Raw genomic sequence first — 144,179 nt, 5'->3', positions numbered from 1 at the left:
CAAAAGAAAGTCAAGAGGAGAATGGGAAGCAACAGGAAATACATACCTGTCCTGAGAGGAAGCCCATCCGCTGTCGGGCGTAACCGCAGTGAAAACACCTGCACACGGGCACTAAAGGACAGAGAGTGCCTGTACAGCACGGTCCAAAACACAGAACACGGCCATGATCCAAAGAACCCTCAAAAGTAAACTCAATTATTTTTTAAACTGTACAGTCATTCAATGGAATCTAACATTCATTCAATGGATAAATGTCAAAAACATCATTTTGAGCAACAGTCAGGAGAATACAGACTGTAAAAAGAATACCTGCAGCCAGAGCGAACACCCAAAAGAGGCCTGCAGTCTCAGCAATTTGGGAGGCTGAGGCGGGAGGATCACTTGAGCCCAGGAATTTGAGACCAGCCTGGTCAACATACTAAGACCCCATCTCTACAGAAAAAAAAAAAAAAAAGAAGAAGACTTAGAGGGCATGGTGGTACATGGCCGTAGTCCCAGCTACTCGAGAGGCTGAGATGGGAGGATCACTTGAGCCCAGGAGTTCAAGGTTGCAGTGAGCCAAGACTGTGCCCCTGCACTCCAGCCTGGGTGACAGAGAAAGATCCCAAATCAAAAATTAGCGAAAGAAAAGAAAAATAAACAAAAATAATACCTTGAATCTGATCTTATTTATATAAAGTACAGAAATAAGAAAAACTATATAATGCATTAATTTGAGATGCATATGTTCACAGATGGTAAAGGCGTAAGTGTTCATTTCATGACTACTACACTACTACTATTTATTTATTTAATTTTTTTGAGATGGAGTCTCAGTCTGCTGCCCAGACTGGAGTGCAATGGCATGACCTCAGCTCACTGCAACCTCTGCTTCCTGGGTTCAAGCAATCCTCCTGCCTCAGCCTCCCGAGTAGCTGGGACTACAGGCACACACCACCACACCCAGCTAATTTTTGCATTTTTAGTAGATACAGGGTTTCACCATGTTGGCCAGGCTGGTCTCGAACTCCTGACCTCAGGTGATTCACCCACCTTGGCCTCCCAAAGTACTGGGATTACAGGCATGAGTCACCGCACCCGGCCTACACTACTACCTAAATGGACCTAAAATGATGTCTGTGCAGTATAAAACACCGCACCATTGTGATTGAAAAGACTGAAATGACTTGTGTCCATCTGTAGGAACTGGCTCAATAAACAAAGATGCATTAAGGTTCATTGCACAAAAGCTAAACAAAAACAACCACTCAATAGAGGCTCTCTGCATAAACAGATCCCTAGGCATATCGATAAGTGGGAGAAATAAAACCAAGCTTAGAATAGGCCAGGTGGCATGCTTTCCTCCTCTATAGGCAATGAGGAAAATAACACTTGTTTGTCTTTGCCTGTTTTTGCCCACAAACCTAGGGTGACCGTTTGTGCCGTCTCAGTTGGTGCCTACCTTTCTGGCACAACTTGATCACACCCTTCACTCTTAGCAAGGTCCTGGTTTGAAGGATAAGTTACACGGGCCACCCTAATCAAAACCCATTTCACCTCCATCCCTAGCACACAGCTAGCCTGCATTTCCCCATCTGTCCTACAGGGGGTCTGGCCATGAGCGCCAGCCCTAGGCAATGGCGCCGCAGTGGAAGTTACACCATGGCTCTCCGGCCTGGACCGTAGAGCAATGCCCTGTGAGATCCTTCCTCCTCCAGCTGGCTGGGCGCCAAGGCCCAGGGCAGCCTCAGAAGCCCTGAGCTGAAGCTGGCAGAGCCCCTGACAGCCGGGTCCCGGAATGACTGTAGGGAGCCCAGCCTCCAGTCCTCCTGGCCTGCCTCTGCTGGTCTGCACTGTCTAGGATTGTTCAGGTGGGTAGAAATCAATTGTTTTCGAGCCATCAGGCATTTGGGGGGTCTATTTGTTACAGCAGTAACAAAATAGCAGTTGTATTAGTTAGTTTGTTACCCTAACTAATACAACTAATTTTATTTTGTCTTTTATTTTGTATTTATTTTATTTATTTATTTTGTATTCTTACTAAAACACAAAATAAATGTACAAACTTTTCAATATACTAATTTGTAGGATTTATGTATTAATTTGTAGGGTATATTTTACAGGAGCTGGCCAGGACCAGGCTCAAGGCCACAGGGGAAGCACCATCCAGGCTCCTCAGGGACCAGGATAGCTGCCTTGATTCATTAGGCTTAGGGTCCCTGGGTTTTCCCTCTGCACCCAGGAGACGATGGGGCTGGAACGCTCTGCAGAGGGGGATTGAGAGACTAAGAGGGATGTGCCCACATCTTACGAGAAGAAACTGAGCCTTGCTAGCCAACAGACAGAGAAGTTGCAGGGAGCTGTGGTCTCATATATACACGTATGTGCACATACACACACATGCAACTGGTGCACATGTAGACCTGATGCATCCACATGTGAGCTTTCATCTACACATGCACCTGTGCACCCATACACAAACCCCTGCACCCACACACAGCTGTATACCCCCACATGCACCTGTATATCCCCCAACACACCTATACACCCCCACATACCATGCACACATACACCTGTGCACCCACACACACCCCTGAAGTCACACACTCTTTTGCATTCACACATGCCTCTGCACACACACATCTGTGCACCCCCACACACCCCTGCACCCACATGTACTCCTGTTCCCACATGCACATCTGTGCACCCACGCACCACACACACCCTGTGCACCTACACACACGCCTCTACATACACATACCGTGCAACCACACACATATGTGTCCATGCACCCACACACACACCTGTGCACCCAAACACAACTACGCACACACCCCCGCACGAACACATTCCCATGAACTCACACACACACAGCTATACACTCACACATACCTGTGCACCTACACACACACTTGCACACATACGTGTGACTCTGCACCCACACGTACCCCCTGCCCCATGACTACAGAGGTGACTTGGGCCATCCCTAGAGCCCCAGGTGGGAAGCACCGATTGGATCAGCCTGACAAGTCCAGGTTTGGCAGTTGGTCCCCCCTAATTTGAGCTGCTTGCAAGCAGGAGCTAGTTATCTCTTCTGGGGTTGGTGAGGAGTGCAGATGCGGGGTGTGCAGAAGGAGCCCAGCCCATCTTCACAGGCCTTTCTGGGAGCTGCAAGGCCCCAGGTGCTGGGTTTCCTTGGCAGCAGACCCATCAGGGTTGGGCTGGGTGGGAAAGAACCTGCCAGGTCTTCCTCCGGCAGGAAGTGCCCCTCCGCTTGGACCCCCAGTGTCTCGGCCCACCTAGAGGAGACCTAGGCCTTGGGAGGAAAAAGGATGAACTCTGACAACTAACCGCCCGACTCCTACCCTTCTCATTTTCTTTAAAACTCTCAACAGGCCTCCTCCCCGACTCCCCCACTATGAAAGTAATAGGTGTTTTTTGAAGGGCATTGGGAAACATTAAGGTTCAAGGAAGAGCATGAAGATATCCAGCATCTCATCCCCAGAAGCAACTAGGGCACTTCCCAGGGAGGCCAAGCACTGAGGGGCAGGCCATCGCAATGCTGGGGTTGTCTCTTTTTTTTTTTTTTTTTAAGCAGAGTCTCGCTTTGTTGCCCAGGCTGGAGTGCAGTGGTGCAATTTTGGCTCACTGCAGCCTCCGCCTCCTGGGTTCAAAGGATTATCCTACCTCAGCTTCCTGAGTAGCTGGTATTGCAGGCTCGCACCACCACCCCTGGCTAATTTTTGTATTTTTAGTAGAAAGGGGGTTTCACCATGTTGGCCAGACTGGTCTCAAACTCCTGACCTCAAGTGATCCTCCGGCCTCAGCCTGCCAAAGTGCTGGGATTACAGGTGTGAGCCATTGCGCCAAGCCTATTGCTGAGGTTCTTTTTGGGGGTTTGTGTTTTGTTTTTGTTTCTGTGATGAGAGATATAGAGCACAAAATGTGTCACCATAACTTCTTTAGCTGTGCGGAGCCATGGCCTTGAAGTCCGTGCACGCTGTTGTGCTGCTGTCACCACCATCCATTCCAGACAGAGCCCTTTCATCTTACCCAGCTGAAACTCTGTGCCCGTCAAACACCAAAGCCCCATGCCTCTCCCCCAGCCCCTGGCAGCCTCCACTCTACTTCTGTCTCTGGGACTCTGACTACTCCGGTGGAATCACACGCTATTTGTCCTTCATGCCTGGCTTTTCTCACTCAGCACAATGTCCTCCAGGTCCATCCATGTGGTAGAGTGAGTCAGAATCTCCTTCCTGTGTAAGGCTGAATACTATTCCATTATATGTATCACTGCATTTTGCTTGTTCTTCCATCAAAGCTGGTTTTTTTGGCTGGGTGTGGTGGCTCACACCTATAATCCCAGCACCTTGGGAGGCCGAGGTGGGTGGATCGCCTGAGGTCAGGAGTTCAAGACCAGGCCTGGCCAACATGGCAAACCCTGTCTCTACTAAAAATACAAAAATTAGTCTGGCATGGTGGCACATGCCCATAATGCCAGCTACTTGGGAAGCTGAGGCAGGAGAATTTTTGAACCCAGGAGGCAGAGTTTGCAGTGAACCCAGATCATGCCACTGCATGCTAGCCTAGGCAACAGAACGAGACCCTGTCTAAAAAAAACCACACACACACAACAACAACAAAAAGGCTGGATTTTTAAATGTGTTTCTGTGGACTTTCCTCCCCTCTGACACTTACCAGTGCCCTGACCACTGTGTTCCTCTCTTACCTCACAATAAAGTCTTGAAGAAGGTGCAAGACCAAGAAATAGAACATGAATATGTGTTTGCAGGGCCAGGTGAGGCAAAGAGGAGAAGGCAGAGGTGAAGATCTGCAGAGGGGAAGAGGTGGGAGCTGGAGTCAGTCATCAGGGGAGCAGCATGGAGGTGGTTGGGGGACCTGGCAGGGTCATGGGTGGATTCTCTAGTGACCTGGGCTTGCAGACTACCCACTGCCCGACAGTCTTGGACACCTGGAGGGGGCTGGGGTGAAGGCAAGACCTTGCACCTAATCAAGGGTACCAGAACAAACAAACCAGGGAATTTCTTGGGAGTCTCCCTAAGAAACACGTGGACACTATTAAACACTCACATATCTATGGTCAAAACCTCTGGCCAACAGCAGGTGGGTTCACTGGAAAAGACAGTTAAAGTGGGAATCATAAAATGAAACTTCTCTGATAATTTAAAGCTTTTAACTGGAAACACACTTCGTGCCTACACTTGGATGTAGGTTTGAGGCCCAGGAATATTGGGAAGGAGCCACTCAGTGGCATTCCACATTAACTTTTTTGCATAAATCATATCTGTAATGTATATTCATGATTTCCAGCTTGGTTCTCTTTAAGGTGGAGCCAGAACTTAAAGACTCATGTGACGTGAGCAATCTGAGGGTCCCCTGGGACTGGGCTTCCCCAGAATTTGCACAGCTGTCTTGCCCCCATCTAATTTGACAACAATTTTTGTAAAATGACTCACCTTGAGAAAGGTTTCCAAGGCATTCACTTATATGTCTTAGAAACAACAGTTCATTCTTATTATCCTCATATCTCATTGGTTTACACTAAATTTAATTAGTTGACATCACGATTATAGCAAGTACAACTGGCAAGAACAAGCTTAAGAGTAAACCCACAGACTGTCGGGGGTGCCTCAGTGTGCTCTGCAGGTGAGCTGGTGAAGAAGCGTTTGTCACGGCCTGTGCACAGCTGCATAGGTTACCAAACAAGGATTGCTCTCAATAACAACTTACAATAAATTTAAATCTTACCATTATTTCTTGTTTTTTTGGTTTTTTTTTTTTTTTTTTTTTTTTTATTTTTTTTTTTTTTAAACGGGAGTTCTTGACGGAGTCTTGCTCTGTCCCACAGGCTGGGGTGCAGTGGCACAATCTCAGCTCACTGCAACCTCCCCCTCTCAGGTTCAAGTGATTCTCCTGCCTCAACCTCCCAAGTAGCTGGGACTACAGGCGCGTGCCACCACGCTTGGCTAAGTTTTTGTATTTTTAGTAGAGACAGGGTTTCACCGTGTTAGCCAGGATGGTCTTGATCTCCTGACCTCGTAATCCATCTGCTTCAGCTTCCCAAAGTGCTGGGATTATAGGCATGAGCCACCGCACCCTGCCGGGTTTTGCTTTGTTTTGTTTGTGAGTTTGTTTTTTAAAGCAAACTACATAAAAGGATATACACCAAAAAGTCAGTCTCTCCCATCCATGGCCCCCAGTTCCTTTCCCAAAGGCACTCAACCGCAGCCACGGGTTCCATGCAGACTGTGTAGAGAATCATAGATGTCAACACCACCTTAGCATGGTGTTGTATTTTCCCTGAAGCCATTCCTTGCTTGGAGAAGGCAGCATTTTATTTTCTGCTTGTCCATGGGGTCCCCCCAGCATCCCGAGATCACCTCCAAAGCTGTGCTGTCATCTGATACAGTTCTGGGTTTCCCATTAGACCAGGAGTCCTGGGGGCAGCAGCTGGGTCTTATCCATCTTTGTTCCCTAGCTCCAAGCACAAGGAAGGTGCTCAGGAGGGGCGGCACTGGAGGGAGCCAGGCATGTGGGTAACAGGGGTGAAATGAGGGGTGCTAGCCCCCCAAGTCCCCAGAGGCATGGGGACTCCTCAGCATCAACACTGAGTATGGCCCAGTGCCTGGTGCAGCAAGGGCTCAGGCTGAGGCCCCCCGGCCTTATGACCCTACTCTTCACCACCCAAGGGAGAGAGGAAGGCCCTGATGTGACCCAAACTGGAAAATGCAGCATTGATCTAGCCCCAAGTGCGAGGCTCTCTCCCCAACGATTCCATTCATTTTTCCCAACTATAAAGTATAGCTCTTCCCATTTCACAGCTGGGGAAACTGAGGCTCACAGAAAAGAAGTGCTTGCTCAAGGCTCCCCACATCTGACCAGGTCTGCCTAGAGCGTATGCTCCTCCTCACCCCGCAAAATGCCACTGGACATGAAATGAACAAAGTCAAGGTCACGGTTGGCAGGCATCCGCACCCACCTGGGATCAGGCCTCTGGGACCAGGCCTCTGGTCACCATACTGTTCTGCTGCTCAGAACTATTCCTCCCATTGTTCAGCCTCGTCCCCACTGCTGGAACCCACTGAGTCTCACTCAGTCCTCTGACCCTTACCTAGAAAATGGGGACAATAATAGTTTCGAACTCACACAGTTGTTGAGATGAGATGAAGTAATATTGTGAAAGTGCTGAGAGTAGTGCCTGATTCTGACTAAGCCCTCTCTAAGGTTAGCTATTTGTTCAGCATCAATTTCACACCTTCTGAGCATCTCTCCCAGGCTGAGCTCCAGAGTCTGCAGGCAGTTTGAAGCTGCAGAAGTGGCCCTGTAAGAACACAGCTGGAGAACCGGGACATGCACTTACCCAAAACTAACACGGCAACAACGGCTGACAGAGTAATACGGAACACGCAACTTCCTGCGCAACCCCTGGGTGCGCGAAACTTTTGTTTTTCAAATAAATATTTCTAAACTTTAAAAAATATGTCTCGGACTGAGTAAGTAGTACCAGAACGCATTTCCTCAGTGCAAGGCCAGCTCTGCACAAGTATGGGGAGTGGGTCTCCCCGCACTGCCCCTTCCCCGCCATCCTAGAAGGCGTGCTGTTCACAGTTGTCTGCATCTCCATCCACACACCCCTCCCCAGCTGTGAGCCAGTTCAGCCTCAGTCATGTTCAGGGTCACACGGGAACTGGGGGCTGATTTTTTCTGTACAGTTTGGGAAGGGTCTGGGTCTTTGTCCACTGCAGCTGCCACTCCAGGGCTGTGCCACAGGCGAAGGGATCCAGCCTTTGGGTATATCATGCACGCCCCCTCTTGGCCCACAAACTGAGGCACCGCGCTTGCACACTGAGCTACACCCCTGAGCAATGCCCAGCCCCTTCCCCTATCTCAAGTGTCTCCATTCCAGGGCCAGCCATTCCCCAACAAAGCCTGCATCATCCTGGTCTCTGTTCCAGTGATCCACCCCCACGCCCACCACCCCACCAAGAGACTGAACCACCAGGGCCAGTGGCTCCCGATGGACACCCGGAGGCGGCTTCCCCTTCCTGGGCTGGGGGTGGGAAACCCTCTAGAGGGATCACAGCTGCAACAGAATAAAGCCACATACTCAAAACCAGCAACAAGGAAACACCAAGTCATTTTTTCCATCACCACTCACCTTTTCACACCCTCTCCCTGGAAGCCTCTGCAGATCCCTGTGCTCCTCAGTCAGGGCTGGGCCTGTGCCCAAGGCTGCCCTGGAGGTGTGGGTGGAGGATGTTGTCTTGGGCTGCCCCAGGGGCCTTGGTCAGGGGCTGGGCAGGGAAGGGGATACTGGATGTCTTCCTGGGCAGTTCATATCAGCTGCCACAGGATAAGCTTTCTCTTAAAGAACACTCTGTCACACAAAAGTGTACAGTACAGAGGTTCCCAAAGGGCACAGCGGACAGAAGGTTGGAGATCAGAGCACCTGGAAAGCCCCTTCTCACCCCTGACTACTAGGGCTCCCTAGAGGGAGCAGCTCTTCAGGCCAAATATAAAAGAGAAAAGGGCAGATCTGAGCTTGGCAGGACGCAAAGTGGAAGGACAGACAGATGGATGCATGGAGAGATGGAACTGGAAAGAGGGATTTGCACTAGTCAGAATGTTTTCTGTTACCAGTGACAGAAACCCAAATCAGACCAGCTTAGGTGGAAAAAAAGAGGGTTGGGGGATGTTGTGGAATCTATCAGCTTATGCACCTGGAACATCCTGGGGTCGTCTGGTTTCAGGTATGGCTGGATCCAGGACTCAAGCAATGATCTCAGTCTCTCTCTCTCTCTCACTCAAATTCTCTCTTCACTTTCCTTATCTTTACTTAGCTCTCATTTGTGTGTTGACCTTTCACGTCTTCCTGCACATGGGTTATGCTATCAAGGAAGAGACCACCAGTAGCCCAGGCTTACATCATCCCAGCTTGGTAATCCAAGCAGAAGGAGACATTTTTCGAATAGCCACATAAAGGCCTGATTGGCTTGGATCACAGGCCCACCCCTGTGGGTAACCCCTGATACCAGGGTGACGAGAGCACTAGCTCTGGGCAAGCCAGGGTCATGTGCCAGTGACGTGGGTAGGAGAGAATGGGACCACGACTCACAGTCCCACCAGAACTATTGCTGGAGATGGAGGAGGGTGGGTTTGTGCTGGAGGAGGGTGGGTTTGTGTGGACAAGAAAATGTCAGTCTGCTACAGCAATCCAAGCTGTTGGTATGGAATAAACAAAAGGCCAGAGATGGGAACAGCCAGCCAGGGCAGAGCTTTCTTGCTGGGAGAAGCAGGAAATGAGAGGGAAGTTGGGTCAGGCCACCCACAGAGGGTCCCAGACACCCCACAGACAGCTCATCCTCTCCATCCACCACTCTCTCACTTTCTATCAAAATCACTTCTGGATACAACTCAACAACAACAACAACAAAATAAACATCCCAACTCAAAAGTGAGCAAAGGACTTGAATAGACGTTTCTCCAAAAAAGATATACAAATGGCCAATAAGCACATGAAAAGATGCTTAAATCACTAATCGTTAGGGAAATGCAAATTAAAACCATCTGAGATACCACTTTTCACTCATTAGGATGGCTATTACAAGAGAACAAAAAAGAAAATAACAAGTGTTGGTGAGGATGTAGAGAAATTAGAGCCCCTGCACACTGCTGGTGGAAATGTGAAAAGGTGTAGCCACTGTGGAAAACAGTATGGCATTTCCTCGATAAAATCAAAATAAAATTACTATGTGATCTTGGCCAGGCGTGGCTCATGTCTGTAATCCCAGGACTTTGGGAGGCCGAGACAGGTGGATCGCTTGAGGTCAGGAGTTCAAGACCAGCCTGGCCAACATGGTGAAACCTTGTCTCTACCAAAATATACAAAAATTAGCCAGGCATGAGCGCCCCTGTAGTCCCAGCTACTTGGGAGGCTGAGGTGGGAGAACTACTTGAATCCAGAAGGCAGAGGTCGCAGTGAGATGAGATCTCGCCACTGCACTGCAGCCTGGGTGACAGACTAAGACCTTTTCTAAAAAGAAAAAAAAAAAGAAAAAAATTACCATGTGATCAAGCAATTTCAAAAGGTGGAAGCAATATGCACATAATATAATATTATTCAGACTTAAAAAGGAAAAAGATTCTGACATAAGCTATAACATGGATGAACCTTGAGGACATTATGCTAAGTGAAATAAGCCAGGCACAAAAGGACAAATCCTATATGATTCCACTTGTATGAGGTACCTGGAATAGTCAAATTTGTAGGGACAAAGTAGGATGGTGTTGTCAGGAGCTGGGAGCAGGGAGAATGGGGAGTTATTATTTAATGGGTATGGAGTTTCAGTTTTGCTAAATGAAATAGTTCTCTGAATGGATGGTGGTGACGGTAGCACAGCAACGTGAACACAGTTGTCTGAGTCAGCTTGGGCTGCTGTGACAAATACCATAGACCCAATGACTTAAACAAAAGACTCTGATCTTCTCACACTTCTGGAGGCTGGAAGTCTGAGATCAGAGTACCAGCATGGCTAGGGGCTGATGAGGGCTGTCTTCCTGACTTGTGAACAGCAGCCTTCCTGCCTTGTGCTCACATGGACTTTCCTCAGTGCAAGCACGTGGAGAAATCTGTCTTCCTCTTCTTATAAGGGATCTAATCCCATCATGAGGGCTCCACTCTCATGATGTGACCAAACCTAATCACCTCCCAAAGATCCCACCTCCAAAAACCATCATATTCAAAGTCAGGGCTTCAACATGAATTTGGCAGCGAGACAGTCTGCAACAGTACTTAATGTCACTGAACCATACACTTAAAAATGGTTATGATGGTGAATTTCATGCTATGTATATTCTACCGCAATTTAAAGAAAAACTATACAAGTGAAAAAAAATCACCCGCGGAGCGAGTTAAAGATTCAGGTCCTTGGGTTCCATCATAGTGATCTGATGATTGACTCTGAGCTGCAACTTGGGAGAGACTGATCTTTTATGAGCTACAGGCAAATCCAAGATGCAATACAGTTTGAGAAGCACACTTTAGGCACTAGGGAGCCACGGAAGGTTTTCAACAGGGTGGTAGCAGGATGCGAGTGGAGGGTAATATGATGGTGTGCAGAAAGAGGTTCTAAAGCTGTCCTGTCCACATAGATAAGAGGGGAAAGGTGGGGAAGAGAAGGGAGCAAGTTATGACGGGGATGGGGTGAACAATCTCCAGAGCGGAGTGAATGCTCTCCAGGGCGACACTGAACAGAAACCTGCTGACCTCAAGGCCGTTGGCAGCCCGGCCAGCAGCCCCCTCTTAATGAAAGGGAAGCGAGCTCCTTCCAGCTGGCTCTCCCAGAACCACCCTGACCGAGGTGTCTTGCAGCAGCACCATCTGCAGACACAAAAAGAGCAGCTTCTTCCGCTGGAGGAAAACAGCCGGCATCACTGGGGCCTGGCCAGGGACAGAATCCAAGTTTTGGAGCGACCAGCAGGGACAAAGGCATCTGCACTGTCTCAGCCAACACCTGCCAGGAGGGAAACAAGAAACCCTCGCTGGGAACTGTATGGCTCTGCTCCCAGTCCTCTGGCCACTGATGACCACTTATCATTCAAGGGGACAGACCCTGTGGGGAGGAGCAGAGCTGGGGCCCTCCAGAGGCCAGCTTCTCAAGAGCCATTTCCGCTGCTACTGGAGGAGCGACGCCCTGTTCTGATCCGGAGATACCGCAGCATCTGCAGAAGGAAGAGGCCTGTGGCCCCGCTCTGAAGCCCAGCCTTTGCCAGGTGAGATAAAGAGATCAGTTTCTCGGCCGGGCGCGGTGGCTCATGCCTGTAATCCCAGCACTTTGGGAGGCCGAGGCGGGCGGATCACAAGGTCAGGAGATCGAGACCATGGTGAAACCCCGTCTCTACTAAAATACAAAAAATTAGCCGGGCGCGGTGGCGGGCGCCTGTAGTCCCAGCTACTCAGGAGGCTGAGGCAGGAGAATGGCATGAACCCAGGAGGCGGAGCTTGCAGTGAGCCGAGATCGCGCCACTGCACTCCAGCCAGGGGACAGAGCGAGACTCCGTCTCAAAAAAAAAAAAAAAAAGAGATCAGTTTCTCATGGGACCTCTCTCTGCTCTCTAAACACTTTCCAAGACACCAAACCAGCTCTATCCAGAATGATAAGGAAGTGTGTGAACTCCAAGCCCCAAGGACAGGCACCCTCCTCCTCTCCCAGGTGAGTCCAGCCAGGTGGCAGCTGGATGCAACCAGAGAATGGTAGCAGAGGCAGGGGGCAGGGCAGGGCACCTTCTCTGCCACATAGAGAACATCAGATGGTGGCAGGAGCAGGTGGGAGTTTATGTTGGCGCTTGGGTCCCACTGCCAACAAAGTGATCATTTGGAAGAATGATTTCAGAAGGCCGACGTCTGTGCACTTAGTGGAAATCTTCAGCCTTAGATGTGCCCCCGAGGGCCCTGCTCCAGAAGGCCACTCCCAGAATGGCACCTGTCCAGGCCTCCACGATTTATCTCCAGATAATCTCAGGTTTTCTTTTCTCTCCCTTTTATACATGCTTTTCGTAAAAATCTTAAACAGTACTGTTATGCATTAAATTGTGTCCAACCCCCTCCCCAATTCATAAGTTGAAGTCCTAACCCGCAGTACCTCAGAATGTGACCTTCTTTAGAAATACAGTCATTGCAGATGTAGTTAGTTAGGCTAAGATGAGGTCATGCTGGAATAGAGTGGGCCCTAATACAACATGACAATTGTCCTTATGAAACCGCCTTTGCAGAATTATGAGTGAGACAGTGAGAGATCTAACTTAATCAGCTCCATCTTGCTTCTAACCTCCAAGCTGTCCTTGTTCATTTCTGGGCATAGGCTGAATTAACTTTGGGAGAAACTTGGTTTATAGTTTATAGTTTGAAACAAAGATGATGGTAGCCTTTTCCCAAGGCAGACCTCCTTCTTGCCTGGGGACTAGATTGCCTTTGTAGGACTAGCATTAGTCAAAAGATTAGAAATTATGGTTTAGAAGTCATGCAGCCAGAGGCTACAAGATTCCCACCCTCCCTAAACTGCTCCTAAGATCAGTGCTTCAGATATTTTGCAGACCCTGCACTCGATGGATCAGCTGGCACCACCCAGTTCGATAAACTGGCTCATCTGATCTTGTGCCCCACCCCCCACCCATGAACTGACTGCGTGCAAGAAGACAGCTTTGACTCCATTTGATTTCATCCCTGACCAGTCAGCACTCCCGGCTCACTGGCTTCCCTCCACCCACCAAGTTATTCTTAAAAGCTCTGCTTCCCGAATGCTCGGGGAGACCGATTTAATAATAAAACTCCAGTCTCTTGCACAGCTGGCTCTGCATGAATTAATCTTTCTCTATTGCAATTCCCCTGTCTTGATGAATCGGCTCCATCTAGGCAGTGGGCGAGGTGAACCCACTGGGAGATTACACTTATAAAAAGCAGAAATTTGGACACAGAGACATGAGTCAAAGGAAGACAATGTGAAGACACAGGAGAAGATGGCCCTTTGCAAGCTAAGGAGAAAGGCCTGCAACAGACCTTGCAAGACCTTGGCTTGCAGACCTTCCCTCACATCCTCAGAAGGAGCCCAGCCTGCTGACACCTTGATCTTGGACTTCCAGCCCCAGAACTATGAGACAGTGTATTTCTGTTGTTTAAGCCAGAGGTACCCAGCCTTGGTACTGTTTTCAGCAGCCCTAAATCCCCTTTATTAAATGCCTTAGTGCTGAAAATGTCTGAAGTGGTTTTCATTTCCTGCCCTGGATCCTGAGTGATAGAAATAATTTGGTAAGTCTTATTTCAAACCTTTCTGCAGAGAACTTAAACACTGTTTGTTAGTTCCCTATTTAAGACTATAAAATTGACACCTCTTCATTGTGAAAAATTTGGAGTTACTTAAGAGTATACAAAAGAAAATAATCACTTAGCATTTTTGAGGTTTTTCCATTCAGTCTTCTCTCTGTGGATCTCTGTAAATATATATGTTCTCTTCTAAGCTGGGATCATAATGTGAATACAGTTTTATAACTTGCTTTTATTCTTTTACTATGCAAACATTTTCCCATGTTGTAGAATTGTCTTCAGGAAGATAAGTTTGAATGAATACAGAATATTGTACTATAGTTCAGTTTATGTTTTAACTCATTTCTTTTGTGAGGTAGCTCATACATATAAAAGAGGCCATTAACATATGTACAGTTTAAAAAATAATTATAACATGAACACCAGGTAAAGAAACAAAACAGGCCAGGAACAGTGGATCATGCCTGTAATCCCAGCACTTTGGGAGGTTAAGACAGGAGGATTGCTTGAAGCCAAGAGTTTGATACCAGCCTGGGCAAGATAGTGAGACCCATCTCTACAAAACAGTTTAAAAGTCTGGACAGGTGCGGTGGCTCATGCCTGTAATCCCAGCATTTTGGGAGGCCAGGCGGGTGGATCACTTGAGGTCAGGAGACCTAGACCAGCCTGGCCAACATGGTGAAGCCCTGTCCCTACTAATAATACAAAAATTAGCCAGGTATGGTGGCAGGCGCCTGTAACCCCAACTACTTGGGAGGCTGAGGCAGGAGAATCTCTTGAACCTGGAAAGCAGAGGTTGTCCTTGACTACTTTCATAACAGCTGTTTTTAAGTTCTTATCTGCTGATTTGACCTCCTGGTTCATCTCAAGGTTTACTTCTATTGCCTGATTTTTCTCTTGACTATATGTTACAGTTCCCTGTTTCTTCACATGTCTGCTAATAAAAAGTTAATAGTCTTGCATGGCAGCCAGACAACCAGCAGATCTTGGCGAGAAGTGCTAGAATTTACAGGGCTTGGTGCAAAGAGAGTCCAGAGTGAAGATGGGAAGCTATGACTAAAACTCTGTCCAAGGCACTAAGAAAGGCTTGACTGAGAAGGAATTCTGAGCATCATAGATGATCTGTTGTATAAGCTCTGGATTATGTTATCTTCCTCTGAAGAGTATTGATTTTTGTTAAATTCCTAACTAATCATCTTGATTTTTGTGGAGGCTTGGTTTTCACACTTTATTAGGGAAGATCTGTTTTGTTTTTGCCACTGGTCTTAGATAAATATAAGACCTAGTCTTTGTTCCTAACATAAAACCCTCTTGGGGTTTCAGGGGAAATCCAAAGGTGTTTATGAAGCCCCATATAATTTAGTGGGACTCTAACTCCAAACTCTGACTTTCTTGTAATGGGAAATCTCTGATTAGCTTTTCCCAGTCCCCCAGCAATTACTTTCTTCTGGGTTCCTTGAAGTCTCCCCCATGCAAACATGGTTAGGAGTTAATTGAGGCTGAGAAGGGGTTAATATGCAGACTTGGGAGTCCCACCCTTTAGTCTCCCTTCTTTTTGGGATTTCCCTCCTCCACTTCCAGCTACTCTGGCAGCTCTAAACCCCATCCTACAAGATCTCAAGCCAATAATAATGGAACTTTCTGAGTTCTAGCTCCTAAGCACTGTGGCCTAGAAAGTACCCTCCAGGAAGGGGCTGTATAAGTAACATGCATCTCACCCAATGCAGTTCCTTTTTATCAAGCATCAAATTCTCTCCAGTTTCGGCCTGGTCTTTGTTATTCTCCAGGCCCTTCAAATAGTTGTTTCTTTTTGTCGTGGTAGTTGCTACTTTGTCCATAGTTTATAATTGCTATCTGTGGGAGGAGTAGTCTGATATGAGCTACTCCACAATTCCTGAAACTTGAATCTTCTGAATACTGTGTATTTTGAAGAAAAATGATTTTACTGCATCTATATTCAATAGTATGTTTATGGAATCTTAAAACAAACTTTTAAAAGGCAGAGAAAAATTAAACAGGTAAACTATTTATGAGCTTTACAGTAAAACATCCTATTCAAGGGGCTGCCATTTCTTGGTACCCTGCCAGCAGTCTAAATTGAGGATCTTAAATCTCTCTGGCACTGCATTTCCCCTCTCCCCCCAACATGGATTTTGGAATAAGGCTGATCTGGTTGAATTCTGGATCTGCCATTTATTGGCTCCATGACCTTGGGCACATCACCTGAGCTCCCTGGGCTTCCAATCCTCATTTGTAAACTGAGGTCAAGAATTCTGATCTCACAGAGATGGGGGGAGCAGTAAATGAAGTAACCTATATGAAGTGCCTGGCACTTAGTAATGGTTCCATAATTGTTAACTTTATGATTCAAGAGTGAAAGCATTCCATATCTCTGAAGTCAGGTTCTTGTTCTTACATTGAAAGCTATTTGATTGTTTTTGCCTAAAAACTGAATGTCCCAGGCTGTCTTTATAGAAGTATCTAATTTTAGCTGTTATTTTCCTTTGGCAAATAACCCAGCTGAGAGGCTAGAACAGAAGTGAAGGGTAACTAATCTTGGCTGTACACCATGCCCCACCAGACCCCTGGCCGGGGGGAGCAGGCCACAAAGCTGGGTGTGCAATGGGCTTGGCCAGCCTGGTGGGGCAGCAGGCACCCAGTAGATCAAGACACAGTCCCCAGCTGGGAGTGAGATCCAATCACGGAAGTGGAAAGGGGCCTGGGCTGAGGGTGGGGAGGCATGGCTAAAACCCTGCCTAACATGCCCAGAGAGAAGGTCACATTGCCACTGAATCATGAAGTGCGTCCAGGGCAGCGAGGGCTGGGCATTCCAGGCACAGGAAGCCCTGGGGGAAAAGCATCGCTTCCAAGAAGTGATTGTCTGACTTCCTCTTCAGGAGGAGGAGGGAGTGAGCAGGGGGCTGTGGTGATGGGGTGGGGGCTATGGAGAACAGATGAGGTCAGAAATACAGGCGATGCTGGTCAAGAAGAGCCTCAGCCCAGTTAAGCCAGGAAGTCTGGGCATGAACCGGTTCAGTCTAAGCAGGAGAGTCTAGATAAGATTTGCTTTTCATTTTTTTTAAGGAAGAGGCTGGACTGGAGGAGCAGGAAATGGGCAGGGCATGCCCTGTAAATGCAGCTTTGTCAAGAGATGAGGGGTGGGAGGAGCATCCTAGGACCTTATCTAGGAGGGTTTGTGGGACCTGATGACTCACAGGATGTGGGTCTGGAAGGAGTTCTGAGCAGCTGATGCTACCAGGTGGGGAGATAGTGGGGAGGTGACACCAAACTGAAATGAAGTGACAGGAGGAGAGCCAGGTTCTGTCAATTCTCCCATCAGTCTTGAGAGATACTAGTAACTATGCCCATTTTACAGAAGAGGAGGCTGAGCTCTGGCACATGTAACTTGTCCAAGGTCACACAGCTGCAGGCACACTGGCAAAGGGCCTGGCCAACTGTCTGTGGAGTTGATCCAAACCAATGCTATGCTGGTAAGTCCCACTTAAAAAAATAAAAATAAAAAACGGCCTGCTTTGAAGCATGTGCCATTTCCTGTGGTGTAAATATTCCCACCTCAGCCAATTTCAGCAACCAGTATGATGTCACTGAACGTGGAGCTGGGGATCGGTTTTCACGAACCAGTCCCTTGCTGTCTTCGGACCACCACTGGCTCAAACTTAGGTCAGCCTGGTTCTGAGGCCCCTTCTCCTTCCACAGTGCCAAGCACACAGTTCACAACTAATCCAGATCTTTGCATTCACTGCCCTTTACCCTAATCTCTCATGGGTTTTATATACAGGTTGGTGTATACAGTGGGATATAGGAAAATATCTGACAGTATGACAGAATCACTATCTCTCACTCTGTCCCCAAGCCCAGGCCCGCTCTGCTACTTCAGGATGTACAATTTAGTTAATTCTTCTGGAGCCATATTCAAGCATCAAGGCTCCTGCAGAGGGACATTCTGCTGAGGGCTCACAGGAATCACTGCAGCATGCTTGAATTTGGTTTTAGTGTCACCGAGGTGGCTGCAGCTTGGCAAAACTCTGACATTAGCCATAACAGCTACCTGCTCACCATTTAGAACCCAAACACAGTGAGGTCTTGTCCCAAATAGGAATTGTGTTTCTGATGTCAAAATCTGCAAATGGATTCAATTTGCACAGCAGCTGTCCTCAAAGTTGGCAACTCAACATCCTCTCAGACGATTCGTTTTAAGACAATGTGCAGCGTTTTAGTCCCAAACCTACAAAAGTCCATATGCATCACATTTTCTCCCAAATCCTGTGGCCTGCAGATATTTTACTTCTAACTTGAAACTGACTGCTGTGGAGGCAGAAGAAAGGCAGATCCACGAGGCCAGGAAAGGTGGGACAGTAGAGCCATGCGTGGACAGGACCCTTGTGTGGGTGAAAAGGGACAGGGGAAGGGGGCAAAACGGAGCCATTCTGTGACAAACTCACCTACCAAAGTCACTCAGGGTGGTTGGCTGCAACAGCAGCGACTCAGAGGGAAAGGCCACTGCACCAGCCCTCAGCTCAGGGAGAAGGCTGTGAGATGATACCATAGGGCATTAAGCTAGGGCCCCAGATCAGGTGTGACATGGAAACCAAGAATTCTTCAGGGAAGGCCTGGCAGCAGAGACCTGGCTTCTGGGCAGGCAGAGCAGTCAAGGCTGCTCAGCAGCTGCTGGTGGACCCTGGGAAACTAGCTGGGGCTGCACAGGGCCTTCCTCTCCTGCCGAGCTGATGGAACATGTATTTCACCTCCTCCTGAGGACGCAGCCCAGATGGTGAGTGCGCTGACACTTGCGTATGAGAAGTTGAACTGCTGAGTTCTTGCTGGAAGGCACATCCTCTTGGTAGAAAGGCCCATCCCCAAATCTAATTTTAAAAAAGGCCCATGAATCATTATCCTAACTGCTCATTACCCAGGGGCTGCGTGGGGAGCCGCCTCAGACCTTTGGGCTGCTCTAGCCCTGGGGAAGCCGCGAAGGCACGTGTTGTTAACAACTGCTCTCCTCCAGCCTATGACCCTCTCTGAGAAACCCCCAGCTCACTGGTGCTGCCCTTTCTGCCACGAGATGCACCGTGTCTTCCCTTCATCCTCATCCTCCTACATAACTGCTGATTCACAGCATCCCCAGGCCCCTGGACTCCAGTCCACCCCACAGCCAAACATTATCTTCAGATCTAATAATGTGCAGTGCCTTCCAAGTAGCACAGAAGCCACATAATGATAAATCATAACTAATATACATTTTTCTATATGACATTATATAAAATATAATATCAATCTTCAAAACTTGCCTAGAACATAGGTAAAGGTGGTCAGTAATTCCATCTTTGCATATCAAAATGTATTCCCATCTGTTTGCAGATGTACACTTTTCCCACTAGGAAATCACTCCTGGCTGCCCAGACGGAGGCCCAGTGCCTCTGGTCATGTCCACATCTCGTCCAGCATTTCCGACGCCTTGCCAAGTCTGAAAAGAGCTGCTCTTATCTCAGGCTAGCCACTTCCACTCCACGCCCGTGCCTGTCCCATCTCTTGGAATGAGCACCAGCTTCCTGGGAGTGGAGTGTACCTCATTCCTGAACAGGCCGTCTGTCTGGAACACGCCTCTTCTCCTTCCCTGAGTCATCAATAAATCTGTCTCACTTTGTCCTGACTCAAGCTTTGCAGTCATAGAGTTGGGTCTGTGGAGTTGCCATTTTGACAGGATGAGGGATCCAAGACACTGTGTGCAATACTCTCATAGTGTTTCTTAAAGGTCATTTCACTTTTCAGGCTTATTTTTAAAAAGGTTTTATTAGAACTAGCTAGTAGGTACAAAATGTCAACGTTGACCAAATAAAACAAAATGCCAGACGACTTAGTGTTACGTCAGAAATGGCCGAGCCCCAAAGTCCCTCAGCCCTGGAAGAGGATGACCCAAAGTACGAAAAGGGTGATGTGGAAAGATGCTCACTGCATCCTGTGACTCAGCATGGAACCACGGGACACTGGAGATGGCCAGCAGGAGGGAAACGCCCTATTCTAGGAGAGAAGGCAGCCTTCCCGGGCAGTCTCACAGTCCCAATGTGTTTTAAATGGATGGAAAAAAAGCAAGATGTCAAACTGTATGGTACTGGCCCCCTACATCAAACGGTACCTACCACAGAACTTGATGGGAACTCGCCAGAGTGGGAACTGGGTGGTACAGAGGAAGGGCCTGGTCTTTCCTTTCCCTTCTCTACTTCCCTATATGGATATCCTCTGCTGCAGTTACATTGTTATTTACCATGGAAGAAATAGAATCCATTCAAAAATCTAAACTGTAGGCCGGGCGCTTGCTCATGCCTGTAATCCCATCACTTTGGGAGGCTGAGGCAGATCCATCACTTGAGGCCAGGAGTTCAAGACCAGCCCGGCCAACATAGTGAAACCTCGTGTCTACCCCGTAGAGGGGTTCAACATAGTGAAGCCCCGTCTCATTTTCATAAAAGTATCAAAAATTAACCTGGGGTGGTGGCACATGCCTGTGGTCCCAGCTTGGGAGGTCCCAGCTTGGGAGGCTGAGGCACAAGAATCACCTGAACTCGGGAGGTGGAGGTTGCAGTGAGCCGAGATTGCGCCACTGCACTCCAGCCTGGGCCACAGAGGGAGACTCTCTCTAGAAAAAACAAAAAACAAAACAAAACAAAAAACAATATATATATATATATATCCCCAAAATGCTTCCTTCACAACACTAATGGGATCATTTGAAAGCGCACTTTTAGAAATTATTTGTTTCTAGCTTCAGACCTCGGGGTGTGCCCAGGGCTTTTGAGGCTATAAATGAAATTCCCCTTTCTGAGCTTTTGCCTAAAACTCAATCCAAACTTAATTCAAACACAGGTGGCTCTGAGGCTTGGCTAGAAGCATTTCTTTTCTCCAGTAGGGTCACATGTAAAGCAGTGAGTGAGGCATGTGGAGGGCTGTGGCATGAGCCAAGGGGATGAGTCGTGCCAAGTTGGCAAGGGGAAGGGGGCAGCGGCAGCCCCGGAGCATCGCCGACTTAATTGTGATGGAGAATTCATTACAGATAAGCCAGCTTCATTTAAGCATTTTCCAGAGCTTGCCCAACCACTTTGCTATTAAGTGATTTGATCAATTTCTTATTATATTTTCTCATTAAAAAGCAGTCAGGCATAACCGACTACTCTTACAGTTTTAAAGGAAATGTAGCCAGAATGTTCTTTAAAGGACAACATTTCATTTTTGTCTGTATTAGTAAGAAATGAAGACCCTCATAACTGAAATACCATGAATAGTAAATTAAACATATTAAGAAATATCTGACAAAAGGCATGTAAGTGTTTTAACTGCACTGATGACAAGCCATCCCCTAATCTGTTTGATGCGATGGTTTCCGGTGAAGGTCTACACCCCCTCTCTCACCCCTACACCCCTGCAGAAAACCAAACCGAACTCTGAAGCATCTGCTGTCTACTGGAAGCCATTCAAAATGAGTTACTGTAATTTGATCCATTGCATTGTAACCTTTACATTTTCATTGCATTTATAACAAGTTAGACTAAGCAGATTTGGTGCGAGCATTTTCATTTCAAGCAGAACAGAAGGGGATATCTTTCAAGGGTTTAGCAAGCACAGCGGGACCCACCGCGGCAGGTAGCAGCCCTGTGCAGCCGCTTGAGCTGACAGACCACCCCCGCTCCAGCTGAAGCACATAAGCTCCTTTGCAGCAGAGATTACAGCAAGTTATATAGCAGTAATGCAGCCTAATACCCCAGGGCAGGCGTCTGTGCAGGCACAGTGAGGGCTGGCCCTTGGCTTCCTCTGTGATGAGGGCACAAGAGGAAACCTTGCCACCCGGGGCCTGGGCAGGAGCCCCTCAGTGCAGTAGGCAGGTGTGTCACCTTTCTGGAGGATGGGTCTTGAGAAACGAGACCCTAAACAGCTGAGAGAATGCCCCTGAAAGCTACTGGTTCCCATAACCTAAGTGTTGTCCTTACGAGATGGACTGTGGTGCTGGTAACTCACTAGCGTGTACATTTGACTTGGTGAACACACTGAGTAGTGACTGGAGGTGGCTGCAGGAACGCCCAGACCTCTAGGTGATCCTTCAAGGGCATGGCAAGGAGGCAAATATGACCATCATTTTGCTTAGGCCAACTGCTATGTAGATGGCTGGTGAGCGCTCTGAGCCTGCTGGTCTCGGGGGAAAGAAACCCATGTCCACTTCTGGGATCAGTCAGGGCCTAGGCTTTGATGCCTTTGTGAAATAGCAGGAAGGGGCTCAGACAGACTTTGCCTATAGGCCTCAATAACTTATCAGCAAGGCCACAAAGGTGTGTTTGGGGCAGGGGCGGGAATAAGATGAGACATCCGAGGGTCAGAGTTCCTTCCATTATCTGAACTATTGAAGGGCCCAAGCTGCGAGTTCACAAACGCCCTCCCTGGCCCTCCCATCCCAGAGTGGAGGGAATGCGCCGCCTTCGCTCCCGAGGCCTCCCTGCTTTTGCAGCCAAGAGGGACTGTCTCAAGACCTTGTGACACATGGCCTCGCCTCCACAGAAGACCTTGGGATGCTAGGCCCACATCCATGCTCCGGTCTCATCCCAGCCTAAAACAGCAGTGCAGGGAAGATGACCTGCTTTCTGGAAGCAAGCGGCAGGTTCTCCTGGTCTGCCAGTGCTGTCTGCCCCATAAGGCTCTCCTGGTCCCACTCCAGGCAGGGCTCCTGGCATCCAACCACAAGGCCAGGATCCCACTGGCAACCCCTCCCCACACACCTCACTGGGTCATGAAGCCATGTCCATCTTCTGCCCTGAGGCTCCCCATACCCAAGACAGAAGGAATTCCCTTTGTGTGCAAAGTTCAAAAATGTTGTCTATGCATCTATACGTACACTTCTGCCTTCCTGGCCAGGACAAACTTGGTGGCTCTTTGTGGGAAGGCCTGAGCTGGCACTGGGAGAAAGGAGGGAGGTTCTTCATGCTTTGATTGTGCCCTTCTCCCCTTCTTCGGCCATACTTACACACTACAATTTTAAAATACTGTTCACAGGAGTCATTAAGACAGGAAGCAACAGTGAAAGGGTAAAGTTGGAAGCTTCCTGAGTTTCAGGGGGTACGGATTATTTCTAGGCCCAGTAGTGGCTGCAGGTCTCAGCCTGTGCAATGGCATGAGGGCTCACTGCGGAGGACAGGAGGGCACGCCTTTGGCAGGAGGCACACGTGGAGAGGGCACTGGAGGGAGTAGGGGAGTGTGGTTCCCAACATGCCAGGGGACTGGCAGGAACAAGAGCCCCCGGCCTCCTTGAGGGGCTCTAGTGAGGGAGATACTGCCACAGGAGGAGGTCCAGCTGTTGTCACATCCCACAGAAGGGTCCAGGGCGGCAGCAGAGTGGACAGTGGGGTGTTTCAGCTGCGTCCTGGGGAGTCAGGTTGTCCAGATGGAGGAAAAAGTGTGTGCCAGGGCCACAGACAAGGAGGCCCCCATGACTTGGGGCCCAGTGGCTGGAGGAGGTGCCCTGTGGAACGGGGGATGAGATGCAGGGACAGTAGCCAGGCTCGAGGACCCGGGTGCCAGTGGAACTGCTGAGTCTACCCTCTGGGCAAAAGAGCACCAGGTGACCGAGAGGCGAGTGGAACCTGGAGGCCAGCATGCGGAGTGCAGGCACACCACTGCCAGGGTGGGGAGCCAGAGGAGGGGTCCCACTGCGTTTCTGGAAACCAAGCCTGGAAGGGAGACAGTGCTTCCATGAACACCAACACCGCCATCGGGAAGAGGGATAGACCTGATCAAGAGTGGGAGCAGGGAAGGAAATGGCAGGTTTAGCCAAGGGTCACCGAAATGCTGGATGAACACTCAAACGTGTCACTCAACCACCTCCCAAATCCCCCCTCCCCCCATCTGTTACTATGGTAAATAGGAAAGAATTTATAATACTTTGTCATTAAGGTGCATTATTACACTCTTCCTTACCGAAGAATAAAAATGTCTCTGCTTTTTCTCCAAGAAAAAACTAAACACTCCCACAGAGTAAATGGCAATTAGGCTGAATTACGGCAATTCTTTCTGTGAGTGCAATGTCATTATGCTGGGACTTAACTGTCATTACACTGTAAATATACCTGTCCTGGGGGCAATGCTTGTCCACACCAGCTTGCTACCTTGGCATCAAAGATCTCACTTCTTTTGATTCTTGGGTTATACTGCAACTATGCTGATTTATCCTCTAGCTAGATTGATCCTGGAACCCCGAGTTGTGCCTCAGCACCACTGAGGCACTTGTTAAAATGCAGATTCTGTGGGGCCTAGGAGGGGACATTTCTATCAAGGAGCCAGACGGGGCCTGGGCCTGGTTTGAAGACCTTTGTTTTGGAGAACATGGAGTCAGCAAGTTGATGAGGAACAAAGGACAAGCTCATTCGAGGAAAAAACAGAAGGAAGCACTTGAATCTGGGTTTTGTTTCACTCCCAAACTGCAGTCCACAGACGTATTTCCCTCAAATAACTTGAAAAACTTTATGAATCGTGTTTAAGATTTTACTCTCCAAATGTAATACAATTCTTCAGCTAAAACAGGAATAATGAGACAAAATGGTTCTGAAAAGTACAATAGAAAAATATTGTTCACTGGTTTATTTTTCCAAAGGAGCATCAGGCTATTTACAAATACGCAGATCTCCAATGACGTGTATTAAAATGGCAAGTCTATCACTGTTTGAAATCTAAATGAAAAAAAAATTTATTAAGGCACATTTGATCTGAGAGTTTAAAAAACTAACTTTCTGGTATAATGACAGATTCATTTCACTTTTGTCCCCAAAACACATGAGCACCAAAATTGTCAAAGAACACTTAATATTTAGTAAAACAGTAAGGAATATAAAAATTAAGGAGAGGAAAAAGCGTTTCCAAAAGGAAATCTTTGGAGATCGGTTTACTGCAAATAAAAGACTAAACACATTCCTGATACACATAAATAATACTAACAGGTACTTAAGAAATGGCAGAGCTCTGAACAACAGATATTAAATAAATTAAAGGTATTTCAGATATAAAGGATCAAACAAAACAGTAATGAAAGAATGAAAACCATCTCCACCCACATAACACAGACAGGATGAAAGGAACAAAACCAAATACATTTTTCCCCAATGTTTTCATTAGGGGGTATGTGTGTGTGTTTCAGTTTGTGTACATCATCAGATTTATTGTAATAATTCATCTTTGTCATTCTAAACATTAATATTATACCCTTTAAAGAGAAGGGTTAAGAAGAGAAAATGCCACATCCTTCTTGAAATTTCATGCCAGGTCCATTTAGGCCAAATGAACTACCACGAGAACGGCCACATATCTCACTGTGCTTTCTTTATGCCCCTTTTGTTTTAAAACCTAAGTGGCCAGCTGGGCGTGGTGGCTCACCCCTAGCACTTTGGGAGGCCCAGGTGGGTGGAGTGCCAGAGGTCAGGAGTTCGTGACCAGTATGGCTAACACGGTGAAACCCCACTTCTACTGAAAATACAAAAAAGTTAGCCGGGCGTGGTGGTATGTGCCTGTAATCCCAGCTACTTGGGAGGCAGAGGCAGGGGAATTGCTTGAACCAGGGAGGTGGAGGTTAAAGTGAGCCGGGATTGTGCCACTGCACTCCAGCCTGGGAGACAGAGCGAGACCCTGTCTCAAAAAAAAAATAAAAAATAAAAAATAAAACAACCAACCAAACAAAAACCCAAAAACCTACGTGGCCATGCTGAGCAGAGTACCACTGAGGGGAAATGATCAACTCTGGAAAGCTCTCCTGAAGACAATGATGAAATAGTTATTATCACATTTCCTTATCTTACAACTGGAACATGAAATGGCTTTAAAACAATTGTAAAAAAAAAAAGTACAAAAGGTGGAATCTGTGGAATGTTAACAATCACAACAGAACATTTACCAGAGTTACAGTGTTTTGTTACAATAATACTTTGCAGGAATGTTCACGTTTTCTGCCACAGGACTGGCGCAAAGGGTCTCAAAAGAAAACATTTCTTTAAAAAAGTTTTGTTCACCAGGTACATTTCAAGTCAGAGTTAAGCAGGTCTGCTACATAATGTTCAGCAAGAAGATGTGTTCAAAGGCAAACATTGATCACATTCTTGTTCAGAAAGCTCAATCTTAAAGGAGTCCTATGTAAGAAAACCACTTGTAAAATATATCCTCGTATATGGACTTCAAAAACTGATCATACAAAAAATTTTGAAAATAAATTAGATAATTAAAAATGTCTTTTCCAGCAACGCTGGACATTAGGCTGTCCTCACTGAGCCATTATTATTGCTGCTTTTACTGTAACTTGGATCATTTTTTTCTAGCCACATCTCAGCCAGCTGCTGTGTGGACCCATAGGTCGATGCTTTGGACCCCAAGCACATTTTGTACTGTTTGGGGTCAAGATTAGGATCACAAAAGACAGGATGGTGGACGTGGACTACTCCTACTTCTTGGCTCCTAAACGTCTTCAAACCTGCCTGGACAACCTTGTTGAAAAGGTCTACATCCTCCAGCCCCCAGCCTTGGATGGAAACATCAAAGCCGCCCGCTCGGACAAGATCTCCCTTATAAATACACGTGATGCCAAACCCATAGTTTCTCCAGAAGCCAGTTTTCTGAGTAAAGGCAAAATGGTTGTCACTGGGAACTTTCCCACTATAAACAATCTTTGGGTCATACTGGCTGAAGATGATTGGAAAATATATTTGTTGGCCCAGAACTGTATTTGCTCGACATCGCTGAAGGAATTCTGTAGTAAATACGAGGTCGACGTCGCAGAAGAAGAGCAAAGATTCATTGTTAAACTGGGAAGATCCTACCTCCAGGGCCAGGGCTCTTGAAAACTCTCCAGACACAGGCAAAATCTGCATGTCGGCTTTAGGGTACTTAATGCGGTAATCTCTCATCAGTTCAACTTGTTTGGCCTTGTCCGGGTTGGAGTCAGAATTGAAAAGCAGAACCACGAGCTTGACGTTCTGATTGGGGATAAGACACGTCTTCTCAAAGTTCCCCATAAATCTCACAAACATGTCGAAACGCCCAGACAAAGGAATCAGTATGTTTATCTTTTTATCTTTGGGTTCTTTGTGCTCATTCTTCGACCCAGGGAGCTGAAAGGGGACAAGCTTCTTCAGGGAGTTTGAGAGAAAGGACAAGGATCCAGATTCCTGATTGATTCTCTTGGCCAACTCCTGTGCATCCAGCTCCTCATGCTCCACAAACTGGATCTTGCTGAAAGTCTGCTGTAAATACGCGTGCCTTCTCACAGGGACTGTCATTTTCTTCCCTTTGTGCTTTTTGTACAGAAGCAGCAGGTCCAGGATGTACTCAGCCCCGTACATGGGGTTCACCCGGCGGTAGCCGTACTGGATCTCCTTGAAGTCAATGATGCGCCCTCTGGTCTTGGCGTTGGCATTGATCATCTCCATGACCTGCATGACAATGTCGTCCAAGGCTTCCCTCTGAGCGGAATCCATTCCTCTTCGAGGGGGCTGGCCGTCAACTGCTGAATACAAGTATTTTCCAGTCAGAAACTCCCATTCCAGAATCTCCTCTCGTTGGCGGGGCTGAAACCTCATGAAGGAGGGCGGGATTCCCAGCTGGAGGTCCTCTTTATGAATTTCTGTGTTGCTGTATTTGCTCATCAGGACAATCTCACGGTGCAGCTGTATTGTGCGATGGCGGAGCTCGGCGATCTTGCGGCTGAGCATGTAGCTGTGGAGCCTGTACTGGTAGGGTGGGTTTTTGTTGGGGTGTAATGTGATAGCTTGGTGAATTTTACTGTTATGGAGATCTCTAATGTACCCCTTTTTGTTCTGTTCATAATTCTCATAAAAAAGCTGCTGCATCTGTTAAGGGAAAAAAAGAGATCACAAATTTAGTATTCTATGATTGAGTGCCAGCACATGCTAAAGAAAACACAAATATTAGAAATGTTTCTGAATGGACCACAGCACACAAAAGGCCCTAGATAAGGCCCCATCAACAGCAGCCCAATGTGGTTAGAAGAATTCATATATAGAAACTGCTTAAGAAAATAAGGGTTAATAACCAAAGTTGGCCAATATAATTTTACAGGCAAACAGAATTATGAAAAAGTTGTCCCATAATGAAAAGGTATAAAATTGAGATCACGGTGCCACCACATGAGCATGCCTGAAAGATAATGCCACCCCCGTCCCACTATGCCTGTGAAAGGGGCCCACAGAGTCATGTGTCCCTGCTGAAGACCTGAATAGCAGACCCTGCGGCTTCTATCTATGGGAATAAACTTCCTCCTGAGAGCCAGAAGAACTTCAGGCAAACAAGCTGAGTGAACGGTTACCCTTCTTCCAGGGAGCTAAGGGAAAGGAAAGCCAATCAGGGCAGGAGGAGGCCTGGCCCTGCAAGGACGCTGTCAGGATGAAACAAGGCTCTGTGAAGTCTCTGGAAGCAAGCACTGAAAACCCTCTTCAGGCTGCTGGCCTCCCTGTGTACGAGGAAGGTGCCCCTCTCCCAGGGCTTCTGTGGAGGCAGGAGCGGGCCTGCTTGCTCAGCATGGGGTCTCTGGCACAAGCACAGAGCTTGGTGCTTGGGGGCTCAGAAAATGCTGGCAAATGGGAAACAGGCAGGACGCACAGGGCTCACTATTCCCCCAACTCTGCCTCCAGCCCATGGTGCAGGTTTTGGGACACCATAAGCTTATGGGCCATCAGCCAAAATGGGTTCCCTCAAGTTAGGAAGGGAATGTGCCTAATGCCTCAGTACATCTGAGCAAGGAGATGAACATTTTTACAAAGCCTTTTGGAAGGTAGAATAATAGTTTGCAAAAAATGTTCAGTGAAAGCATTTGAGGTTGGTATCTGGTAAATTAGTCCTGTTTCAAGTTCATGGTGGTTTTTTGTTCATACTGTTAAACACTAACTCTTGATAAGGGATGATGCGGATTCTGGCGGACTGGTTTATTTGCCTTCCTGAGCCACTGCAACTACCATAATAGTAGAGAAATATAAATTGGCACTTTTATACCTTATTTCTTTTTCTCATAAAGTAAAAAGAAAACAGGGAGCCTGCATGCCTGCCAGGCCCTGCACAGAGCTGGGGTCTGAGGAGTGCTGACCTTTACCTCCTGGATACCTGTGAGTCTGGTCTTAGAGCAAGAATTACAGCGGAATTACAGGTCCTCCAAAGTGCCGCCGCTGTTTCCAACTTTCCTTCCCACACTGCTTATGCTTCCCACATGGGAGGTGCACACATGGACTTACCACTGAAATCCCTGCCACACTGTACAATTAATTAGAAAAGGTGGTCAGGTTTTCTACAGGGGTGGGAAGCAGAGCCTCCCTAGGCTAGGAGGAGAAACTCCAACTCTGACCCCCATGCAGCACACAGGGCACACTTTATATGGAATTTTATATGCCTCTTCTGCTACCTACTCTCAACTTTACTATCAACTACAGGAAAGCAAATATCAAACTCTTGTTTTAAGTAAACTGAAGCAAAAAAGTAACCTGGGGCTTGCTGAGAGAAGGCAGTAAGCAACTGGTGCCGGAATTCCTTCAAGCCCTGGATGGGCGGGCCAGATACAAACAACATGAAGATCTAGGCCCTGCCACCAGGCTTGGATCAACCACGTTAACTTATTTCTTTTTACTTTGCTCCTTCTGTGGGTCACAACAAAAGAAGCCTTATGAAGTTCCTGCCCAAAGCATCCTTACTGTCCACTTTCCAGCTGGGCTGATTCTTGGGTACAAACGGCAGGGCTACAAGGTGGCAAATGTAATGTGAGGACTCAAAGAGAAGAAAGGTTTAGAAAGATTTGTTGCAGGCTCTAAAACCTTGAAGCAAATATAGCCATTTTACAATCCTGTTGGGGCACTTATGGGCACAGCAGTTACAAGGACCTGCTATGGTGCCTCAGAAGATCCTCCCAGGGTCTGGGGAGCCATGCTTCCTGTTTCACTAAGGCCAGCCTTTGTAACGTGACTTAAGTAGCTGTGCATGCCACCAGACCCTACTGCTGACTCCACCTGAGGACCCATGGTAAGAAAGGCTCTACTACGGCAGAGAACCCACAAACCTACATGCTCCCTGAGAGCCAGCAGAATCATGACTTTCTGCTATATGATAAAAAGTTAGATAATAATTTTGGCAGAGATTTTATATATATTTGTTTCAAGTATATATTGTTTCCATTTCATCTGCTTATAATTTCCAAATTCTTAACAATGAACATGAAGAACCATAACATTTTTTGTGGAAGGTCTCTCCATTTCCAAGAGTGTAAACACACATCAGTTTGGCCTTACAAGCTGTCTTCTACAGTGAGGTGAGAACAATCTGAAGCATGTGCTGTTCCTCCTTTGCCCTGCAGGAAGCTCATGCTGCCAATCCCATCTCCCCATGTATCTCAGACCCTTCTCTCTCCAGCCCCACTGGGTCATGCCGCAGCTTCCCCGTGGGTCTGCTTGCAGAATTGTGTTCCTCCCTCAACAGTGCTTCAAGACAGTAGCACAGAGGTATTCTTAGAACACACACTGGAGACTTATGGCTAAATGGGAGTGGTAAAACTCACATGATTTTCTTCTCTCTTCCCAAATATAGCGGATCCTTGAACAATGTGGGGGTTAGGAGTGCCGACTCCTCATGCAGTCGAAAACCCATGTATGAGTTTTGACTCCCAAAAAACTTAACTACTAATAGCCTACTGTTGACTGGAAGTCTTACCAATAACAATCAATAACACATCTTTTGCATGATGTGTGAATTATATACTGCATTCTTACAATAAAGGAAGCTAGAGAAAAGAAAATGCTATTAAGAAAATGGCATGGAAGGAAGAGTTAAACACATTTACAGCACTGTATTTATTCATACTGTGAGTTTACATTGTCTGTTTACAAGATCAATCGTCTATATCTGAAATGGATGGGCAACTGCAGCTGCAGACCTCAATCTACAGTACCTAGGCAAGCAATTCGTCTTTTTCTTGTAATGTCATGACTTTTCTCTGTTTCTTGGGAGCCACTTCAGCATGGTTAGTGGTACTTCATATGGGTCCCATGGTGTTATTCAAGGTTTACGGTATTGCACTAAACCTGATGAAAAATACAAGAACTGCAAGAGATCACTTTTTACTGCAATATGCAATTTTCTGGAGAGATGAACTGTTCAGGTGGGGATTATTAGTGTCACCCAGCATTTCAAGCCTATATTTGCAACACCTGAGCTCACCACAATGGCAACAGGAGGTAGCTATGAAGTCACTACAGGAGTAGAGTATGTACTACAGTTATTTCATACAGTTATGACTGAATACTACATCTTAGTCCTCTGGGTTTACTTCCTTGATAAATACATAACTCGGAATATTAATTTTTCCAGAAATCACACCCAAGCACAAGGTGGTGAGGTGCAACTCTGATAATGGGGAAATGGAAATTCGGGGACTTGAGCAGGACCCTGCCCTCACATCCCACCTGCCTCCCAGAACACTTATCCCACTCCCCACCCCAAGCAGGAAACTGGAAGAGTCTTCTGGATCAACTGAACAGTACCATAGATACCCAGAGTCTGCAACAAAAACATCAACCAAAAAGCTGGATCATTACAGCAAAGATACTAGTTTTAAAAACCTCAGCTACACAGCTTCTGGTCAGCTTCTCAATGCTTCACTCTTAAATGAGAATCAACAGTCAAGGATCATCAGGCAGCTGAAAAAGGGTTCCAAATGGGAATGATGGAAACATAACAAAACAAAAGCAAAAAACCTTGGTGGTATAGAAACAACGCAGCGAACAGAAGAAAAACTCAACAACAAAAACAAAAAGCTACAATATAGTCAAAGGGAAGATAGTGCATCCATGCAACCAAAACAGAAAACTATAAACATGAAAAATCAGAGGAAAAAACCCTCGAAACCAAACACAAAACAGCGAAACAAACGAGTAGAGTTTGAAGATAAAATTGAAGAAATCCCTAGAAGATCATTAACGATAAAAAAAAGACAACAGGAGAGAAAAGTAATCATTCTAGGAACAAAAAGCACATAGAAGGGAAAACAACAATATAAAAAAAAGGATCCAGAATTAAGGGAGTCAGGTGCCTGGGTTAAACTCTAGGTATCCAGTATAAAAAGTACAGTATAAAAGTATCCAGTATAAAAACTACAGGATAAAGCAATCTAAAAAGTTCCAAAGAGGAGGAAAAAGGGCATATACAAATAATCAGAAATGGAAATGGCACCGGACACAGATAACACCACTGGAAGCTGAAGAACAACAATGCCTTCAAAAGTGGGAGGAGTGGAAAATTATTCTCAGTGTAGAATTCTCTTCCCAAACTATCCATCAAGTGAGTAGAGGGAAAGATGTTCAGATACTCAGGACTCAATTTTACCTTGCATTCATTCCTTCCCAGGAAGCTATTGAAGGATGTGTTCCTCTAAAGCGAAGAAAGAAACCTGTAAAGAAGATGACAGGATCCAGGAAACAAGATGCATGGGCCAGAATGACCGTGCAAGGAGGTACCACATGGACGGCCCTGCGGCAGCTGTGGGAACATATGCAACCAGGGGAGGGCAGGGGTGCTCACTGTCTCCATCTCCAGAGTCCAACTCAGCGCTTGATACATCGAGTTCGTAACAAGTGAGGTCTTTAAGCAGAGCAAGTATGGAGAAATTGTTGAATGACATCAATACAGAAGGAATCAGCCGATGAGGACAGACTCATTATCTTATACGTGGTAAAAAGCATACAAGGACAAGGCTGGGCTCCTCTGACCAGGATGTGTTTTAAAATGCAAAAATCAGTAGCATATTTAAAGAGAAAATACATACTACTCTGGAGAGAATGATGTAGTGGTCACCTGTTTTTACTCCCTAGACCAAATATGACTGCACACTTTATTCCTGTCTGTCCACACGCCACATAGGGAGGACGGGCCCCCATGGGAGGCCTCTACATGATTGATTACTTCTCACAGACCCACTAGGACACCACATCCCTACACATTTTCAGGAATCCATTTCTCAAAATGTTTTAGAAGCTGCCTATGGTTGTTACCTTCACAGAGTGTGTGCTAAGGGGGTAAACATGGAGAAAAGTATTGACTAACAGGCTGGTAGAAGCTGTAAAACAGGCTGAGGGTTTTAAACTACAGTGAAAGGTGCTGTAAGTACCTTCTGGCTAAACTCTAAAAGTTTGAAATAAATGTGTTATATATATATATATATTGTGTATATATATATATATATTTTTTTTTTTGAGACAGGGTCTCCTTCTGTCACCCAGGCTGGAGTGCAGTTCTGTGATCTCAGCTCACTGCAACCTCCACCTCCCAGGGAGCTGGAACTACAGGCATGCACCACCACATACAGCTAATTTTTGTATTTTTTTGTAGAGATGGGGTTTCACCAGGTTGCCCAGGCTGGTCTTGAACTCCTGGGTTCAAGCAATCTGCTTGCCTCGGCCTCCCAAAGTCCTGGGATTACAGACATGAGCCACCAAGCCCAACCATTTTCTTTTTTTAATGAAGAAGAAATCTGTTATAAGATTAAAAGGTGTGTGTGAGTGGTGTGCATGCACATATGCTTGGGGGAGGGAGCACCTGAGAGAAAGTGAACTTAAAATAAAGCCAAGTCTATGCCCAGACTGCCTGGTGGCCCCTGCTCTGTCCCAGAGGATTTACTTTCATTAATTTATTACATTTATTAATGTTGCTACGATACATAAACAATTCAGACAAAGAAGTTCCTACCTGACAGATTGGGTAGAACACATACCTGTAATCATCTTTAAAAAAAATCTAAACTGACGTCAAGGAAATAGCTCACATTCTAAAAGAGGTTGATGCAGGTTTAAGCAACACGTGAGCAGACACTCCGTCACAGGTAAGGACAAATACCTCCACCTTAACCAAGACCTGCCCAAATGGGCTTCAGATGGTGCCCTTCAGCCAATTTCTGTACAAAGCCTTGTCGTAAATGGCTTTGGTGCAGAGGTAGGGAAACATTTTCTTGTTACCCTCAGTGTGTGGAATAAGAGAGGGAGAGGCAGAAATCAAATATGCTGTCTTTAGAGCTCTTTAAGAACAGGAAATATGAAGTATAATTCAAAGCAAAAATGTCAATGAGATATTAAAGCCAGGTTAGGAAAGAAATCCATACATCATCTGTGATTTCTGAATGGAGCAGGAAGGAAAACCTAGAGAAGCTCTGACCCACCCCACCAGGCTCCAGAGCCATGGGGCCTCCAGGCCAGGCCTTGCTCTGAGTGTGAACACCCCCCATGAAGCACCCTCTATCACCCCCTTCCCATCCTTCCCAGGTGTCCCTCCCATGTGACCACATCAAGAGATCTCAGTGCTTCTGGATGGAATCTTTGCCTCTGTGGGACTGCAGCCATCTGTACTGAACTTTGGAATACCCTGCAAGGTTCTCCTCGAAATATCTTTTGCTTTTTGTTACCTCACCAAGTTTCCAGTTTCTCTGCTGTGATTTCGGTTTTCCCTACTTCCTACCTTTTATTTTTCCTTGAGGATGACTATTTAAGAGGCATGCTGTAGGTGAGATGAAACTGAATCATTTTGCTCTTAGGCACATCAGTGAGAAATGGTGGTCATTAAGCATTTAATGCCTACATCTCTAACCATCTTCCCGCTTTCCCTCATATTATGGGCTAGTCACTGCTCACCACTGGAATGCCATTAAGTAAGAAAGATGCAGGTAACATTTAATTACTGAGCTCCGGGCAATTTCCTGCATTCAACAGGAAATTGTTGAATTCCCTGACCCTTAAGTAGTATGGTCAGGTCAGGCATGGTGGCTCACGCCTGTAATCCCAGCAATTCGGGAGGCTGAGGCGGGTGTATTATTTGAGAGCTCAGGAGTTCCACACCAGTCTGGGCAACATGGTGAGACCTTGTCTCTACCAAAAAAAAAAAAAAAAAAAGAAATTAGCCAGGGGTGGTGGCACATGCCTGTGGTCTCTGCTACTTGGGAGTCTGAGGTGGGGGAATCACTTGAGTCTGGGAGGCGGAGGTTGCAATGAGCCGAGATCGTGCCACTGCACTGCAGCCTGGGTGACAAAGTGAGACCTTGTCTCAAAAACATAAATAAATAAAATGTATAGTCACAGGACTAAAGCGCAATTTTCTTGTAACAGAAATAAAGCTACTATTTCTCTGGAAGAAAGTTTGGAATATAACTATTTCAAGAATAAAGCTGTAAGACCTTGGACAAGCTACTTGAATCGGTCAAGTCTCAAGTTTTCTCATTTATAAAATGACTGGGCTGGGCAGGGTGGCTCACGCCTGTAACCTCAGCACTTTGTGGGGCTGAGGCGGGAGGACTGCTTGAGCCCAGGGATTCAAGATGAGTGTGGGCAAAATGGTGAAATCCTGTCACTACAAATAATTTAAAAATTAGCCAGACGTGGTGGCACATGCCTGTGGTCCCAGTTACTCAGGAGGCTAAGCGGGGAGGATCATGAGCCTGGGAGGCTGAGGCTGCAGTGACCCATGATTGCACTACTGCACTCCAGCCTAGGTGACAGAGCAAGACTCTGTCTCAAAAAACAACCACCACCACCAAAAAAAAACCCCAAAAAAACCCACAAAAAAGTGACTGCACTGTACTAGACAGAGGATCTGTCAAGGTAAAGAATTCAAAGATCTTATGTGACCATGTCAGAACGAGCCACAAATCCTCAAAGCCCAGCTCTGACGTTCTTCTGCCCACTCACTCCTGATATGGCTGAAGCTGCAGCAGTATCTTCATTGACTAAAACTATATTTGAAGCATTAAAGGATAATAACACATCCCTATTAACTGTTTCTATTCTGTGAAAATAAATCTCCAACTCTTCTATAAAATTAGTTAAGAATATGAGACTCTTAACAGTTCATTTTAGTAACTCCAGGAATAACAAATATGTAATGATATTTTTGTTACAAAGAATATTTTGGACCAGGCCAGTGGCTCATGCCTGTAATCCCAGCACTTTGGGAGGCTGAGGCAGGCAGATCACTTGAGGTCAGGAGTTTAAGACAAGCCTGGCCAATGTGATGAAACACTGTTTCTACTAAAATTACAAAAATTAGCCAGGCGTGGTTGCGTGTGCCTGTAGTTCCAGCTACTCGGGAGGCTGAGGTGGGAGAATTGCTTGAATCTGGGAAGTGGAGGCTGCAGTGAGCCGAGATGGCACTACTGCACTCCAGCCTGGGCAACAGAGCAGGACTTTATCTCAAAAAACAAAACAAAACAAAACACCCCAGAATATTTTGAGTAGAACCAAATTCAAAATTTAAGAGGATTTTATTATCGTAAGGTATTTCAATAATCTATAATTTGGCACATCACTTAGAAGAATATTATAAAACACAAAGTCAGAAGTACTGCAGAAGAAAACATAAGTCAATATAGATAGGTTAATTTAATAATCACAAGAGTATTCCTTGCTTAAAAAAAAACTCAGTAAAGAAACTTTCTTAAGATGCTTACAGTAGCACTGATGACTTCATTTAATTTCCATTGTCCATGAAACACCCTTAATCTTTGTTATAAAAAGTGCCTCCATATCCTTCAACTCCAGCAAAGCCATCTCCCTTCCTGTGAGATGTTTCAGGGCCCTGCGTCATTCTCCAGTAAATCTGAGAGGGGCTAATACCAAGGTCACGCTATTCCCAGGAACTTCTAGCCCAGCTGGGAATAACCATCAACTACCCATATCTAATCTTTGGTTAACAAATACCTTCCACAGTCTTCATTAGCAAATGTCCTTCTTGTTCTCTGCAAGGAGAGCCAACATTCTCATTAAGTCCTCGCTCTTCCTGTTAACTGTTTACATGACTGTCTTTAAGCACATACACAGTTCAGCCTCAGCTACAGACCATCACTGCTGCAGAGCAGCAACTTCCCATTTGGACCTAGGCAGTATTTCCATTCATTACAGAGAAGTGGTTTTCTTACCCTTTTGTCCTGAAAGTGGTTCAAAGAAAGTAACCGTTGTCTAAATGTCAAGAGACCGTAACTGCTGGTAGCCAGAGTCACAAGTTTTTAAACATTTAAATTACATTTGCATACGCTTCCAGGTAGGCTTTACAGGTAATTTACTGTCCCAAGCAGGATCTTTTGAAATGAAAGAGTGGGTCTGTTAATAATTAGGCCAAGACCACCAGCATAAATTGGGCCTGTCCCAGACTCTCAGGACATATGGTTACCCTACTGTCCCTACTAGGTCTTTCCTAATTAGTTTTGGGTAGGCTTTGCCAATTTTCATCTAATTAAGTTCAAGGATTAGGTTCTTAGTATTTTAAAGACTCCATTCAAAAAACTAAAACTGTCATGGAAATTAAGCTGAGACTTTAGTGGTTAAAAAAAAAGAGAATTATATGAATGAGTCCTGAATGGTTAGTGACTAATTCTGAAACCTAAACACCTTTTAGAGAAGCCTCATTTCAAAATAATTGAGAATTAAGCTTAGCAAAGTAAAAACAAAAGCTGTTGATAGTAATCTAAGGCTTCTGCATAAGACTATAAGTAAAGTGATAAAACTGAAACAATAGATTTTGCAAGTGAACATTCCGTGGTCTAAATAATCAGCAGAGACTGTGGTAGGAGACCCTTATCTGCAGTCAGAAAACTATCTAAACTCCCACGTCCTCCCTTCACAAACATCTGATCTGGCACAATCAGTTGAGTGCAACAGGCACTACCTTAACAAAAAAAGTGGCAAACGTGGCAGCATTATGCAGGATGAATACATGCAGAACTATCTTTAAACGGATAAAGCCCTGTGCACATGTGGCACTCAATATTTACCGAACACTCCTGTGAAAGGCGCTGTACCAGGCAGTGAAAGCCCACATGTCACGTACAAAGATGAAACAAGTGTGAACATAAGATAGAGCAGGCGAGCGTGGCGTTAACAGTCCCAGCCCGGGCCTGCCACGAAGCGGCTAACAGGCTTCTCTCCAAAGGTGTTTCTAAAACCTGGCTCACCCAAGTACCAGCGCTCCTCTCAGCGCCCTCTCCACTCCAGTCAACATGGACCACACACCAGCATCACACATGACCCAACGTATCTCTATGTGAGAATGTGATGTAAGCTCTAGTCTAGGGGACTGCCAAAGCACAAACTAAATCAAAAATAAAATTAAATACAAACTTACAGGGACGAGGTGGATGTAAGCCAGAAGGGATGGAGCTTCGGGGGACCAGGACATGCCACACAGGCCCAGTGCAGCCAGATTTAAAGGGAATCTAGAAAATACAGCTGTTCTGTGTCAAGTCTAACTGAAGTGCTGGCAAACAGTTCAAGTGAGAGAGAAAGGGAAAGGGACAGAGAAAAGGAAAAGAGAGAAAAAAGAAATATAAGCCAAAATATATCTGTGGGTCAAACATGACCTACAGATTCATTTCCTTCTAGGGTATTTTTTCATCTACACCTGACTTTTTGTAGAATCTTATTCGACATAAAGACATTCAACGCTGTGTTAACACACAGCATTTAATGAAGTAATATCTTACTTAAAAAAAAAAAAAAAAAAAAAAAAAAAAAACAACAACAGTCACCACCACCACCTAAAAACTGAAGCAGCGCTGGGACAGTGGAGGCCTGGTGAATGGGGACAGCACAGTGGCACTGTGGGCAGGGGGCAGGCCAGCACAGGGAGCGAGGGCTCCTGTAGCTCGGCTCCACCACTTGAGTCCTCTAAAGCAGAGCAACTGCTCTAGAACCCCGGGGCGTCTAACCCAGCTTTGGGTCATGCATTACACTCAGAACTGTCAGTGTTTCTGTCGTTTACACGGTGTTGAGTGGGGTGGGGGTTAAATGCCACAGGTTTGGACCCTAGGTTTTGAGCACGACCCCTGTGAGGCTGAAGACTCCACGTCTGCCATCTCCAGTTCATATGAAGTCTGAGGGGGACTCTCACTTCACACCCACCTCACAAAGGCACCATTCTGAAAGTTTTCTTTCACAAAAGAGGGTAAGAAAAACACTGGAGAGGGGACTGAGGGAAGAAAAGGGAGTGGGTTTGTTTTTTGGAGGAAGGGTGGGTGGGGAAGGGAAGCTAGTAAAGCTTTAAATTCCATAGTGTCAAATTCCCAGGGAAGGAATACGGACAGTTTTCAAAGCATAGGCAACCAACAAAAGCAATCCCTCGGAGAAGAGATAGGCTTTTCAACCCTTGGGGCTGGAACAACTGGACGTCCAAATGCAGGAAGATGAAACGAGACACAGACCTTACCCTTCACAGGATCATAGGCCTAAATGCAAAAGGCAAAACTACAAAACTCCTAAAGAAAACAGAGGAGAAAATCTAGACGACCTTGGGTTTGGTGATGACTTTCTAGACACAACACCAAAGACACACCCCATGTAAGAATTGATAAACTGGACTTAATTAAAGTTAAAAACTTCTGCTCTGCAAAAGACACTGCCAAGAGAATGAGAAGACAAGTCACAGACTGGGAGAAAATATTCACAGACTTATAAGACTTATCTAAAATATACAAAGAGCTTCTAAATTCAAAAATACGAAAACCCAATTAAAAAGTAGCCAAAGGCTTTAAGAAGCACCTCGCCAAAGTTATACAGATGGCAAAAAAAGTATGTGAAAAGTCATCATATGTTATCAGGGAGATGCAAATCGAAACAACAATGAGATGCCACTATACACCTGTTAGAATGGCTGAGAGGAGTGACACGAAATGCTGGTGAAGACATGGAACAAGAGGAATTCTGACTCACTGCCGGTGAGAATGCAAAATGGTACAGGCACTTGGGAAGACAATTCGGCAGTTTCCTACAAAACTAAACATACTCTTAACAGGATCCAACAAGAGAGCTCCTTGGTATTTACCCAAAAGAGCTGAAAAGTTACTGTCCACACAAAAATCTGCATATGGGTGTTTCCAGCACTTTTATTTATAATTGGCAAAACTCAGAATCAACCAAGATGTCCTTCAGTTGGTGAATGAATAAACTGTGGCACATTCAGATAATGGAATACTATTCAGCATTTTTAAAAAATAAGCTATCAAATCATGAAAAGACATGGAAGAAAGTTAAATGCACGTTACTAAGTAAAAGAAGCCAAACTGAAAAGGCTACATATTGTACAATTCCAACTATATAACACTGTAAAACAAAACAAGGCAAAACTATGAAGAAAGTAAAAAGATGAGTGGCTGCCAGAGGTTGGGGGGAAGGAGGGATGAACAGGCAGAACACAGAGGATTTTTAGGACAGTATCTGTATGATACATATATGAGGGTATTTGCTATAAACTTGTTTAAAATTTTTTTTTTAAAGCAATCTATTAGGGAAAAAATGTCCTCAGATTATCTATGTTAAGTAGATTCTAGGGGAAACTGGTAGCACTTTTCTGTGGCTTCTTATTTATAATAAATTCATTCATTTTCCTTCATTTATCCATCTACTCACTGCTCTAAGCAAAAAAAAAAAAAAAGAAAAAAAATTACAGAAATCCATAAAATACACTAAACTTCATATCCTTTGTGGAAAAAGGTAGGTGGAAATAAAATGCAAGTAAGTAATAATTCACAATGAGTAGGATCGTTTGTTCTTTAACACAGTATTCTAAACTAAAAGCCCTATATAAAAGAAGAGAGAAATATTTTAAGTATCTACTATGAGATACCATAGTATCTCTCAACTAACATCTCTCGGAAACTATACCAAGGACCTCCCTGTATGCACTGATGTAATCCAACGAGGTAGCTCTGTTACTATCCACATTTTACTTTCGGGGATACTCCAGTTTGCATGTTCAGCAACTTGCTCACACCCCACAGCCACTGCACACAGCAAAGCCCAGGCTGGCTCTCAGCTCTCTCTTGGGCTGGTTCTTGACAAGAACTGGTTCTTTCTCTCAACACACTCATTTAATCCTCACAATTTTAAACTCCTTGAGAGCAAAACTCACTTTGTTCTAGGTACCAAGCACCAGTAATTGCCCTATAAGTACTTGCTGAATAAATGAACGAGTAGGTATTATCTCTCATTTACAGGTAAGGACAAAAATATTAATCACAGATAACAATGTAAGTGGCTCCTGTCAATACTTAAAAACATTACAACAGAAGAGAATAAACAAGAGCTAAGAGAACAACACTCTGCATAGGGCCTTTGCCTGCTCAGAAAAGACATCCCCATCCCCACCCCCACCTCCTATCCCTCAGATTCCCAAGCAGCCAGGAAGGTCTGGGGCAGACCAGCGAAGGCAAGACAGCCAACCTCAACCACAACTCGCTCCACTCCCAAACAATATGGAAACAAAAGCTAAGACAAGGGGACTTTCAAATACAGAAGATCAATATCTTCAGAAATAAGAGAGGAAAAGCATCCTTCAAAGAGGATCAACTAGAATTCTTAGACTTCAGAGTTCAAAACGCCTCCCTAGTGGCTCCACAGAGGTTCCTTGAAGGCAGATCTCACAGATTCTTTCCACACCCATAGCACACAGCAGAGCCTGGCATTAATATATTTCCTTAATAAACATTTATCCAAAGGATAAGATGTAATAGCTGAGAGTAATCATTCTACATGTATTTCCAAAATAACCTACTTCCCTGCACAATCATTCAACTATCCTTTTAGCTAAACACTAGGCAACACGTTTAAGCTGACAGCCCTTTTAACCCTTCAGAGGCACCTGCTTTTAAAAAATGCTTACTACTGCTCCTCTCCCATTGAAGTGAAATAATTTATGTGCTTTCATATAATAACATTAACAACTAACATCTCTTGGAAACTATACCAAGGACCTCCCTGTATGCAGTGATGTAATCCAACGAGGTAGCTCTGTTACTATCCACATTTTACTTTCGGGGATACTCCAGTTTGCATGTTCAGCAACTTGCTCACACCCCACAGCCACTGCACACAGCAAAGCCCAGGCTGGCTCTCAGCTCTCTCTTGGGCTGGTTCTTGACAAGACAACTAGAAATGTCTGCCCGGCAAACAGGCAACAAACAAGGTGTCAGACAGGGATTAGAGCTTTGGAGAACCATGAAGCTGGGGAGACAGCAGCGAGGGCAGGGCTGCAGCATCACATCCTTGGGTCAGGGAAGGCCTCTCCAGCAGGGAAAACCTGAGGGAGACCAGACAGTAGTGAGGGGGCCAGGGAAGCTTTCCAGAGGGAACCAACCTTGGAGCATACTGAAGAATACGCTGTGCTCCTTCAGAACATTCATTTCTTCCTCTGGGCAAAGGGCCACACCCTGGAGCAAGGAGCAAGCATGACGGCTGAGCCACCAGCCTGACCAGCTGCCTGGGAGCAGGTGCACGCTCCTTCCTCTCCAGCTGCAGTCACACTGCATGCATGCACGTGTGCGTATTTTAACGGCATCATCAGCAAGGAAGGTTTAAAAGCTGGAAATGACTATTCACAGTTTCTGACCAAGTATGTTTACTCCATGGAACCAAATTTGGGTCAGACAATGCATAAGAGCAAAGAGAAGAGTGGGAAAGTCCTCTATCTAATGTGCACGCAATACCCACACTCCTGTCACCAAGGAAGACAAACTGGGGATAGCACCATGTTCCACACCAGGAGGGTGTGCCTCTTCACGATTCTTCCTTGCCTGACAAAACCTGCTCTCTTGGCCATGGAGACCACTCTGAGATCACTTCTGCTTGGTGAGCAGGTGGGACGCCGAGTCCCAGCAACAGAGGGCACCAGCAAGGGTAGGGCCATCAGCGTGGACTTCCACACCTCCCTCTACCACCTCCTTCCTCCATGGGCTTAGGGGTAGTCAGATGCCCTGGCCTTTGCCAAGCACCAGGGCAAAGTGGGATCCAAAGGCCACCAGCATCTTTTTTTTTTTTTGAGACGGAGTCTTGCTCTGTCGCCCAGGCTGGAGTGCAGTGGCCGGATCTCAGCTCACTGCAAGCTCTGCCTCCTGGGTTTACGCCATTCTCCTGCCTCAGCCTCCCAAGTAGCTGGGACTACAGGCGCCCGCCAACTCGCCCGGCTAGTTTTTTGTATTTTTTAGTAGAGACAGGGTTTCGCCGTGTTAGCTAGGTTGGTCTCGATCTCCTGACCTCGCGATCCACCCGTCTCGGCCTCCCAAAGTGCTGGGATTACAGGCTTGAGCCACTGCGCCCCGCCGACCAGCATCTTTTAAAAGTGAAAGTGACTCAAAAGCATCAAGTAACTTTCTCTGTGCCCTCTTCAGCACCTTCAGCAGGAAAGCCATCACTATAGTAATAGTAAAGTAATCTAAGAATGGGTAACTTTTGTTTTATTATTAACATTAACACGTAGACCACCAAGTGCTACAAACTGAAAGAAAAGAAAAATTTCATTGGAGGTAAACCTGTCTCAACTAATTAAATGTTTCTACTCCTCTGTTTCTTTCTTAGCCTGTTCATGTGTACATGTATACACACACATTTGACCTGGGTACCTCAACTGAGAAACATTTCAGTAGGCTAGGCAACATTTTAAAGTATTTCCAAATGATACTTCACGATTGCATTTTCAATTGTAATTTCTAAACTAATTTTAGATCAGAATTACATAGCCACAACAGCTATCCAGCCATTAATTTTCCCCTTATATTCCTTGTTCTCTTATTTGGTATTTTGCACCATTAAATACAGCTATATAATAATCAGGTGCTGAATGGAAAAGGATGGGACAGCTGCTTCTAAACAGCGCAGTGCTCTTCAATCACTCACAACCAGAGCTTCCTACTCCTCCTAGAACAGATCTGCTGTATGCTACATGACCTCCAAGTCTCCACACAATTCCATTTTCTAATCTTGCCTCCATTTCTAAATTAAATCACAAACCCTGACTTTTTGTATGCATGGATTGGGGTTGGGAGAAGGGAGACAGGGGAGCTGTGAAGGGTGGGAGGATCAACGGTGGGAGGATCAACACTGGCATCTCAAAAAGTCAAAATTCTATTTTCAAGAGTACACTTCTCATGCCAAGAAGGTAAGATCTCATGCACTTCTTCCCCAAGTTTTGAACAGATTCCACAAGGTATGTCTTATAACAGACTGGCTACAATGAAATAAGGGGGGATTCATGAATGAAAAGTCGTCTTACAAACAGCATTTCATAAGCTACACCCATAACCCACATGACTCTTAAAATGCCGTCTAGTAGAAACATTTACATCCTTATGATTAACTATTTTTAAATCTTCTTTATTATTATAAAACAATATATACTTATTATAAAATCCTGGAAAAGGGAGGAATCACTCATAATCCTACTCTGACATTTGAAAAATATTCCTTCTAATGCAACATATTCACATATAAGATCACAAAACTAATTATACTTTGCAAACTATATAGCACTTGCATACATGTATATCACACCTGAGTAATAATCTTACTCTGGATCATCTTATTTTCCTGAAATAGTTAACAACATTAACTGCTAAATAAAATCAAGCTATCCTACCATTTGTGTCAGGATTTCAACCAAAGAAAAAGAGACATGAAAATTATAAGCTATAAGAACAACACAAATTTCACAGATGTGAGAAAGCTTAAAGGCTAATGGTAAAGAAATAAATCATGTGTCAACCAAAGGCTAAAAATTTTTTATTAAATTTTTTATTAAAAAGCTGGCTGGGCGCGGTGGCTGACACCTGTAATCCCAGCACTTTGGGAGGCTGAGGTGGGAGGATCACAAGGTCAGGAGATTGAAAGCATCCTGACTAACATGGTGAAACCCTGTTTCTACTAAAAATACAAAAACAAAATGAACCAGGCATGGTGGCGGGCGCCTGTAGTCCCAGTTACTCAGGAGGCTGAGGCGAGAGAATGGCGCGAACCCGGCAGGTAGAGCTTGCAGTGAGCCGAGATGGTGCCACTGCACTCTAGCCTGGCCAACAGAGTGAGAATTCATCTCAGAAAAAAAAAAAAAAAAAAAGGCTGTCTTGGGGGAGGAGGTAATTGCAGGAGAGACTATCAAATAGATTCAAATTCCAGTCACACAGTGTTGACACCCCCGTTAGTCAATATAAATTATATATAAATATTAAAAATGGACATACAGGCCGGGAGCAGTGGCTCATGCCTGTAATCTCAACACTTTGGGGAGGCTGAGGCAGGCGAATCATTTGAGGTCAGGAGTTTGAGATTAGCTTGGCTAACATGGTGAAACCCTGTCTCTACTAAAAATACAAAAATTAGCCAGGTGGAGTGGAGGGCGCCTGTAATTCCGGCTGAGGCAGGAGAATGACTGGAACCCAGGAGGCAGAGGTTGCAGTGAGCCGAGATCACAGCACTGTACTCCAGCCTGGATGACAGAGTAAAACGCAGTCTCAAAAAAAAAAAAAAAAAAAAGACATATATGTAAAATAAGTATACCCTAACTAAACAATGTAATTCTCATGAGATCCATAAGTACAAATTATGCTAGAAGACATGAAAACATTTTTCTTTCCTGGCTCTTATTCAGGCACTTTCTGGTGTCCTATGCTGATGTGAAGGCCAGGTGTCAGAAGTGGGAAGGTTTACTATACAACCCATGTTTACTGGCAGAAACCAGGAAAACTCAGAGAGGTAAAAAGAAACACTGACCCTATTCTGTCTACCTAGTGATAACCACTTTTATTATCTTAGGGTACAACTAATGTCAAAATAACTTGAGAGAAGCCACAATACCGTAATGCCACCAAGTGGTATTACACCCACGATCCATGACTAAGACTATAAACTATATACACTAGCAACCATATACACTATGCAAACTGTAGGACGATTAGCCAAGATAAGCAATAAAGCCATAATTTACAAGTAAATGCTCTGGCTTCGAATGTATTTGTCAAACATTCAATATAGGCTGGGCATGGTGGCTCATGCCTGTAATCTCAGCACTTTGTGAGGTCAAGGCAAGTGAACCGCTTGAGCTCAGGAGTTCGACACCAGCCTAAGAAATATAGCAACACCTCATTTGTATTTGAAAGAAAAAATACTTTTTAAAAAACCCTTCAATATACCACATTGGGTATATGTGACCCCAGCAATTCACAGTGAACTACTGGTACGTTCCTAGAACAAAAAGGGGTAAAGCATGTTTAGTCTTAGTTATTTTATTCTTTGTTTACCTAATTCACAAGTACACATCTATACAGATATTCAAGATTCACAAATTTTGCTTGATTTCTTCCCAAAGAAAGTGGCATTATGCAATTTGAGGTTTTCAGGCCAGGTGCAGTGGTGCATGCCAAGCTATTCAGGAGGCTGAGGCAGGAGGATCACTTGAGCCCAGGAGTTCAAGGCCAGCCTGGGCAACATAGTGAGATCCCGGGACATCAGGTAGAAGGAGTGGGGAGAGGCAATGCCTGGCAATTTAAGATTCTTCCCTCAAATTATTGATATATTTGACTGGAAGCCCATTAATTATGTTCCTTCTTTAAAGGTCATGTTAAGCTTTGGTAACTAATCACAAGACATCTCCCTACCTGCCCAAATGTAAGTTTAATCACAAATGCATTCCCAAGCTCACCTGTTAAGGCAGAGGTAGAACTAAAAGCCATATAACACAAATTTAAAGGAAGGAACCCTAAGGGAAACGTTTCCATCTGGACTGGTCTGCTGGTTTATACTCTGAGAAGATTCCCAAGTCCTTATATCTACTATTACAGCCAGAATGATTTTTCAGAAGAGACAAATTCAGGGCAAATATTTAAGGACACCCCAAATTATGGCATTTATATAATATTAAATTATAAACAATTTATAATGTTAAATGATACATTCCTTATATAATCCAAAGCTATAAATTTATATAATGTTAAATTATAATACAGCAAAACCAAAACTACAGATACTGATGACCCATTTCTAAGAAGCCAGGATTCTTACAAATGGAAATACTTGTTAGAAGCCTATTTGAATCTCAAATTAGGAGCTTTTTAACCTAAAGGTCAATTAAATTACATTGTACAATTGCATTTCTTAAACATCTGACCTTGATATACCCTAAGAATTCCAAAAGTGATATTTGGACGCCTTGTATCTGCAACCTGAGAAAGAAAAATCCAGTCCACCAAAGAGAGGAAAGGCTGCTGGGGACTCACTTTGGGATGTAAGCACTTATTTCCGTCATGTCGCACAGACTGCGACCTCGTCGCCAATGTATCTGTCCCCCTTCCCCTGTGGTGACAGACTGTGTTCTGGCTCCGGCTATCAGGCCTTCTGTCCAGTTATGTGTGAACCAAGACCTCCCCAGCAGAGTGTGAGTGAGAGACCTGCTCCCCTTTTGGCTTGTGCTTAAGACCTGGCTCTGAGTTCTGTGTCCCCAGGTCCTCTTTCCCCTCCTGCAGCTGTCTGTCACCTAAGCACAGTAGCCATGCTATTGATCGGTCGAGGACAATGCCACAGGAGATGGCAGTAAAGCAAAATGGAAGACCCTGGACCCCTCAATGACCACAAGGAACAGAGTCCCCTGACATCCTGGAACAGCCATCCTACTACTGGACAAAGAAATTAACATCTACCTCTGCTGCATCCTCTCAGGTGTCTGTCTGTTACAGTGGTTTAGCCCTCTTGTAAGTCATAAGTTGGCTACTATATTAAACACAGGAGCCCAGGAACAAACTATGATTTAAATGTCACCTTTCAGAATCACATCTCACAAAAAACACATTAGTAACCTCTACTTTCAGAGCGGTATTTTACGTATCATTTCATGTCATCGCATGCCAGGCATAAGTTTTATAAGGTATTGTTCCCATCATACAGCGGAGAAAGTGTACTTTGAAAAACTCAGTAACTTGACAGGAAACAGCAGCCAGTAGTACCAGGCCCAAGACAAAAAGCACTTGTATCTGTAACTCAGGGAAGGGGTCGGCACACTACGGCCCACTGGCCAAAATCCCCCATTAAAATTTTTACTGGGACACAGTTACACTCACTTTTGTTACTGTCTACAGCTGTTTTTGCATTACCGTGGCCAAGCTGAGTAGCTGGGAGCGAGATCCCACAGCCTGCAAAAACCCTAAAACATTTACCGGCCAGCCTTTTACACAACGCAAAGAGTCTGCTGGCCCTGATCTACAGCTTTCACCTTTATGTTGGGGCCCCACTTACTGGAGGTAAGCCAGGCAAGCGCAGACTTTGCCTAAAGAAACTCATTCCTAAGCGTGGCATCCTCCTAAGCAGTTTGCCTTCCCATCTGCTGCTGAGCTGCTCCCTGCTCCCACTCCTGCTGCCCAAACCACCATGCCTGACCTGTGCCATGCTGTGTCTTCCCGACACCAAGACACTCTGTTACATTTGTGGACGCTGCACCTCTGGCTTCCTACCTTTTCAATTCTTTTTCTTTTTTTTTTTTTGAGATGGAGTCTCGCTCTGTCACCCAGGCTGGAGTGCAGTGGCCGGATCTCAGCTCACTGCAAGCTCCGCCTCCCGGGTTTACGCCATTCTCCTGCCTCAGCCTCCCGAGTAGCTGGGACTACAGGCGCCCACCACCTCGCCTGGCTAATTTTTTGTATTTTTTAGTAGAGACGGGGTTTCACCATGTTAGCCAGGATGGTCTCGATCTCCTGACCTCGTGATCCGCCCGTCTCGGCCTCCCAAAGTGCTGGGATTACAGGCTTGAGCCACCGCGCCCGGCCTCCTGCCTTTTCAATTCTAACAGAACTCCTTCAAAAAACATTTCGGCTGGGCGTGGTGGCTCATGCCTGTAATCCCAGCACTTTGGAAGGATGAGGTAGGGGGATCATGAGGTCAGGAGATGGAGACCATCCTGGCTAACATGGTGAAACCCCGTCTCTACTAAAAACAAAAAAGTAGCTAGGTGTGGTGGCACGTGCCTTTAGTCCCAGCTACTCGGGAGGCTGAGGCAGGAGAACTGCTTGAACCCAGGAGGCAGAGGTTGCAGTGAGCCGAGATTATGCTACTGCACTCCAGCCTGGGCGGCAGGGCAAGACTCCCTCTCAAAACAAACAAACAAACAAACAAACAAACAGAAAAAACACATCATTTCAGATGAAACAGTTTTGGAGACTGGTTGCACAACTTATATACTTAAATGACTGAACTGTACATTTATATGTGACATGTATTTTACCAGTTAAAAATAGATTTTCTGTAAAGTAAATTCAAAAATAAAATTTTGTGGAAATTCTGTAAAAAATAAACACGTTTGATTCAAGTTAGATGAAAAACCTGGAAGTGGCAACGCCGGAGCAGGAAACACGATGCATCAGATTCTGCGTGGCTCTGCGGTTATACATTCAGTCTACTTTGGTTTTGTGCATAAAAGGCAGTTTCAAGAAACTAAAAACAGACATAGCACTCCCCAAAATAGAACCCCCAAAAACCACGAACAGCAGAGTATGTTCATTTTATCCTTGTGTCTAACAGCATTACAGCTGCATCAGCAACTGGAGCTCAGTGAGTCACAAAAGCCCTCCGAAGCATCATTCTGAATAAGGTACGAGAAAAAGTGACTTCTTTTACACAATTCGTTTCACACAACAAATGTTTTGTGAATACTCACTATATGCCCAGTACTGTGGCACAGTTATCCAATATTCTACAACATAAAATAAATATTTCATTCCAAATATCCCTTATCATCCAGGAACTAAGATGTCACTCTAGACGGAACAAGACAAAATGTTGTCACCATATGTTGTAATTTCATGAGCCAGTTTACTTCTAGAACAACTTTTTTGATTTTCATTTTAAAGAGTATCAACGTAAAAAATAAGAGACGTCTTTATGCAAAAATGCTATCTATCAACAGAATTATTCAGGTTTGCAGTGCTAACACATTTAACATGACTGGTAAGCACAACGTGAAGACGACATGGGCTGGAGCCTGCCCTGCTTCTCACAGGCTGTGTCCTTGAGCAAGTCTCTGGACTAATTTGGTCCCAGTTTGTCTCCTGCCTGATTTGGACCAGAAAAAACACAAAAGTCTTTTCTGGGGTTACAATTCAGGGGAATCTAATGGTACAAACAAGGTTAGGAGAACTGTTCAAGAACTGTTCTTAAGTACCACGAAAAGATGCACTGAGGGCCGGGCACGGTGGCTCACATAGTCAGGAGATCGAGACCATCCTGGCTAACACGGTGAAACCCTGTCTCTACTAAAAATACAAAAAACTAGCCAGGTGTGGTGGTGGGCGCCTGTACTCCCAGCTACTCAGGAGGCTGAGGCAGGAGAACGGCATGAACCCAGGAGGCGGAGCTTGCAGTGAGCTGAGATTGCGCCATTGCACTCCAGCCTGGGTGACAGAGCGAGACTCCGTCACAAAAAAAAAAAAAAAAAAAAAAGAAAAGATGCACTCATAAGAACATCTGGCTGCTCCCTGCCAGCCCCTGCACCCCTAGATGGGTCAGGGACCAAACTCTTGCAGATGCAGCTCCTGAGTCTCTCCGACGTACCCACTCTTCTGCAGCCCGCAAGCAAGCCCCCTCAGCTATGATTCTCTTCATTTCTTACCTGGCTGTTGCAGGAATCTCTTATGCCTCCTCTGCCACAGCCTCACCTTGCTCTGAACCTGTCAGGGTGGTCTTTTAATATGAAACCCTGGTCATGTGGCTTGCTGGGAATAATTCGATCCATTCCAACTGCTCTGCATACCCCCTACATCTCCTCACATTCCAGCCACCCCTCCTCTCTCTGCCAGGCCTGATGCTGCCAGGCCACAGTTCTGTGGGTGAGGCAGTAGCTTCTCCCTCGCCATGTGTGCGAAGTCAGCCACCCTGGGTAAATCCTGTCCCTCTTCCCTGCCTGAGCCAGGGTCTGCGGGAGCCTGTACACCTTCTGAAACACAAAATCCGATATTCCACTGCCCATTGATTGCCCTCCCAGGGCATCCCAGAGTGTGCCTATAGGTGGGGGTGGCGGAGGGGAGGTGGCCAGGGGTGGCAGGGAGAGCCAGAGAGCGAGCCAGAGAGAGAATGTGAAATCTCCTTTAATTCCTCTTAGAGGACAGTGATTCCCCACAAATGGGTATAGAGTAGAATCATCTGAGATTATAATGCATGTCTGACAAAAATCCACTACATAAAGAAAATAATGAATAATGAGACTGGTGGTTAAAGAAGGAGTTGCCTATTACTTCCCTGACCCTCAGCCTTCCGTGAATATAAACGTTAAGGCACCCTGGCAGGAGGAACCACCAAGAATCCTATAGAACAAGGTGGAGACGAATGAGCAGAAGAGAAAGGCTCACGTAAGAAAGATGCCTAAGAATGAGGAGGAAGTTGATGAGCCCACCCAGCCTAACTCCTTCACATCGTTTTTGGGGCTAATCTGATCCATTGATTGGTGGAGCAGCAGGACTCCTTTTCCAGCAGGCAGCTGGGCAGGGGGTGGGAGGAGAGGAGGCAGGAAGACTCTAAGAGGAGTTAAATCTTAACTAGGGTTGCAGCTGTGAATCACTTGACAGAGAGATGACAGAGGCTGGAAGTACCAGCAGCAGGGAAGAAATACAGACAGGCGTTCCCTGGCAGCTTTGGTGGCCCTGGGCTGGTAGGGCCTGCCCTTCTCCTTTCATTCCAGCCAATGTTTCTTAGAGAGATCAGCCTAACCAGATGGAAAGGAAGGCTGTTATCTTCCATCTTTCCTGAACTGTGTTCAAAGAGAGAACTGGGGGCTGCCTTCATGTTCTCCCAGTAGGTGTCCAGGAGTGGGTTAGAAGGAATCTCAGGCCAGCAGCAAGTGAGCCAGGGTAGGGCCCACTACGGTAGCTAAGGAGGACAACCCTCAGCCCTCAACACACTTCAGTTTTCAATAGGGGCTAATTTATGGGTCAGACTGCATTCCATGAGCTTTAGCAATTTCAGAAGCTGCTGATGACAAGCTCTGGTCCTATCAAGTTTGCCAGGGTGGAAGCAGCAGGGCTGCAGGAGGGGCAGTGGGATCTCAGACACAGCAGAGGTTGAAGGAGAGGATGGAGGGCATTTCTGACCCCTTGCAGCACTCACTGGCAAAGATGGAATAAGGTGACTCTCATTTAGGATTTTTTTTTTTTTAACTTTAAAAGGCTAACATATAAATAGTAGTTGGTAAATTTACGGATTTTGGGAGAGGTGGTTAAGACCAAAAGATTATAAAATGAGGACTAATAACTTAAAAGGCATTATGTAATTGTAATCAAACAAGAAAAAAAATATTTTACCATCATGAACCAGCTATAATTTGGGGAGTATACCATGGTCTTTGGGTTTCATCCTGGATGTAGACCTAAATTCCACATTTCTTAAAATCCATTCTGCACTGCTATAGAGAGGTCACTTGTTTCCAGAGAAAAACATTACTAGTGCTGGTTAGCATATAAAATAAAATGTGACAATGGGATTCACTAACGGCTATTTTCAAGTAAACAAACAAGAAAACAACCACAAATCAATTTTATTAACAACTGATTATACCTAAAGCCAAGCTTTAAAGTAGAAATGTACTGGGCTGCAGAAACCACAAGCCCCTGAAATGGAGGGGGGAGGGGGAGGGAGTATAAAGACAGCGTGGGCACCCACAGCACAGCCAGTAGACCCTGTCCACAGTCCTGACAGGCCATGTACCTTCTCCCTTTAGGCTGCCCATTCCACAGGTCAAGGCCACACATTCAAGTGTACAGGAGGACAGAGGAAAAGAGACACACTAATTTTAATACAAAGGCTTCCCACAACTACAGTCATTCAAACTACTTCTAAGAATGGAGAAACAGAATTCTTCTAAGAATTACCAAAAGCCCCCATATACGGCTGCTCAGTAGAAAAATTACCATCTGGTGCAGTTAACAGTATCATGATTTGATAAACATCACTAACTCAAGTAAAAATCATCGATGGATGCCAAAATTAGTGGATGATACTTACAGGAGGAATAGGATATCTCATGGCCTCAAAATATTTCCCTATATTTATTAATAACAAAGTGAAAAGTAGTGATTTTACAGAGGAGAATCGTGGCCAGAGATCAAAGTTGACACTGCCTCTGTGGATCATACACTGAAATCATGTGCTCCTGATGTGAGGCACTGAGGACACATCATTTAGCCTGGGGAAATGCCACACAAACTCAGACTGAAGGACAAATAACTACAAAATAACTCATCTGTACTCTTCAACAATGTCAAGGTCATTAACAGCAAAGACAAGGTCAAGGTTAAAGGGCACTTAAAGAGACATACCATATAAATGCTGCATGTGATCCCAGACTACACCCTGGAACACCTCAAGTTTTTTATTTTGCTATGAAGGACATTACTGGGACAACTGGCAGAATATGACTAAAGTCTATAGATTGTATAACTGTGCTATATCAATGTTAATTTCCCTGATTTTGATTACTGCATTGTGTTTATGTAAGTGAATGTCGTTGTTCTTAGGACATACACACTGATTTAAGGGCAAAAGGAGCATCATATTTGCAACTTCCAAATGGTTCAGAAAAAAATAATGTAGGCTGGGCACAGTGGCTCACACCTGTAATCCCAGCATTTTAGGAGGCCGAGGTGGGTGGATCAGCTGAGGTCAGGAGTTCCAGACCAGCCTGGTCAACATGGTGAAACCCCGTCTCTACTAAAAATACAAAAAATTAGCTGGGCATAGTTGCGTGCACCTGTAATCCCAGCTACTCGGGAGGCTGAGGCAGGAGAATCACTTGAACCCGGGAGATGGAGGGTACAGTGAGTCGAAATCCTGCCACTGCACTCTAGACTGGGCAGTAAGAGCGAAACTCCATCTCAAATAATATTATTATTATTAATAATGTACACTTATAGAGAAAAAGATAAAGCTGATGTGGTAAATATTAACAATCAGGGAATCTGGGTGAAAGACTTCCAGGAGTTTTCTATTAAGTTAAATTTTTTCAAAATAAAAACTGCCCCCCAAAAAGAGTGGTTAAAAATGACCATCCAGCTGGGCATGGTGATTCATACCTGTAATCCCAGCACATTGGGAGGCCAAGGTAGGCAGATCACTTGAGGACAGGAGTTCAAGACCAGCCTGACCGACATAATGAAACTCCATTTCTACTAAAACTACAAAAACTTAGCTGGGCGTGGTGGCACACACCTATAACCCCAGCTATTTGGGAGGCTGAGGCACAAGAATTGCTTGAACCCAGGAGGCAAAAGTTGCAGTGAGCCAAGGAGGTCACGCCACAGCATTCCAGCCTGGGCGACAGACTCCATCCCCCCCGTCTTCCCCCACCCCAACCAAAAAAGGACCATCTGACACAGTTAAGAATACTGCCACTTCACGAACATCATAGTAATTTAATTTTTCGCAATACTACATACTCTATCCACCAACAAATCATGAAATTATGGCTAAGAGATTTCTAAACAGTTCTTTAACTACTCAGAGAGATTTTCAGAAGCATAAAGCAAGAAGTTTTTCCTCTGTAATCTGTTTTATTAAGCTTAAAAGTTCTAATATTTTATCTTTTTTCTCCCCTTTTTTTAAAGTAATCAACATGGCAATACCTCATCATATGCTTGAGGTTTCCTGGACAAAACCCTATAACTATTTCTGTCTCTAATTCATCCTTTTTGCTTGCTGTGCTGTGGACATGACATCAATTTATTATAACCAATAATTTACAGTGCCTCCCAGTCACTAAATTGCCACCACACACACATGATTCAGAGGAAAGAAACTAGAACCAGCATACTCTTCAGTTGTTTAAGAAAAAGCCTGGTCTTTGTATTTCCCCATTTACATAAACAAGCTAGTAATCAATCGACATAGACTCCACAATGTTTCCTGATAACTAGAGAAAACACACAGGTCTACCAGATGTTTATAGCTACTTGTTAAAAGACACATACCCAATCTGAAGAGTACTGTAATCACAAAACTGAGCTTGACATTTCTACTAATGACTATTAGTATTAGCAGCCTGACATTTAAACACACAAACCCATACATGCTTATTCTGCTTTAAGTGAAGAACTTTAATTTTGAAGACTGTTTATTAATTTGCTCTACCCCATGATCCTGGTATGGTAGCGTTTTCTATTTCAAGTTCCTATAGACAGTAATATGCTCCATCTTTAAGGCAGTAGGATTCAATGGCATTTGATTTTTGATACATGCTTCATAAAGTTTGCAATACTAAACGAGAAGTTTAGTTTCAAACTCCAATCTACATCTGCTCTCCTTTCTCTCCCCCGGATGAGCCTTTGAGGCAAGAGGTTTGATTTAGGAAACAGAACTAAGGCCGCACAGGCATGGTGTGCCTCATGGGCCACGGAGTGAAACTAGATAGACAAGGGAAAACCTACCAGGTCTCAAGTAGGCAGGAGAATCAATGACCAGCTATTTGTTTTTAAAGACTCACATGATCCACTGAAGAGAGCCACTGAGTCACAGAGGCAGGGGTGGAGATCGCAGTGAGGGAGGATATGGCACACTATCCCCAGGCAGGGGCAGCAGCTCCCAGCGTGGGGTTAGTCATCAGCCGGGGCTCTGAAGGTGGTGGCACGTTAAGTGACAGATCACAACCAAGATCCATTTCCCATGAAAACAGTTTGGAAAGCAGCTTTTATGTGGGCTCACTTTATACAAATAACACTTCAGAAAATAAATGAACACTCATTAAATTATGCACTGAAAGAAAGTAAACTGTGGAAGCTAGAAGAGACAGCAGTGTTAGATATTAATTAATAGGCTACAGAGAAGAAGAAATACATTTATCATCTGTGAGAAAACATGTAGGTTTGTCATTTTATTTTCCCTGCACAGAAGTAGCCATAATGGCAGAGTGAACAAATATTCCCAGGGTTTTGGGGCACAGTCTAAAACAGTCCTCCAAAAAATACTAAATTTTCTCATTTTAATCTTAAAATTCACACTAATTTGCATGATACTCTAGGACACCCATGTTTATCTCATAAAAAAAAGTCTCTCTCCCAGATCTCAGGTAAAATTAATGTTCTAGGAACGTATGACACGCATTTCCACTGGCTACCCAGTACCACCCTCGTGTGTCAGCACACTCTAAAATTAGTTTTATTTAAAAGAAACAAGACCAAACAAAACAAAGCCAAAAGGAAACAAACAAAACCTAAAAGGGGAAAAATCCTACTAAGATAACTGAAACAAATATTGTCTAATATATTTCTCAGGAAGGGTTTACTCTTGACAAATGTTTTTTATATTAACACAGCATCTGCAGTCAAAAGAAAAATAAGCCACTCACTACCCAAAATGGGAATAAAAGTCTTTTCTTCTATACCTCATTTTTGGAAATAAAAAGTCTTTGGCTGAAAGCAAAGGAAAGAGTTACACCCATATAAACCTTCAGAATGGGAAGAATTAGCATCACCAAGTGCTTCTCAACTTCGCCAACTGACAACAGTATTTTAAAACTGTTCATTCCAATTTTGGAGCCAACTCATGATGAACAACAATATCTGTGAACAACAATACCTTCTAGTACTTTATATAATATTTCATTTCAATGTTAACAGAATATTTTTCTTAAATTTCCAGGTACCTCTCTCACATGCTCTGTATCTGTTTTATCAAACATTCAAGTGCCTCCTATGTTAATCTCTAAATGGAATACAGAAATAATTAAGACAAGACCCAATCTACTAGAAAAAAAAGTTGAATATTTAGCACAAATAAACACTCAAAGAAAATAGATCTTCAAGAATATACTATCCAAACAAATATTCAGTCTTGCTAAATTTACCAATAGGTTTTAAAAATACTCTTAAAATGAGGGCTACGTTGCCATGTGACACAGTCAGGTAGTACCTGGAATCTAGTAACTAAAATTAAAAAGCTTATTTCAAGACGGAGTTCGGCTTCTTGCCCTCACCCCACCCGCTGTCCTGAAGTAAAAAGCCACTAGTGGGGTTAAGCAAGATAGGGTCCCCAAATGGGGTAAGGGTGGGCTAGCGCAGTGGCCCAGCCTTGGGGCATCACGTAGGCTGCCAATCCTTGAGTCATGTACGGAAAGCACTGGGAAGGAGGCATTGCAGCAACAGAGGATTGCTCACTTACAGCGGAAATTGATGCAATAAGTAAATGTAGCTGAGGCCAATGGGGAGCTAGATTTCTCAACTGTCAAATAAAGCAATTACAAATATAGAAAGGGATAGAAGAGGAAGAACCCTTTGGTGTTGAAATGGGATTTGGAGTATTAGGGGGAACCCAAGGACACACACACAGACACGCACATTTTCCCTTGGTCAGCCCACTGCTCAGGAGTGGGCCAGCAAACACCCACAGCAACGAGCACACCCACAGTCTAGATCTTGGCTTGTAAATGTTTTCCACTAAAAAGAACCAGAGACTCTTCGAGAAATGGCAGACTGCAGGGCTAGGGCAGGGAAAAAATAACAGCCTGAAATATCTTAGTATGCCAGAAAGAAATTGCTCAAACAATTATAGGAGCATATCAAAAAGATACATAAGGCCAGTCGTGGTGCCTCACGCCTGTAATCCCAGCACTTTGGGAGGCCAAGGCGGGTGGATCACTTGAAGTCAGGAGTTCGAGACCAGCCCGGCCAACATGGTGAAACCCCGTCTCTCTTAAAAATACAAAAATTAGCCAGGTATGGTGGCAGGCGCCTATAATACCAACAACTCGGGAGGTGGAGGCATGAGAATTGCTTGAACCCGGGAGGCGGAGGTTGCAGTGAACCGAGATCATGCCACTGCACTCCAGCCTGGGCGACAGAGGTTCCGATTCCAAAAAAAAAAAAAAAAAAAAAAAAAAAGAAAAAAGAAAAAGAAAAGAAAAAAAGAAGAGAAAAAAAAAAAAAAAAGATACAGAAGCCTGCAAGAAACAGCAGCCACTGGACAAGTCTAAGGTGATGTAAACATGGAAATGTGTAATAATGGTAAGAGATTATAATCCATTAAATAGGAATACAAGAGTGTATACTCACACAAGCACATACATAAATAAATGGGAAAAGGAACAAGCTTTTCCTCACTTTCAACTAATAAAAGTAAAAGGAATAACTGGATTAGAAAATCACCATTTAGCAACCATCACAGTATTCATTTATTCTGCCAAGAAACATCAATGAATGCTAAAACTATTGGGTGTGAATTTGAGGAGGAACAGGATATTTACAGTCTCTCCACAATGACACTCACTAATTATAAAATGACAGAGAGTAATCTTACAGTGGAAAAATCTGGCCAGGTTTTCCTAATCACTCTACCTTAGTTAAATGATCAAAGTTAATACTACCAATAACAGAGCAAACCAAAATCACAAACTGTTAGGATACAAAGAGAACACAGCATCGCTTCTGTAGTATCTGCATACTTGAATCTAATCATGAGAAAACAAATTCAAACCGATGAACATTCCACTGGCCTGTAAGTTCCACAAGTGTCAAGGTCATCAAAATCAAGAAAAAACTGGAGACCTGTTTCAGACTGAAAGTGACTAAAGACATAATACTCAGTGCTTGTAAAATGCCATCCATTTTAATAAAACTTCAACTTATATATAGACTTACATAAGAATAACAAAGCGATATATACCTGTATGCCATAAAGCTTTTTGTTTCAAGGAAAAGGGTTAAGTAAAACCTTCATCACTGAGCTTAAGAGACTGGAAATTGTGATATGAATTCAATATTCCATGGGGGAAAAAAAACCTGCTAAACAAAAATAACAAATACAGGATCAGTTGCTATGCAACAATAAGAAATGTTTGCATGAAGTCAACAAAGGAGGAGAGAAGGCAGTAAAAATGAATCTTTCTATATTTTCTATGTTAAATTCTCAGGGCAGGTTATAAATAGTGAACCAGAAACTGTTCCAATAGACAGGTATTTTCTTAGAAGACACACAGTGGCATTCTTCAGTTTCTTAGTGTGGAAGATGTGAGGGCAACATTATAATGCTAAAAAGAAATCCACCGGCATGTGACTGAGCTGTACTGAATGACAACTGAAATGGCAAGTTCAACATAGAAAGTATACAAGTGCCTTAAATTTTATAATGAAGACTCTCTGAGGTTACTACAAGTTAGTGCCATTAAAATACTGAATAAGTTTCTTAGTACTTGTCTTCAACTCTTAGTCCATTATTTCTGTTTCTGCCTACTGATTAACCTTGGTAAAACTTTCTGAACGTTTCTAGGAAAAAGCATGGAAAAGAAAAAACAAAGTTCAAAAACAAGATCTGTAACCTTGGTATATGATTTGATTACAATTACTCACTAAACAGTGTGAGATTAGCCAGTACCTTTTATTGTCAGGTTTTAAAAATACTTGGCCACAGGGAATTAGTAAGGCATATTATAGGCACAATTTTGCATAACGTGTAAAGCAAAAGTGCTTAGCAGAAAAAGAGGCTGAAGGCACCATCACACCTTAAACATAAACCTCTTAAGACTTTATGTTTCTGTCACTGCAAAAACACTGCATTTAATAGAAAAACGAATCCCCATTTAAATAACATCTAGAAGAGATGCAGAGATACCTAGGATGGATATTGGAAAAGTAATGCTTTGAATCTCAAATCCTATTTTCTTGAGTTTTAAAATTACAAATAGTTTTTTTGAGTCAAAGAAAACTAGAATCTAAGTTGTGATTTTAAAGAAATCATAATCAAGAAGACTGCTAAATGGAGGAAAGTGGAGGGAGAAAGGGAGGAGAACTGCATCTTAAAAGCAGGGGTGGACCAGAAATAGACCAAGTCTTAGAAAAATGAAGCAGCTGATTCAAAACTCAGCTCAATACCTGATTGGATTAAGGTGACGTGGTCCATCCAACCTTAACTGTCTGCCAGAAGCAAAATTATATCCTCACTGGAGGACAGCAATCATATCCAAAGACATTCCAGTTTTATTTTAAATACAATGTTTCTGATTCAGTCAAAAGCTACCAAACATGCCAGCTGTTTAAGACCAAGTGACTGAAAACCAAGAAAAACAGACAAGAGAAACCTATACTTGTCAGATATGGGCTTTGAAATAATGTGATTAATATGTCCAAGAAACAGATGATAAGATGTAGAAGTTTAGCAGACAACATTAAACTATTAAAAACATCAAATGAAAATCTAAAATTAAAATATATAGCTAAAAGTTAAAACGCAATAGGTTTAGGTCAGGTGCAGTGGCTCACGCCTGTAATCCCAGCACTTTGGGAGACCAAGGAGTGCGGATCACCTGAGGTCAGGAGTTCGTGACCAGCCTGGCCAACATGATGAAGCCCTGTCTCTACCAAAAATACAAAAATTAGGCGGGCGTGGTGACGGGCACCTGTGATCCCAGCTAGTCAGGAGGCTGAGGCAGAAAAATCACTTGAACCTGGGAGACAGAGGTTGCAGTGAGCTGAGATTGTACCACTGCACTTCAGCCTGTGCAACAGAGTGAGACTCAGTCTCAAAAAACAAACAAAACACACTAGGTGTGATGGCAGATTAGATACAACCACTGAAGAGACATCAGTATAATGAAAGGTGTGTCAGAGGGAAAAAATCCAGAGATTTTAGAGTAAAAAAGAATACTGAAAATAGCATGAAACACATATAGGACTCAATGAAAATGTGTAATATATATGTAACTAGAGACCCAGAAACAGATGCAAAAATGGGACAGAAGCAATATTTATAAAAATAATGGCTGAGAAATTTCTTATACTGATGACAGATATAAATCCACAGATTCAAGAAGTTCAGTGAATCACAGCTGAATAAATACAAAGAGAGTATAACTGGGCACATCATAGTAGGACTTCTCAAAATCAAAGAGAAAAAAATTTCTATTATCTGACTATTAAAGGAGAAATAATCCTAAATACAGAGAAAAGATAAAATACCCTCAAAGAAAAAACAATATGACTTGAGAGGTGATTTCATCAGAAAATAACTGAAATCAGAAGGTAACGGAATAACATCTTCCAAGTGCTCAAGAAAAGCAAAACGAACAAACAAACAAAGACCCTGCCAATCTGGAATTCTATACCTAGAAAATATATCATTCAAAAAAAAAAAAAAAGGAGGTGGCTTAAAGACAGAATAACTTCAAGACTTGGGGGTAGGCAAAAGCCATGGACAAAAGGTGTGAACAGACATTGCACAAAAGATATGCACATGCTCAATAAGCTCATGTAAAGGCACTCAATATCACTAGTCATAGAGAGAACACAAATTGAAATCATAATGAAGTAAATACACTGCAAATCCATCAGAATGTCTAAAACCATACAAGACTGAGAATGCCAAATGCTGATGAGGACATGAAATAACCAGAACTCTCATACAGTGTTGTTGGGAGTTAATAAGATAGAGCTACTTTGGGGAAAAAACACATGGCAGTTTCTTAGAAAATTATGTATATACCTATCCTCTGACTGAGCAATTCCACTCCCAGGTATTTATTCAGAAAAAATACTTAAAAATGATCACAAACAACATCTTGTTCAAGAATAGTCAAAGCAACTTTGTTCATAATAGTAAAAAAACTAGAAATACTCCAGGTGAACTTTACTAAGCAATAAAGAAGAATGAGCAAGGCCTGGTGCGGTGGCTCACACCTGCAATCCCAGCACTTTGGGAGGCCGAGGCGGGTGGATCACGAGGTCAGGAGATAGAGACCATCCTGGCTAACACGGTGAAACCCCGTCTCTACTAAAAAAGACAAAAAAATTAGCCGGGTGTGGTGGCAGGCACCTGTAGTCCCAGCTACTCGGGAGGCTGAGGCAGGAGAATGGCGTGAACCCAGGAGGCGGAGCTCGCAGTGAGCCAAGATCGCGCCACTGCACTCCAGCCTGGGCAACAGAGCGAGACTCCGTCTCAAAAAAAAAAAAGAAGAATGAGCAACTGATACACACTACTGTATGGATGAGCCTCAGAAATATGCTCAAGTGAGAGAAGCCTTATACAAAAGAGTACATACATATGATTCCATTTAAATTAAGTTAGAGGACAGAATCAATCTTTGGTAGAAGAAAATCAGAACAGTGGTTGCCTTGACCTGTGAGATTCATTGGGAAGGACAGGAGGAACTTTCTGAGGTAACAGTAATATACATCTTACAAGGAGTCTGGGTTACTACATGTGTATGCACTTATCAAAACTAGGTGATTGCAAGCTTAAGATTTGTGCATTTTGTTGAATATAAACACTATCTAAAAGAACAGCAAACTGTAAGTTAATATGCAACTCTAGGTAATAATAAGCATGTTGAAAACACTTGAAGTGTATCAATTAACTTTGAAATGCATCAAAAAATAAGATGGTTGGACAGATATGTAATAAAGCAAGTATAATAAAATATTACTGGTAGAATCCAGGTGGTAAGTATATAAACACCAACTGAAAACACTTTCAATTTAAAAATTTTTCATAAATATTGAATAAGAAATAGGAAGGTGAAATTAACACTTGACAAAAATGAAGAAATCATCAATAGAAAACTTGTATTTAAAGGAAATCTGAAAGAGTTAATTCTTCTCAAAGAAGGAAAAAATCCAGATGGAAGAACAGAGATGTAGTAAGGAAAACAGAGTAAGAGGAAGGGCAACCATGAATATAAAACTAAATAAAAATCAACTGTATGAAACAGTAACAATGATGTCCTGTAGGAAACACACACACTTGACAACTATATCAAACAAGGAGGGAGGACTTCATTGAGCTACAGTGTTGTAAAATCCTTGCATTTTTCTGGGAGGTGATACTAGTTTATAGTCTTTAAAAAGTCAAAACTGCATGATGTAATCTCTAGAGCTTACCATTAGACAAATGGTAGAGGAAGGAAAAAAACGAAATAAAAAGCATCTAAACTGGAAAAGAAAAATTAGAAGAGGCTGACCAATGGAAAACAAATAATAAATATGGTATAATTAAACCCAAGTGTCAGTTGTTATGCTAAAAGTAAACAGCCTGAATACTCTAAGACTATTCTCAAACTTAAAAAAAGAAATGTGCTACCTGACAAAATACTGCTGAAACCACATAAATCCTGTTTATCAAATGTACTCCACACAATAGCTAACATAAAGACCGAAAAGAAAAAGCAACTAGGATGGTACAAATTATGCAAAAGTCACTCAAACTATTCCAAAATACTACAGCAGCACAAAGTATTTCTTTCTGATTAATCACACCTTGAAGCAAGATGAAACAGAAGATATAGGTACAAAGAAAAGCAAACTTCCACATTACATATTTACATAGTTCCTACTGTGTGTAATTTCCTAGACTTGGTGTTTAGGTCTTACTTAATCGTACCTGAAAAATCAAGAGGCTTTTACTTTTCCTAATGTGGTTAAAACAAAAATACAAGAATGTGGCAGACCAGCCACTGCCTCATTTTCCCTCCGATGAAAACTGGCTCCTTCAACCTTAAACAGATAGCTCAGGTATGGGAAATTGGTTAAATCTGGGCCAGTCCCAAGCGACCTGGATCCATCACCTGTGGGGCTGGTGGGGCAAAAGCCTGTGAAATGGCATCTGGCCTTGTGCAGAGAGTCCCCATTGCACAAACTGTTTTTGTGCTATGTATAGACATCAGGGTGTGTATGTGTGTCTGCTGTCTTTCTGTGCAGAACTTACACCCCCTATTTGCCAAACCCAGCCTCATCTTGCATTTGGGAAAGACACAGCAGCTTCACATCACTGGGTGCAGCACATCTCACCACCCACCGACCCTGTCCTTCACATACGCTGAACACCTACTCACCAGGGCCTGTGTAAGATGCAAGGATACCCATTTCACTACAGTTTATATCATAAAAGTACCTTATGTCCTTTTTTTAGGAAGATATGGACTAAAGTAACATCTGCATCAACCTCACCCCACAAGTTGTGTCTGCATCTGCCATCTTAAAATAATAACTGAATTTTCAATTGTTTACATCCTCTATAACTATAATAGATGCTTATATACTTTGGCATATGAACACTGTGTGATATGGCTTGGATCTATGTTTCCATAAAATCTCATATCGAATTGCAGTCATCCTAATGTTGGAGGGGGGACCTGGTGGGAGGTGGCTGGATCATGGAGGTGGACTTCTCATGGATAAGGTTTAGCAACCCCCCTTGGTGCTGTTCTTGTGACAGTGAGTTCTTGTAAGATCTAGTTTTTTTTAAAGTGTGCGGCACCTCCTCCCTTCGCTTTCTCTTGCTTCTGCTCCCACTATGTGAGACATCTCACCCCCACTTTGCCTTCCACCATGATTATAAGTTTCCTGAGTCTTCCCCAGAAGCCAAGCGATGCCAGGATCACGCTTCCTGTACTGCCTGCCGAACTATGAGCCAATTAAACCTCTTTTCTTTATAAATTGCCCTGTCTCAGGCATTTCTTTATAGCAATGCGAGAACACACACAATGTGTAAAGATCTGAGAATACTAGATACAGACTGTAAGTTACAGAGTTTAAAACCTTAAAAGGTTTTCCAGCATATACTATCAGTATGAGCCTACATCATCAGATACAGTAAACTTAAGTTTTCAAGGCCATAAAAAGATGAAGGGGTAGGATACAAAGTTTAACAGCTACCAAGTAAGACCTTCAGAGTTGCTATGGTACAGAATCTTGTGTAATTTTTAAATATAGGCCAGGTGTGCTGGCTCACGCCTATAATCCCAGCATCTGAGGAGGCCAATGTGGGTGGCTCACCTGAGATCAGGAGTTCAAGACCAGCCTGGCCAACATGGCAAAACCCCGTATCTACTGAAAATACAAAAATTAGCCAGGCGTGGTAGTGCACGCTTGTAGTCCCAGCTACCCAGGAGGCTGAGGCAGGAGAATCACTTGAACCTGAGAGGTGGAAGGCTGCAGTTAGCCGAGACTGCACCACTGCACACCAGCCTGGGTGACAGATTGAGACTCTGTCTCAAAAATAAGTAAATAAATATAGAGAAAAGTAAATTATTCCAAAATAATATTTTAATCAAAATAATTTTTATATTATAAATAGAGCATTCTTACGCCAGCATTCTTATTACATGCTTCTAAAGCGACTACCCCATGACCTTGGCCCTGTCTTCTCTTCCCCTTGGAAGGCTGGTCTGCTCTTCTTCCACAAACTCTGAATACGTCACCACACACATGAACATCTCCCTGCCACTCCAGGCAATCTGTCTTTGGTTTCCCGTAACTCTGTACCTAGCCCTGTCAGTACTTCTCGCTGAAATGTCTTATCATATGTGATTTCTCTCCTATGGGACAAGCTCCTTGAAATGCGGGTTCTTGTTTGTTCATCTATGAGGCACTTTGATCGGCTAAAAGGAGGGGAATGCTTTTTATTCTATATTTCTCTGTACTGCTTCTATTTTATGACAATAAAAATGTAGTCTCAAAAAAACCATTCTCTGCAAGAGTACACTGACCTATAACATCAGTACTTTATTTACCTATGAAGGCAAGGGACTGGGATAGGAAGCACAGAAACAGTTCTTGCTGGGGGAGGACAATTTTATCCCAACTAAAGCAAGCTGATGACATAATATCCACAGGCTCTGCCATCTGACCACTGCTTATTTATTATCCTCATTTCTTTCTACCGCCAAGTCAGCCACCTTCCACTGTCACGCTCCTCCTCTCCACGCCTCTTCCCCTCAGCTTCAACCTGTCTCACTGCACTTGTCCTTCAGACCAGTTGCTCTCGGAGGCCAGCCTGCCCTTGTAGTCCAGGACAACCGCACTCACAAGCTCACGGCTCTTTGCACTTTGTCCTCCTAGGAGTACCAACACTGAAATTAATGAAATAATCCCCTACAAGGACATCAGCTAAAGAGAGGCAGGGACCTAGTATGTTGTTCCGTGCTGACTCCTCTAGGGCCAGGCCATAGTGCCCAGAACAGAGCAGGCACACAAGTAACTGCTGAACGTTGATTTTGCTGGGTGCTGAGTGAAACACAGAAATACAGGTATCATCTGTCTCTCCCATTAGATAAACCTCACAACAGCAAGGATGGGTATATGCTTTCTTACCTTAGTACCCTGCCACACAGCACCACTATCACATAGTAGGCATTTAATCATTACTTGCTGAAGAGCAAATGAATGAACAATTCACGTATATGTCTTCAAGATCTTTTACAGCTTAATATTCATCTAGGCAGGAAATAAGGAATGTGATAATCTTTTGTAAGTTGTTCAGACTTGTCTTAAAAACTTTTGCCATTACCATTAAGGTTAAGTAATCCATATTATTAATATTCTAGATGCCTGAGGCACATGAACAATCATGAAAAGAACATTTAAAAAATCAAACCCAACCTCAGAGAAGATCAGTTCAACAATTTTCCATATGCTCATTATAGTCAGGCGTAAACATGCCCAACTTTAATATTATTAAAATACAAAAATGGAAAGAGCAACTTGCCCAAATTATAAACAGCTAGAAACACAGTATCAAATAAAAGCACCTCAGCCTGGACTAAGCCATCAAGAAGGCATTAAAAACCTCTTCCTAAAACAAAAATGAGACACCACTATATAACTATTGGAATGGTTAAAATCCAAAACACTGATAACATCCAGTCCTGGAGAGAATGCAAACCAGAAACAGCTCTCATGCATTGCAGCTGGGAATGCAAAATGCTACAGACACTCTGGAAGAAAGTTTGATAGTTTCTTACAAAGCTAAACATAGTCTTATATACAATCCAGCAGTCATACTCCTAGATATTTACCCAACTGATTTAAAAATGTATGTCTCCACAAAAACATGCACACAAATGTTTATAGCAGCTTTATTCCTAATTGCCCAAAACCAAATGTCTTTCAGTGTGTGAATAGATATGGTACATCCATACAATGGAATAATATTTGGTGATTAAAAGAGAAATGAACTATCAAGCCACAGAGAGGTATGGATGAATCTTAGATGCATACTCCTAGGTGAAAGAATCCAATCTGAAAAAGCTATGTATGGTATGATTCCAATTATATGACATCCTGGAAAAAGTAAAACTATGGAGACGGTAAAAAGATCAGTGGTGACAAGGAGTCAGCAGTTGGGAAGAAGGAGGGAGAAGCACTGAATAGGTGAAACACAAGGATTTTCAGGGTAGTGAAATCATTCTGCATGATACTGTAATGGTGGATACATAACACTGCATTTGTCAAAACCCATGAACTTTACAGCACAAAGAGCTAACCTGGATGTATATAAATTTTTACAAAATCATTTAGGAGGTCAGGGGCGGGAGTCCCAGGATGGAATGCAGAATGTGACAAAACAATCTAACTGCATTACAAATGTAGGAGACAATCTCACTGAAGTGGGCAGGGCAGAAGGTGCTGACCTAAGTAACTGTGAAAATGAGTGCAGACTGTAAGACTAAAGGCAAAAGAAAATGTACATAAGCACTGTACTCTATTTGCTAAAGTTGTTTCCCAAAGGGATATATGTTAACAATTCTGAAACCACTATACTTGTACACTGAAATTAAAGAATTAAGTAAATGGATGGCGGGTGATGAAAGCCAGGTTTCTCACTGTTTGGGAGGTTACAGTTTAGCAAAGGAGGAGGCTAGAAGGACCCACATGGTAATAATTAGAGCTGGAGACATCACTATCAATTCATGCTTAGCTTAATATGAATACAGATCGTCACATACAGAAATATTTATAAATATGTGTACACACATGGGTTAGTATACACACAGATATTTCCACGCTCTGTCATCTGAGGGGGTCTAGAAGCAAGTGACACCCCAATAGCAACAAGCATACGTAGCACCCAAATCTTGCTTTCTAATACCATTCTCCAAGGGAAGAGCCAGGATTCCTTGAAGAAATGACTGATTCTAGGCCTTGGGCAGGAAATATACAAGATGAGCCTGGAGCATCTTCTAGTACCAGAAAGAAAAGAGGTGCAGTAGTGCAGAAGGAAGGGATGGAGGGAGGAGGGACCAACCATTAAAGAGCACCCAGTGGACAAAGGTGGAACAAGTTTAGCAACAAAATAGAAGTGTATATAATCCAAACTATAAATATGCATGAGACCATATTGACATAAATATATAACTGAACAAATAAATAAGGAAGAACAGACAAATATCCCTCCTGAACAGAAGAAATTACATAGATATTCCAACCTCAAGGAAGTAGAGTATAACTGCCCACCCATAAGCATGAGCTGCATATTAGTGACTTTCTCCTGAAGAGCACTGCATGTAAAGGAGGGGAAAGAATAACTCTGCACTGAAGAAATATGACAAACATTCCCTTCAGCTAGGTGATCAAGGTCAACATCAACAATGATAAATCATGCTGACAGTATGTACCTTTGATATGATGTGATGGAAATGGCATTTTATCTCTACAGTCTTCCCCTCAGAAATCCATAACACCAATCTAATCATGAGAAAAACATGAGACAAATCCCAATAGAGGAAAATTTTACAAAATACCTGACTAGCACTCCTCAAAACTGTCAAGGTCATCAAAAACAAGGAATGCCTAAGAAACTGGCACAGACAAGAGGAGCCTGGAGATATGACAATAAAAAAAAGACAGCAGGTCAAATCTAAGGACATCTAAATAAAGTATAGATTATCTTTATCATTTTTCTGTAAATCTACAACTCTCCAGCTGGGCACAGTGGCTCATGCCTGTTAATCCCAGCCCTTTGGGAGGCTGAGGCAGGTGGATCTCCTGAGGTCAGGAGCTTGAGAACAGCCTGGTCAACATGGTAAAACCCCGTCTCTACTAAAAATACAAAAAATTAGCCTGGTGTGGTGGTGTGTGCCTGTAATCCCAGCTACTAGGGAGGCTGAGGCAGAAGAATCGCTTGAACGCAGGAGAATCGCTTGAATGTGGGAGACGGAGGTTGCAGTGAGCTGAGATCGCGCCACTGCACTCCGACAGTGCATAAATAAAACTCTCCTTAAGTTAAACTTATGTTAAAACAGGCAGGGCATGGTGGCTCATGCCAACAGAAGGCTGAGGTGGGAGGACTGTTTGAGCCCAAGGGTTTGAGGCTGCACTGAGCTATAGTCATGCCAGCCAGGGTGACAAAGCAAGACCCTGTCTCAAAAACAAACACCTCTATGAGGTCCAACAGCTGTCACTTGAATATATTCTTAAACATATGAGTATACTAAAAGTATCCCACCAAATGAAGAAATGTAGGAACCACGAAAATTTTCCCTTTGTCAAAAATTCTCAACATTTCAACTTTAAATTGGTTCTTTTCAAACAAATACTGGCAGTATTTACAATAAAAAGGTACAGTGCAGTATCATACAGAAAAAGAAAATGTGATCATTAGAGTTCAAACTGCAGGCTCTACAGTCAGAGGGCCTGGATTAAAACTCTGAATCTATCTCTTTACAAGCAGCACAACTTGGACAAAGTTAAATAACCCTGCTTTAGGGAAGAACTGAAGCAGAGGCTTAGAAGAACACAGTTTAAAATGCGATTTCTCTCTATACCAAATGTATAAGATATCCTTAAACCTCATCCACCTCCAAAAAAATCTACTTATTACAAAGGCTTAACTGAATCAATGCTCAATTATAACTGTCTCCTGAAATTAATAGTGATTTCTGCTAAGTTAAGTGTCCAATTGGAAATCTTAAGTATTACAAAAGGCTGAGATCACCAAATGATCAACAGCATTCAGTCTCTTAAAAGTTGATAGACTGAAGACTGCAAAACAAAGGCTGAGACCCTGGTACATGCCTATGCAACTGGTAAAGGTATGAAGCAGCTTCATGAGGATGCATCCAGTTCCATGGTAGAGAGGGGTGGATTATCTTCTAAAAAATAAACAAGTCACACATTTTTAAATCAATACAAGCGAATGTCAAATTTCATGGTAAATAAAATCTCTGTAACACAGGGCCCACACTCCACAGCTTACTTCTCCAAACAAACACCACTCAGCTCTGCCCAGGTGCTGACCACCAGCCACCTGTGGTCCACTGGTTCTTGGGCTGCCATTGGAGTTTATTATTTTCAAGTACTGTCTCGTACACCAGTCATCAGCAGAGAAAAAAGTTTCCCATTGTTATGCCAGCAGATATCCCATCCTCGTCCACTCATACCAGAGGATTCTCTTTTTTTTTTTTTGAGACGGAGTTTCGCTCTTGTTTTGCCCAGGCTGGAGTGCACCGGCGCAATCTTGGCTCACAGCAATCTCCACCTCCCAAGTTCAAGCAATTCTCCTGCCTCAGCCTCCCAAGTAGCTGGGATTACAGGCATGTACCACCATGCCTGGCTAATTTTGTATTTTTAGTAGAGAGGGGTTTCTCCATGTTGGTGAGGCTAGTCTTCAACTCCTGACCTCAGGTGATCCGCCCACCTGGGCCTCCCAAAGTGCTGGGATTATAGGCGTGAGCCACTGTGCTCAGCCTAGGATTCTCTTTTCAAACATAATATTCACTTTTGATAAGAATCTCCCAAATACCCGCTTCCAAGTCAACTATTAATGTAACAAGTACCCAAATGGTGAGTGTTCAAATATTGCAAGTGCAAACTAAGCAAACATAAATCAGTTTCCTCCTACTTCACTGGCCTTCCCTGCTCAGTCTCCTCAGCTGGTGCCCCCTCATCTCTGACCTCTAACCCATTGGATCCTCAAGGCTCAGCCATCAGACCCTGCCTCTATCTCTCTAACTCCCTGTGTACTCAAATACCATCAATATGCTGCCATCTCTGGTCTTAAATACCATCAATATGCTACGGATGTTATTTGTATATCAAGCCTGAACTTCCCCAGTCTTTCCCTTCACCAGGAACTCTATCCCTGTGAGTTCACTGGGAATTCAACTGCTCAGGCAGCCTGTCTCTCTCCCTACATCCTACCAACTATATCTGCAAAATTTATCCATGTATCCACCATCCAACCACTTCTCACTATTCACCTGGTCCCAGTCACTTTCCCTCGCCTCTTCTCAGACGTATCAGCATGCCTGCCAACCAACCTCCCTGCTCCAACTCTGCAGCTGCTTCTCCATGAGCTGAGCAGAGGGACCCGCTGGAAATGGGAGACTTATCTGCCCCAACTCTGAGGGCCCTCTCAGCTCACTGACTGTAACCCTCAATGTTCTTATCACAGAAGGGGACAGGCCTCACAGATGCTTTCCCTCTCACTCACATGCTCTAACAATTCAGCTTCCGTGTTTTCTTAGTCATGACCATATTCCACTGCCTCAGGGCCTCCACACGCCCTCTGCTTGAACTGCTCAAAAGGTCCTTTCCCATATATGACCATGGTTTGCCTCTCACTCTCTCAGCTGGACAAGCAGCCCCGTCCCTCCATCAGTCTACCCCCTTATCATACTTGTATTTCTTCAGACTCAGTGCCACCTGCCATTATTTATTTATTTGTCTCCTTATTTTCTGACATCCCCATAGAGAAACAAACACATCGTGAGAACAGGAGCTTTGCTGTGTTCACTGTGGCAGCCCCTATGTCTAGAGCAGGGCCTGTCACACACAGGTACACAGACAATTTTTTAAAAATATATATTAACAGGCTCGGTGTGGTGGCTCATGCCTGTAATCCCAACACTTTGGGAGGCCAAGGAGGGCAGATCACTTAAGGTCAGTAGTTCAAGAACAGCCTGGCCAACGTGGCAAAATCCTCTCTACTAAAAACAACAACAATAACAACAACAACAATTAGCCAGGTGTGCTGGAACGTGCCTGTAACTCCAGCTACTCAGGAAGCTGAGGCACAAGAATCTCTTGAACCCGGGAGGAGCCAAGCTTGCCCCACTGCACGTTAGTTTGGGTGACGGATTGAGAGTCTCTCTCTCAGTCTCTCTCTCTCTATATATATGTGTGTGTGTGTATATATATGTGTGTGTGTGTATATATGTGTGTGTGTATATATATATATAAACAAAGTTTTAAAAATTAAGTTTGTATTATCTGGGATATTCAATATCCACGCTCACCCTACCCTAATAAAGTAACCAGAATTCTAAATTATTACAGCATCAATATATAAGCACCTAAAAAGCAAACAGGCATTCCTCGGGTGGTAAAAATAAATGAAACCGTACTCAACTTTCTACCTTAAATAAACCACATCATTTTAAATAAAAGTTTTGTCTTTAAAACCAGTGTATCTGTTCCAGGAGAATGTACAGACATGTTAACATATGTGAAAGAAAACTAGCACCTATAGTATTTTCTGTCACAGGGAGTTTTTTGTTTTGTTTTGTTTTGTTTTGAAAGAAAAGGCTGTGGAAATAAGTGCTAGACATCAAAGAAAATAGCTTTGTACTTTTTTTCTTTTTCTTTTTTAAATCCCTACAAGAGTTCAATGAGAGAAAACACAGAAGCCAAACATTACAGGGTTAACCAAGATGATGTCAGCAAGCCTGAGCGTTAAATTGCGGAGTGAATGCTGAAAGACCTTTTTAGCCAGGGAAACATTTTGCTGTAATGGTACCATTACAAATTTTTTACAGTAATAACACAGCACATTATAAGCTTGCTCAACTGATAAGCTCTTTGTAAGGGTTAGAAGTCTACAGCCCTCACACACAAAGACCTTTCTGTCTGAGGGTTCTTAGAAGTCAATAAGCTAAAAATCACATCCTGCACAATATCCACTTAGAGTCACAGAGGATCTAGTCTTCTATTGCTTTGCCTAGTTTCCCCTTGGCATAGAGAAGCCATTAGGACACAGAGGCAGAGAAAGCGACATCACTTTTGTGTCCAATTATCTCTTGGTTCTAGCCACTTTCTACTTCGAGACGATTTTAGAGTTAAAGAAGAATTGTAAAGATGGCAGAGAGAGTTCCCACAGCTTCACCCCACTTCTTCTGATGTTAACATCTCACTTAACTATGCCACACAGAGCAAAACTAAGAAACTGATATAGGTATACATTATTACTGAAAGTGTAGACTTTATTCAGATTTCACCAGTTTTCCCACTAATGTCCTGTTTCTCGTCCAATCTAGGGCCCCACAGTACATTTAGTAATCCCACCTCCTTGGTCACCTGTAACCTCTGATAGTTTCCCTGTCTTTCCTTGCTTTTCGTGACCTTGACACTTTTGAAGAACACGGATCAAGTATCTTGTGGAAAATCCCACACCTTGGGTTTGTCTGAAGTTTTCTCCTGATTAAACTGGGGTTGTGGATTTGGGGAAGACTATGCAGAGGTGACATGTCTTTCTCATGCCATCACATTGAGGGGGTAACCTGATACAAACGTGACCCACTCTTGTGATGTCAAGGTGGTGTCCACCAGATTCCCATTCTCCATTAAGGAGACTCGAGTCACCCTGTTCCTCCACAGTCAAGAGGAGGGAAATTAAGCTCCACTTCCAGGAGGAAGATTATCAAAGACTTTAAAATAAGCATTAAAACCACCACAGTGATTAACAAATACTTTGTTAACTACTTTATCTGAGACAGAGTTTTGCTCTTTGCCCAGGCTGTAGAGAAGTGGTGCGATCTTGGCTCACTTCAACCTCTGCCCCCCAGGTTCAAGTGATTCTCCTGCCTCAGCCTCCCAAGTAGCTGGGATTATAGGTGCTCACCACCATGCCCAGCTAATTTTTTGTATTTTTAGTAGAGACAGGGTTTTGCCATGTTGGCCAGGCTGGTCTCGAACTCCTGACCTCAGGTGATCCACCCATCTCGGCCTCCCAAAGTGCTACGATTACAGGCATGAGCCACTATGCCCGACCAACTACTTTCTTTAAACTATAATTTGTTTGATAAATAAATCTGGAGTTACAGTTCATGGCAACTAATAAAAGCTGAGACTTAAGAAGTCTTTTATAACCAGACCACATGAATATTTGTAAAATCATCAATTACAGAAACAAAAGATGCTTTAAAATATCATTTAGTTTTAGCTGTAAGGTGTTTGTCAGTTTAACCCCTGGCCAAAAGTTCTTTGTTTTCATCATCTCATCTAATACAGAGTACTTCCACATTGTGACTCAGGATTTAGTGCTGACCACTCATCTGCTCACTTTTACAGTCATGGCCCCTGTAACGATGTCTCAGTCAACAACTGACCCCTTATACTGTGGTCCCGTAAGACTGTAATACCTTATTTTTACTGTACCTTTCATATGTTGTGATATGTTTAGAAATACAAACACCATTGTGTTACAGTTGCCTACAGTATTCAGCACAGTAACATGCTGTACAGGTTTGGAGCCTAAGAGCCGCAGGCTACACCATACAGCCTAGGTGTGTTGGAGGCTGTACCGTCTAGGCTTGTGTAAGTGCTCTCTATGATGTTTATATAACAAAATCACCTGAAGACATACTTCTCAGAATGCATCCCTGTCATTAAGTAACACATTACTGCATCTGGTTATACAACTCATTGACAGTAACATGGCTCAGAGGAGAGAAGAAAGGAAAAGAAAACATATATATAAAGCATTAACCTATCAAACATATGACTGGGGGCATTTGTGTGCCAAGTCTGGCCTCCCACCAACCTGACTTTATAAAAGTTACTTACTAGAAAGACCCAGGGCTAAATGGCAATGATGGTTCTTAAACACTAGCAAGTATAAGACTTACCAGAGAAGCCTGTAAACAATGCAGATCACTGGACTCCACTTGCCAAGTCTGGGGTCTAGAAATTTGCCCATTAGCAAGCACCTGAAGTGATTCTCTTGCAGATGGTCTGCCTCTAAGAAACTCCCACCTGGTCTAAGACCCACAGGCAATGCTAATACTTGACATCCACACACACACTGACTTACACTTCTAAACCTTACATTTTACCTCCGATTTTCCTATCCCAAACAACATTGCCTTAGATGAACAACACTGCCACCACCAGATCCAGCTTCACCTTTGTTCCCTCACCTGTTCCTTTTCAAACAGCAGAGGGTCTTATTAGTTCAATAAAAATGATTAAATGTTAGAACTAAAGACTCAAAAGCTTTGCTGATGCCATCTTAAGACCTCTTAAAAATGTGAAAGGATGCCTTCATGATTGGTTGGAACAGTCCAGAAACCCAGCCACCTTTACAGAAGGGCATGGCCCAGGCAACCGGAGTGCCTCCCACAGCTCCCCAACTCATCCTGTTTGCTCTAATTGATCCAAGCACCCACCCCGTGCTTTCCCGTATAGCTTACAGTATCCTGCCTTGGTGTGCAGTAGCACAATCACAGCTCCCTGCAGCCTCAACCTTCCAGGCTCAAGCCATCTTCCTACCCGCCAAAGTAGCTACGTGCAACAAAATACCCAGCCAATTTCTTTCTTTCTTTCTTTTTTTTTTTTTGACAGAGACAGGGTCTTATTATGTTGCCCAGGCTGGTCTTGAACTCCTGGGCTCAAGTGATTCTCCCACCTTGGTGCTGGGATTACAGGCATGAGCCACTGTCGAGCCTTGTTTTATTCTTATCTCAAAATCCTTTGAATATTGATGTATGTTTTAAAAGGCAGACTACTGCTGATATAGTTTGGATATTTGTCCCCACCCATATCTCATGTTGAAATGTAATCCCCAGTGTTGGAGGTGGGCTCCGGTGGGAGGCAACTGGATCATGGGGTGGATCCCTCATGAATGGTTTGGTTGTGGTGCTGTCCTCCTAACAGTGAGTTAGTTCTTTACAAGACCCAGTTGTTTAAACACATGTACCACCCCCTTCCCTTGCTCCCATCTGTGCCATGTGAGATGTCTGCTTCCCCTCTGCCTTCCACCATGAGAAGCTCCCTGAAGCCTCCCCAGAAGCCAAGCAGATGCCTGTGCTATGCTATGCTTCCTGTACAGCCTACTGAATCACCAGTTAATTAAACCTCTTTTCCTTATAAATTACCCAGTCTCAGGTATTTCCTTATAGCAGTGCGAGAACAGACTAACACGTCAGTTCTACTATGGGAACTGAGGTGATAACAGCTGTGATCTCAACCTCTACAAATGTATAAAGGAAATGCCACTGTGCTATGTCTTAAGATAAAGAAAATGATATGTCAATCCCACTTCCTTGAGAATGTGCTAACAGGCTCTCACAATCACAGGACTCTGATATAGCCAATGGTGAAACCATTTCAGAGATGTTCACGTACCTGGAGAAGGTTTGTTCTGCCAACAAAATAATCACAGATTCAAAGCAACTAACACATCCATTTTAGGTAAACTATGATTGGTTCTGTCAAAATAGTCTTCCCTAAATTGTAAAAACAAACACATGGGATTCCAAGACTATAATGTTACTACAAAGCATATTCACGTATTTGTTTATATAGATCAAAATCTACGTGCAGTCTCAGGGAATGCGTTCTGAAGGGCTTTGCTTTTCAGATACTTGAGGATAGTTTCTGGTAGCCCTCACATTTCACAAGCATGTCATCTCACATGGCACAGATGGGAGCAAGGAAACGGGAGTGGTACATATGTTTAAACAACCGGATCTTGTAAAGAACTAACTTACTGTTAGGAGGACAGCACCACAACCAAACCATTTATGAGGGATCCACCCCCATGATCCAGTTGCCTCCCACCAGAGCCCACCTCACATTTCACAAGCATGTCCCAAACATGAGCTATGGTAACAGGCAACATGCATCATCTCAATTTATTCTTGGAACCATCCTATAAGACAGACAATTTCTACCCTCGCCCCATTTTTAAGGAAATTACAGTTCAGGGAAGTCAGGTAACTCGCTGCCCAAGACCACACCGCTAGTGAAGAACGAAGCTGAATGAAGCAACATGATTCAAGTCAGGCCTATTTGTGCCCAAACCAATGTCCTTAGCATTCCCTGCATCCCCTCAACTCTGGTGTTGTCTGGCCTTACCCTTTCGCCCCGCTCTGCCTCGTCACTCCACTCCAGTCATGCTGGCCACTATGCTATGTCCTAAACATACCACACATACTCCTCTGCACTATCTGTCTCACTGCACCCCACCTCGCTCCACCAGCATATAGGAGACCATGGTCTTGGCTTTCTGCACTGCTGTGTCTCCAGCTAGCACAGTGTCTTGCTACAGATGTTCAAATTTTTTTTTTTATTTTTGAAATTAATGTGAATATTGTAACTAATTGGTTGGAAGTCTTTCTAATTTTTAGAGCACAATACCCTGACTTCTTTTTTTTTACCCTGACTTCTTAATCAGAGTATAAGCGGACACTCAGCATAATTCATCTAATTATAAAAAGCAAAATTTAAGCTGTGGAGCTAAGGCCCCATAATGGATGCTCCTAGGTGACATCAGTGAAAATGGCAGAGTGAAGACCTCCAGAAATTCTGTCTGCCCTAAAAGTAAAGAGAACGCTAGCAAAAATGGGCAGCGACAACCTTTTCAGGACTCTGGATATTAAAGATTTGCAATAATCCAGACAGCATTTATGCAAGAAAAAGACGAAAATTTTGGTAATAGTAAGCTTTATGGCATTTTAATTTGCCCTATTTCCAGCCTGTTTTCTACCCTAGCCTTGAAAAACAACAGTCTACAATCACAGCAAAAACCAGCAGCCTGGAAGCCACTAGAGGGGTCATAAAGGGGCTGGAGCTCCTTCAAAGCCCCATTCCCAAAGAACTGTCATTGTCTGACCTATCTGGTTCCCTGGAAGACCTTGCAATGTTGTCTTTATTTGACCTGACTCAGAATTTTTCTACTGCAAACAGCTTCTTGGAAGCGGAATGGGGGCTGGTCAAGAACAATCACAGGCAATTGCTGAATACTGCACTGCCCAAGGGGATGGCTAACCATAAACCTGGTGGGGGAGCGGGGTGGGGAACAACAACAACAACAAAAAACACAGGCTACATAAAAGTTTAAAAGAAAAGCAAGGAATAAGATGTGATATGGGGTTTTGAAAAAGCTTCAATATATTACTCCTGGGAATCTACAAGGCCACATGCATGTGTGGGGGTGTGTGCAGGTTCAGCAAAGATCCAAGAAGGCCCTAAGCTCTCTGCACAAGCAAGTTAAGTGAAGGCTAAGGCAGAGTTGTCAACTGCCTGGTGAGTGTTCAGGGCAAGCACCAACATGTACACATACCCCTCAGCAAAGAGTCAGAAACTTTTTAGTTCCAGGCATCTAAGGAAATCTCTGTCCGGTCATCAGCCAAGCACTAAACAAAATCATGGAGAGACTTCAGTGGCCACATACAAAAAAAATACACTGTACAGAACTGGTTCTGAAAAGACACTAAACAAATAACAAAGTCCAGCAATAACATCCCTGAAGAAGGGGTAGAATGTGATTTCAAGAGTTGTCACATTCAAATAATAGTAAGTAAATGTCCAGTTTCCAAAAAAAATTATGAGATATGCAAAGAAACAAGAAAGTATGGCCCATACAAAGGGGGGAAGAGCAGCCAATACAGAGACAGAAATTATTTGTATTTTTAATGAGCCAAACAGAAATTACGGAGTTGAAAAGTACAATATCTGAAATGAAAATATCACAGCAGATTTGAACAGGTAGAAGGAAGAATCCATGAAACTGAAAGTAGGCCACTGCAATTATCCAGAGTGAGAAAGAAAGAAAACAGGAGTAAAAATGAGTAGAACACAGCATGCTGGGCGTTCCAAAGGAAAACAGAGACAGAGAGAAAGGGGCAGAAATACTCAAGAAATAATAAGTGAAAAATCTCCAAATTTGATGAAAAACAAGCCACATATCCAAGAGACACAACAAACTCCAAGTATGATAAACACAAAGGGATCACCTAGACACATCCTAATCAAACTGTTGAAAGCCAAAGAGAATCTTAAGAGTAGCAAGAAAAGCAACGCATGACATACAAAGGATCCTCAATAAGATTAAAACTGATTTCTTATCAGAAACCATGAATGCCAGATAGCCTCCATTCAAAGTGATAAAAGAAAAAGATTGGCAACCAAGAATTCTGTATCCAACAAAGACGTCCTTCAAAAGTGAAGGAGAAATTAGGAAAAAAGTGAAGGAGAAATTGGGACATTCCAAGAGAAACAAAGAGAATCCATCTCTAGCAAACTTGCTCTATGAAAAATATTAAAGGAAGTCTTTCAAGCTGAAATGAAAGAACATTATACAGTAACTCAAATAGGCATGAATAAAAAGCCCAATAAGGGTAACTACATAGGTAAAAAAGGATATAAATGTATTTTTTATTTGTAATTCCTTTTTTCTCTGATCTGATTTAAAAGACAAGTATATAAAGCAATTATTATAACTCTCTGTTGACTGGCATACAATGTATAAAGATATAATTTATTTGACAGCAACCGCACAAAGAGAGGAGAGAACACAGCTACACATGAGCAAATCTTGTGTTTACTACTGTTAAGTTGGTATTAATCGGAACTAACTTATCAGGTAAGATGTTCATTCCCAAGGCAACTACTAAACAATACAGTAAAAGAAATGACAAGGGAATTACAATGGTACACTAGGTAATAAAAAAGGCAGTATTGGAGTAACAGAAAAACAAAGATATGACATACAGAAAATAGCAAAATGGCAGACATAAGTCCTCCTCTATCAGTAATTATATTAAATGCAAATTAATTAAACACTCCAATTATGAGGCAAAATTGGCAGAATGAATTTTTTAAATGATCCAACTATATGCTGTCTTCATGAGAGACACACTTTACATTCAAAGACACCAACAAGTTGAAAGCAAAAGGATGAAAAAAGATATACCATGCAAATGGTTACCTAGAGAGCTGGAGTCATTATACTAACAGACAAAATAGACTTTAGACAAAAATTGTTACTAGAGACAAAGAAGGAATTTTATAACGATACAAGTATCTATCCATCAAGCAGGTATAACAAATATAAACATATATACATCCCCAAACACAGCCCTGAAATAAAAGGAGAAAAACCTGACAGAATTGAAGGAAGAAACAGATAATTCAACAATAACATGAGAGATTTCTGACTAGGTGTGGTGGCTCACAGCTGTGATCCCAGCATTTTGGGAGGCTAAAGCAGGCAGATCACTTGAGGCCAGGAGTTCAAGACCAGCCTGGTCAACATGGTGAAACTCTATCCCTAATAAAAATACAAAATTTAGCTGGGCATGGTGGCACGCTCCTGTTATCCCAGGTACTCAGGAGACTGAGGCCCGAGAATCACTTGAACCCAGGAGGCAGAGGCTGCAGCAAGCTGAGGTCATGCCACTGCACTCCAGTCTGGGTAACAGAGCGAGAGTCTGCCTTAAAAATAATAATGATATTAGAGACTTCAATATTCCACTTTTTGGGGGGGGGGACGGAGTTTTGCCCTTTGCCCAGGCTGGAGTGAAGTGGCGTGATCTCAGCTCACTTCAACCTCTGCCCCCCAGGTTCAAGTGATTCTCCTGCCTCAGCCCCCTGAGTAACTAGGACAACAGGTGCCCGCCACCATGCCCGGCTAATTTTTGTATTTTTAGTAGAGACGAGGTTTCACCATGTTGGCCAGGCTGGTCTTGAACTCCTGACCTCAAGTGATCCACCCACCCTGGCCTCCCAATATGCTGGGACTACAGGCTTGAGCCACCACACCTGCCCTAATACCCCACTTTTGATAATAGATAGAACATGCAGCATTAGTGCTCACTCTTTGGGACATCTATTCTAGCCACTGAGGGTCTACCTGGTTCTCAGGCCTGCGAGTTTAACGGGCAGCCTAAACAAGTGAGGAAGCAACTACTGTAACACAAATCATCTCCATGACAACCCAAAGTCAAGAAAAATTATTTCTTTGTGGAGAGAACATTCAAAAACCTCTCATGAGGTGATGGACATGTTAATCTTCCTGATTTGATCATTATGCAACATATACATGAATACATTAAACCATACTCCATAAATATGTACAATTGTAATTTGTCATTTTTTTTTTTAAAGAAACAGTATTTCTTCTATTATTAAAGGGAAAAATACCCCAGGCTTCTGGTACATGGATGTTCAACATTCCTTTGTAAGACAGTCAGACTAACCAGGAAGATTTTATCTTTTTACACATTTTGCTGCAAACTCCAATTTCCCTTGATGATATGCCTTCCCATAAAAAGAACATTATCCATTTCAGCATTCCCTGTACTGTTTTATATTTAAAATCAGCATCACAGGGTTTCATATTTTTAATTTTTCTTCAACTGTTTCATGAACATATGGTCTTTGTCTCCTCAACTACTCTAAAGTCCTTCAGGCAGAAAAAGGCGGCCATTCAAGTTTCAATCTTTTGCAATTTCCCTACCAATTCAGAGGGCAGTTCTGGGCTCATTAATGAGCCCTTAACAAGTACTTACCGGCTAACTCAGAGCTTCATAACTGGTATATTTTGGTGTGCGGGTGTAACACAAACAAGTTCCACATGTGCCCAGATAATAATCCTTCCAGGCCTAGAGTGGTACGGGGCTGTAAGGGTGGTGGAGGGGACAGCAGTTAGGGATTGGGGTAACAGCAGCCCTTGGAGACAGGCTCCTCAGTGTGAGTGAACTGAGTCAATGTCATGACATGAAAAAGGTTGGGGAGCCTTGGGCTAAATGACCCCCTAGAAACACTGCTGAAAGAACTGGAAATACCCTGAATGTCCATCAAAAAGACGAAGTTCTTTTATTTACCAAACGGGAAATCTTCCAAGACGTAGATAGTATTACGCTACCATTCATGTAAATGGGGAGAGAAGAAGAAACTTAATTGTTTGTATATGATACGATATGACACACAGGAAACCTCCATAAGGAGGCACCGTGGTGGCTGATTCACAGCAGAAGCCCAGGGGCTGGAGGCAGAGGAAGGAAGACGTATTCCTATAAGCCCTTTTGCACTTCTGAATTTTGAGCCACATGTATCGGCCATTAAAAACAATAAACATTTTAAAGTTGTCAAATTCGCCTTTGCCTATCTCCAAATTTCATTCTACACCTTCACCCCTAGTCAAATATGAGAAATAATAAAAGAAAGATCTGGGTACTGGTTGCCTGCATGCAGTCTGTGAAAATCCACTGAGCTCTACACTTATGACCTATGCACTTTTCCATAGGTATAGTACATGTCAACTTGAAAGTTAAAAGACAAAATGAATACGTTACTTAAGTCAACTTTTTGTTCCCTCTTAAGAGTAGTATAGCTTTTAATGTACTTGCCTTGATAAAATGAATTCCTATTTCAAACCTTTCAATAATAATTCTCAAAAAAGCCTCACCTGAGTTGAGTCAATACTGCTGACACCATGTGGCAAGGGGAACCAGGAGCTGAGCTCCTCTCAGTTCTACTCCAGCCTCAAGGCCTACGCTCTCACTCTCTTGTGCCTTTTCTGTGAGTTTAACATTATTTCCAAACAAAGTTCTCGTCTATTTATTAATAACCACCAATAATTATCAAAACAAGTTTAGAAATGAATCTCGACTTTGATTTTGATAGTTGTTCCTCACAAGTCATTTTAATTATTTAAGTGTTATCCCAAGGTATTATTTCTACTTGCCAAAAAAAAATTATACCTTCTGGCTAGGTTTATAATAGGGCAAAATAAGTACCTTCCAAGTCCCAAAGCTTAACATAATTGTCTTTAACATAAGACTCCACCTCAATAATTTCCCATAATGTGAGCCGTAATGAGGAAACTAGATTTACAGGAAGTTTAATAAAAAGTTCCTCATCCACACGAAGGATTAATCTTACCTGAGTGGTGAACACAATGATAAACCCTAATAACAACTTAAGTTAGAAGCACTTAAAGTTTTATAAAAAGAAAAAGAAAAAAACATAGAAATCAAAGGTCTAATAAGATGGCAAGTGTTCCAATAGATGAATTCTTAAAATTATAATGAAGAACTATATGTGAAAGGCAACACTTTAAACATATACGAAAACATACAGGAGAAAAAAAATTCGTGACCTAAGGAAGGGAAGAATTTCTTCAACAAGGCACAAAAGTATAAACCGTAAAAGAAAAGAACGATGCATTAGATCGCACTTAAAGATTCACAATTCGTGTACAATGAAAATCTCACAATTAAGGTGAAAAGATAAGTCATAGTCTGAGAAAAGATACTCCATCCAGAATAAAGCACTTCAACAAAACCGTAAGACTGACATTTCAGCAGAAATATGGGCCAAGACTATGAACAGGCAACGCAGCTCACAGAAGAGAAAAAGAGAACTCTGGGCACTGCAGGTGGGAGGGCCCTGTGGCACAAGCCCCTGAGGAGAAGCCTGCAGCATTGAGTCAAAGCTCTATCACCACAGGGCATTTAAAGAAATGCAGAGCTGCAGCAGGCCCAACTAACCACACTCCCAGGGAGAGCCTTGCTGCTGCTGCCCCAGACTCACCTCCCAAGGCAGGGAGACAGGGAACTACCCAGGTTTGGGGGCCTTCTCACTAACCAGGTCCCTTTAGCTGATAAGGCCACTGACAGGATGCATCAAGCCTAAGAGGAGGCTCCCAGTGTCCAGACAGGATAATTCCATGCACCCCATGCACCCCATGCACCCCTTCGTAGGCCATCAGAAACCTTTTGTAATTACCTCATATCAGAGGAAAACCATCTCCAAAATGGCCTCCCACCCTTGTAGCCCCAGGATGACACTTTCTAACTACATCTTGGCACTAATGCTAAACCCAAGTTCTTGATCAAACTCAAGAGACTGGCTCTGTTGGCGTCTGTCCAGTAGTATATAACAACACGATCACACTAAGACATACTTTTTCTCTCAAAAAAGCAAGTCTGTTTTCTATGATTACAGCAAGAAGGTTGGCTTCTCGGGGATGATGGTCAGGGGAAAGTGTTCCAAAATATACAACGTGTTACATGTTTTAACCATAATGAAATGTGTCAAGGCTATAACTACTTAATTAGGATGGGCAAAATGCAGAAATACTGCCAGCTGTATTCTGCTTAAAACAGCATGAAATCCTCAAACAGCTTTCCTCACTGCAAAAATCCGTGACAACAGAGAGATCCTGCAAGCCCAGTGAGCCATCCCCTATGTGCTGGGGTTGGGGTGATAGCATAAGGCACACAGGGATTAAAGAGTTCACCCAAGATCACATTTAGGACTTAAAATGTATTTGTGACTTTATAATTAAAAATTACATGACCACCCCGTGTATGCTTGAAAACGTCCACTTCCCTAAAGTTCAAACAAACAAAAAAAAAAGTAAGAGTGATTAGCAGACATTTAAAAGCAAGTCTGGGGGTAGACAAGTACAGGCAGGAGTACTACTCTTTCAAGTACGTGCTGTAGAAAATTAGTCCAGAAAAAAGCTAACAGTTCATATCAGAAAGTGTATTCTTTTTCTTAGGCAAAAGATCTAGCAATTCCCTCTGCTCCTCACAACTGCCAATACTTTATTAATCTAAAGACAACACAACCTAAATAATTTCTTTCACCCTAACTGATACTAGATTCTGCAAACTGCAGGCAAAGGGAGCACATTGCCAATAACAACAGAGGAAAGTCCAAAGCCAACTCATCTTCTCTAGAACTGCTACAGAGAAAACATCTACAATCGGACTTCCTTCGGCAATTTCATTTATGTGTCACGGTAACTCAGAAGCTGCACGATACCTATTCTAAAGCAGTAACTATATTGTAAACTCACAGATTACAATCACTATCTGAAAAGTCAAGGTACACAACAAATGCAAAACCAAATGCTATTGGCTTTTTCACATCATGATTCCTTTTATGAGTTCAAAACAGATAGGTTTCTAATCTGTGTAGGTCATTATGACCAGATGAGAAGAGCCAGGCCTTTGCAAAAACAAATAGGGAGACATCCTACATTCTTGCAATTACATCTGTGGAATCAGCAGAAGTCAGACAAGATGATTTTCTGGATAATCAAGAAAATATCACTGTGACCATCAACAAACCATTATCTTTTCTTTAGGCCCCAAATGCCATTATTTATTAAGTATTAGGACAAAAGTATGGAAGAGCCAGGCACAGTGGCTCACGCCTGTAATCCCAGCACTTTGGAAGGCTGAGGCGGGTAGATCACGAGGTCAAGAGTTCAAGACCAGCCTGACCAGCATGGTGAAACCTCGTCTCTACTAAGAATACAAAAATTAGCCTAGCGTGGTGGCGCAAGCCTGTAATCCTAGCTACTCGGGAGGGTGAGGCAGGAGAATTGCTTGAACCCAGAAGGCGGAGGTTGCAGTAAGCCAAGATCACACCACTGCACTCCAGTTTGGGAGACAGAGCAAGACTCTGTGGGGGGGGAGGGGGGGGAGAAAACGTATAGAAGATATGCACTCAAAGCTGAGAAAAGGTAATAAAGGGGAACTGAAATTTTTAATCTAAGGCTAAAAATGTAGAATAATGCCAACTTTAACCCTCAAAGAGGATATCATCTCTTATTTCCTATGATATACTCAGAACTAACGACAAAATTGACAAAATTAAGTTTTTCCCATGGTAAAGAATTCTGTTCTTACCTCATAAGACCATACACACTGCACCCCTGCAAACCTCCGGACACATCTTCCCACCTCCACGTCCTCATGGGTGGTGTACATCTCCCGGAGACACTTGCCAATGTGCGGCACCATTCTCCGAAGTACCTCCCGGCTCATGATCACGCCAGGCCCCCCCATGCAGAAGTTCTCACCAGGCTCGAGGGCCAGTTTTCCCATTTCTTCCGTGGTGCCCAGGCCTGTCTGCCCAAGAAAGAGGGGCTCGCTGCTATTCAAACTCCTCAGGAAATTCTCCAGACGGTCTCCTTTGATGTACACATCATCATCTGCTCTCATAAACCATTCGTACTTGTCCAAGTAGTGGTCGTGCATGTACTTGAGCATCATGAAGGACTTCTTCTGGGGCGGGTAGGAGTCATCCACACCCCGTAGTGGCACTATTGGAATTGGTATAGATGTGTCAGAACCCTCACTTGAGAAGAACTGAACTTTCCCAGGAATTGTCTTGGACCATGTTCTGGAATTAAAATAAGTATCAGTTAGAGAACAGTTTATTCCAAGCTGATTTTCAGGGATTTACGTATCTGCCCATTTTGCATTGCCGTGTTCAATGGAATGATAAAAAGCTACTTGGCCTGCTTGATTCCTCTTAATGAAAGCCCAGGTTACTGGGTATTGCAAAGTCTAAATTAATTTTCAAAAGAACCCCAACAAAACATGAAGAAGCGTTAAAACTGTTCTAGGATAACAAAGTTTTAGTTATGGCTGAAAACCAAACTGCCAGGGGACCAAGATCTGGGTATACAGATTAATTCTGTGATACTATCAACTCCCTACCTACAAACTTCTCAGCTCTATAAAACAAAAAACAAAATCAAATGGTTCACTCAAAAAATTTTCTTTGAACCAAGTGCCAAGTATGTGCTAAGCTAAAGGGATGTGGTGGTGAACATAAACGTGGTCCCCAACTCGGAGAGGACATAAACTAAGAGAAGTACTCACAAAGAGCAGAGCACAGGACATGAGCTAGACCAACAGAACAGGGAGCCTTCCCCTGAAACAGGGTTAACATCAAGGAATGCAGGGCATGAAAGTGCTGTCATGAGGCAAGGAAGAAGGCTGATACAGTTTGGCTGTGTCCCCACCCAAATCTCATCTTGAATTATAGCTCCCACAATTCCCACATGTTGCGGGAGGGACCTGGAGGGAGATAAGCGAATCATGGGGACAATTTCCCCCACACCGTTCTGATGGTCATGACTGAGTCTCATGAGATCTCATGTTTTACAAGAGGTTTCCCTTTTAGCTTGGCTCTCATTCTCTTTTGTCTGCCACCAAGTAAGACGTGTCTTTCACTTTCCGCCATGATTGTGAGGCCTCCTCAGCTACGTGGAACTGTGAGTCCATTAAACCTCTGTTTCTTGGCCAGGCGCGGTGGCTCATGCCTGTAATCCCAGCACTTTGGGAGGCCAAGGCGGGCAGATCATGAGGTCAGGAGATCAAGACCATCCTGGCTAACGTGGTGAAACCCTGTCTCTACTAAAAATACAAAAAAAATAAGCCAGGCCGTAGTGGTGGGCGCCTGTAGTCCCAGCTACTCGGGAGGCTGAGGCAGGAGAATGGTGTGAACCAGGAAGGCAGAGCTTGCAGCGAGATGAGAGCGACAGAGCGAGACTCTGTCTCAAAAAAATAAATTTAAAAACAACAACAACAACAACAACAATACCACCACCTCTGTTTCTTTATAAATTACCTATTTTGGGTATGTCTTTATCAGCAGTGTGAGAATGGACTAATACAGAGGCAAATGTGGCCAGGCACAGTGGCTCATGCCTGTAATCCCAGCACTTTGGGAGGCTGAGGCAGGAAGATCACAAGGTCAGGAGTTCAAGACCAGCCTGGTCAACATGGTGAAACCCTGTCTCTACTGAAAAAAATACAAAGTTTAGCTGGGCATGGTGATGTGTGCCTGTAATCCCAGCTACTCAGGAGGCTGAGCCAGGAGAACTGCTTGAACCTGGGAGGCAGAGGTTGCAGTGAGCCGAGATCACACCACTGCACTCCAGCCTGGGCAAAAGAGCAAGACTCCATCTCAAAATAAAAATAAAAATTAAAAAAAAAATACAAAAAAAAATACAGAAGCAAATGTGCAGGGCCTGGCAGAGTACACTAAAGATGCAGGCCTCTATGTTGCAAGAGCCACAGGAAGGTTCTAGAGGGAATGCGGCAGAAGACAAGATTAAGGCCCATACATTTTGAACTCCCTAGGAATGGAGAAGAGGACTGAAGGAAGCCAGAGTGGACCCAGGAAGACCACTGAGTAAACTACTGCAGCAGCCCAGACCCGGGTTTAAGAGACAACAGTTGCCTATCAACAGAGGGAGGATGAGTGGTCAACTGCAAGGAAACCACATAAAGGCTGCTTCTGCTGAGCAGCTAATTTAAGGCTATCATGTCGCACTTTCCCTCACATTTTCTTTGCACTCTGTATTAAGATCTAAAGTTGTTTGGCTACAATAATTAATTTATACAGACCACTTCCAAGAAAAAGTATCGTGGAGAATAAATAAAATAGTAAATTTAATCCTAAGATCAAAAAAGCACAGTTATCAAATGACGTTCTCTCAAATATTTTTTTATTTTACCTGTTACAAGTGTATTTATTATAGTGAAAAATTACTTGAAGATCAATGAAACTCCCACACATCTTTAAGGAAAAGTCTTAGGAGAGAAATATCTGAAAAGATACACACCAAACCTCTGGGAAGGAGATATCAAGGAGGAAAACTGGGAGGAGCTGGAATGCATGTGGACAAAGGTGACTTTCACTTTTTATTCTATGCATCTCTATATTGAAGGACAATGGCGTTAAGTATCATATTACTTTTTGAAAAAAACTGTGATAAAATATACATAAAATTTATCATCTTAACCATTTCTAAATGTAAAGTTCAGCAGCATTCAGTGTTGTGAAACCATCACCACCATCCATTTCCAGAACTTTTTTCATCTTGTGAAACTGAGATTCTAAACATTTTACTTTTGTAATTTTAAAAAGAACTCACAATGAAGTACTTGGAAAACAAATGGCCGGCTTTTATTTCTCTTCCAAACCCAAATATGAGGAATACAAAACAACTTCAAATGTATCTTTCAAGTAGAGGCAAAATTTAATGGAATTCAACTTTCTGCCAATACACCTCTCAAAAAGTGCAAAGATTAAATATATACCATTTTTCATCAAATTTAGGATGTTAATTGGAAGATGCACCATTGTTTTATCAACAACAAATTAAAAAAATACTGCCAATCATAATCCCATGATGCCAGTAACTATAAAATCCATCCTAATTTCTGAGATGTCAAAATCACAGAATGGATATAAGATGGCGTTGTTAATGTTTTCACTTAGTGCCTATGGATTTAAAATGGACCTGTATTCTTATGCCACTTAAATAACTCATTAACAAAGAACAACAGTAACAACAAAAAACAAATTCAGCTCATTCATTTCACAGTATTAACAGATACTGTACTAGGTACTGCACTTCATTTTCACAAAGGATATGCTCCTGAAGAAAAAGGATGTAGAATAAACAGAGATGTGGCAATTAATTTAAAGAAAAACCAATTCCACCTACAAAGGGACAAGTCCTTTTGCAAATGTGACAATGTGTGAATGTGTGACAAGTTATACACAGTCTTCTGATGTGGTGACATATGGAGGGGAGACAACTTCTCAGAACGCCTCCAGCCTTGGGAAGTTAGGACAAAATTATAGTGTCATGACCCCCCATTCAAGTTGAGGAGCCCCTGATGATGCTCTCTTTATAGAGAAATGTTTTTCATTTGGCAGTCACAACAATTCTTTGAAAAGGTAAATAATTTCAGTGTTTGGCACATAATAGAGGTCAATAAATGTGTGGACTGAATACTGCCCACTAGTGTACTATAAGCGACTTAATGGTTCCGCATGTGTTTACAAAAGGTCAGAAATCATTTCTATCTTGTATCTTTGAGAAATTTTCAACTTAGGAAGCCATGAAAATACTAAAACACTATAATGTTATTTGGGAGATGGGGTGGGTGAGACAATTCCTGCCTTCAAAGAACAACCTACTAAGGAGGCAATCTACAGCATCACGGTCAAGAGCTGGCTCTGGAATCAGGCCATGGGAGTGAGCATCCCAGCTCCACTTTGGGTGAGTTACTCTGTGCCTCAGTTTCCTTATCTGTAAACGGGGGTTGCTGTGAGGGTTAAATGAGTTCTCTGTAAAGTGCTTAGAAGCCTGCTTGGCACTATGTAAGTATGACTTATTATTAGGTAAGGCAAGAATTTGCAAATCAAATAAAGTAGTGAGAAGAAAAAGTAAGGAAGACAGGAAAGTGTGGGTTCAACATGGACTAGTCAGTCTCAGAAATACATGGAACAAAGGTAATGTGGAAAATGCTTCTTACGTTTCTGGCTAAAAACCTGAGCCTCAAGCTATATACTGAAATCTTGTTTTACTATCAACTTCAGACAATGTTACAGGATAGAAGTCTAAGACTTTAAATTTCACAAGTGTTTTTGCTTTAGAACACCAGAAACTTTCCTATTAGACTGAGGATGAAACTTCATTTTAGTTTGGCCCTGCTTCCCATGTGCCCCACCAGGAAGAATACTGTGAAAGAGGCCCTAGCAGTACAACCAGCACGTACGCAATTAATGCCTCAACTATGACTTGAAATGGTGTAATCTGCTCAAGAAGAGAAACCAATTAATTTTAAAAACAGTCTAACCTCAACCCTACAGTTTTATGGTAACTCCACCCAATTATTATCTGTTCCTTTTTAGGTAATTCAGGGAAAAACCTCATGTTGTCCTTTTCTGTTCTAAATGACTGGTGGTTGGTTTTGAGGGAAATCTCTCAATGTCAAGTCTTTGTAAACCCTCCAATCTTAAGAAATTATAATCTTTTCAATTAGGGTCCTTTAACTTAAATAGCTCCACAAAGTGAACAAGTTCTGGAACATAAATTGTGATTCACCACCATCCTGAGGAAGGAGGAGGGGATGTATTAATAATTTTAAATAATTGAAGGGAATGCTCCTGAAGAAGCAAGCTGTTCCCTCTTCTGCAATATCAACAGGTCCAGTTCCTTCATTTTCATAAGCAAACGTCAGCTTTGCCATCAACACATTTGTTACCAGGAGCAAAGAACTCTCACTTAATTGAAACAACAAAACGTTTGCAGAGGCTTTGCCAGAAAAAGCTCATTTTCAACGAACTGATATCCAACTCTTGCTCAAGCCCAGATAAGACAGCTGAAACTTGAGAGTGCCAAGTGAATCTTCCATCATTCTAGGTTTCTAAACGCTATTCCTACACTGAGTTAAACCACAGTTAAGTAATTCGGCTGGACCAATATTAGCTTAGCTAAGGAATGCCTTTGCTGGTTAGGACTTAACCCATTTATGCCGGAGGTTGCGATTTTTTTGTGTGTGGAAAAAATCAGACCTTGGTGATGACCTTGAGCAGGATAATAAATAACTCCCACAAGCTTAGTGTTCCAATAATGGAACTCTAAGCATAAAATGGGTTAATATCAGTCTCCATTTCTATTCAGTGTTGTTTTAAGAAAAGATACATAAAATACACCACTGTATAAAGTTGCATCTATAGCATGACTCTCGTGCTCGGTAAATATTCATAATATATGGGTAAGTTTAAAAAGCAGGCAACAGTATATACTTGTGAGGTGGCTTACCAAGGAACAAAAGTACATATAAAAAATAAAATAACGTACAACTCCACCCCCAAAGTATTCACCGTGGTTATTCTTGGATGGGAAAACCAGAAAGGATTTAATAGTCTTTTTTTTTTTTTCTGAGACGGAGTCTGGCCTTGTTGCCCAGGCTGGAGTGCAATGGCGTGATCTCACTGCAACCTCCGCCTCCCGGGTTCGAACGATTCTCCTGCCTCAGCCTCCCGAGTAGCTGGGATTACAGGCACCTGCCACCATGCCCAGCTAATTTTTATACTTTTAGTCAAGACGAGGTTTTACCATGTTGGTCAGGCTGGTCTCGAACTCCTGACCTCGTGATCCGCCCACCTCGGCCTCCCAAAGTGCTGGGATTACCGGCGGGAGCCAAAGTGCCCGACCAATAGTCTTCTTTATGTTTTCTAAATTTTCTAAGTTTTCTGCAACAGGTAATTTAGCGTCAGAAAAAAAAGTTTTAACTGGGCAAAAGCTTTCAGGCTAACAAGCAACCAAAGAAACCAAAACATGTAACAACAGAGAATTTTTACTTTTGTAATAGAACATTTTTTTATCCAACAAGAAAACTGAAAGAAAATGGAATAGGATTGAGTTGTTTCGACTGTGATTTTAAACTTTAATAGTTATTCTACTATTTACCATTAAAAAGGTGGGGAGATTTTCCATGAGTTCCCCAAAATTACTATTACATGTGCTGTCTGATGGTTACACAGCAATAAGTGTGAAAGGACTCACGATAAAATCATCTTGGAAGTTAAAGAAGGGAGGATATGGGTTTTTCTCTTTGTAGAACTGATGGATAATAGGAATTAAGTGTATACACAGCTGTTCCTTAGTATCCAAGAGGGAATGATCCCAGGACCCCAAAATCCACAGATGCTCAAGTCCCTGATATAAAATGGCGCAGTATTTGCTTAAACCTTCACATATCCTCCTGTATACTTTAAATCATCTCTAGATTACTTATAATACCTAATACAATGTAAATGCTATGTAAATAGTTGTTATACTATATTGTATTTACTTGTATTATTTTTATTATTGTATTCTTATTTTTTATTGTTTTCCCTCCCAAATATTTTCAATCCATGGATGGTGGAATCCACAGGTGTAGCAGATAGCAGGGCCAGCTGTATTTACAGTCTCCCGTGTTACAGAAGGGATTTAAGACAACTTAACCAAAATGCATACAGGATGAGAAAAATCAGCAAGAAAATGAGACCAAGGAAAAGAGTAGGAAACCTTTAAGCAAGGAACAAAAGGCAAATCCTGGTTGGGGCTGCCCTGCCCCGGGCAAACCCTGAATCAGTGACAGCACTCTCAGGAGTCACCACTTCAACTGCAAAGTGCTCATGTGCTGAGACCTATCTGCCATCATGTGACCGATGGATTTGCTAGTGGTGGGCCCAAATTCAGTACAAACTTTCTAGCAGGCAGCCATAGGAAGTCACAAGACTGTGTCCTACTGTTCAGGGTTAAGTGTAAAAACTATTTCAGATACTAAGGCCTGAGGGAAACTTCTCCCTAGGTCAATGACGGAGGTATCATTACAGGAAGCACAGGGTGATGAAGCAGCAGTCCAAGTTCATCCTCCCAAAAAAGTACATGGAGGGCACTACTCTATGCTGCCAGTCACAGCCATGGCCTTGAGAAAAGGCAGAGGTCTTTCAAGGCTACCAAGTGATGCCATGGGCCTCTCCTCGGCTGGAAGGAATCCCCTCTGGCAAGATGTTGCAAACACTGTTCAGTCCCTCATCTCCGTCTTCTGCCTTGGTCCCAAAAGCTCTGCAGCAAATGCATTCAGTTGCAGTTTCCCACTTCTATGCGTGTGGTTTCCGGGTATGTGGTTTCCTCTTTCAAAACCTTTAACTGTCTCATCGTACACGTCCTTATGACCTGTCCAATCTCAAATTCTTTTTGAAAGGAAGCGGGAAAATATAACAGAGGTTGTGAATGATTGGAAAATTATTTTAAAAGAAAATCAAATTATACTTTTACTGTCCATCCTAAAAAACAGACTTCAGGGGAAAGCAAGCAGTAAAGAGCCCTTTTTCTTCTTAATTAAGCTGTTGGCAGGGTGGATTACAGCTTCCCACTTCAACAATGGCCTGGGTACAAGCCCAGAGGGCATTCCAAGGTATTAAAGGCTAAGAGGAGCCTGCCCTGTGAGCCCAGGTTCACAGCAAACAATGGGAACAGAGACCGCAAATAGGACACTTTTGAAACATAAGAATTAAAATTTGGAGTGTAAACGACAGAAGGCAAATTCTGATCTCATGAGACATTTCCAAAGCTTGAAAGTTTTTGAGAGCTACTTTATATAATTTGCATATCACTGCCGTACCCTTAAAAGTGTAAATATACAACTAATACTTAATGATCCACATGAACCAAAAATCAGTATTGTTTAATGCAAACAATTAAACCACACTGAACTTATTCTGGCCGATCACGTCTTCCTGGACTGAGGCACTACCCTGTACGAAGCCCACCTAACAACTGTCACCAGCCACCCTGGCTCTACAGCCTCCACTGGCCAATCCATTGGCTTTTCCATCCCACACACGTCTCCCAGGTGATCACCCACATCACTTTCCCACTCTCATGGACACTGCTAAGGCTGGGCAAACAGTCATCGTGGATAAGGAGACCAGCCTTATACTTCAACCACTTTCAGGCCCACTCTCAGTGTGCATGGCTTGACGACTTGAAAACTTGGACAAAACCTGCCGGTCAAGGACACCTTCGCAGTGCTTGGGCTGGATTTAACTGAAGGTCAGAAAACTTGATTCCAACATTAGCTTCTGAGGCCACATTCGGTGTCTGGATCCATGTGCTACTCTAAATTCTGCCCAATTATCTGCAGACACTACCATCAGAAACACGCTGAGCAAAGTGTAACAGCCTTTCCACCTAGAAAACCACAACCTCAACGGCCTCGACACCTACCTGTCAATAATCCTCAGGTTTTTGGTTTACAAGCACCAACTTGACACCAAATCAGAGCAGACTGTACCTTATTTTTAATAATCCAGAAAATGTATTTGTCTACAGAATAAATGCTGTAGCTATAAATGCTTCAGAGATGACACTGAATTCAGGTGAGAAGATGGACTGCTTTTATACTTGTAAACTGTAACGAGGTTTTCCTGTTCATCCAATGCCATCCGGAACCAGAAGCCAAAAAGGCATCAACAAGAGGTGGAAGCACTGAGTATTTACATTAAGATACAAAAGCTGGGGCCCCTGCATTGAAAATGCTGCCACCAGATCCTCCCTAGTATCACCTGGAAGCATGAAGTTACAGTAACTGAGGAAAACAGTCATTACACTAACCGAGTAAATGTGTGCTAAAATAACTCCGTCACTTCAGGACAGAATTAATGGTAACTGACTGAAACAAGAATGGGCTGTAGCTCTGTGCCTAGCAGACCTCCAGGCCAACAGCCTAACGTGCTCAAAATGGAATGCACAGTTTCTCTTAGAGCTGGCATCTTTTTGTGGTTTTACTGTAGCTTTATTATAAAATAACTGCTTACTGCAGAAAAACTAGAATATATAGAAAAGTGCTAAAAAGAATATAAAAGATCATTTGGCATCACAGTGAGTACATCCTTGTATGTTTCCTTTTCTATGCTACACATATACTTTTGTTTTACTTTAAACATAAACGGACTTGTACTGACCATACTGTTTTACAGCTTACTTTCACTTAAGTATATTCTGAACCTCTCTTCATGTCAATAACATATTTCAGCCACACCATTTTTACTTGTCAGAGATGCAGACCACAGTATGGATGAATCAGTTAAGTCAATTTTGGTCCTTATCTCCTAAAGCAGGATACCTAAGATACCTGAAATTTCCACTTCATATGTATACCTTTAAACACACCTTTAAAACTCCTTTGGAAAAAATTCCAGAGGAATTGCTAGACCTCAAAAGAGCTGCATTTTAGACTTCTAGATAAATGCTACCCAAGTGCCCCTCAACAGGTACTGGTCCCGTCCAACTCTAGCTAGGTACCGGTACTTGATGAACTCCAGCCACCCTCTGCAGTGGCAACACCGCTGGGCTGATCTTCCAAAATACACATCCCCTCAGGCTACTGTCCTGCTGAAATGTCACCAACAGCTCTGGACACCAACCACATGAAGCCCAAATTCCTAAGCCTGGCATGCAGACCTTCGCTCCATGTCCCTGCCCACCACTCTACCACCCACAGCCTACACCCAACCCCAAGCAGCTGGCCTTTCCCATCACTCCTTCACTAATTCCTGCCATTTCATGTTGTAGGAAACCTGTAGTTGTCTCTGCCTCAAAAACACCTCTTCATCTTCCAAGACTGAGCTAGTGGGTAAAAAAAGGGTAGGAGTGTGGGTGAGACATTTCTTGATCCATTCACCCACTGGGTGTAAGCCTCTTTCTTCTGTTCCCCCACAGTGACTAGTTCAAGCACCTTGACAGCCCTCTAACCAATACCGTCGCTCGTTTCCTTCTGAGACCATGAACTCTGCAGAGACTAGGGCCCTGTATTAGCAATCTACTTTTCATAAACAGCAGCTTAGTTAATGGACACGTGAAAGTAAAGCTGCCAATGCAATGAAAACAGCCATGCACAATCCCCTATTGACAGCCATAGCTATCCCTGGAATATTCTGTTTGAGGGCATCAAGATCTTGAACCATGACATAAAAAACTACACTCATTTTCAAGGCCACACTGTTCACTAGTCTCCTACAGGAAATTCATAATCTGAAATGACTTGGCACGCCAAAAGTTCACTTACAGGTTGATTATTTGGATTTTATATGGAAAAGCTTTCTGTATAAATGTTTGCCAAGTTGAATTCTATCTAAGAGAGTGAGCTTAGCTCAAGAAATAAGGAAATGAATTCAGATTTATAAGGTAGGAGGATCTCATTAAGGTTGGTAAAGGACAGTCCGCCTTCATTTAAAGCATTGGGAAGAGATCATTAACCGATAACAGTATCTTGAAATAAGTTTCCTGTATCTCAAGGTAATGCTTCTCAAACTTTCTTCCCACAGTCCCCTACAGACTGACACTAATCTTTAACGGCTTGTTCAATTTTGGTGCAAAGAAAGGAAACCATCCACCTCTTTCTTCTGACAATATAAAAAAAGAACAAAACTATTCCCCCATCTTCAGCCCAGAGACGGTAAGAACCAAAACAAACAAAAGGTGTTGGATTAGCTCAAGGTTCTGGGCATAAAAATGGACAAATAAGCAAAATATGTGTGGCTTTTTCTTATCAAAACGTTGATTAAAAAAATTTAAATAGCATGAAAACTCTCTCAGCAAGAAAAGGTAAGTGTAGCCAAGAAATGTTTGAAGCAGATGAATAACAAAGGAGAATTTGTCCACCGGATATTAAAATATTATTCAACCTCCAATAATTTCAATGGGTGGTACTGGCACAAGAACAGACAGAAAGATCAATGGAGCAAAACATGAAGTCCAGAAACATACCCAAGAATTCTGAGTATGATGAAGATGGCATTTCAAATTGGTAGGGAAATGAAAACTTAGTCAACGGTACGTGGTGCTGCGACCACATGCTATTTGGGGAAAAAATAAAGTTGAGATGATTTCTACCCTTTCCAGAATTAGGAAGGAAATGTTACCTTTAAAAATCTCTCCAGGGCAGTAACTGTGAACCTGGGGTAGGAGAAACGAAAATCAAAAAGGCAAAGACATAGACTGAACTACATAAACATTTCCCTTCCATATGTCACAGAACATAACTAAGAAGAAAATTTTAAAATATGGGAAAAATACGAATTGCAGCTAGTAATGCAAGACACAAGAAACCCAGAGGTTCTGACAAGCTGTCCTTAATTCGCATAATAAATGACTTCAGAGAAATTACAGTACCATTTTAAAGCGAAATTACCTAGAATACGAATAATTTGTAGATGAGTCAAAATAAATTATTTGTGTTAATTTACAGAACCCCAGCTACCCACCTCCTCTTCCTGCATAAACCCTCCAGTGGTTTTCTAATTCATTTAGAATGACTGGACACTAGCGAGCTCCTTCCCTTTCTTTTATTGGCCTTCTTGGTGTTCCTTTCCAAGCCGGTCCCTGCCTTGGGACTTCCCAGCGCTTCCTTGGCCTTGATGCTCATCATTGATATTCACACAACTGGCTCTTCATGATCAGATCTCAGCCCACATGCCACTTCCCTGATCACCTAACACAGAGGACACACGTGCCCTGCCCCAACCCTGTTCTGTTTTCTCTACAGCATCCATCACTAGCAGAAACCCTCTTTTTAGTGTTGCCCCTCTGACTAAAGAACACGAAAGCAAGCCATGTATTGTAGTCTCCCCCAGGATTCAGGGTCTGGGCCCAGAGGGGCCATGCATGCATGTGCTTTACAAAGAAATGGATCCTAAGTAATGAATCAGGATCACTCCTATGAACTTAACAGCTAGTGTCACTCAGGGCCTCCAAAGGTCAGTCCTGGCTGGTCTCTCACCTGCTACATTTTGAGTTTTGTCTTGCCTGCTGTGAAAAATCTGTTTCTTGTCTGCTATCAGCTGTCACTGCCCTGCTACATCTTGGTGCCCCCCATCCACCCTCAAGCAGATGGCAGGTCTAGAAAGTAAAAATGTGTAATGATTGAGATGTTCTATCATCAAAGTGCAGTGCCTTCAGTGTGGACAGGCATATCTCCTTGGATTTTCAAAAGCTTTTTTAGCCCCTTTCTGGATCTCAGATAGTTGTTGGAAAGAAGAGGTTGCTAGCTACTAGTCCCTAGACCTAAATTCTGACATTTTCAGTATTCTACACCAAAGTATCATCTTACTGAAACTGCTGGCATCTCCTTCATCCATAAGCCAAACAACAGTTGCTTTTGTTTTTTTTAAAAAACAAAACTAGAGTTTTCTTTAAGATAAAGAATGAATCTACCTTTCAGGAGAAATGTAAAACTCAGCACATCGATTTCCAAACTAGAGTTCTATCTTGTGCTAGAAGAATCAAGCTTACTTTTATACTGAACTGTGCATGCAATTTCCAATTTAAGAGCTCAGTGCAGACTTTTGGCCTGGGCTGCAGAGTACAGTAAAACTGTAATCATATGTTATACCTTATAACCTCCATCCCAATTGAGGCCTTCCCCAAAAGTTCCTTAACTTTTAGCCTTAAGGCTAAAATCGTCTTGTGCCAACTCCTGCAGTCAGTCTAAACACAGTGTTGGCAGGCGAGAGGCAAAGGACCCTAACTGGCAGGGCAGGTCCACCTCCAGGCTCCAGGTACTCTGACTTCTTAAGATCTGAGAGATAAAAGGAAATTTATGTGAGAAAGCTGGAGTGACACTAGCTGGACACTACCTCCTGGTAGGCGTTTTCCTTTCTCAGAAAGGCAGAGGTGTCACAATGAAGGGAGAACCCGGCCTGGGGGCAAACTGTGTTTCTGCTTTCCCCTAACTACCTGGGGAAAAAAAAAAAAAAACCACACAGATTAAATCTTATATCCAGAAAAAGATGAGGGAGGAGATGTGGAAAGGAGGCCAAAAGTAAGAGTGTCTAGCTCGAGTTTGGGAAACCATCTCCAAGTGTGAAACAGTAGTTCTAGCTTGCATTACATTTCTTTTTTTTTTTAGAGATGGAGTCTCGCTCTGTCCTCCAGGCTGTAGGGCAGTGGTGCAATGTCGGCTCACAGCAAGCTCCGCCTCCCGGGTTTACTCTATTCTCCTGCCTCAGTTTCCCCAGTAGCTAGGATTACAGGCGCCTGCCACCAAGCCCGGCTAATTTGTTTTTTTTTGCATTTTTAGTAGACGGGTTTCACCGTGTTAGCCAGGATGGTATCTATCTCCTGACCTCGTGATCCGCCCGCCTCAGCCTCCCAAAGTGCTGGGATTATAGGCGTGAGCCACCTCGCCCAGGTTGCATTACATTTTCTGAGTATTGCTGGTGCATTAGGGCCCCCATTGATTTGAATATATTGATACTGCAACCATGAAAATGTATTTGCTGAGGGGCATGGGGGAGATAAGGCAGTCACCTAATTTACTATTTGTACTAGTTTGGTAACTGTCCCCAAAATTGTTATTTCACATGGTCTATCACTACACTAGAGTCATGCGGATTTACTTTCAAAACCATGCTGTAAATAAATTACTCGGCTCATCCTCGATTTCTGATGCGGCTGTTTCTCTGGTCAAAAAAAATCCCATAAAACCTCAGGTAATGCAAGGTAGATCTAGGAGAGAATCCTGATCGGCTGTTTCCCAAATCGCTGCATTAGCCTATGTATCTCTATCGATCGACAGATAGATAGATACATATATATATATATATTTGAGATGGAGTCTCGCTCTGTAGCCCAGGTTGGAGTGCAGTGGCATGATCTTGGCTCACTGCAACCTCCGCCTCCTGGGTTCAAGCGATTCTCCTGCCTCAGCCTCCAGAGTGGCTGGGACTACAGGCGCACGCCACTACACCTGGCTAATTTTTGTATTTTGAGTAGAGACGGGGTTTCACGATATTGGTCAGGCTGGTGTCGAACTCCTGACCTCGGGTGATCCGCCCGCCTCGGCCTCCCAAAGTGCTAGGATTACAAACGTGAGCCACAGCGCTCGGCCTGCATTAGTTTGTTTTTACACTACCTGCATTCTAAGCTTTTCAGCCACTCAGGACCCTTACTGGCGGAATGTGGGCTCTGGACTTAAGCAGGGCCCTAAAGGAAATGTGCAGGAATGGGGATCAAGCCATTCAAGGGGCAGTCACTGAAGACCGCTTTCATCTTCCTTCTCAGTCCTTTACTTCCTCCCTTAAAGGCAAGGAGGACCATATATGCTTTTCCCCTCACAACATCTAATGCTTGAAAAATCTGACCCAGACTGCATTTAAAAACCGAAGTGTAAAGGTATTGGTTATAAGAACAAACAGCAACCAGCTTAGCCTGGCTCAGCACTGGCTGCTCTGAAATTTCATTCCCAGACCATTCAGGCTCTAAAACCACTCCCCACATTGGTTTATTCTGTGGCTGAATAAGACCCAAACTTTATCCATACGGTGTTTCTATACTTCACACATACAGGGTTTCAATCAAATTCCTTTATTGAGTCTACAACCCTCTCCAAGTTCAAATTCACTCCAATACAAATCTGATTCTAACCATGCCAGCCATTCCAAAATCATCCCCCTTCTAAAGACTACATTGGCTAATCCCTTTGTTAAACCTGAACACGATTCCAGCTGCTTTTATGACTCATTTGGCCAACTAGAGCCCAGTTACTGGATAACATGCATACACCACTAAGCTGAACTAATTAACGCCAGAATGCAGTTTTCCACTGTATCTACCAACGGCCAAGAACTGCTTTTCTCCAAGGTTCTCTCCCTTTACTCAACAGACTGGAGTGGTCCAGGGCGCTGCGGACATTCTCTTTCATTTATAGGAGTGCCTCCAACTGCGAAATGTGAGAGTGTGATATGGAAAGGTTCTAGAACTAGATTAATGTACACGGGCTCTAGTTTTACAAGGACAAAGGTGCACATTTTAGAGAATCCAGTAACAACCCCAATTGCCTCCACTATCAGGTACTGTGCTATGAGTTTTCCAACATTATGAGGGAGACCCGATATGTCGGGCCCTTTTAACGAGAGGCTTTGATTTGTAAAGGCTAAAGTGCCTTAACAAGGTGAGAGGCACACCCAGTGAGGCCACACTAGTCTATTTGACCCCAAAGGCCATGTTCTTGAGCGCCGCGCTCACCATCCCGCCTCTGATCTTTTCTCCCTCGGCCCGGCATCTCCCGAGAGGCAACCCGATCCCACCGGAAGCCCAGGAAGGGCCTAGGAAGCGGGCGGACGCGAGAGCCAGGAGAGGACCCGGGATGCCAGCCGACAGGATGCCGGACGCAGGAGGCGGTGCCCGGGAAGCAGGGGCTCACCTGTAGGCGGCCACGGCGCGGGTCTGCAGGTATTTCTGGGCGGTCATGACTCCCACGAAGAGAAAGTTTCTGTCGCGCGGGCCGCCATCTGGGTCCGAGCCGGGCGACCAGAGCTGCGCCCCGCGCGCATCGCCGCGCGCCGGCCTGGGAAAGAGTCCCGACACAGACATGCCCGAGGACCACAGGCAGCCCTCGGGTTGGCGTCGTGCCGCCGTAGAGGGACCGCTCGCTTCAGCTCGGAAGCACGGGGCGAGACGAGCCGCGAGCCAGCACCGAAGCCCAGAGACGAAGCACCGGAGCCAGCACGCATGACTGGAGCCAAGGTCTGCGGCCGGCCGCGCGCGGCCATGCCCTGCGCCGATCAAGATTCCCGTCCTGTGGTCCCGCGCCAATGACACGCAAGACGCCGCGCTGCCCTCAGGCCCCGCCGCACGCACGCGCCGGTCTGGGAGGCCAGCCCGACCCAATATAGCTGTCTCGTGAGGACCCGGGGCCGGGTCAGCGCCGCGCCGGGCCCGGGCTCTGCCGCGCTCCATCGCGGCCTCCTGAGCCAGCGCGCGCGCCCGGCCGGCGCTTTGTTCCGCACGTGCCTGTCCGGCCCCCGCCTGTGTACCGCATGCCTGCGCCTTTAAGAATGGGAGACCATGCACAGGGCGCCGCGCTGGCGGGCGGCTCGGGCGCGAGCGGCGGCGGCTCCCTCCCGCTCTCGAGCGGGCGAGCGCGGGCCAGAGGCAAGAGACGAGACGACACAGGGAAATTCTAGGGGGCCGCGGGCAGGACACCAGTCCGGGCCGCCCGTGTTCGCCTTGCCCGCGTCCCCCGGCGCTCGGCTCGGTTCGCGTACGCGCCTGCCCCCGTCCTCCTTCGTGCCCCGTGTGCCGCCGCTGCAGGCTGCACATCCTCGCGGGCTTTATATAGCTAGCTCGCCATTGCCACAGGAGCCCCTCACGTCACGCACAGCGCGTTATGAAGTGGCCCCGCCGGCGGCGAGCCGTGGCCCCTCTCGGGATCCGTCCGCGCCGCGCGATTGGCGCAAAAGTGAATGAGGGGCGGTTCACGTGGCCAAAGTTTGACAAAAAAAAAAAAAAAAAAAAGCCCTCTCGGTCGCCCCGCCTGCGCGGTCTGCGACGGGAGCTGGCGGTCGGAGGGGGCGTGGGCTCCGGCCCGGCGCCCGCGGGGCCGGAGCTGCCAGTTAGCCGCGCCCAGAACCCGGCGCAAGGGCGTCCCCGCGGGGCGGCCGGTTCCTGCACCGCGGCGCCGCGGTGCGAATCTCAGAAGCCAGCCTTGCAGCTGGGGCTTCTTGGCCCCCAGACTCCACGCTGCGCACTTTCGTCCCGCACAGACCGTCCTCGCCGCACCCTACGGCCACACCCTTCCTGCCGCCGGGCCGGCCTCCCGCTCCCGGTCCCGCGCTCCGGACCACACTGCAGCTTTGTCCGCAGTCCCGCGGCCGCGGCCGCACGCAGGGAACGGCCGTCCTGGAGCCCTGGGGACGTGTGCGCCTGCGAGTGGACCGTGAATTCAGTTACCTTGTTCCCTGTCGCTAGTTTCTACGCTAAATAAGAAAAAAAAAAAAGCCATCTTTAATATTTAAGGTCCACGCTTCTCATACACTACTAGCATTTAATGGATGTTGAAGGCATGGAAAATGATGTTAATGCCCTGGATGGGAAACCCTGCTTTTATTTATATACTGTGTGGGCAGATAGCCGGCTAGTACCCCCAGCTGGGACTTTGTCAGTATTTTAATATAGTCTGTCTGTAAAAGTGCCGTGGATTTCTAAAGACGGATTTTGAGTCCCAGATCCTCTACCCTGGATTTTAAGTTTTATACATTTCATCTACAATACTTCAGCTAAGGCAACAAAAGCGGAGGTCTCCATACAACAAAAGTTTGTGTAGAGTTTCAGTCTTGTTACTTAGTCACCAGTATATTGGGATTTTCTAATGAAACTTTTGAAGGGCAAAGTGTTTCCCTGGGCCTGAGAAGTTACCTTCATTGAATCAAATAAACACAGGAGTTAGGACCGAAAGTAAGCATGCCTGGGGCAATCCTTGGATCTGTCTTCATTGTTGGCCAAATGGTTGAAATACTATCACATAGTTTAAAATGCCAAGCTTTGGGAGCTTCAGATAACTTTTCGGCACCTGAATGGTGGTCACTCTTGTTTATTCTTTGGATATTACCACTTTCTTTGACACTTGTGATTTATATTAAAAATAGTTCATTACCCACCTTCCCACAGACTCCCTCCCTAAGAGGTGATCCACATCTAAAAATAAAATACTCATTATGCAGTGAATACAGGATTCCAGCAGTGGTCTTGGGAAAAATACAGAACATACAACCATGAATTACAGGCTCGAAAACCATCGAAAGAGGTTTCCAGTAAGACCATAAACCACAAATGCCAAGGAGTCACCAGATCCCCCAAATTCGGCAGTAGCCCCGTCATTCACAGTGATTTACATGAAGCACAAATCTGGCAAGATTCAGATGTTCAATTTTGTGGCATATTCAATGATTTCAATATTTCCTAACCTGCTTTAGACTAACCTAGTTTTCTTCTAAACTAGTGTCCAGTGAAAAGTTGGCCAGGTGCGGTGGCTCACACCTGTAAACCCAGCACTTTGGGAGGCTGAGGCGGGTGGATCACCTGAGGTCAGGAGTTCGAAACCAGCCTGACCAACATGGAGAAACCCTGTCTCTACTAAAAAGACAAAATTAACCGGGCGTGGTGGTGCATGCCTGTAATCCCAGCTACTTGAGAGGTTGAGGCAGAAGAATCGCTTGAACCCAGGAGGCGGAGGTTGCCGTGAGCCGAGATTGTGCCATGGCACTCCAGCCTGGGCAACAAGAGCGAAACTCCATCTCAAAAAAAATAAAATAAAAAATAAAATAAAATATATATATGATGGGAATAATATTTTGAGGATGCCAAATATTTTGTCCTCCTCAATATCCTGGTTCCTAGTTGTCCCTCAGTTCCTAGACAGCCTCACCTGTCTCACCTGCAAGCTCAGTGGGGGTCTTTGGTAATGTGGAAAGGATACCCTTCGTAAAGGCTGAGCAATTCCCTGGAGAAGGAGAGTAAGACATAAGGGAAATCCCTCTGGGAGAAGAGGGATATGCCAGGCCAAGAGAGGGTTGGAAGGAGAAGAGAGAAACTGAGGTCCTATAGAAGTTTGCCAGGGGCAGGGACCAATTCCAGCATGCAGCCTGGGAGCAGGAAGGCAAGCTCTAGCACAGCTGGAAGGGGCAGCTGGATTGTTGAGCTGAGGCAGTTCTCCTGGGGAGGAATCCAAAAGTGTCCCAGCAAGGGGCCTGGCTCAGGAGACTATCCTAAGTGGGGATTTCACAGCCAGTAGCAAATACCTGGAATCAACAACTTCAGTGACAGCCAAAGGCCTAAACACCTGGATAGGACTGGTACCCCCAGTATGAAGGCCTGTCCCAAGCCCTGCCCCACTAGTCAATACCGGCAAGGAGCCAGGGAGGACAACGAGGGTCTGGAATATCTGCCCCCAGTGCACACACATCATCCTTCCCCGAAGCCCCTGGGGCTAAGGCTGCTCCTCATCCTAAAGCCCCTCATCCTAATTTATTTTAAAGGTAAGGAGAAGGCAGGGTGATTCGCATTTATAGGGATTTCACTGCAGTGAACTGAGGAAAGACTTTTCATGATTCCGGGTTTCTTGATTTCACTGTGTTACCGTCCTTCTCTGTTGAGGGAATCATTGACCATTTTTCTCATCATAAAAGAAGGGGAGGTATTAACTGTTACCAGGAACACTTGTAAGAGAAGCCCTTAACTGTAGTTATTCCATGAAACTCCCAATGGCACAGGACTGGCCCAAGAGGTGGGCTGTGATGGATCAGGGATCAGGAGTGTGGGACCGAGTCTGAGCTCTGGGGTGGAGTGAGTTCCACCTGGAGGGGCTCCGGGAGTCCGGCTCTGTCTCCAAATGAGTCTTTCTGCTGGATCACATTAAAGGGTCCTCCATAGTGATTCCAGACCAGTATTCAGAAATTTGTTCAAAAGTCCCAGATCACTTCACTTCCCTTCTGTATTCATGAGTGTGACTCTTCATGACACATCATTAAAATTCATCGCCACCTACCTTACTGAACATTTTCTCACAGATTGCAACTTTGTTCCCACACACTTTACATTTTTTTTCTGTTGCTAATACATTGAACGTCTGTTACCAGTATAACATTTCATATAATTTGCAGCAATTTCTTGGAAACCTTTGGTAAATACCTCAATTGTTTGTTGGCAGCAAGCCTCAAACAACCGACAGAGTTCCCTGTAAGGGCTTCTTTAAAGATGAAGCCTCTCCACTCATGCCTCAAACAGGGGTCCCTGGAAAAAGTGTAATTTATATATATATATATGTGTGTGTGTGTGTGTGTATATATATATGTGTGTGTGTGTGTGTGTATGTATATATATATATATATATAACTTTCAGAAAGGCCTGTTTTAAGAAACAGTGAATGCTGAGGAGTTATAATAATCCATCCTTTCAGAAGGTTCTGTTCACTGCCTGCAAGGAAGAAAACCTATAATGACCACTTTACTAACATTGCCACTTAACTTCTGTTAACCCAATAAAATGCTGCTTCATTACTAATGCTGCTATTAAACTTACAAGCAAGATCCTCATTAGGTTATTAATTTTGCTCAATATTTCCTTCTGTTTGTAGCATTTCCAGTCAGATGCAGGAAAGGACAAGTGAGCAGGGCTTATGTTCTGGCTTCAGACACTGGCCTGTCCAGCCCTTGGGGTTCTGGAATGTCCTTCAGTGCCTTGTGCTGCCGGGATCTGCTTATCGGCTGTGTACACTGTTTCCATCAGACACTGAGTCAGTGTGAGTGCTTCTCACACAAGTATGTGTGTGTGTGTGAGCGTTCATGTGTATGACAGAGACATGGAAGAAATTTAAATTTAGTACAACTCTGTGGACCGGCCAGATGGGATGTGATCTTCCTAACTAAAAAGTGTTGGGTGCCGCCAGCACAGGCACTACTGGGAAACAGCCTGAATGTTCTTTAGGAGATAACCTCACTGCAGAGGCTGAGGACAATTGGCTTCTGGTATAAGACTGAGTCCTTGTGTAGAGGAGTTTGCCTTTCCCATCCCTTGCCAATAAATGCATTGATCTTTAAAGTGGTGCCAGAGTTTCCACAGCTGGGAAGTTTGCTCAAAGACAAAGCTCCCATCTACAGGAGGGAACCCCCTGTTGGAACCCAGGGAGCTGGGCAGCAGCATGGTCACCTGAGGGCTCAGCACAGCTGGGGCCAGATGTGCAGCTCAGACTCTATTCCCACTGGAGGCCTAATGAAGCGTAAAACTGGGAAAAACATTCACACTGCAGAAGAAGGTTTAAGCTACAAATTGAGGCAGCAGAAATAGGGATCTACAAACACCTGAAAGTACAATGCAAGAGAAAACACTGTCACCATAATACCCATGGCTAAATGGCCCCAGGTCATTGATCCTTCACACACCCTGTTATTATGCTATCAAGCCCATGCTAGGGTCATAAATACTCTTTTTTTTTTTTTTTTTGAGACAGAGTTTTTCTCTGTCGCCCAGGCTGGAGTGCAGTGGCCAGATCTCAGCTCACTGCAAGCTCCGCCTCCCGGTTTTACACCATTCTCCTGCCTCAGCCTCCTGAGTAGCTGGGACTACAGGCGCCCGCCACCTCGCCTGGCTAGTTTTTTGTGTTTTTTAGTAGAGACGGGGTTTCACCATGTTAGCCAGGATGGTCTTGATCTCCTGACCTCGTGATCCACCTGTCTCGGCCTCCCAAAGTGCTGGGATTACAGGCTTGAGCCACCGCGCCTGGCCATAAATACTCTTAATGCACACCTCATGGATGATAAATGTTGTTTCCAAACTTGGCAATTAAGGCCTCTCTAATAATTCAAAATAATCACTGTATGTATATTCCCTTGGAGGAGTCTGTGGAAATAGAGGCTTTCCCAACATGCTGGCGGGAGAGCAAAGTCATACAAACCCATTGGGAGGGCAGTTTTGTCTGAATATAAGTGTGAATTTTTATTTTCATTTTTTTAAAGACAGGGTCTCACTCTGCCACCCAGGCTGGAGTGCAGTGGAGTGATCGTGGCTCACTGTCAACATTATAAATTACAAGTGCATTTACTTTTGACCCCACAGTCCTTCTTCTGAGAATTTGTCCTCCAACCATACCAGTACAAAATGACACTCGAACGAGGTTATTCTCTGCGACATTGTTTGTGATAGTAAAACATTAGACCCCAGTGTTCATGTATAGGGAAATGGATAAATACACAAAGGCACACCCGTCAGAGAATGAACTGTTGTACAGCTGTAAACCACAGCAAGGAGGCGCTTTCTCTACTGAAATGGAAACAGTTCCACATGGCACAAAACAGAAAGCAGAAAGAAGTTTGCTAGTGTTTTTATAACAAAACCCTAGAGGGATGCACAAGAAATAAAAGTGATGGCCTAATGGGGAGTGGGGAAAATGAGGGCAGTTGAAGTGTGTGCATTTTTTTGTTTCTTTGAGACAGAGTCTCGCTCTGTCGGCAGACTGGAGTACAGTGGCGCGATCTCAACTCACTGCAACCTCCGCCTCCCAGTTCAAGCGATTCTCCTGCCTCAGCCTCCCCAGTAGCTGTGCACCACCACGCCCAGCTAATTTTTGTATTTTTACTAGAGACGGGGTTTCACCATGTTAGCTAGAATGGTCTCGATCTCTTGACCTCATGATCTGCCCACAATGGCCTCCCAAAGTGCTGGGATTATAGGCGTGAGCCACCATGTCCGGCCCTTTTTATTTTTTTAGACGAAGTTTTGTTCTTGTTGCCCAGGCTGGAGTGCAAGGGCGTGATCTTGGTTCACTGCAACCTCCGCCTCCTGGGTTCAAGCGATTCTCCTGCTTCAGCCTCCCAAGTAGCTGAGATTATAGGTGCCTGCCACCACGCCTGCCTAATTTTGTATTTTTGGTAGAGACAGGTTTTCACCATGTCGGCCAGGCTGGTCTCAAACTCCTGACCTTAGGTGATCCACCTGCCTTGGCCTCCCAAAGTGCTGGGATTACAGGCGTGAGACCCATGCCCAGGGTCTCACTCTGTCACCCAGTCTGGAGTGCAATGGAGTAATCCTGGCTCACTGCAACCTTGACCTCCCAGGCCCAAGCCATCCTCTCACCTCAGCCTCCCAAGTAGCTACGACTACAGGCCTTTTTTTTTTTTTTTTTTGAGATGGGGTCTCACTATGTTGCCCAGGCTGATCAAGTGATCTTCCTGCTTTGGCCTCCCAGAGTGTTGGGATTACAGGTTCGCGAGCCACAGCACACAGCCTTATTTCCCTTGTTTTATATGCGTTCCTCCTTGTACTTTATTCTCTGACCTTCCATAATATTAGAGCATTGTGTCATGTCTTTTCTTAACCTTTTAACATAGAAAAATAATTTTTCAAAATTTCCTTGGATATCATATTGAATATAACAAAGGGCTGGAAGGGCAGTGCTACAACTTTGCGACAATGGCACCCTCTTGTGGTATACAGCTAATTCCTGCGAAGTGAGGATTTCTTTAATCTTGGACTTAAAGAACAATGGTCATTTTACTTTATGGTTAATAATAACCTACTTCTAATTGTCACCTATTCCAGCATTTTCCAAGGTGATACCCTGGTTCTGGATTTGTGGTTCTCCAGCTGGTGACATTGTAACATGAGAGAAATTGAATTAAAAGCTGCCAGCTGGAAACTCCCCTTAAACTCTGAGGGAAGTAGGTAGGTTTCGCAAGCACCCATGATGATTCTTATACCCAGAGTGGTTTGAGAGCCACAGGTCTCTGCTTTCATGTGAGAAATGGGTCAGTTATCTCCCAACGGATGCAGACTATCAGCCAGTGTAAGTTATTGCTGAGAAGCTTTTGTCTTCCTGCATCTGCCTGGGTATCTCAAGCTGCAGAGGAGGTCACCCGAGACAGCTTTTCTGCAGGCCCTTGCTGCTAAAGTCTGAGCAAATAAGCACTATGTGGCTGTACAAAATCCGGAGTTTTCCGGGATACTCTTGGGCATACTGCCTCCAACAGCATCAAACATGCTCACAATGCAAAAGGTTATCAGAGTGCCTTCCCTAAGCCTGGCAAATCTTGATGTACCATGGGGGCTGGTGGGCATAGAATCTGGGGCAGTGGGAGGAGGGGCCAGGGTTAAAGGTCAGAGAGGTTGCTTACATCATCGGGCTTTCATTAGCCCCCCCAACACCAATGTAAAGGGAGTGAGCTCCTCTTCCTCCCCACGAGGGGCTGCTGACCTCTTTGAGACTTCTGTTTTCTTTGCAATTCTCCTAAAACTGCCACCTTTTCTGTATTTTGAAAATTTTTGTGGATAGGGACTAGTCATATATATTTATGGGTACATGTGATAATTTGATACAAACCTACAATGTGTAATGATCAAATCAGGGTAACTGGTCACCTCAAACATATATCATTTCTTTGTGTTAGGGACATTCCAATTCTACTCTTCTAGTTACTTTGAAATACACAACAAATTATTAACTAAAGTCACCCTATTTTGCTACTGAACACTAGATCATATTCCTCTAATCTAGCTCTACTTTTGTACCCATTAATCATTCCCTCTTTATACTCCCTGGTAATCACCATTCCATTCTCTATCTCCATGAGAAAAAAGGTCTCACATATGAGTGCAATATTTGATATATGATAAACTGCACGTTTAAAATGTACAATTTAAGTGTTGGTATATACACCTGTGACACCATGTGTGAAAAAACCAACTCATCTGTGTTTTTCCGCTGCTTTCATACCACAATCAACACAGAAGCTTTCTCTGATCAAACGTGTTGGGGGTTGTGTTTTCCCCGCCAAGAAGCAACCAATCAATTCTTTAGCCAACATCAGCTAGGTGTCCTCCAATTCAATTTTGACACCATCTACCTGGAGATCGCGTCAGATACAGGTTGAGGGCTCAGTGCCCAAGGTGGCTCCTGTCCACACTCAGGCACGTATAAATCTGGGCCTTTGGACCTTGTGACTATGAACTGGGGTTCCCACAACCCCTCTTTGGTTCAGTGAATTTGCTAGAGTGGCTCACAGTACTCAGGGAAACTTGTTTACCAGTTCATTACAAAGGATATTTTGAAGGACACGGATAAACAGCCAGATAAAGAGATACATAGGGAGAGGTCTGGAAGGGTCCTGAGGACAGGAGCCTCTGTCCTGGTGGAGTTGGGATGCACCACCCTCCTGGCACATGGATGAGGTGTTGTTCAGTTCCCTGTAAGCTTCCAAATGTTCAGCTGTCTGAAATCTCCCCAAATCAGTCCTCTTGGGTTTTTATGGGGGCTTCATTACATAGGCATGATTGACTACATCATTGGCCATTGGTGATCAACTAAACCTTCAGCCCCTCTCCCCTCCCTGAGGTTGGGGGATAGGGCTGAAAGTCCCAGCCCTCTAATCCTGCCTTGGTCTTTCTGGTACCAGGCCCATTCTGAAGCTACCTAGAGGGCTAACAGCCACCAGTCAACTCATTAGCATAGGAGAGGACATCACTTGAAGATTCTGAGGATTTTAGGAGTTGTATCCCAGCAAACAGAGCTGAAAACCAAATATATGTTTCACAGTATCACAGACACCATCACCACCAAGACAGCAGATTTGTCTATTACCCTGAAAAGTTTTCTTGAACCACCTTTTCCTCCTTCTCTCCCTGTTCCCCACCTCCACCTCAGGCAACCACTGATCTGCACTCCGTCACTATAGATTAATGTGCGTTTTCTAGATTTTTGTAGAAATGGAATCATATAGTATGTAGTGTTTTTTGTTTGTTTGTTGTTGTTGTTCTTCTGGCCTGGCTTCTTTCACATGGTGTAACTATTTTGAAATCCATCCACGTGGCATGCATCAGTAGTTCATTCCATTTTGTTGCTGAATAGCGTTCCATTCTTTGAACATACCATGATTTATCCATCCATTCACCTGTTGATGAGCATTTGCATTGATTTCAATTTGGGCTACTACATATAAAGTAGCTGGGAACATTCATGTGCCAATCTTGGTATGGACAAATGCTTTTATTTCCCTGAGGTATTTATGGGTGGAATGGCTGTCACTTTTTATGGTACTGCCAAACTGTTTTCCATTTTCTGTTGCTACCAGGAGCGTGTGAGTTCCAGTTCATCCACATCCTCATTAACACTTGGAACAGTCTTTCTAATTTTAGCTTTTTTTTTTTTTTTTTGGCAGAGTGTCACTCTGTCATTCAGGCTGGAGTCAGTGGCATGATCTCAGCTCACTGCAACCTCCACCTCTCTGGTTCAAGCGATTCTCATGCCTCAGCCTCCCAAGTGGGTTACATGTGGGCACCACCACGCCCAGCTAATTTTTTTTTTCTCTTCTTAGTAGAGATGGGTTTTGCCATGTTGGCCAAGCTGGTCTCAAACTCCTGACCTCAAGTGATCCACCATCCTCAACCTCCCAAAGTGCTGGGATTACAGGCATGAACCACCACTGCACCCAGCCTAGCTTTTCCAATAAGTTTGTAGTGGTATCTCATTGTGGTTTTTAATTTGCATTTTCCCAGTGACTAACAATGTGTCTTGGGAGACATACTCTTAAAATGGGACTGGGGACAGGATCGCTCAGCTATTTAAGGAATGAGCAACAGGACTCTGGTACTTACTCCATGGCAGGCAGGGACATCATGGGCATTCAAAGTACCCATGGCCTAGGAAAGTGGATGAGAGCAGAGCAAGGCAGTGGAGGCCAAATGGCTGTGTAGCAGGCACAATGCCAACGAGGATGACTATGAAGAAGGTGGGGTCACCTGGCTGCTTCTGATGGGCCTTGAGTGTGTACAGGGAAATGGACACATTCAAGTTACCTAGGATCTGAAGCGGAACACAGAAGAAAATTGAGGTCAGGAGTTCAAGACCAGCCTGGCCAACATGGCGAGACCCTGTCTCTACTAAAAATACAAAAATTAGCTGGACGTGGTGGCATGTGCCTATAGTACCAGCCTCCTAACTGGGAGGCTGAGGAGGGAGAATCGCTTGTACCCAGGAGGCAGAGGTTGCAGTAAGCTGAGATCCCACCACTGCACTCCAGCCTGGGTGACAGAGCAAGACTCTGTCTCAAATAAATAAGTAAATAAATAAATAATAATAAGAGAAGAGACACAGACACTGAAAAGTGATCACGTGAAGCCCATGGCAGAGATGAGTGACGCAGCCACAAGCCAAGGAAAGCCTCGGGCCACCAGAAACTGAAAGAGGCAAGGAAGGATCCTCCTGTCAAGGCCAGGAAGGAGCATGGCCCTGCTGACACCTTAAGTTTGGCCTCAGAAACTGTGGGAGAAGCAATGTCTGTAGTTATAAGCCACCCAGTTTGTGGTCATTTGTTCTAGCAGCCACAGGAAGTGAATACAGTGAATTTCAGCCCTGCTGGAATTCCCCCATCCCCTGTAGTTGCAGGAAATGGCTGAAGCCCAGGCCAGGCCTGGCTTTAAGGGCTGCAGAGCAGCATTGCCAATGAAATGCTGACCCCTGTCAGGTCTCTAATGCTAAGGGCACTGATGGGAAAGGAGTGGGACCCTGAAATATGATGGTTCGACACAGAGGAGACTGAGAACTGAAAATGCTGAGCCTCCAAATCCCTTCATCTCAGCCCCCTGCCTGCTTCCTCCTGCAGAAACAGCTTTCACTTAAGGCCCTGGACAGTTGTCTCTCCAGCTGCTGATGATCCGGCAGGCATCACTCTCATCGCCCCTCACAACCTCCAGGCAATGGAAAGAGTGTGATTCTAGAAAATCCCAGATCGAAAAGTACAAGGCTCAATGTACCCAGCCATCACTGAAAATGTGGTATATGACTTCATCCATCCCTGTGGCAGGAGTCTGGGAAGAATCGCGGCCACAGACTCCAAGGGTGTCAGGAGGAGGAGAATGGATCCTAAGGCTTGCTAGAGCCCAACTTCAGGAAAAGGAATTCAGGGTTTACTGTGCTGGCTGGAACACCTGGGGTGGTCATATCCATTTAGAAAGTTACCTATGCCTGCAGTCAAGGTGGCCTAGGGAGAGCACTCCAGGGGAAGGCCTGAATGGACTGCATAGAAGGGCTCCCTGCAGCTTATACAGGTAGGAACTGGGTGGAGAGTAGATGTGGAGGGGCAAACAGAACTCATCCAGCACGGTACATCCCCACTGCCCTCGAGCCGGCCTTCCTCCCGTGCTGCTGAAGAGTCCTGGTTCCCCCACCAGCACTTGCTTTATGCTGTGATGAAGGAATGCTCTCTGGGCCATCTCTGGGGAGCATTGTTGGGGAGGGGTGCTAAGCAAGCTACATGTGGTACATCCATGCAACTTGCGGGTGCCCTGAGCCTTGGGACCACATCTCGTCACATGTGAGGGAAATTCCGACAGTTGAACTGTGCTTGCCAAAGGCCACTGTTTTCACTTCCTGTGGCTGCTAGAACAAATGACCACAAAACGGGTGGCTTATAACTACAGACATTGCTTCTCTCACAGTTTCTGAGGCCAAACTTAAGGTGTCAGCAGGGCCATGCTCCCTCCTGGCCTCGAGGGGAGAATCCTTCCTTGCCTCTTTCAGCTTCTGGTGGCCCCAGGCTTTCCTTGGCTTGTGGCTGTGTCACTCCAGTCTCTGCCGTGGGCTTCATTTCACGTGGTCACTTTCTTTCAGTGTCTGTGTCTTATTTATTTATTGAGACAGAGTCTCGCTGTGTCACCTAGGCCTTCATGTGGTCACCTTCAGTGTCTGTCTCTTTTATCTATTTAGACAGTCTCGCTCTGTCACCCAGGCTGAACAGAGTGCAGTGGCGGGATCTCGGCTCATTGCAACCTCTGCCTCCTGGGTTCAAGTGATTCTTCTCTCAGCTTCCCAGTTGGGACGCTGGGACTACAGGTGCATGCCACCATGTCCGACTAATTTTTGTATTTTTAGTAGAGACAGGGTCTCGCCATTTTGGCCAGGCTAGTCTTGAACTCCTGACTTCAAGTGATCTGCCCACATCAGCCTCCCAAAGTGCTGAGATTACAGGCTTGAGCCACCAAACCTGGCCTCTTCTCTTCTTTTATAAGGACACCAATTGTTATGAGCTGAACTGTCCCCTCTAAAATTCATATGTTGGACCCTAAACACTCAGTACTCCAGAATGTGACTATATTTGGTGACAGTCTTTAAAGAAGTAATTAAGAAGGCCCATTAGAGTGGGCCCTAATCTGATATGACTGATGTACTTGTAAGAAGAGATTAGGACACAGAGAGGAAGGAGGGGTAACTGTGACAAAGAAAAGACCCTGTGACTAGGCAGCAGGAGGGTGGCCATTTGCAAGTCAAGAATTGAGGCCTTGGAGGAAACCCCTGCAGCACCTCCTCCAACTTCCAGCCTCCAGAACTGTGAGAGAGTAAATGTCTGTGGTTGAAGCCACCCAGTCTGTGACATTTTGTTATGGCAGCCCTAGTGAACTCATACACTAATCACATTGGCTTAGGGCCCACCCTAACTCAGCAGACCTCATCTTAACTGGATTATATCTGCTGAGATTCTATTTCCAAATAAGGGCATATTCACAGGTACTGGGGGCACATTTTGAGGGACACAACTCAACCCCTAACAGTCACCTTGAGTGCAGGCATTGGTTAATGAGCTTAGCAGATATTAAAGCCAGGCACAGTGGCTCATTCCTGTAATCTCAGCATTTTGGGAGGCCGAGGCGGGAGGATCACCTGAGGTCAGGAGTGCGACCACCCTGGCCAACAAGACGAAACCCTGTCTCTACTAAAAATACAAAAATTAGCTGGGCGTGGTGGTGCATGCCTGTAATCCCAGGTACTCAAGAGGCTGAAGCAGGAGAGTGGCTTGAACCCGGGAGGCGGAGGTTGCAGTGAGCCGACACCGTGCCACTGCACTCAGCCTGGGTCACAGAGTGAGACTCCATCTAAAAAAAAAAAAAAAAAAAGAGATATTAAGCCATCCCCAGAGGCTCACTCACGCCTTCAGCTGGGCTCAGTCAATGGCAGGCACAAGCAGAAGGCTGGTGGGTGGGAGGAGACTAAGGTCATTTATTGTAGTCCTCGCTGGGTCACTGAGAGCTGGCTGTTTCTATTGAAGGCTGGTCTCTGTCAGGCAGCCCTCTCCCCAAGTCCTGGTAACTGCTCGCAGGTTTGGGGACATTAAAGACTCCCTGATGTTGCTAGCCACCCGGATTGTATCATGCCTAACCCTGTCTGCACCCTGGCAAACAGCTCCTTTACTAAACGCTCCTCAGCTACCCAATTTGAGCATGCCATTTCCAGCTGACTCCTGACTGCTACAGGCCATTTTCTAGGCTCTTTTGGGATTCAGGTGGAGTGTACTGGTCAGAGCAGGAGTCTTCACATTTGCTGGGTAATTCTCTTGCTTATAAATTTTGGGGATGGTCCTCAAAGATCAAGTTGGGGCAGTCTTGATCCAGATGGGGAGAAGTTTCACAGACACAAAGATGTATACTAAGGCTGTATGACCCGGAAGACTCACTTCTACTGCAAATGGCCAGTTTCTTCCCCTCCCTGCATCTACGCCTTTGCAATGTGACTCGACAGCTCCTCCAACCGAGAGGCAGTGCCTTCCTCCAGCCTTTGCATTGGGACTGGCCTTATGAATTGCTTTGACCCATGGGATGGTAGCAAAATGTGGAGCAAGCAGCAACTTGAAACACTTGGGCACACTGTTCTTGGAAATGAACCGCCATGTGAACAAATCCGGGTTAGCCTGCTGCAGATGGAGAAATACATGGGCCAGTCACCTGTCGCCCAGCTTACCACCAGCCAGCTGACAGATGTGAGGGAGGCCACTGGGCCCTGCCAGCCGCCAGCTGACCACAAGCATGAGTGCGGCCAAGACCAACTGAGCCAGCCCAACAGAATCTTAGCGATAAATGGTTGTTTGAAGTCATGTTCAGAGCAGTCCAGATGCTGGAAACACTGAGCTGACCATCTTCCAAATCAGAGGTCACCCTGGCAAGCTCACATCTCTTGCATTTTTTGATGACAAGCACTTCTTATTACAGGGTTTGTCATTGTTTGGAATGATGACAAAGAGAAGCCTGAAGTGCTCCAAGTGGAGGCTTGGAATAGCTACTTCAAAGAGAAGGGGGCTTACCCTGCATCAACATCTGCAGACATGCACTCCTAAAGCTGGTCTGGTGGCATTGGATGACCCCCTCTCAGGATGCTGAAGGCAGCAAGGGGCCAGTGAAGTTTCCTCAGAACCTGCAAAGGACCACGTAGACCCCAAGACAGACATAGCTACTCAGGAGTGTTAGGAGCTGGTACTAATACTGAACACTAGACTCCTGGTTTGTGGTTGTTAACAGATTGAATGTATGTGTCCCCCCACAAATTAGCATGTGGAAATCCTCACCCCCAAGGTGATGGTATTTTGGGGGGGTACCTTTGGAGGTTAACTAGGTCATGATAATTAGTGCTCCTACAGTGGAGGCCCCAGAGCTCTGTCCACCACGTGAAGACACAACGAAAAGTTGGCTGTCTGCAGCCTGGAGGAAGACCTCACCAGAACCCAGCCATGCCTGCACCCTGATCCTAGACTTCCAGCCTCCAAAAACAAATGCCTGTTGTTTATAAACCACTCAATCTGTGGTACTGTTACAGCAGCTAAGACAGAGGAAAAGGTTGTTTCATCTTTAAATTATTTCCTACAATTTCCAACCCCTACTTCCATAGAAGTGGAATCTAGCTACAGAATAAACCTAAGTTAGGTCTCCATAAGTCAGATCATTTCTTACTGGAATGTGTACTTCCCATCTGTGGGCCTTCATCAGCTCTCATCATCTACTTCTGTGACCATGCAATGCTCGTCTTCCCCCACAGACCTCAAGGACCTTAGGGCGGGGCCTGTGTTTACACTGTCCACAGCATCCTCGGCACGCCCAGGCCCATTCTGAGCCTTTAGTTTCCCAGAGCCCATAGTTTTCTGTGAGTTCTTCGAAACAGAGCATTTGAATTGGGGTATGAGACACTGATATTTTATCATAAGTCACAACTACCTGTCTACAGAATCACTAGAAGATGCGTTTGTACATGTGTGGTATCCACAATGCCACTTTCACCACGTGGCATTAGTGATGGTTTCCTTCTTGCCTTTTCTAACTCCATGAGGTAGGAGCTTATGTCAGGCCTTGTTCTAGTTGCCAGGGATGCATCCACACACCAAAGAGACAACTCCTTTTGTCTTGGAGGAAAAGACACAATTACAGCAAAATGTGACAGTTGTGCCAGAGGAAGACTGGATGCTCTGAGCACAGCAGTCACCCCAAACTGACTTCTTCCCCTTAGAGTCAGGGGAGAAAGGGGGAGGGAAGGAGATCCCCTCAGCCACTGTATGAGACAGAGGACAAATATGGCCAAGAGAACAGGTCTAAAGACAGCTCTGGGCACCCCAGGGGTTTCAGGAAGGTGAGAAAAAGCAGCAAAAGAGAATGAGGAGTGGCCAGAAACAGGAGAAAACCAGGCCAACTCGGCGTTTCGGAAGCCGAGGGAAGTGTTTCTTGAGAAGTGCTCAAGGACCACAAAGGATGCTAACTTCAGGTGAGGACCAAGGCAACCCGTCACTCCCTGCCACAGGTGACCTGAAGAGCAGCTTCAGCAGAATGCATTTAACAGCAAATGCAGGAAGAGAAATTAGGGAACACAGAACACTTTTTCAAGACTAGAGACCATGGCACAATTGGCAAAGGAGAGAGGTGCAAGCTGTCATGGGGGCTAAAACCCAGTGTGTAGTGTTCTAGAAGGAAGAAGGGAGGGCTGCAGAGGGGCATGTAGGAAATGTGTTGTCAAGTCATGTCAAGTCAAATATAGTGAGATCAAAATTCCACTGGTGTTTGTAATGGGATGAACCCAGTAGGAGCACCTTCCACATCCCTAAGGGGTAGGGTGAGGAACGCCTACTCAGAGGCACCCAGGGCTGCGCATTTGACAGACACAACGAAAGTTGGCCCTCTGCAGCCTGGAAGAAGGTCACACCAGAACCCAGCCATGCCTGCACCCTGATCCTGGACTTCTAGCCTCCAAAAACAAATGCCCGTTGTTTATAAACCACCTTTTAAGTGCTCTTTCCAAGAAGAGACAGACTTGACATGTTACCTATCTGATGAGGAGCAGCCAGTGGAGATGGCATGAAGGAGAGGAGAGGAAGGGGGCGCAGAGTGGAGTCCCTGAGGAGGATGGGATCCAGGCGGGGATGGGATCCAAATGTGGCCATTGAAGTCTTTTCTCCTCAAACATTTGGCCAAGGCACAACTCCATCTCCTAGGCATTCCAATTGAAGACTCGTGTGTGTTCTGCCCCAGGATTTACTCATGTTGCTCCATAATTAGGATGGGGTGCTTTACACATTATCTAACACTTGACAGCTCCCAGTGTCCGTCCCAAACTCCTGCAAACTGCCAGGACACACCGTGAGCTCCACAGCAGCCTCTGCTGGTGGACAAGGTGAGCGTACGGCCTAGGTTTGAAGCATGGTTTTTATGGCTCTGGCCCAGTCCCTTCTCCAGGGCCCTCAGCTTTTGACATTTGCACCGCTGCCCCCAATTTCTCATTTTTTCAGAAAGGGCCAAGACCCGCTTTCCCCAGCAAGCTCAGTCCACCTTTCTGAAATGCTTAATGCCCTAGATCTGTAACGTGATTTTCACTGTATTATTACTCCACGTAACTTTTTTTTTTGAGATGTAGTTTTGTTCTTTGTTGCCCAGGCTGGAGTGCAATGGCATGATCTTGGCTCACTGCAACCTCCACCTCCCACATTCAAACAATTCTCTTGCCTCAGCCTCCCATGGAGCTGGGATTACAGGCATATGCCACCACGCCCAGCTAATTTTTTATATTTTTAGTAGAGACAGGGTTTCACCACATTGGTCAGGCTGGTCTCGAACTCCTAACCTCAGGTGATCCATCCATCTCGGCTGGTGGGATTACAGGCGTGAGCCACCAGGCCCAGTCACATAACTGTTTAATTAGCTACAAGAAGCTCCCCGCACCTTGATGCCCTAAGGCCTTTGGCTAATATGAACACAAGGATGAAGTAGACAACAGTGAGTAGGGTTGTGGACCAGTGACTAAACCCATCTAAGCTCCATCTAAGCTTCAGTTTCTGAAAACCAAGGTTAGTAACATACCCATTTCATAGGATTCTAGGGGTATCAAATAGAAATCGACACTCCTGCCAAGTGGTAAGTGCTCTTCAAATGCTATTACACAATGCAAGTTTCCCTCTCCCCTCCATTATCTCCTCATCGTTCTCCATGACACCCTCCCTCCACTCCCACCAAAAGGTGCTAGATGCAAGGGGGGCATGCAGAATTCAAGCACTGTTTCTTCCCATGAAAAAAAATCAGGTTTCAAGGTAGTCAGTCACATCTAATAGTATACTAAAACATACCCCTCTACGTTTTTTTTTTTCTAATTTTCATAGTTTATTTCTATTTGTAACTCTTGTGTTGAGGGCTCTTGATGGACAGCAGCAAGGGAGCTGCTCTGCTGCATATGAAACCCTGACCCAGAGCCCCTCTACTTATGACATGTGTAGTTGACAGCCACTTCACATACATTTTCAGTTACAGAAAATATACTCAAGGAAGAATGTTAAAAAGTTTCCTTATATCCTACAAGGGGTTCTCTCTAGATGTAAACAAATCTGGATGAAATATTTTAATCCAAGTATACCATTTCCCACGTCGTAAATCTTCTGTGCTGGTGGGAGCCAATCCAGTTACACACTGGAAGGGGAGTGAGGGTCCCAGGACTTCCCCACACCTCTCACAAGGTCCACCCTTGTTTCCACTGACCCTCTCTTTGACCTGAAACCCCCAATTTCCTCCACAGGCAAAATAAAACTCAAGTCTCTCTAGACTCACAGACTTAGTTAGTCTTGACTATGTCAACCTATTTGTTTGTAATTACACTGCTCAAGGCTCCCGTTTCCTCTCCTTCAGCCATTCTCCAGAGCGCTCCTCAAGAGATTTTAAGTCTCGCACGGCCAGACTGTATTTCCCTCTGTCAAGAAGCAACCACGGAATATTCTACCTGCAGGAGATAACAAATGTTGACTAATTTATGTATGAGACCATTCTAGAGTGCTTTTGTAGTGAATTACCCCTATTCTGAAGGTGAATGTTTTTCCTTCTGATGATCTAGATGGGGTCCACACACTACAGCATGCAGCCCAAATCCAGCCCAGGAACAGAGAATCTTTTAAAAAACAATCCTTTAAAATATAAAAACCTAAGACTATATGACAGAGATCGTATGTGGCCTGTAAAGTCTAAAATATTTACTATTTGGCTCTTTATCCAAAACTGCTGATAGTGCCTCTGGACAAGAGCATAAAAGGTAAGTCATGGCATAAGGGAAGAACTGAGAGCACGCGTAGAAATGCGGTCAGCCTATGAGGAACCTCGAGGCATGATGTTTCTTTATCCCAGTAATTCAGCAACTGGACTCCAAGCACCCGATTTTGTGGATGAACCCCAAGGAGTCTGTCAACTTTCAAAATCACCGCAGCCGTCTGCCACGTGCCAGACTTATTTTGGGTAAGCAATAATAAATAGAGAAATAAGTTAATAGTTGGAAGTTGTGAGTAATAAAAAGCTATTTAATGTTTGATAGACAAATTCAAGTCCATAAATCTCCTTGAATAAAGATGCTAAAAATGTTATTCTCGTTTTTTAAATAGTTTTGTTTTACAAAGTTCTATACATAAAAATAAATATACAGAAACAAACCCCATCAACTGTCCACATCAGTAATCCTCACTGGTGGGCTCACCATTGATAAGGAAGACATCATTCAACGCAACCTGTCACAGAGACTGTCCTAGCAGCAAGGATTTCTAATTTCAAAAGAACATTACTAGGCCTCTTTTATCAAGACTGCTCATCATCTAGAGGCCTTTACCTACCAACTAGCAATTAACCATGAAATCAATGAATGCAATCACTGTCTCCAAGTGGAATGTGACTAATGACCTAATGCCTAGAGGCAACATCTATACCTTTTGCTGACTGGAGCCCTGACATATGCAGGTGTAGTTAGGAACAGAAATCAACCCCACCTCCCCTTGGCTAGTCACTGTGAAAAGCGTGCGTAAGGCAATTGAATCGAGGGTTAAGGATTCATCTTGCTAATGTCAAAAGCGACACTAACAAGATTTTTAGCCTCATCCGCCAGATGACGGACCTCTGCGTCCAGGTCTCCAGGAGCAGGTTCCACCTCCTTCACCAGACAAAGGGTTATAACCTAGAATGACAGAAAAGAAGCACAACAGTATTGATAAAATCTGAAAATCTGGGGACATTCTATATCCAAAATAAAATTATGAGAGTGACATGCAAAGCATTGCAAAGATATGGATTCTAAGGGACATTTAAAAAAACCTTTTAGCTGCTATATGAAAAAAAAAACCTTTATATTGTGATTGCCATTTGAATTGATTTTCTGGTGGGGAAAAAAATCATTCAGCTGCTTTGTCCCAACTCCAAAACACATGCAAAAGAGTCACCAAAAACTCTCTCAAGATGGCCTGATTTAAGTATATGAATCCTCCGATCACAGTGCTTATTGAAACTCACACATTCAAATAAGGGCCGTTCAAGCTACAGAAAACGGATTAAAAAAAATCAAAACAGAATCAAACTTGTCACTTCTACCAGTCAGAACAGGGTCATCTGTATCTTTCCCTACCCCCCGCCACCCCCCTTCCTCGTTGAGTTTCCCAAAGTCAATGGACAACTGGTAACCTGGTTGAGTGTTCAGGTTCTAGGGCCAGCCAGAACTTAAAATGTTGGCGTTACTCCTTACTTGCAGTGGAATCTTTGGGCAATTAAACCCCGTGCCTCAGTTTCCTTATTTGTAAAGCCAGGTTAGTCAAAGCCCCAGCTCAGAAATGCTGGGGACGCTGAAAGAGGCCATGCATGCAAGCAGGCCACGCATTCCATCTTCTATAATTTCCATTTCTCTTCTAAATATCACCTCTCTGTATCTAAAAATAAGTTTCCAGCAGGACCATTTAAAAATAGCATTTTCTTTCCAGATGCATCACCTTCTCTACAGCAAGCCAGGTTTAGTCTTCTGACACAAAGGGGATTACAGCTCAGCGTTTAAGGTCAGCCAATTTTGTAGCCCTGCTGCCTTGGAGCCCATGTCCCAGTCTTTCCTCAGTCCTCAAAGATGCCATCAGGCCTCCAGGCCTCTGCTGTGCCCCTCTCTTCCTATGCAGGATACAAAGTCTTCCGCCTTGGTTCCTACAGTGTTCTAGTGTCTTTGTTCTCTCCTTACTCAGCAGTAACTTGCAACTCTTAGCCAGAATCACAAAGGATTGCTTATTTTCATTTGCGAGTCCCATCTTCCCAAATTTGAAATTCTCAGGGATGGGATGAAGACAGACTGCTGTGGCATTATCCAGAGTCCCTGGGGCAGTGTTGCACACAGGAAAAAGCTTTGGATGAGCATCTGTCTGCTACTCCTTGTTATTTGCAAGAAACAAGGTGGTCCCGTCTAGAAAGACCAAAACCACTGTGTTCCAGCCCCTTAACACTCATCTGAAGATTGGCAGACAATTCCTCACCCTACTTAGCTCTCCCCCTATGGGGCTGCAGAAGGATCAAGTGAGAATACTGTAAGTACAATCCTTCCAAGTACTTAGTGACGACCTAGGAGGTGGTTTGCATCTGTTTCCTTTATTGAATCTTTACAATCCTAAGGAATTAGTCTAAACTTAAGGACAAAGAAGCAAATAATCTTGTTTCTACAAGGTTAACTATATCCTGTAAGTGCTGAAAATTTGTTAACATTTGACATCAGTGGTGCTTACCACCTCCCCGCAACGGTTTTCTGTCCGATTTCCGTTTCACGACGACAGATGAAGTGGAAGGCCCAGCACTGTCTTCCTCCTGTTTGAACACACACAGGTGTAAGAAGCAATTAAAACATTCTACTTGGCAATCTTCATCTACTGCATGCCAGCTGGCCGAGGTCTCCAGTCACCTGAGGCTTCTTTGCGTTTCCTTTGTAACTTTTTCCTTCTTGCATGCTGTCCCACATTTCAATCTTCTGTCTCCTTTTTTCTTCTTCAAGCTGAGAAACAATCACATTGTACAGAAAGAGTTCAGAAGCTGCCATCTCTCTCAAAGACAACGCTAACTCTGATAATTCTTAATTTAAATGTTTTTCAGAACAAACTTCACCCTTGTTTTCTTTAGTTAATAAAACTGTTGTGATCTGGTGGTGTGAGTTTAACTCACATAGAGAAGCTTTGGTTTTTGTACACTATTAAAGAAAGCAAAATGTTTCACGAAAAAAATTACTGACTCCATTCTTCTGAAACTCATTCCTATCAGTACATTTTTGGTAATGTGGAAGACACAGGCACATGCACACACACACTCACATGCATCCTGCTCCAGTCTGTCCCTCCTTTTGTGCTCTGGACCTTTCATTGTAATATATTCACACATCTAGTGTTCCCTAACAATAGTGTATACTTCTTGGTATATACTACATCGTAGGAACTGAAATGCTTACTGAATCTAATGGGATAGGACCTGGTCCTAGAAGCTTATAGACAACACACACATAGGCATCGTTATCCACTAAGCCTCAGACAACTTCTATGTACACATTCAAACTGAAGCTAGTTCATACCTGTTTCAGTTTTTCCTTATGCTTTTCAACTTGCGCATTTAATTCTTCTTGCATTTTCAATCGAGCAGCTGCTAAAGCTTCTTGTCGTTTAACAACAACATCAGGTTCTAAAATGTCAAAAAAAAAATGGAGATAAAGCACTCTGTACAATATAAAATATAAACTTTTGAGTGTCCATATTATTAAAAGTATAAAGAGGTATGGACATCAGACAATGAAACATGTTTTTACATGAGTACTCCTAACACCTCTGCATATATTTATTTTACTGCTTCAGGGGGCAGGGGTCTGTTGCTGAGCCATGGATTTTAGCCCCAAATATCTACATCACCAGAAACCTGTTAGAAATGCCAGTTTCTAAGTTCTCCTGAGCAATTCCAATTCATAAAGCCTGGGATGGTAGCCAGAGCACATCTTGGATACCTCAGTGACACCCACAGTCTCTAGGTTGACTAGAATCCTGGAAGACTACTAAGGAAATATAAAGTTTTCTAAATCATTATCCATCCCTCAATTAGCCCAGAAGTAAGATTCTTAAATATTTGTTTCTACAGAAAAGAAAAATCCTTCCAAATAGCATTTTGAGTAGACATGAACTCATTTCTACTCATAATGTCTACTCATAGTCTCGCTCTTTGCGACAGTGCTAGACTCCATCTCACAGAAAAAAAAAAAAAAAAAAGCTGGAGTGCAGTGGCACAATCTCAGCTCACTGCAACCTCCACCTCCTGGGTTCAAGCGATTTCTCCTGCCTCAGCCTCCCTTATAGCTGGGATTACAGGCACCTGCCACCATGCCCCACTAATATTTGTATTTTTAGTAGGGACGAGGTTTCACCATGTTGGCCAGGCTTGTCTTGAACCGCTGACCTCAACTCATCCGCCTGCCTTGGCCTCCCAAAGTGCTGGGATTACAGGCGTGAACCACCGCGCCCAGCCAAGAACCATATACTTCCTTTTTAAAAAACAAAACAAAACAAAACAAAAGGTCTCAATCAATTGCCCAGGCTGGAGTGAAGTGTGACCCGATCATAGCCCACTGCAGCTTTGACTTCCTGGACTCAAGTTATTCTCCCGCCTCAGCCTCCTAAGCAGCTGGGACCACAGGTGTGTGCCGCCTCTCGGCTATTTTTTTTTTTTTTTAATAGAGACAGGGTCTTGCTATGTCGTCCGTCTTACTTTTAATAAGAGACTAAATCTTAATATAAAGAAGTAGGTGTAAAACCACCGCTTTCATTTCGGTTATCAGGCACTAACCCACGGAAGCCGCAGCTCGGTCCAGCTGCCTCTGCCTCAAGGCTCTCAGCCGGGCGGAAAGCTTCTGAAAGACCACGTAGAGAAGGATGCAGCTGAAGACGATGTACCAGCCATAGCTGGCCAGCAAAGAGCCCACTGAAAAGAAAAAAAAAGTTTTCAAAAAAACTAAAAACGACACTACTAGTTGACCTTTCCATAAGACTCAACAAACGCAAACTAAGTCTAACTCCTGACCTCAAAGCCTTCATGGTCTAGGCTGCGGACAAAGCCTCCTAAGTAGATCGTTAAAATATGAACAAGAAGCGCGACACTTCAGGGATCACTGAGAAGTGAGACTTCTCAACCATCTGGGGAGTCAGGGGCAGTTACAGCGTGGAGGGCACAGCAACTGGGTTTTGAAGAATGAAGAGCAACTAATCTGAATCAGGAAGGCAAAGGCCTTTCAGGCCTAGGGAACCACATATAAAGGGGTGACAGCGCGGGGTTAGGAGTGTGTAGGGGGCTGTGTGGGGCAGGTCCCAGAGGCAAACGCCAAGGGCCGAGTGACCCCCGGAACTACAACAGTAAGGGCTTGGTTCGCAAAAAAATACTTGCGCAAACAACGGCCAGCCGAGCCGCCTAGGGAAGTGCGGCTCCCGAGAAGCCTACGCGCAAGGTCCGGGCCTGCTGCTCAGAGTCCGCGTAAGCGCCAACGCCCGTCCGTTCCCAGGCCTCCCAGGCTCCGGCTCCCGGAGCAGCGAAGGACGACCCACCGATCATGGTGGCGCGCCCCTGCTGCCCCGCAACGACTCACCCGTGACGTGCAGGAAGCGCAGTCCCTCGGTCTCCAGGGCCGGCCGCGCGGACAGGGAATCCTCTTGCCGCTCCATGACGGCCACCGCCGCCCAGGCCGGCCGCCGCGCCTCCAGCCGGACGCTTCCGGTGCGCTCCCACGCACACGTGGCGCGCCCGGACGCGGTCGTGGTCTCGGCCAATCGCAGGCCGGCCCCGCCCCGACGCTGGGCCAAACGCAGGGGGCGTGGCCGAGGGGCGTGGCGGGGGAAAAATCCCGGCTACTCTTGCTGGGGCCGGGACGGCGCGTGCGGGTACGTTCTGTGATATTTCCTGGCTTGAGTCGGGGTGGAGGACAGCCCTCTTTCACGGATTTCTTACTGAATTTCTACTTTCTTTTTTTTTTTTCTAATTGGACACTGAAGCCAAGGAGGTCGGTGGTCGCCCGGAGGCAGGATTTGCACCCACATCCTTGCCCAGGGCACATTGGACAACAGGGCTCAGTAGGTTGACGACTCCCAGCGTTTGAGGGTTGCAGCCAACGTCCACCCCAAGTGAAAGCACAAAACGTGGGCAGCCTCCTGCTTCTGCTGCTAGTGATACCTTTCAGGCCAAGAAAGTCTCCACCGATCCTCAAGGTTCTTTTCTCCAAAATCAAAACTTCTTAGGAAAGAACGATCATAGTAACGGCTCTAACCTGTGTTTAATTATACTGTATCATCACAAGCCACGATCACAGAGTTACTCCTAATAGTGTCCTGGCTGTGTTCCTCTGCCTGCAGTGTCGTCCTGCACCCTCTTCCGCCACTCAAACGTCACCACCTTTATGGTGACCATAACCATCCTATTTGAAATTTGACCTTGGGTTTTTCTGGAGCATTTGAAGTGCACATACCTAGTTGTGTCTCAAAAGAAGGGTTGGGAATTGGGAATATAACTGAAAAAATAATGAACAGGTGACAACATCCGAGTGCTGTCTCACCACCGTCGCCAGGAGCAGTGTGGGGAAGGCAAACCCTGACATGAAGCGTGAATGCAATCCGTGTTTCTTCAACGCAGGTTTGCCAAGAAGTTCCTCAAGGGGGACGGCTGCAGGGATTTGAGCACTGACCTCATCAAGGTTTCCCAGCAGTGTATTCAGAAAGCAATAAAGGGAACCTGGCATTCATGAGCCATAGCAAAGAAAAACCTGAAAGCTCTTCTTCCCTGTTGGCCACCTTGAAAATGCACTCCTCAAATGAACAAACCGAGGACTCTGGATGTCATCCATAAAGGCTGTGAAGATAGCTTATCAATTTAATGAGGAATTTTACGAGGGAGGATATAATTTCCTTCTTCATGTTTGCCTTTCAGTTGTAAAAGATGATGAACCACCATCACTCTTTGCTTTGCTACAGAGTGATTTCTCACTTGCTGTGGCATCTTGCAGTAAACATTTATGTGCTAAATTGAATGACTTCTTGGAATTATAGCTGCAATTCTCGGTCCCAGATTAGCTTTAAATCCACCTTACATCTAAATACTGATGAACTAGACAGGATGAACAGGGTTGCCTGACCTCTTTTGTTAGGCTGTGAAGGACATTAGGTACACTGTACTGGGGTCATAGTTCATGGAAAAAAATGGTTAGGCTTCACTTTTCTCTCAGGAAGCTCATAGCAAAACAGTTTCAATCAATGCTTGGGAGCAGTTTTATTTTTATATAGTAACTTAACAGGATGGTTTAACAGAGTTCCCCACTTAACAAGGTGTCAGATGAAGACTTGAGAGCTTCAAGAATGTTGCAGTGGGCCAGGAATGGTGGCTCTTGCCTATAATCCTATTGCACTTTAGGAGGCTCAGGCGGGAGGATCCCTTGAGGCCAGAAGTTCAAGACCAGCCTGGGCAACACAGCAAGATCCCATCTCTACAAAAAAATTTGGCCAGGCACGGTGGCTCACGCCTGTAATCCCAGTACTTTGGGAGGCCGAGGTGCGTGGATCACCTGAGGTCAGGAGTTCAAGACCAGTCTGGCTAACATGGCGAAACCCTGCCTCTACTAAAAATACAAAAATTAGCCAGGTGTGGTGGCAGGCGCCTATAATCCCAGCTAATAGAGAGGCTGAGGGAGGAGAATCGCTTGAACCTAGGAGGTGGAGGTTGCAGTAAGCTGAGATTGCACCACTGCACTCCAGCCAGGGTGAAAAAAAAGCAACCTCACAAAACTTAGTTATGGAAGAAGATCCTAAATTGCAAAGATGTGTTGTTGCCAGCTTTCAATCCATGTCAATGAATTAAGTCAACATGCACAGTATAAAAATGCCAAAATGTTGCATCTGGTTACATTAAGGAACGTTTGCTTTGTTTGCCTTGTTTAGCTACCCTATCCTGTAATGTCTGTAATCACAAAGATGGAATAAATTGTAACATTTTAGGTTCTATCATTTAAAAAAGGCAACAATCCTTTTCACTCAGGACTTTGCAACATAAAACGGAAACCAGTATTAACTCATGAAAATGCACATTCTAAGCATATAGAAAACCGAAGTATCCTTGTAAACTATTGTGAACTAGTGTTGTATACATATGTACATATAATGCACATATTCCACTAAAATCTAATAGATATTAAATTATTTGAGTGCATGGATGATGGGCTTTTGTTTCAGTTCCTAGCACATTGATCTTCTGGTCCTATTGACAGAAGTTACTCATCCTAGCCAGGCATTTGTTACCTTTGTCCCTTTAATCAGGTGATCAGGTGTTATAACCTTACCTGGCTTGGCTTATCTAGAACAGGAAAAGGTATTTCAACAAACACTTTGCTCAATGTAATTGCTCAGGTATTATTTGCAGAAAGAGGACAAAGGTGGACAGAAACCAGGACTGTCACCTGTCACTGATTGTTGTAGGCTAAATAATTGGCCCTAATTTGTCATTCCTTCTCACAGCCACATCCTTGCTATGGCAAGGTGAAAGGAGTGTATTTCCCCATCATCCTTTGACCCTGTACTTGGCGAGGTGGCTTGCTTTGGTTAATAGTAAGTGGGCAGAAAAAAGTGTGTCAGTTTTTAGTGTACATAGGCCTTTAGAAGCTCCTAGTGTTTACTTCTTGTGCCTTTGCCAGGTGAGCTGGCTCATCTGAGACCTGTAAAGAAACCAAGCCACCCCAGTTAATCCAGACCTACAGTGATAAGCAGAGTCAACTATAGAATAGTGTTGTTGATTAAAACCCCTGAGTTTTGTGGTGGATTGTTATACAGCATTATTGCAGCAATAGCCAACTAATGAAGTGCCAAGGTTTTCACAAAAGTATATGCAATAAGATGGGATTAAGACTATCATGGCTAAGGGAGATCAGAGAGATGGCAATCAAACAGTAGTGTTTTTCAAATGTGAATAACTTACGCCCCTTTCAACAAATGTTCTTGTAGACTCTCCATATGACCTTTATGTTAACTATGTACATATATAAAACTAGAGGCTGGGTAGGTGGCTTAGGCCTGTACTCCCAGCACTTTGGGAGGCCAAGGCAGGAGGATCACTTGAAGCCAGAGTTGGAGACCAGCCTTGGGGAGGGGGCGGGGAACAAAAAACGTAGCCAGGCTTGGTGGGACACACCAATCAATTTCAAAAATGGAATCATTTCAGTTGTCATATCAGAAGCCGGAGCGAGAGGTAAGTCTGCATTAACAGAAGGGCTGTGTGGGAGTAGAAAAGGTGGCCTTCCTGGCATGTGTCATGACATTGCAGAAGCTAGACTCTAATCCAGCCCAGGAAGCCTACCGAGAAAATGCTGCCCTCCTGCGTTTCCAATTTAAACATGTCCTTAGACCTCACTGCAAATGCACCATGATGACACACAACTTGGCAGCACAGTGAGTGGAGTTTATTTTTATAATTTGTAGAAAATTGACATTTAGATTTCAAAACTTATATTACAAAATTATCAGCAGCAGTCTTAAGCATTTCAACAATGCTGATAGATTTCACTTTGCTAACACAAACAAGGCTATTATACCATGTTCGAAAAGCAAGACTTGTTCCAAGAGGGTCTATTATACATCTGCGTCACTCCTCAGGACCCGTTTGTGACTGTGTCTTCTTCCATCTCTTCTTCACCATCATCAGTGGGCCCTAAAGAAAACCACACAAGCAAAAGTAGTATCAATTTTAGAAATCTATTCCCTTAGCATGTGAGTGTTCGTTCTGTGGCCACTGTTTGTTAGGCACTGAGGTAGGTACAGAAAGATCAAAAGCAAACCCTGCCTTTGAGGAACTTATCGTCCAGGGACAGTCTAGTCTGTCTTTGGCAGGTACTGGAAGGGATGGTCAATTTCAAAGGAAAGGGGTCACAAAGGTTTCAAAATTGTTACCTCCCACTGTAGTTGATGATAATTCATTTTTGGTGAAGGTAAAGTCTATACTCATGTGCTTTTCATGGCACTACTGTAGGCAAAAAAACCGGAAATACTCAAAAACATTTGGGCACCCACTACATGCCAAATACTGGCAACAGTTCAATGACTTTATTGTCTCTAAATTAGGGAAATATGGCAACAACTACCAAAAAATGTTACATTTGTTCAACAATTTATGGCAGATATTTTGGTCAATGTATTCCAGAGGGGAAAAAAGTTGTAACTCCTTCAATTGTTTGGGAAAATTACTCAATAATGTCTCACTTAACATCAGTCAGCTGAATTCTTGTATTGGTTTCATCATTCCATCCGTTGCAATATGGTATTTTGATTGAGGGCATGAAGAAAATCTGGCCACACTGGCATATAGTTAGAAAAGGGAGGAAGATTTTAATAGCTTGTGCAGATAATGATGGATGTTCTTTTTAGATACCATGGTAAAACTTGACAAATGGTAGCTTCCTAAAGGTTAGATGGCAGTGTAAAAGTCTGAAACCTTATCAATGAACTTTTCATACTCTTATTTGGTTTATCTTGTACTTTGAACAAATCTTTTACCCATACATGATTTTGTATCATTTGGAAAACAGTGGTTCACCGACTTTTGCAGATCTTTCAAACATTGAGCCATGTAATTATACAACATCAAAAATGTCACACCCATTAATTCACATGCATTAACATCACTATTGAGTTCCCCAGAAAAGTCTTGAGGTACTGGGAAGCTGGTAGGTTATGGCAGTGGATACAGGTTTTCTAAATTTTAATTTTTGTTTCAAATCTTGAATTTTCAATTGTTTTCCTTGAAGTGACAGGCTCACTTCAGCATGTTTGAGAAGACAAGTAGCTGCCTCTCAACTGAAATGACTGCACTAGTGCATGGAGATAACCACCTAACTCAAGTATGCAGACATGTGCATCCGCTTTCTGTCACCCAGAATATCAAAGAGACGTGTGCTCGAGGAGTGAGATTTAATTATCTTTACTGCTGCATCCAGGACACTCTTAAGTGAAACTGGTATGCACTCTACTGGGAGTGCAGAATAGGGAAGAATATAACAACTATTATTTAGGCTGCTGCCTTGACTCCTACTGTGCCAGCGGTTCTACCCACTATTGCTCCATCAGTGCAAATGTTCATACAAAAGCAAGTAACACCTTGGTGTTATTAGATAAAAACAGTCTTCGGCCAGGCATGGTGGCTCACACCTGTAATCCCAGCACTTTGTAAGGCCAAGGCGGGTGGATCACAAGGTCAGGAGATCGAGACCATCCTGGCTAACATGGTAAAACCTTGTCTCTACTAAAAAAAAAAATACAGAAAATTAGCTGGGCATGGTGGCAGGCACCTGTAGTCCCAGCTACTCGGGAGGCTGAGGCAGGAGAATTGTGTGAACCCATTCCTGCAGTGAGGTGAGATCGCACCACTGCACTCCAGCCTGGGCGACAGAGCTCTAGACTCCATTTCAAAACAACAACAACAAAAAAAAAAACAGTCTTCACCTTAGACTCCCAGAAGCCCACAAACCATACAGTAGAGAATTACTGGTCTTAAAATACGTCTTTTTGGCCGGGCACAGTGGCTCATGCCTGTAATCCCAGCACTTTGGGAGGCCGAGGCAGGCGGATCACGGGGTCAAGAGATGGAGACCATCCTGGCCAACATAGTGAAACCCTGTCTCTCCTAAAAATAGAAAAAATTAGCCGGGCACAGTAGTAGGTGCCTGTAATCCCAGCTACTTGGGAGGCTGAGGCAGGAGAATCGCTTGAACCTGGAAGGCGGAGGTTAGAGTGAGCCGAGATCACGCCATTGCATGCCAGCCTGGGCAAAAAGAGTAAAACTCCGTCTCAAAAGAAAAAAAAAAATCTTTTCATTTTAGCTCCCAGCTGAAACATTATTTCCCTAGGAAACTTTCTCCAATATAGCAGTCTAAGTAGAGGTCCCCAGTTACATTCATATCAAAACTTGTAAGACGTATTTCAGTATTTTTTTTTATATCCCTAGTGCCCCACATGCTGCCTGGCATAAAGTAGGCATTCAAATGTTAGAACCGTTACCACTTATGAAAAACTCGCTAATGTTGAGCCCTGTGCTAAGTTCAGTTTCTTAGCCTTTCAGCAACCTTTTGAGGTTTGGTACTATTATTATCTCAGATTTAAAGATGAGGAAAGACTTGAAGAAAGCTGTCCAAAGGCAGAGCTGGTGAAGCTAAGATTTGGGCCTCGGACTGCTTGGCTCTAGAGCCTGTGTTCCTAACTACTGAGCTATTATGCACACACACAAATATATATAGATGAAAGTCCACATGGCTATCTCTAGTGTTCAGTTCACTCCATTGCTGAAGTAATGCTAGCTTCAACTTTTACATAAAACCTCCCACAGTGCTATGACTTAACTTTCTTTATGAATTACTTTTTTTTCTTTTTTTGAGATGGTGTTTCGCTTGTTGCCCAGGCTGGAGTACAATGGTGTGATCTCGGCTCACCAACAACCTCCAACTCCCGGGTTTAAGCTATTCTCCTGCCTCAGCCTTCCAAGTAGCTGGGATTACAGGCATGCACCACCACACCAGGCTAATTTTGTATTTTTAGTAGAGACGGGGTTTCTCCATGTTGGTCAGGCTGGTCTTGAACTCCTGACCTCAGGTGATCTGCCTGCCTCAGCCTACCAAAGTGTTGGGATTACAGGGGTGAGCCACCGCACCCAGCCCATCAAATACTTTATCTTCAAAGAGCATTTAAAGAGATTTCATATATTAGATTTGATGTAAGGAGGCACTATTCTAGCATTCGGGAGTCATGGCATCTAAATGGTTGTGAGAGTTACACTTTGAGTGTAACATTAATTTGAATGTACAAAGAACACCATTTGCTCACCCGATCTGCGTTCTCTGCCAGGGATCTGACCAGACTGCAGCAACCCCTTCAGCCTCTCCACTTCAGCTAGAGTTGAAGCATTTGCTATAGCATTCTGGAGGACAGACAGCAATGAAGATGGATGATTAACTTCAATCAAGTATCAACTACCCAGAAAACTAAGTATCAATCACCTACAGAAATTCACAGCAACTTCTCCATTTGGAATATCAAACACTTCGGTGTTGGGGGAAGAATGTTATTGGCCCACAAAAATAAAACGAGAAGCCAAAAGACAAATTTCTAAAATTGGTGAAGAGACGCAGGCCTTCTTATAAAAGAGTAAATAATCAGTCCACATGTCCTAAAATTGTAGCTAAGTGAAGTAACTATTTGGAATTACGTTACTGAATAATTTAAGGAGGCAATATTATAAAACTAATCAGCCAAAAGGATTTGCCAGACAGCAAATCTTTGAAAGTAAAAATTAAGGCAAACACTAAGACAGCATACCAAGGTAACTAACTGTTCAAAGTGATAAATGCACCCTGGAAAATGAGAAAGACAAAGCTGCCTCCACATTAATTAGCTTGTGTAATTTCAAGTCTGATCAAATAATAATTTTATGCTAGTTTTTCCTTAAACAGAAGTATTGTTGTATGCTAATAACTGTGGGAAAACGAAATCTGTAATGTTCAGAACATGTTTATTATCCAACTTTGTGTTCTGAACCCATCTTAGCTCGTTCCAGTCAAGAAGCCTAACACATAATTACCTTGATTGCTTCTACATCCCCTGGAGATGGCCCACCTTTCTTTTTGTCAGTTGGCAAACCAGCACCTGGATTAAAACTTAAGAGGGGGAAGAACATAAACTGTTAAAACTAGACCAACAGAAGTTGCTTCTCTTTTACTTTCAAAAGCTTTTGAAAGTAATTCAACCAGTGTAGTATCTTATCTTTGTTAACAAACTGATACGAGAACTCTCTCCTTCAGAAACACCATCCAGTTCATCTTCCTATATAGAAAATAGGATGTACATGGTATCACATTGAGACTGACTACTGAAATATTTGCTCTGCTAACCTGGTAGAAATTTCTTGTGATGTATGGACCATTGATGTACATGGACTATAAGCACTCAAATTTAACACCACATTAATATGTCAGAGTTTTTGGTTAATTTTGTAGGAGACGAACTGCCAGACAGATCAGATCATGTTTCTGAAGGTGAAGTAGAGTTAAGTTGGATATCCGTGTCTTACGTTTTGCTTCTCCTGGCAATATCCTTTGCAAGCTGTGCACCCCGTTTGCCCTTGAACATTTTCTCTGCTTCCTGACGCTCCTACAGCGACACCACACACAGAGTTAATGGAAATAGGAATACCACATGCATTTAGATGCATTCCTCAGAAGACATGGAAGCGAACTCTCCTACAATACTCCAGCAGGCTGGTGAAAATACCAAAAAGCCAATTTCAAATTAAGAGAAGACACAGTGGTCTTCTTTCTTTGGTAAAGCTCCCTGAAGAAAGTTCACTCTCCTAGTTCCAAGGAGGGGATCCCAGGGAACTAAGAAGGCAATTAAAAAAACAATAAAATAATGAACTCCTAATAAAGGGAAAAACCTTCCTAACAAACAGAGCTGCACAAAAGTGGGCTACATTAAGTTCTCCACTAGGAATGTATCTAAGCAGACAATCCACTGTTAAGAGTGTTCACTGTGGCCTCAACATTTTGCAAACTTTGGAATGGCCAGCATTACATAAAAGAGCTTTAACTTAAAGTTCTATCATAAACTCTGCTATTAGAAAAAAATCTGACGTAACATTTCTCCCCCCATTTTCATTACAAACTAATGGTAAAATTTACTCATTTAGACAATTTTAATAATCAGTAATAAAATACAAAGAAAACACACAACTCTATAATGACTCACAAGCAACAGATTACTACTTACTTTTAGTTTCACTTTCTGGAAATCCAGCACTCTGACTTGTGGAACTTTATAAATCACATACAATCTGTAATGCTTCTTATTGGTTACCGGATTTCTTAGAATACTAGGAGAAGAGAAGTAACACAGTGGCAAACCTGTTCATGGCGCAACACTCAAAAGGTCTGTTTGAATAGTCTAAGGAACCTATAAATCAAGGGAACATTCACATTCTTCACATTTTAACATTGTAACAATTTACCATTAAGGAAATACATTCAATATTTCTTTGTAAAAGGCACTTTTAATTAACTGATTACATTAAGGTCAAGGCTGGTAAAAGTAATGTTATTTTAAAGGACTTCATTCATTTTGTCACAATATGTAATTCCCATACCTTAGGTAAGTCAGGGATTTGAGAGATGCCAGAGGGTCCAGATCACCCTGTAAAGTAATGGCCACAGGTAAGAACACGAATACCACATGCTATTTTGAGATCTGGAAAGGGAGAGTGCTTTTGAAGCAAGTTGTCTTTTACTTATTTACTTAACTTTTACTCTCTAGCACCAAGCCCAATACTAGCACATCACAAATGTTTAAATAATTTCTTTCTTTTCTTTTTTTTGAGACGGAGTCTTGGTCTATTGCCCAGGTTGAAGTGCAGTGGCACAATCTTAGCTCACTGCAAGCTCTGCCTCCCGGGTTCACGCCATTCTCCTGCCTCAGCCCCCTGAGTAGCTGGGACTACAGGAGCCTGCCACCACGCCCGGCTAATTTTATTTTGTATTTTTAGTAGAGACGGGTGTCATGCGTGAAGAGACCACTAAACAGGCTTTGTGTGAGCAATAAAGCTTTTTAATCACCTGGGTGCAGGCGGGCTGAGTCCGAAAAGAGCGTCAGTGAAGGGAGATAAGGGTGGGCCGTTTTATAGGATTTGGGCAGGTAAAGGAAAATTACAGTCAAAGGGGTGTTGTTTCTGGCGGGCAGGAGTGGGGGTCACAAGATGCTCAGTGGGGGTGCTTTTTGAGCCAGGATGAGCTAGGAAAAGGAATTTCACAAGATAATGTCATCGCTTAAGGCAAGGACCAGTCATTTTCACTTCTTTTGTGGTGGAATGTCATCAGTTAAGGCGGGGCAGGGTATTTGCACTTCTTTTGTGATTCTTCAGTTACTTCAGGCCATCTGGGTGTCTACGTGCAAGTCACAGGGGATGCGATGGCTTGGCTTGGGCTCAGAGGTCTGACAAGGGGGTTTCACCGTGTTAGCCAGGATGGTCTCGATCTGACCTGGTGATCCGCCCGCCTCGGCCTCCCAAAGTGCTGGGATTACAGGCGTGAACCACCAGGCCCGGCCGGGGGCCTCACTCTTAATAGAAATCATATCCCAACACGGCCCTGCCCTGAAGAGAAACTGCTGGAACAGACGCAAATTGGGTAGATGGCAGGGGAGGGGTATGTGTGTGCAAGAGGCACAGTGAGAAAAAAATACAGATAAAAACAGGGAGAGCAGAGCCAGAAATTCTCAAAAAGCAAGCTGCCATCTTCAAATAAGTCACAAAAACCACCAGAGGGAGCTCTAGAGCTTGATACTGTTCTGCCCCCACTGAAGATGATCCAAAAAGGAATAAAGAACAAAGTGGTAACATTTGTTACATACACAGTGTAAAACATAATGGTGATGTAGTGATGGGTTTCAAAAAATAATAAATATGTAACAAGCTGAAAGGTGCTGAAATGTTGAAGGTCACTGTACTGTATTGCTTAGGAGGGTAAAGGTGTCAAAGTTTAAAATTAAATGTTGAAGGTCACAGTACAGTGATCTTAACATTTAATTTTAAACTTTTATAAATATGTATGTTTTAATTTCTAGGATGCTAACTCAAGACTGAAAGAGAGTAAGTAATTTCTAAACCATTAGAAGGAAAAATGGAATGACAGAAGGAGAGCATGTACAATAAAGGGGAGAAAAAGGATTGAAGAATGGATGGTACAAACAGAAAGCCCCAGAACAGAGAGAAGACAAACTNAAAAAAAAAAAAAAAAAAAAAAAAAAATTCCAACCATACAGTTTTCAACAGATAAATCTAAAATACAAGAGGTACAGAAAAGTTGAAAGTAAATTTTGGATGGAAAAAGATTTATTATGCATATAACTAACCAAAAGAAAGATTGTTTTGGTATATCAGGTAAAAGAAACCTCAAGGTAAACAGCATTAATAGAGACAGAGGGTCACAAAATAATAAAAAGGTTCCGTTCACCAGAAAGATATGAGTAATTCAAAATTTGCATGTATCAAATAAGGCAACTTCAAAATATACAAAACTAAAATTGACAGAACTTCAGGGATAGTCAAATCCACCACCATGCTGTGAGATTCTAACATACCTCTCTCAGTAACCAATAAGCCCAGTGGTCTTCATTTTTGCAAAGAGCTTTAAATACAACTATAATTTCTCTAACAGCACCTATCATGAGACACATTGCCTATAAATATGTATTTCTGGTTGAATACTTCACACACTTTAGAAAGGACATGGCCATGGACCAGTGCTTTCTTACATTTGTAGTCAAGCATCTCCTTGAGAATTTAAAGGATGCTACGGACCTCGTCCACAAGGAAAGGAACACAGTTCATTCTCAACAATCAGGAAGTAAGGGAGGAAGGTTAGGTCACAAAATTAAGTTATGTGATTTTTTTTTTTTTGAGATGGGGTCTCACACTATCGCCCAGACTGGAGTGCAGAGGCATGATCATGGTTCACTGCAGCCTCGACTGACTGCTAGGGCTCAACTGATCCTCCCACTTCAGCCTCTGGAATACTTGGGACCACAGATGCACGCTACCACATCTGGGTTTTTTTTTTTTTTTTTTTGAGATGGAGTCTCACTCTTCGCCCAGGCTGGAGTGCAGTGGCATGATCTCGGCTCACTGCAACCTCTGCCCTCTGGGTTCAAGCAATTCTCCTGTCTCAGCCTCCTGAGAAGCTGGGATTACAGGTGCCCACCACCACACCCGGCTAATTTTTGTATTTTTGGTAGAGACAGGGTCTCACCATATTGCCCAGGCTGGTCTCGAACTCCTCACCTTGTGATCCGCCTGCCTTGGCCTCCCAAAGTGCTGGGATTACAGGCATGAGCCACTGTGCCTGGCCTTTTTTTTTTTTTTTAATTACTTATAGAGAGAGACGAGGTCTCACTATGTTGCCCAGGCTGGTCTAGAACTCCTGAGTTCAAATGATCCTCCCACCTTGGCCTCCCAAAGTGCTTGGATTACAGGCATGAGCTATGGCACCTGGCCTACAATATAAATTTAAGCATCCAGTGTTTAAGTGAATAATTTAGGTTACAAAACAATATACAGTATTTCAATTATGTTAAAATTGGATACACAGAGCAGAAATTTAAAAGCATAAAACAGTTCCAAGTGGACTGTTCATCTAATGTGAAGAGTAAAACAAGGTTTTTAGATTAGAACTGTTCAACAAGATTTAATGCACATCAGATATGTAATCTAAAATTTTCTAGTAGCCATGTTAAAATAAATAGGTGAAACTAATTTTAATAATATGCCATTTAACCTATTACCAAAACATTACCATTTCAACATCGATATAAAATTACTGAGATAGTTTACTTTTTTTTTTTTTGCACTTAAGTCTTTGAAATCCAGTGTGTATTTTATAGTTCTAGCACATCTTAATTATGAGTAGCCACCTGTAGTTACTGGTACTATATTGGACACTGCAATTCTAGAAAACAACATAGGAGTTTACAACCCTGGAATAGGGGAAGCTTAAACATCAAAAGGGCTACAATAAAGAAAAAGATTGATACATTGGACTGCACCTAAATTAGGAACTTCTCTAACAGGACATCCTAAGTCAAAGGGCAAGTAAGAGTAGGAAAATATTTGCAACATACAGCTGCAGAACCCAAAAGGCCCAGATCCTGAATTAAGAAAAAGACAAGCGGATACTGAGATCATTTTCTATGAGATTTTCTAGATTTTGTAAATTTTCTGGAGGAAGCACATAGTACCTTTAACCCCACCCACCAAATACATTTTCCTTCTGTGCAACTTACCAGTTCCACGAGACTATTATTGGTGAGAATGAGTTCTGTCAGACAGGGCAGAGCCTGATCAAGTCCCTCACCTATACGGCTAAAATAAAAATAGTCTTAGTGAAAGTGAAAATTAAATAAGCTCACAATTTTAATTACCTCCTTGCTCAGAGGATCTCAGAGAGACACAGATCCTTCATCCAACACCCTGACAAAGAGGAAACAAAGCAAAAAGAACCCTTTTCTGAGGCCACAGCGTCAGCGACAGAAGTGGGATTTTAGAACCCATGCCTATGGGACACTGCCTGGGGCTAATTCTACTGTCACACTGTCTAGTGGAACCTGAGAAAAGGTGCAACTCCTGGGTGGCACAAACTACTTAACTCACTTCATGATTTTTTGTGCAGGCAGCGCAGAAATACAAATAATTCTGCATTCACAGCTCAGGTACAAGACACAACAACTATACTATAGGGGAATGGTTAACCTACGAGATATATTTCTATCTGAAGGAAATCCCACTCACCATCCAGTACCTTTAAAGACATTATCTACACACCAAGTGCTTTTTTTCCAATAAAGTTTACACAGAGCTGATGAAGACAGGGTCAAAAAAGATCTCAATTTCAATAAGTAACAGTCTAGAAAGCTGCAGTTAAAAAAAAAATGGCAGAGACGCTCAGTCAAAAGTATAATTGTTACCTTTATATATCCTTTTACTATGACCCCTTTGATAATTGTTCTAGAAGCCAAAATGTATACAAAGCAACATGTTTTTAATAAGAAACTTACCATGAAAATAAAAATACATGATTTCCGAACAGATACAAGACTAGACTAAAGCCAGGTTAATCTCTGGATCTCTATAGGAAAAGTGAAGTTCATTTCTCATTTTAAGAAAAAATATGTATTGAACGTGGCTTCTATTATGGAAAAAATATTTTTTAAAAATATAAAAATTAAAAAAAAACAAACAAACAAACATGTAGGTTTAACCAGTAGTACGTGATACAACTTCTTCAGGGAACACTGCAACATTTACCCTAGGGGGAAAAAATTACTTTCCCCTATAGGCACTTACCATATTCTGTTGTTGTTCACTAACAATGTTTTCAGTCTTCTCAACAAAGGAAAACCATCCAGTTTCCTGATCTCATTGTCAGAAAAATCAATAGCATCAAACTGGTCTAATGTAGCACCCAGATTTTCAATGACGGGAATTTTATACCCTGTAAAATGGAGGAAAAAAACACACAAGAGGTATTAATATAACTAAACAGCCCCTTAAAACATTAGCAGTATTTCATAGTATCTGATTCCAGGCTTTGATTTATTCAGGAAGTATTACCTAGCACCTATGCCATGTCATACATGCCTTGCCACTGTACAAGATACTAGAGAGAAAATGCTGAACGAGTCTCAAGTACCCAGTGCCATGAAGCTTACAATCTAATGACAACAAGGACAAGAACAATAATAATGGGTGATATAGGTAGCTAACATTTATAAGAACATTTACAAAGTGCCTCACACTGTTCTAAGTCGTTTGGGCTAGTTAAGCGGAATCCGCACAACAGGAATTTACACTTTGAGCTGCTTAGTCTCAGTGCCCAAACAGCGTTCAAACATTGTGGATAGCAGTTCTCCACTCTTGCATCTCCACGGGCCAGATTCTTAGAACCCATCAGAACAGCCTCAAGATATGACAGTTCTCCCTCCCCTCCCCCAGCTCCAATTCAGAGTTGAAGAACTCAATAGTTTACTTAGAGTAATAAATCTGTGAACACTCAAATGTTAATTTGTCCAATTTGAGCACAATTATTGTGTTAGGCACTATAAGAAAAAGATTCCGAAGAAGCAAGGTCTACTAAAAAAGAATTCACCCAAAGTTAAAGGACACAATTCAGAGCTATATTACACGTACTGCATCAAAATACGTATTCTCAACACTGCACGTCCTCCATAAAGAGAAATGGCAGAGATCATCAAAAGTGGTGAGTTGGGCCGGTCGCAATGGCTCAAGCCTGTAATCCCAGCACTTTGGGAGACCGCGGATCACCTGAGGTCGGGAGTTCGAGACCACCCTGACCAACATGGAGAAACTCGGTCTTTACTAAAAATACAAAATTAGCCGGGTGTGATGGCGCAGACCTGTAATCCCAGCTACTCGGGAGGTTGAGGCAGGAGAATCGCTTGAACCCGGGAGGCAGAGGTTGCAGTGAGCTGACATCGCGCCATTGCACTCCAGCCTGGGCAACAAGAGCGAAACTCCGTCTCAAAAAAAAAAAAAAAAGTGGTGAGTTGCTCTTGAACTGAACCTTTCTCTAAGAAACTTAGTTTCAACAAAATAAAAATACTGGGGGCCGAGCGCGGTGGTTCACGTCTGTAATCCCAGCACTGTGGGAGGCCAGCGGAGGCGGATCACTTGAGGTTAGGAATTCGAGACCAGCCTGACCAACATGGCGAAACCCCGTCTCTACTAAAAATACAAAAATCAGCCAGGTGTGGTGGCTCACGCCTGTAATCCCAACAACTCGGGAGGCTTGAGGCACAGGAATCACTTGAACCGGGGAGGCGGAGGTTGCAGTGAGGCGAGATCACGCCACTGCACTCCAGCTGGGGCGAAAGAGCAAGACTCCATCTCAACACAACACAACACAACACAACACAACACAACACAACACACTGAGATTTCCCAAAGGTCAGCAAGAAACCTAAGCAGATCCCGCAGCGATGCTGCTCCAAAGTCATAGGTCCCCGTGGGAACAAATCTCAGGCTATGGTTGCATGGTCTTATCCCCAGAGAAGTTGCTCTTCACATCCTTTTTAAAGTCGTCTCCTGAAATGCCAACTAGCTAGCTGCCCTCCCAATACCTTACCAAGTCTTGCTAAGGTTGAAATAGTACAGGAATCTGAATAATTGCGAGCGCTTCCACAACTTACATACAGCACAGGGCGGTGCAAACCTGGGTCACACAGTTCAATTTTTAAAACGTTTTCATAAAGGGGAAACGCCAGACAAAGCTACTAAGTAGAAAATACTGGGAGAAACAATCGCTGTTGTTCGGGGACTTAGTTTCCTCCCTCACATTAGGAACAATGAACACATATCCCATCTACGCTCAAAATATCATCTGGCGGCAAGTATTAAGAACCAATCACTCGCCCTGCACTAGCGTTACAACCACTAACGAGCCGCTCTTCCGGGCCCTCAAACAGAGCCAACTGCGAAACAACCAAGCAAGGCCTAATAGAGCCCCACGAGTATGCACCAGGAAGTAATGAAGTCACTCGTGTCTGTCAAAAGGCACGGCGCTAACAGAAGGCTCCCAAGAGCCTAACGGGATGCTCATTTGGCAACCACAGCAAGAATCAGGCCCGGCGTTCCCTGCGCAGCCCGGTCGGAGCCCAAACAACCGGCCCGCGGGCCAAGCTCCGGCCTTCGGTGCACGCGGCAGAGCGCGGATAATAAGGCGACGCGGTGCCGCCCGGGGACTGGCCGCCCACGCCCTCGGACTCACCTCGGAGGTCCAGCTCCCGGTCGCGCACCGCGTTGGTGTACTGCGCCGCCTGCTCGATCAGCTCCGCCGTCAGCTTGACCATCCTGCTGCCTCCCGTTTCCTCGCGCAGTGGAAAGCCCGTGGCCTCCCGCCAGCGAGACGTCCCAGCGTGCCCCGCGACCCACCGCCAGGCAGCACCAATCGCAGCCGCCGAGTGCGCGCGCAGCTCGCCCGCCAGACCGAAGCAATCGAAGAGCCACGCTTCCGGGGTCGTTCTTGCCGGAAGTCTTACCGCGCGCAGGGGATGTGTCTGGTTCTGCGTTGTTTCCTGGGGTGTGTTTGGAGTCTGGAGAACCTATGACTCCAGACGTTGGTGTTTAAAAGTTAAGGCGAATGTGGAAACACCCGAGGGAAACTTTTTCATGCATTAGCGCACCTTGAGGTGGGACGGGAAGCTGTGACTGCTCTCCCTCCACCAGCCGGCGCGGGGACCCGTGGGGTTCAGTGAAGGGTCCAGGAGTTCAGGTACCCCTCCCGGGCCTGGGCCTTGGCTCCGGGTTACAGTGTGAGATCCCGGGCTAGGTGGCCCGCCCGGGGCAGGTCGCCGGGACAACCCCACAGCTCCGCAAGTCCAACCTGGCCTAGGGCACGGTAGGGTTTGCGGTTAAGCTGTGGCCTTTAGAATTCTGAATATTCCTATGAAGTATGATATACAGAAAAGTGCATATGAGGAATTTACAGCGTGATTAATGACCAGAGTGAACACAACTGCCTAGCCGACACCGAGATCCAAAAAACCACTATTCTGAAAGCCTCCCTCTTTCCCAAAGGCAACCGCGAACTCAACACTACAGATTCATTTTGCTTGCTTTTGATATAAATAGAATCATGCAGTATGCTTTTTTTGGCCTAGTTTCTTTGAGTCTATATTATGTCTGGAGTCCATCCAGGTTGCGTACAGAGATGGTTTGTTTGCTTTCGCTGCTGAAGAGAATTCCGCTGTATATATTATACCATAAATTACTTATTCTGCTGTTGATGGACATCAAAGTTGTTTTCTGTTTAGGGCTATTCTGAGTAATGCTGCTATGAATTTTCTGGTACGTGGATCTGATGCACATTTGCATGAGTTTCTCCTGGAGTGGAATTGCTGGGACATAGGGTATGATATCTATCATCAATAAGTAATGCCCAACAGTTATACTAAGAGGCTGAAATAATATACACACTCCAGCGGTGTGTAAGGGTTTTCATGGCTTCCAGCTTCAACCTTGTTGGCATTTTAAGTCTATAACTTTAGCTATTCTGATGGGTGTGTGGTGGTATTGCACTACTGCTTTGCTTTGCTTTTCTCTAATAAATGAAGCTGAGAACTTTCTCATGTGTGTGGTGCCCATTCTGATAGCTTCCTTTGTTAAGTGTTCTTGCGAGTCCTTGGCTCATTTTTTTCCTTATGGAGTTGTCTGCCTTTTTTCTTATTGATTCTTGGAATTTCTTTATATATTAGGGATATGAACACACTCTGTGGCTTGCCTTTTCACTCTTAATGGTGTTGTTTGATGATTAGAATTTTTTTTTTTTTTTTTTTTTTTTAAAGACAGGGTCTCGCTTTGTCACCTAGGCCGGAGTGCAGTGGTGCCATCAGGACTCACTACAGCCACGACCTCTCAGGCTCAAGAGATCCTCCCCCTCAGCCTCCCAAATAGCGGGGACTATAAGCACAGGCCAACAGGACTGGCTAACTTTTGTATTTTTTGTAGAGACGAGATTTTGACATGTGGCCCAGGCTGGTCTCCAACTCCTGAGCTCAAGTGACCCACTTGCCTCAGACTCCCACAGTGCTGGGATTACAGGCGTGAGCCACCATGCCTGAGAAGTTTCCAATTTTTATGTAGTTCAATTATTTACTTTAGGTTAGTG

The 144,179-nt window shown here is 44.0% G+C and overlaps 3 protein-coding genes across 6 annotated transcripts; all 3 read right to left on the bottom strand.

Moving 5' to 3' along the window:
- Window positions 1-25,718: 25,718 nt before the first annotated feature.
- CHSY1 (chondroitin sulfate synthase 1) lies at window positions 25,719-101,089 on the bottom strand. Its single transcript, XM_017863398.1, has 3 exons — window positions 100,733-101,089; window positions 85,067-85,562; window positions 25,719-27,702 (listed from the first exon to the last, which is right to left on the bottom strand). The coding sequence occupies exons 1-3, from the start codon at window positions 100,900-100,902 to the stop codon at window positions 26,110-26,112; spliced, it is 2,259 nt and encodes a 752-aa protein (XP_017718887.1). The 5' UTR covers window positions 100,903-101,089; the 3' UTR covers window positions 25,719-26,109.
- Window positions 101,090-119,252: 18,163 nt separating this feature from the next.
- Window positions 119,253-125,695, bottom strand: SELENOS (selenoprotein S). Of its 4 annotated transcripts, none has more exons than XM_017863386.1 (7): window positions 125,529-125,695; window positions 124,736-124,870; window positions 123,480-123,586; window positions 122,823-122,912; window positions 122,650-122,728; window positions 120,984-121,076; window positions 119,253-119,864 (listed from the first exon to the last, which is right to left on the bottom strand). In XM_017863386.1, the coding sequence occupies exons 1-6, from the start codon at window positions 125,602-125,604 to the stop codon at window positions 120,997-120,999; spliced, it is 567 nt and encodes a 188-aa protein (XP_017718875.1). In that variant the 5' UTR covers window positions 125,605-125,695; the 3' UTR covers window positions 119,253-119,864; window positions 120,984-120,996. The 4 variants fall into 4 exon arrangements, with proteins under 4 accessions (XP_017718875.1, XP_017718873.1, XP_017718876.1 ...); XM_017863384.1 differs by having other exon boundaries at window positions 119,389-119,864; window positions 121,017-121,076; window positions 125,529-125,676; XM_017863387.1 differs by lacking the exon at window positions 125,529-125,695 and adding an exon at window positions 125,326-125,517 and having other exon boundaries at window positions 119,389-119,864; window positions 121,017-121,076.
- Window positions 125,696-129,352: 3,657 nt separating this feature from the next.
- On the bottom strand, window positions 129,353-143,677 carry SNRPA1 (small nuclear ribonucleoprotein polypeptide A'). Its single transcript, XM_017863383.1, has 9 exons — window positions 142,281-143,677; window positions 139,841-139,988; window positions 138,781-138,859; window positions 135,095-135,141; window positions 134,722-134,824; window positions 134,027-134,106; window positions 133,538-133,613; window positions 132,784-132,877; window positions 129,353-129,622 (listed from the first exon to the last, which is right to left on the bottom strand). The coding sequence occupies exons 1-9, from the start codon at window positions 142,360-142,362 to the stop codon at window positions 129,564-129,566; spliced, it is 768 nt and encodes a 255-aa protein (XP_017718872.1). The 5' UTR covers window positions 142,363-143,677; the 3' UTR covers window positions 129,353-129,563.
- Window positions 143,678-144,179: the final 502 nt, after the last annotated feature.

Source organism: Rhinopithecus bieti, unplaced genomic scaffold, assembly GCF_001698545.2.
Source record: "Rhinopithecus bieti isolate Rb0 unplaced genomic scaffold, ASM169854v2 scaffold_69980, whole genome shotgun sequence".
NCBI lineage: Eukaryota > Metazoa > Chordata > Mammalia > Primates > Cercopithecidae > Rhinopithecus > Rhinopithecus bieti.
The sequence above is the reverse complement of the archived record's forward strand: the minus strand, read 5'-3'. Positions and strand labels throughout refer to the sequence as shown.

Excerpts from the sequence above, each read along its gene's own strand:
- CHSY1 (XM_017863398.1), bottom strand. The coding sequence starts at position 100,902 with ATGTCTGTGTCGGGACTCTTTCCCAGGCCGGCGCGCGGCGATGCGCGC. Across the intron at positions 85,563-100,732 it reads CGCGCCGTGGCCGCCTACAG|AACATGGTCCAAGACAATTC; the intron begins GTGAGCCCCTGC and ends TTTTAATTCCAG. Across the intron at positions 27,703-85,066 it reads AGTGTGTATGGTCTTATGAG|ATGCAGCAGCTTTTTTATGA; the intron begins GTAAGAACAGAA and ends TTCCCTTAACAG.
- SELENOS (XM_017863384.1), bottom strand. The coding sequence starts at position 125,604 with ATGGAGCGGCAAGAGGATTCCCTGTCCGCGCGGCCGGCCCTGGAGACC. Across the intron at positions 121,077-122,649 it reads AAAACCGTTGCGGGGAGGTG|GTTATAACCCTTTGTCTGGT; the intron begins GTAAGCACCACT and ends CTGTCATTCTAG. Across the intron at positions 119,865-121,016 it reads CTGGAGACCTGGACGCAGAG|GTAGAATATTCCGTGGTTGC; the intron begins GTCCGTCATCTG and ends TATCTCCTGCAG.
- SNRPA1 (XM_017863383.1), bottom strand. The coding sequence starts at position 142,362 with ATGGTCAAGCTGACGGCGGAGCTGATCGAGCAGGCGGCGCAGTACACC. Across the intron at positions 134,107-134,721 it reads TCCAGAAAGTGAAACTAAAA|GAGCGTCAGGAAGCAGAGAA; the intron begins GTAAGTAGTAAT and ends GTGTCGCTGTAG. Across the intron at positions 133,614-134,026 it reads ATTGCCAGGAGAAGCAAAAC|TTTTAATCCAGGTGCTGGTT; the intron begins GTAAGACACGGA and ends CCCCCTCTTAAG.